Consider the following 117896-nt stretch of genomic DNA (forward strand, 5'->3'; position numbering starts at 1 on the left):
CAGCTAGAGATATTCTCAGTCCCCTAGCCCTGAACCTGACCCTCACACAAATCTTACTGCATGTCAACATTTTAATTAAAAATGATTTAATGAAAATCCCAGACAACACACTTATGCACATATAGGCAACTGTGCGCTCACAGACTAAAAAGAGGACAGACAGAAAGAGAGGAAATATTATACTGTCAAATTATATCCTCCAGAAAAGCCAAATCACATTAGCTGGTGATGGCATGATAGAAATCATATGCTCCTCTGCCCGAGCAGCCATTACAGCATGATTCATCACTTCCAGACTGCAGCAATCAAATGCCGAGCCGGGGCATTAAGGCCAGACAAGAGCAATATAACTCAGAACAAGGTCATTAACAGCTGACCAGAATGCCATTGGCACATACTCCTACAAAACCGTACGGCACGTGACATCAGCATTCAGGAGATCTGAAGTTCTCGCGCTGTGGAAGATGATGCAAGGTATCATTTATTTATTGTCAGCCTAAGACGTCGGGGTGATGGATGAAGAATCGGCTCAAGAACAAAAGCCCATAATTCCCTCAGCACAATCAGTTGATGCCATCAAAACACCGCCTGGAATCCATTTCTGAGAAACTATTTTCTGGCCCGAGTTTGACGTCGTGTTTCCTTTCACAATGAAGCCCTTCTGTTCTAATAAGGCTGAAAAATGCTTTGGTTTCATCCACTTTTTTCTTTCTCTTGTGCTGAATGAGGACAGCGGCCTTGTCATGACCCCAGACCGTCCTTGCAGACGACGCCCCACCCCCACGATCATAAGCAGTGGACCAATTCATTAGGCGTTCACTTGGAAATGCAGTGATTTATTGAATGATGTGGTTGTCTTGGTTGAGACTTATAAAGAAAGGTTGATGAAGAGAGACTGGAGAGAAAACAAGGAAGTTTATGACAAACAGACAGACCTCCACCCACAGTTTGCTCTGGAAGGATTTTATAAGCATAACTTTAAAGAGAGTAATGAACATGTTGGGAGATCAATCAAACTCCTCTGTAACACTACTGTATTCACACATTTATTTAGAAGATGTTTAGCCTAAACTTCTGAAATATATATGTATATATATATATATATATATATATTTTTATATTTGAATTGGTATGTGCACATACTACTATTAGTACAAACAAACCCCTAAATAAGACCTTTAAGATTAAAAACAAAGGCTTAAATAGTACTTTTTTTAGAATTTTTAGTGCTGTCAAACGATTAATCGCATCCAAAAATTGTACGTACATAATATATATAATATGCATATTTATTATGTATATATAAATACACACACATATACAATATGTGACCTTGGACCACAAAACCAGTCATAAGGGTAATTTTTTTTTAAACTGAGCTTTATACATCATCTTTCCATTGATGTATGGTTTGTTAGGCTAGCACAATATTTGGCCAAGATACAACCATTTGAATATCTCTCATCTGAGGGTGCAAAAAAATCAAAATATTGAGAAAAAAACCTTTAAAGTTGTCCAAATGAAATGCATATTACTAATCAAAATTTAAGTTTTAATATATTTACAGTAGGAATTTTACAAAATATCTTCAGGAAACATGATCTTTACTTAATTTCCTAATGATTTTTGGCATAAAAGAAAAATCAATAATTGTGGCCCATACAATGTATTTTTGGCTTTTGCTACAAATATACCCAAGCGACCTAAGACTGGTTTTGTGGTCTAGGGTCACATATGTTTTTTGAAAAAAATGTACATATATTAACATGTATACATTTTTTTTAATATATAATCATAACATTTTTATTTTATATATACATACATGTGTGTATATTTTTATATATACATAATAAATATACACAATACACACATATATTATGCAAACAAATATTTTATTTGTTTGACAGCACTAAAAATGCATGTTAATAGATTTTATTTTGAACAATTTCTTTTACATTTTTGACCTCACAGTGGTCCCTTTCACACATGCAGTCCTTTACTGCTAAATTACCGTTAAGAGATCATGTGTGAACTAGACCTGTTCAAAAATACCAGTAAATTCGTTCTGGCAATTTACCAGTATGAGAAGTTGTAACATTACCAGTAAATTACAGGTAATGTGCTCTGTGTGAACGCAGAATGAAGATTATAGATATAAGCACGTAGAACGCGCTGACGAATGGTCCAAATTGGCCAATCATAGCTTTCTTATGGAGATGACATGATTACTCTGAGCTGTTTACAAAGCTCCGCTGTTTTTTAAATTAGTTTTTTTAATGTAAATATGTGCTAGATGGACATCTTTGACCATTGTCTCTTTCTCGCAGCTTCTTCAGCGTGTCACGCTCGAAACCCAGGCTTCTTTTTCATTCATCTTGGATACTTTTATGCGCGTCTCCTGTTTATAAGAGCAAAAACGCGTTCTGTTTGATCATCCGCTTGTGCCTGTCACTCATACTTCAAAACTTTTGTCAAATTAGACAAATAGTAAAACTAAAGTGCTTCTACTCATGCTGGTAAATGAAGACAACGGCATAATTTTTTAAAAATGACTGACATAAAACAATACCGGCATTTTGGTGCTAATGTGTGAATGGTCTCTTACCAGTAAAAAGCCAAAACTCCATTCCCTGTGCATGTTTGTGCATTTACCGTTAAAGTCATACTGGTAGTTTTACAGCAGCTTACCTGGGATTGCTGTGTGAAAGGGGCTAATGTTTAAACAAAATGCCAAAACTGGATCTTCCAATGAGAATGGCAGAATGAAAGCTTACTGACAACCATCAAATTCATCTATAGTATATTTCTAAATCTTAACAGTTAATAGAACAAAGTTTTCATTACATTTGTGAACCTGGACCACAAAACCAGTCGTAAGGGTCCATTTTTTGAAATTTAGATTTATACAACACATAAAAGCTGAATAAGCTTTCCATTGGTATGTGGTTTGTTAAAGGAGAAGTCCACTTCCAAAACAAAGATTCACATATAATGTACTCACCCCCTTGTCATCCAAGATGTTCATGTCTTTCTTTCTTCAGTCGTAAAGAAATTGTTTTTTGAGGATTTTTTTTAGCATTTTTCTCCATATAATGGACTTCTATGGTGCCCCCGATTTTAAACTGCCAAAATGCAGTTTAAATGTGGCTTCAAATAATCCTAAATGCAGTTGTAAATGATCTCAGTTGAGAAAGAAGGGTCTTACCTAGCAAAACGATCGGTTATTTTCATAACAATAATACAGTTGATATACATTTCAATGTCAAACGCTCGTCTTGTCTTACTATGCCTGGACTGTTTTTTTTTTTTTTTCCGGTTCATGACAGTTAGGGTATGTCGAAAAACTCCCATCTCATGTTCTCCCTCAACTTCAAAATCACGCTATATCACTGTTCTATCTTTTTTGTTAAGGGTGTTTGATCTTCTTTGCATGTTCACTTTGCAAAGACTGGGTCAGTACTTCTGCAGCGATGTAGGATGATTTTGATATGATTTTTAAAGTTGAGGGAGAAAATACGATCAGAGTTTTTCGACATACTCTAACTGTCTTCAGTCAGAATACACAGAGTTCAGGCAGAGCTAGACAAGACGAGTGTTTGAGAATAAAAAGTATTTAAATTTGTTAGTATTTAAAATTTGTAAGCATTTAAAACTTTTTTAATGAAAATAACTGATCGTTTCGCTAGATAAGACCCTTCTTTCTCGGCTGGGATTGTTTACAACTGCATTTGGGATCAGTTGAAGCTGCATTTAAACTGCATTTTGGAAGTTCAAAATCGGGGCACCATATCAATCCATTATATGGAGAAAAATGCTGAAATGTTTTCCTCAAAAACATAATTTCTTGACGACTGACGACATGAACTTGGATGGAATCTTGGATGACAAGGAGGTGAGTACATTACATGTAAATCTTTGTTTTGGAAGTGGACTTCTCCTTTAATATATGACAATATTTGGCCAAGATACTAACTACTAACTATTTGAAAATCTGGAATCTGAGGTGCAAAAAAAATTTAATATTGAGAAAATCACCTTTAAAATTGTCCAAATGAAGTTCTTAGCAGTGCATATTACTAATCAAAAATTTTACTAAAAGTTTTTATATATTTACAGTAGGAAATTTACAAAATTTACTTAATATCCTAATGATATTTGGCATAAAAGAAAAAGCAATAATTTTTGACCCATACAGTTGTGCTACTTACAACTGATTTTGTGATCCAGGGTCACATTTGTGTGCCATCACAACTTTAATGTGGAAAATGCATGATGTACACAACAAATACAGCTTTTTAAAGTGAAATCTAAAAATCTATATTTCCTCATCCACAGCATACCAGGCCTAAAACTTATGTGTAAAAACGGCTTATTTGAAAATGCCTGTGCAACTGAACTGAGCAGTTTTTGATGGAGGAGGAGGTAAAAGGATGAACTGCGCTGACATTCACCTGATATGGCCACACTTTCCACTGTTTGTTTGTTTTTTTAAATGCTGCAGTATATCCTGCTGTCTTTTTCTCAGCATCAGTTCACACATGTGAGTAAGGCAGATAGGAAACAACAGTGATAAAACGTATCACTTTGATCTATCTTTTAGAAAATCAAATAGACTAATAATTTCTTACCACAACAACATCCTGAGAGAGGAAATGTGCCATATTTCAATCTTCCACCCTCCACTGATTCATAGCAAAACATCTCAGCACAGACTCCACCCTGAACCCTTCATGCAAAACTCAAGTCAAACACACACTAAAAATTTTCATATGAAAATAATTCATTCATTCATTCAAAAAAAAACAAAAAAAAAAAAAAAAAAAAACATTTCACAGGCTACAAATACACTCAAATTAGTAATTTAAGTGTAAATGCCGAACATTATTATAATATTAATAAAAATGTAAAATATATTATACATTTTAAAGTGAACGGTTATTTCGAGATGCAGGTAAAATAAAAATTACAATTAATACATTTGTTTTAAAACTATTTTCAGATCTAACGGTAATACTGTAAAGTAAAAGTGTTAACAAAAAGAAAGTCAACAGTGAGAGAGAGAAAGCAGTATTATTTCCTGTCAGTGTCTGATCACAGAATGAGGAATCGAAAGCAGCACTGAATTTCTCACTGATCTGACCTTGCAAAACTCTGAGAGGCAAAATAACAACGTCGAGACGTCAGCATTACAAAGAAACTCTAGACTCAATCACCCAAAGCACTCTTAAACACTATGCAATATTTTATGTTTAGATATGAATTAAATTTGATAGGTACAAGAATATGAAATCAATGCACTGCTAAGAGAAGCTTAACGGCAACGGTGAAGATAAAACTTACAGCCAAATTAAACTAACCAGTCTTATCAGTTCACAAGTTGTGTTTCAGCGACATCTGGTGGTGAAAAAGCGAATTAATTAATCTCGGTGACTATTAAAGGTAAAAACTGTTGTGGTAATTTATGCAGATACACAAACAATTCAGAGAATCCACTGCTAATACTTACCAATATTGGTAGGACACTTCTTGCTTGCTGAGTGATGACACTAACTGGCTCTATTTAAAAACTTACCATGATAGACAGTGATATTTAGAACATAAGAAATTGATTATAAATAATAATAATAATAATAATAATAATATTCTTAAGAAAACACGTTTTGTTGTTAATTTACTTAAAAATGACTATCCTCCTAAATGAAAACTAATTTAAAAATTCGATTCAAGTGCTTAATTATGCTTAAATTATGATTTAAATTCTAAAAAGGCAAAAGTTTTCTTTTAGGGTTAGGCTTGATATAAAAGCAATATACGTCTGCTGTATCCTAATTCAGATTCTTTAAAATCATCAAGATGAAAGGTGCAATTTTAATCGATATGAAATGTATTTAATGCAGATAGTAAATGTGTTTCGTTTTAGAATGTACTGCCAAAGATTAAACCCAGTCACCGCTTTGACTGAATTTTTCGAGTCACTGAACTGATTTGATTCTCAATACCTATTCAGCAGATCAGCTGATCTATCTTATGGTTCAGCTTTTGTTAGTGCAGTACCTGGCATATTGCGTTTCTATATATGGCTCTATTAAGCACAGGTTTCTGTCTCCAAGCAACAGATGAGCTCTTTCCTCAAGCAATATTCTCTTTGCAATTAGAGACATAAAACATGTGCTCCTGCCCGACGGTAAATTTCAGTAAATTGTTTTTTTATAAATCATGTCAGAAAGGATAACCATTTTCCTGAGAGGAGTGATGGGTTGAGCTATACGGTGTCCAGATAATTTAAGTCAATTGATCCTCTCTGTCTGTGCTGGTGCGGGCTTCTCATCGGAATGACATTCACCCATTTCGACCAAAAGAGGGGGCAAGTTTTCTTCATTTTAAGCTGTCGTCGAAAACCATCCGAATTAATCCTAATTTGCAAATATGTATTGTGAGTTAGCCTGCGTTGTGAGTTAAATAGAAGGGAAGACAATATGCACAACCTATATATTTAGCAATTTTATATAAGCACTTTAGTGTTAATATTTATGTAAATATGTTTTTAAGAATTTCGGCTTTTAAAAATGTATTTTAAGTGATTAGCCTGATTAGGTCCATCGAGGTTCAGTTCGTCCCAGGATTGCAAAATCAGCTAAACTTCAAGACTTTAGGTTTTGTGATAAACTTGCACTATAAACCACTCCCTGGTGAAAAAACCAGCATATGCTGGTAGGTATGTTTTGATGCTGGTTTATGCTGGTCCTTGACCAGCAACATGACCAGCATAAACCAGCAAAGGACCAGCTTAAACCAGCATCAAAACCTACCTAACCAGCATGCTGTTTTTTTTCACCAGGGCTGTGTTCAAAATTAAGATAACACATTGAAATAATATGGTAAGACACACCAATCTGCAATATCAAGCAGCAAAACAAGCTGTTTTGTAGAGCTAAAAATAGGCTAGCTGGACGCAGATGAGACCGAAAGCCAGACCCATAAATGTACAAACCCAGCTAACAAAAAAAGGTCGCCACAACGTCCCCTGAATGGCATCTGCGAACGTCCCCTGGACGTCATCGTGTAGGGTTTTTTGGACGTCATGGGGACGTTGCGAGTTCGTTCGCGGGACGAAACGGGGACGTTCGCGGGACGTACCACGGACAATTGCGGGACGTTCATGAAAACATTGTGGGGACCTATAGCGAACGTTCGCTACAGGTCATTTTAATATATGTAAACATGTCATTAGCCAGATCAGACAAAATTGATCTACCCAAGGAATAAACACACAAGCAATAGTACATTAACAATACTTTTTTATTTGTTAAAATATTTTTCTTTTGTGTGTGTGCGTGTCTGTCTGTCGTCTGACGTGTGTTCCAGATGTTGTTCGTTATCCAGGTCTGATTCCACCCTTATGTTCGAAACCTAAAACAATATAAATGAACAAAAATCAGCAATGGTTTTAAACCTGGACTTCGTTTTTGCATAATGACATAATATTCTATCAAACTGAATCATTATCTGCGCGAATGACACCTGCGTAGAATTTCCCGATTGATAGCCAACCTCTTATGATTTTTAGGCCATTGTTCCTATTCTATGTGCGTTTATCAAAAATGCACTTAACACAAAAGCACCAGCATATCGCTGTTTGTTCAATATTGAAGTTCAATATCTGTCAATACTGTATACATTTAATCGTTTCAGCTTTACGAAAATCTGATATATGGCAATATATGTAAAACACATATATATGTCGATGTATGGATTACACAGATATATAAAATAGCCGCTTTCAAATATGCTACATATATTTCCCTAAATACACACACATATGTCTTTATAATACATGTTCATATATGGCCAACAATGTATATGTAAATTAAATATATGTTAAATATATTTACATATATTTGAACTAAAAATTTAATGGCAAAATATAAATGGCAAAAACACAATAAGGGTAATGTTTAAAAAACTTTTAATTAACTGATCAGCTACAAAACACAATAATATTAACACTTTTTTTAAAAAGTTATTTAAAATGTATTAAAAGGGATAGTTCCCCAGAAATGAAAATTATTTAATTATTTACTTACCATCATGTTGGTCCAAACCTTTATGAGCTTCTTTCTTCTGCTGAAAAAAGACGATATTCTGAAGAATGTTTGTAACCAAACAGTTTTGGGGCTCCACTTACTTTTTTAGTATTTTCCTATCATGGAAGTAAGTGGACAACAACTGTTTACAAACATTCTTCACAATACCTTTTTTGTGTTCAGCAGACGAAAGAAGCTCATTCAGGTTTGGATCAACTTGATGGCAGTTAAATAATACAACATTTTTATTTTTGGCTGAAGTTACAGTAAAACAATCAAGTGGCAATATAGTGACAACTACTTTAATTCTGAATTTTTTTTTTTTTTTTTTTTTTTGATGCAGTTCAGAGCTCTGCCATTTTGCAGTTCAAGGCTGTACCAATTTGGCCAGAAGTGGTTCCTGGGATGTATCATCATCACAGCATCTTAAAAAAATGCAGAAAATTAAGTTAGAAGCACATTAATCCTAAAACGGGCAAGAAATCAGAAAATAAATTCATTGCTATTTCCCATCTTCTTAGGACACAAATAATACAATTTCATGATTTTTTTTTTTAAACATGATTTTTTTATCATTAAGTTTGGTTGACTAAAAATCATGTGATGGCATTATTTATGATTCTCAGATTTAAACTATCACCAACAGCACAACAACGCAAAAGGAAGCTAAATTATGAAGGTTGTGTAACGTTGTTTTACTTTTCCCCTCAGCTCCCCTGCGACTAGCAACAAACCTTAAATATTGTAGAAACTGTTATAGCGACCTTCACGTCAGCACTGCATAGAAATTAATATCTATGAGAAATGTTTAGGTGCACACAGCATATTAATATCATCATGAAGAAATAATACACATAATGTAAATGAAGTAAAACAGTTACTTTTGGCATTTCCTTGATATAACTAACTTTCCTGTCTGCTCTGTGTTGTGATTGAAAGAAAATATCTCTCTGAGAAAAAGTTCAGGAGAGCACAGCACATAAATATCACTATAAATCCATATGACATTATAAAATACAAATTTTAAATGAGATAAAACACTTACTTAAACTGTTTCCCTGTTAAAAGCAACCTCCACGTCAGCACTGCATAGCAATTCAGATCTATGAGAAAAGTTTAGGTGCACACAGCATATTAATATCATCATAAAGTAATATTACAAGTAAATGAAGTAAAACACTTACTTTCTGTGTTTTCCTTGATAAAACCAACTTCTTTGTCCGCTGCATCGCGAGTGAAAGAAAATATTGCTATGAGAAACAGTTTAAATACATAAATTTCGCTATAAATCCATATGACGTTATAAAACACTTACTTTCCCTGTTAAAATGACCTCTACGTTAGCACTGTAATGCAAACGAGATCTGTAAGAAACGTTTATGTTGGTTTAGAAGCATACAGCTATAAAATATATATGTTAAATGAGGTAAAACACTTACTTCTTACGTTTCCCTGTTAAAAGCACTGCGTAACGTTAATATCGTCATAAAGTAATAACATCTTATAAAACACATATCGCAATTGAGGTAAAACACTTACTTACGGTGTTTCCTATGCCCTGTCTGCCCCGCATTGCCAGCGAAAGGAAATAACGTTATCTCTCTGGGAAGAAGTTCAGGAGTACACAGCTCTCGTCTGTTCCGCATCGCGAGTAGAAAAAAAATTGAGAAAGGTTTAGCGGCATACAGCCCATTAAAATCATTATAAAACGATATTATATTACAAAACACATTTTGTGCGTAAGATGAAACACTTTATTCCGTTGTCTCCGCATCGCGAGGGAAGAAAATGGCCTCTGTGAAAAATATTCCAAATGGGTCAGGCGCGCACACGAGCAAATGTCCCGGATGTGACTAATACGGATGAAAGGCCGTATTTACACTAACTAGTGTTCATCACAACAAGTTTAAATCTTTACTCTGAAAGTCCTTAACGCCAGGATATATATATATATTATATATATATATATATATATATATATATATATATGTTTATATGGCCATGTATCACATTTCTATATGGGTGCTAACGTTAGCTTCAAAAGTGTTTAGGCTAACGGCCAGCAGTCTTACACGACGGACAGCCTCAGCAAACGTTGTAAAAGGTAAACTTTTCATAAAATGTAAATATTACGAGATACGCAGTGGTTACGGTACTTAATGTCTACAAGTATACTACTATAAAAGTATAAATACCTTTTCGACCGGACAAAAGCGAAAACTCAAGGCCATATCTGGGGAAATCACCATGACCCTTAACTGTCACTCAGCAGCTCACCGTTGCCATGGATACATGCGCGTACCCTAAGTGACGTCACTCGATCACCAGCTCATTTGATTGGCTTTTACACTTTTATTTAACAGTCTTAAATGCAATAACTAAAAAAAAAAAGTAATTTTCCTTAATAACTTGTCTTGTCAGCTTACCAACAGCTTGATAGCCTATGTAAATATTAAAAAGTAAGAACTGATTTATTTGTCTTACCTGTGTTATTTTCCACTTTCTTTTCTATTCTTCATGTTTTCCTTGGCTGCATTCATCACTCTTCAGGGATTCAACCTTATTTTATTTATGTATGGGGAACACATAGGGCCTAATTGTAGCCTAGGTTCAATTACATTATTGAAGTGTATCTTGTTTTTGATGTCGAAATGCTGAAACAGACTCGTGATTTGATAATTACAGAAGTTACTTTTTCTTTTGCATAAATTAAAGTTATTTATTTTGCCACAAATTAAAATATATAGTTTATAGTATATAATAATAATAATAAAAATAATGCCAATCTTTCCATTTTTCATTCCATTATCACAGTTAAAAAATGGATTTTGTTTTAAGGAAATATCCTTTAAAATCCAATATGGGTTTATTATTTTTTTTATTATTACTTGTCTTTAATTTAATGAACTCTGAGTTGCAAGGTGTCAGGTAAAGTCCAAGCATGGGCGACTGGATTTTTCATGTGTTGTTATGGAAATGATGAGAGACGAAACAGGGATGTTTGCAAACTGGTTCGGGCGAATGTCCTCCGAATGTCCGCCAGCGAACGTCAAAAAGAGAACCAAATGCGGACGTAAGTGAACGTCCTCAGAACGTCCGTCCGCGAACGTTAAAAAGAGAACCAAATGCGGACGTAAGTGAACGTCCTCAGAACGTCCGTCCGCGAACGTTAAAAAGAGAACCAAATGCGGACGTAAGTGAACGTCCTCAAACGTCCGGACGTTACAAAGCGGACCAAATCCGGACGTCCTTAAACGTTCGACAGTGAACGTTATAAAGCGGACCAAATACAGACGTCGTCCAAACGTCCGCCAGCGAACGTTACAAAGCGGACGTACTGCGGACCTAAACCGACGTTCGTAACGTCCGGGGGACGTCCCCTGTTTGCTGGGAAGGTCCGCGCGCTTATGGCAAAAATAAGGTGTATAGCCTAAAAATGTAAAGTAAAAACAAAAGTCAATACTTTTGCTATTGTTTCGGCAGCATATAACGCCCGAACTGGTCGCTTCTTTGCAGTGTAATGTTGAGACAATTTTGTGTTTCAATGTCAAAAACAGATTATCCACCTTATTTTTCAACGCTAAAGTAAGCTAACAATAACAGTGCAGTAAACAGTCAAACGGTTTGCACTACAAACCGGTGTGTTAAAAATACATTATACATTAAATACAATATAGATAATTACTCAGATAGCACACGTACGTCTGCAAGATGTCTGTTAAAGATCTTGATCTGAAAAGCATCTGTGTACAAACGTCTGGCAGACGTTTGATGTCAGTTTTACATACATTCTAAATCATAAACATCTTATAGACATATAATAGACGTCTATTTGACATCTGATTGGAAACGTCCAATAGACGTATTGCAGATAAGCAAGCTATTTAAGAAGGATGTAAATGCAGACGTCAAATAGACATCTTCGAGATGTACGTGTGCCATCAGGGTAGATATAGATAATCATAGACAAAGATAATACATTAAAAAAATAAGGTAAGACACATCAGTTTGCAATATCAAGCAGCAAAACGAGCGGAGGCCAGAGCCATTCAGTTTTACAAACGCAGTGCCAACTTTTACGAGAAAATAGGGTGGATAGAATTGTTTTATTGTTTGTGTGTGTTCTCTCATACATGCACATGATTTTAATGCTGAAAGTGTGAGAGAATGACTCAGAATTTGGAAATATGACAGTGTTACATGTTGATTCATGCTCACACTCTGCATCCATTCTTGCTCATGGCATTGATGTGCTATCATCTTCACACCACTATGGGAATGGGGATTGTTCATCTTTAAAATCAGGAAAACAGCTTTGAAAACCATGGTTGTAATGTCTTTCAATTACACATTTGAAGTTGATCAATATGATATTTTCCTTGAAAGATTCTTTCGCTTTTATATTCGTTGCCCTGGATGTTGAATATGTTGTTCTGTTCTAGCTGAAAACTACTTCACAGCTTGATGAGCCCAACAACTGAAGGGGACTGTCTGTTTTTAGTTTATGTAGAAAAGAAAAACTCTTGAGTTTTCTCAGAAGCATGCTGTTAGGGAGAGTGGATGCGAAGTGCACAATGGTTTTTGAAAGCATTAACAAAGGCCCGGAAAGAAAGACTGCAAATGGTTTGTAATTTTAAAATGTCAAGGTGCACAAACTGTTAGATTGCAATGTAAGGAAATCACACCAATTAGGAACCAGAGTTCATTCCATTCGCACAGGAAAGACAAAGTGCTCAGACCACTTGTGCTGGAGTCCAAATTATTAAAAAAAACTTTATTGTCAATTCAATTGCTCTTCTCTACAGCCAAACCACAAACATGGGACGAACACAAAACGGAGCAGAGCTGAACATGCCAACACACGCACACACACACACACACACACACACACACACACACAAGCATTCACTCATACACACCTTGACACCTACAGTGAGAAAGAGTCTACACAACAACATGACAGATCAATTTGAAAACAAAGACAATAAAAAAGATCAAGAAAAATCACACGACTTCCTATGTGTCTTCCATGACAGAGAAATAGGTGGGGAAAAAACAACATCCACTGCGAGAAACAAACCATCCTTTAAAAATGAACACAGGCGTGTCTAAAAGTGGGCATCATTAGTCAGGTTTGCAGGTTACACATACAGTAAGCACACAGGAAACGTCTCATCGTGCTAACTTCACCGTTTGGCTTTTTCTTCCATGCGAAAGCTTAGCTGAAATCTGAAGTGAAGCTACTGAGATGGCAGCGACCGACCCCTTTGTGGTTTCGAGTACTGATTTCGGACACGGTTGACAATCGGACACGGTAAAGCGTCATTTTGCACTACACAGAGGAACGGAGCCATCTAGCGTCCTACAGTAATAAAATAGAAATATGTTAACAAAAAATAAATTCATATATACTGGATATAGGTACTTTCTTTTAAATCTGTCATTTTTATTTATTCATGTATATTTTATTAATAGTATTATTTGTATTTTACATCAACTGTACGTCAATGTCCTGAGTGGCCAAGGCTTCTGTGCAGGCGTATGTGAGAAAAAAGATGCAGGTGACATGCAGAAATGCGAACCTATAGGATGGCCTGTTAGGAGCATACGAGGAGCAGCATGTGTAACCATGACGACGGGTTCTCTTGTTTTGTTCCGAGAGGAAAGCATGAGAACAGATGAGGTCATCACCTGTTGCACTGGATCGAGAGAGAGACAGAGAGAAAGAGAGACGGCCTGTGTAGTGTAACGTGAGCCCAGACGCTCAGCGGACCTCTCTCTACCCCATGTGTTTCCATCGCTTTACGTGGGACGGATGCGTGTGCGTTTCTCACGTGTGCCTCAGTTTCAAAAGTGTGAGTGACAGGTCGTGTGCTGCTGGTTTGGATGCGGGTGTAACTTGCGCTCACGGTTCAGACGGCGAGGGGATGAGAAGACCCGTTCAGTCATGTAGGTGCACCGAATGCTAACATCCTTGCACCCTAAACACTCTTTAGTGTACAGAAGCGTTACATTGCAATCGCCATGGTAACAATAATGTCATCGTCTGCAGGAAAGCATTCGTTTAAGAGTGCAAAGGATAGTATGCATTTACTCCAGATGCAATAGAGATCTGAACACCCTCGAAATAAAATGACAACCATAAAACAGTTTGAAAAACATAAAAATGTTCCTTACAGTAGTACGTTTCGCTTAAGGGTTTCACAGATTCGTTCTGCGAAAAGTCAGCTGGAAACAAAAACAAATTCACGCACAAAGGAAAAGAGATAACATGCATCTGTCTCTCTCTCTCTCTTTTTTTCTTTCTACAATACTGTTTGATGGCATTTCATTAGAGGAAGGCTCATAGTATTTTTTTTTTTCTTCCATTAGCTCCTTTCTCTTCTACAGAAACAAGGGATGAGGGAAAGAAAAAGAAATTTGATGATAGAGAAAAGCTAAACTGAAAGTCGTAAAGACCCACACTGAGATACAAATTGGGAAAATACACTAAGAGTAGAAGGAGAAAAATGTATTAAAAAAAACATTGTTTAGGGAGAGAAGTCACAGATGAAGAGGGTCAAGAGGTCATGACTGCTGGCCGCTCCACTGGCTCTCCATCGGTCGACGGAGCAGTTCCTCTACATGCCTCGCTACATCCATGGTGTCATCTAGATCGAAATCGCCATCAGCGTCCAACATAGGGTCACCACTGAGAGAGAGAGATTGAGTTACATTTAGTATTTTGAAAACAATAACCTTGATAAATCACATCCAGTTACATCAGTTCCATAGTATATACAGCACAAGTGCTAAACACACATTGAAATCATAATCAAAATAACTGATAAAATTAAAGGGAATGCTGGGTATTAAGAATCATAAGACTTAATATAACATACTCTTACTGAATATGTAGTTGTTTTATACATATTTTGGACTATGGGGGGCACCATTATTTTGACTGTGTTAAATGGTTGCACTCGGTGAGCTACTGTTGCTATTTTTACCACAACACAACTCGGAAAATAAAATACTGATACAATGCCACATTGTGCGGCTTTTGGTTGTAATTTTCAGTCGAAGGGCAACAAGAAAAGCAATGCAAGTCTTCACTGCTTTCCTAGTGATAAGAGGAGGAGAAAAGAATGGGAAGATGCCTGTGGATGAATAAAACTTTCTAAAGACCTGCGTCTTTGTTCTCTCCACTTTAGCCCTGATGGCTTTGAGTAGCACAGCTACAGAAAAAGCTTACAAACGGCAGAGACAAGAAACACTAGATGCCATCCTGGCAGGATGTAAACATGTCGACGCTTGTTGTGGCACCACAGGCACTGAAGGAGTTTCTCAGCACGGATTTCACTCGATATCCAGGGGCGTTTAGATTATGCATTTGGATTAAGCTTACTGTTATATCCATTATTACCTGTAAGCTCTTTCAGTAGTTGTGCTCATTGTTTCAGTATTTTATTTTCCAAGTTGTGTTGCAGTAAAAAAAGCAACAGGTAGCTCCAGTAGATCACAGAGTGCAACCACTTCAAGTCCAAAGTATAATACGATGCGGATTTTTGATAAATCTTTTCATTTCAAATCTACTGCATATTTCAGTAAAAGTACATAATTTACATTATATTAAGCCACACAAGTCTTAATACCCAGTGTTCACTTTAAAAAAAGGGGAATTTACTACTAAAATTAAAACATGGAAGAAATGTTGTGTGATTATACCCTAAAAAATAATGTTTCTTTCATTTTAGTAGTAGTAAGAATAGTTGTAATATATATCTGGCACAATGTCTTCAAGTTAAACCGGACTTTTATTTTGACAGGTTGTCATGTCTACCTTTACATTTCTGTGTGTATATGATATGACACTAGTTTTCCTAAAATGGAACGGTCAAATGCGGAAATCACCGCAAGCGTCACGTGCGCTTTGGTGTGTGTAGTAAACAAAATCGCTCCTCTGCTCCATTCATTAAAACATGCAGAACATGCAGGATTTGCATTTCAGTGGTATTTTTGCAGCGTAATATTTACAGATACTAGTCCATATTGCGGTTTGATTTAAGTGTAATGACCTACTTTTGATTAATTAATTCAAACTTCGACAAATTCCGTGAAATTCCGCGTTATCCAGTAAATTCCGTTTTTATGACTGGATTCCGCGACTCCGTCCGCATTTTCCGAATTGCGGAAATCATAGGGCCCTAATTTATATGCTATTACAACATTTAATAATGTTTTGAATTAGCTTTTATTTTTTATATGTTCAGTTTCCATATTAATTTTAGGTTTAGTCATTTTAGTATAGTTTTTAGTTTTTGCTTTTTTTAGCAATCTTGTGCTTTTTAATATTTCTATTTATTTATTTACTTTTTTTTTACATTTCAGTTTCAGTTTAGTAATATTAGTACTTAAACATATCTTATTTCTGTTATTTGCCAAAGCAGCATTTCTAATTGTCTAATATTTGATTTTATTTTATGAAATTTTGTTGAATAGTTTTGGTTTTAGTTAACAATAACAACCCTAATGTATAAACATACAGACAGAAATGCACATATATCTGTGTACTCACATGGGAGGATAGAGTCCATAAGCATGTGGTTGACTGACAGCTGGAGAAGCTGCATGGTCCATGTAGGTGGGGTTTGCTGCAGGATCTGGATTAGGTGTCGCAAACCTGCGTGAACACAGTTGCACACATAATAGTATCATTTATACACTGTTACAGTATTTATTCTTATTTTGAATTAGCTTTTATTTTAATATTTTCATTTGTATAATATACTTTTGCCATTTTGATTAGTGTTTTTATATTTAAATTTTGTTTTAATTTATTTGATTTAAGTTACATTTAATTTGAGTCATTTTGGTACTTCAGCTTAAGCATTTTATTTCCGTTAGTTGCAACAATTCAATATTTATAAGGTTTTTCCATCTAATATTGAAAAATGAGTTTGAATCCAGTCTGTTATACACTGGCACAGTTTCCTGTAACAATTCCTGTCATTCTTCTATTCTCTCTCCCTCAAAAAGCTCCAAAAATACCTAACAAAAGTCAGACACGTTCAGCTCATTCATTCTGTTCAGCTCTGGTTCACAGCTGGCTACTCTACACACTCTAGTGGGTGCTAGCGGTCAGAGCTCTTGCTAACCCTCAAAATTAAGAGCTAGTTTGATAATCACTCCCTCAGAATGCTGATGAGAAGTACTGAATTATCTGAGTCTGATGGTGTATGACTCCCTGCTGAGCTTGAGTGCAGTGGAAGGCTTGCTAACAAGACCAACGGGGTTGTCCACCTATGGAAAAATAATGCTGCTAATGAGGCTAACAGAGCTAAGTATATGCCCAGGAGTGGAATGAGAGTTCAGAGTCTCAAGTATCCATGGCAACCAATAACTGCCCACAGAGCCAGGCCAGCGCTAATGTTAGCGTGCAATTAGATTTATCGCTTGGAGTTAACAGGTTAGCTCTTGAATGTCAGAGATGTGAAGACCTGTAGTGAGAGGTCAGAAAAACACAGAGATAGAGAGAGCGGGGGGGTGTGTGTGTGTACTTACTCTGGCACTACTTGTTTGATCTGTGGTTTGACGTATCCATCCACAGCTTTAGCTGGAGAGGTGGGAAAGATAAACAGATTATTCCTAAACCATAACATAACACTGGCTCACACTGTGCGTGAATGAGAACACACACAGACAAAAACAAACACGCTAGATTAGCCAGAGTGATATACTCTCATTTAAACCCATGGACCCAAACACAAACACACAGGCTACCAATGTATTTCTAATGATTTTTACTGGCTATATAAAATTGAGCGACATTGTGCATACTGGGATGATTTTAAATGTGCTTTTAATATGGCAAATAAGTTACCTAAAGACTGCATTAATATGTTAGTCTCAAAATCCCTCCTTGTTTCATGACATATGAAATATGAAATATGTCAAGGCTAACCAAAGCTGCATTTATTTTCAGCCCACAAATACAAATTGTAAGATATTATTACACTTTAGGATAATTACTTTCTATTTTAATATGTTTTAAAATTTTATTTATTTCTATGATGCAATGCTACATTTTTAGCATCATTACTCCAATCTTTAGTGTCACATGATCCTTCAGAAATCATTCTGATTTGCTAATGCTGCTCAAATATATCTTCTTTTCAACAAATTTTAAAACAGTTGTGCTATAACTATGACTTTCATGAATCTTTTATGAATAAAAAGCATTTTAGAGTAACATACCTGAAATAAAAATCTTTTGTAATATTACAGTTATCTTTCTGTCACTTTTGAACAATTTATACATGCTTGGGGGTATAAAAGTATTAATTTCTTTAAAAATAATAATACTGACCCCAAAACCTTTAAATGACAGTTCATGTACACTACCAGTGAAAAGTTTTTGAACAGTAAGATTTTTAATGTTTTTTAAAGAATTCTCTTCTGCTCACCAAGCCTGCATTTATTTGAGCTGAAGTACAGCAAAAACAGTAAAAGTTAAAATATTTTTAACATTTACTGTAACTGATTTCTGTTTGAATATATTTTAAAATGTAATTTATTCCTGTGATCAAAACTAAATTTTCAGCATCATTACTCCAGTCTTCAGTGTCACATGATCCTTCAGAAATCATTGCTGATTTGCTGTTCAAAAAACATTTATTATTATTATTATTATTATTATCATCAATATTTAAAACATTATTTGATAAATAGTAGGATCCAAAGATCCGTGTTTTTATTTAGCAAGGATGTTTTAAAGTGATTAAAAGTGATGATAAAAGGTAAAAGATTTCTATTTCAGATAAATGCCGTTCTTCTGTTCTCTTCTATTCATATTTCAGGTTTCTATTTCTATTTCAGGTTTTAAAGAAACCTGAAAAAAAAAAAAAATCTACTCAGCTGTATTTAACATAATAAGAAGAAGCAAATCAGAATATTAGAATGATTTCTGAAGGATCATGTGACTGGAGTAATGATGCTAAAAACTTTGAAATCACAGGAATAAATTACATTTTAAAATATATTCAAATATAAAATAGTTATTTTAAATAGTAAAAATATTTCAGAGTGTTACTGTTTTTGCTGTATTTTGGATCAAATAAATTCAGGCTTGGTGAGCAGAAGAGTCTTCTTTAAAAAACATAAAAAATCTTACTGTTCAAAAACTTTTGACTGGCAGTGTATATACCAGTGTAATATGGACAAGCCCAGTAATTGGGTTGTTTTGACCCAGTGGTTAGATTAAATGTTTAACCAAGTCTTCTGGGTAGTTTTATTTAACTGAACTATTGCTTAAAATAATCCCAAAACAGGTTGGAAATTAACATTTATTAATACGCTCAATAATAAGTTGAATAAATAATAATTAAAATAATAAACATTTTTAAATCGCTTATTAATAAATGTTCACCTTTTGATTATTGCTGATGCCTCTAGTAATTGTGTCTGTTTTTTATAGTACCACCTATTTTGGGTTCATATATATATATATATATGTATATATGTTAAAAAAAAAAGCAGTGAGCATATTTGTGATCAAGCTTACACAGCGGAGGGGTGTAGTATTTGGAGAAGACCTCATCTTTGGGCCGGTCAGGATAGAGGAACAGGAGATGATTCAGGTCGCTGATGCGATCCGCCAAGGAGCGGATAGAGAAGTCTTTGGTTGTGTATGGCATGAGATTCCAAACCATTCGTTCTCCTAGGAAGAACAGAAGTTTTGAACTAGTTTTAAGAGCATTTCAATCCACTTTAAGTGATTCGTTTTGAAATACCATGCATAAAACGTCCCTATTAAACAACAAAAGTCCAATTAAGTCAGTTTTGTGTTGAAGAACAGCAGTGGAGGAGCAAAGTAGCGGTTCTACCTGCTTTGTTAGGGTTCTCTGCCACCCAGGCTATGGTGATGCCGCCGATTTCCGAGTCACTGAAGCGCAACAGGAAAGTTCCGTTGGGTTTGGACATCAGCATGTCCTGAGCTTGCTGTTTATTCACAAAGCCAAGAATCGCCCTGGGACATACAAGCACACAAACACATGAACACAAACATCCATGCATAAAAGGATGTTTACACAAACAAAGGCAGATAGGCTGTTATCTTATGTGTACTGTTCAGTTTCATCATGATTTGTATACAAAGGATTGCATGATATGGACGACTGGGGGTTGAACAAAAACAGACAAGCAGAAAATACAAGAGAGAGCTAGATCTTATCAAGGCCGCAAGAGGTCTCTTAGATCTTACTCCTGTGTTAATCCATCCATGGTTTAATGCCTTAATGTACAGTCTTAACCAGCACTATCTCTCAATCAGCCAGTTGCCATGGAAAAGAAGCACTTCATAATGAAGATATCCATTATATACCGCTCAAAAAAAAAAAGAACAAGTGGCAGATTTAAAAATGTGATACATCATGACTAACATTTTCCAGTCAGGTGAAACCAAAACTACCAAAAGTGTCCATGAAATAAACAAATGTGTCATTTTCTTGTCTGTTAATTAAGTGCATTTTCCATTTAAAGTCACATAACTGAAATACACTTAAACATCATTGTCATTTCTTTGTGAGATTCACCCCGCTGGGTCCTACGGCATAACCGGCAGCGTTCTCAGCTAAGTGTGAGAGATGTCATTGTTATGTGAGGGCAGAGAGCAGCAACGGCTTTTATTCTTTCTTTATGTTCGTTCATTGACTGAGCAGCAACAAAGAGATTTTTTTTTTTAGCTTTTACACATGGATGAATTGTTATCATTAACATTAAAGCCACAGGAGTGTGATGTTTGCTCCTGTTCTCAAAGAGGTTAGTTCTTACCCGTCATTCCAGTGAGGCTTCAGGTGTTTTTTAGTAAGCTCCATCACACCATCAAACCACTGCCAAAATGTGAAGTTCCTGCCAGGTAAACTCTCCTACAATGACAGAAAACAAATCATCGGAATTAAAAAACCAACATGCACAGTAAATACAGAAACACGTTTTTATTTTTTTTCTCCAGAAAATGAAAGTCAGTGGTTAGGGTTAGGGTACTGAAACTGTTTGGTTAGCAATGTTCTTTTAAATCTCATATCTTCTTTCATGTTCCACAGAAGAAAGACAGTAATACAGGTTTGGAACAACATGAAGGTGAGTAAACAGATTCCCTGCTGAACGATAGACATCATCACAAAATTTGTAATGGTTTTATAATGGGACTTGTATTGGTTTTAATGGAAACTGCAATGGACCCTGTTGGTCTTGGGCCCTCCGCTAACACTATAATAATAAACTGCATTAGCATCAGTGGTTCTCCTGCTCTATCACCAGTTACTGTCATTAATGTTAGTTATTACAGCCTACAGTTTGCTAGCTAGCCCTGCCTTCATCACATAAATGCATATTACCTGTTTGCCATAATTTACAAAACAGCTTGGCCTTCTTATTGGTTTCAGCGTGAATGCAGTGACAGAACTCACAATACATCCAAAAAGAGAAAGACCTTTGCGATTGACTGTACAAATAGATTTGACAAAAAATCTGAGGTATATTTTTACAGACTGCCTAAAGCTACAGAATAGAGAAGCAAATGAATCGCAGCAATTCACAGAAACAAATGGACTCCAGGCAGTGAAACATAGATTTGCAGTTATCATTTCATGTTAATATGTTGAATCTTGCAGTAAAATCATACTCTATATATTGTATTATTATATATATCGTACTGACAGCTCATCAATTAAATATTTGCCGTCTTATATTCTGCATTAATGGAAGTTTTTAAATAAAAACTATAAAAGTTTGGGGTGGATGATATATAAAACATTGATTTAAGTGATCACCTGGATTTAGACCAACCTAGTTTGTATTTACAAAATGCGTTCACAGGCAAATTTGCTTTATTTATTTCCCCGGTGTCAAAATCAGGAACATATAAATGTCAGGAAACACGATTCCTGGCTCCATATCAATATCCATGGACCACTGGATATTTGGTAAGTTGTAAGGAACACTAACTTTTTTGCCACTCGGCCCTGAGGAAAGTGACGTCAATGCATACCTTCTATCTGACAGTTGAGAGAGGCGGCAGCTTTCCCGTAAGTGGACGTGCTTTTAGCGCTAACAGCAGACACACTCCCAGTGTTTGAGAGCAGAGAATACTGCTTATTTTTTCAAAATTTTGCTAACTTATTTTATTAGCATTTTTTTTATCATTTAAATTTGTCTAAGTGGTTAATAACACATTTTTCTGTGGTGTGACAAACTCAAAACACATGTTTAATATTGCTTTACATGAACTTTAAATAAGCCCTAGTAGCATGTTGTACACTAAAACCTCATCATAGGATGTATAAAGCTTGTTTCCTCATGGACGCTTAACAGTTATGAAAACAAAGCATTAACGTATGAAAAAAAACAATCTGCTGAATTCCCAGTTCATGTTCCTCGCAAGTGATGCATTCACTGAAAATGGACATGGAGTTGACATGATTCAGACAGTAAACAGCTAGAAGTGTATGTGGTAAAGGGAACGGTCAGGGCTTTGGAAACACAGGCATGACTGCCTGAACGAGAGCATGATCCACTGCCTCATGTTCATTCTGTTTTTAATCAGCGATCCACAAGCAAAGTCACATTACTTAGGACTGAAGACGGGAAGCGTTCGTCTCCATTTCTTCCACTTTAATCATTCCATTTCTTAGAACACAATGTCCTATGTCCTGACCGTTTCAGCAGTTAGCATGGCAGATCACACAGAGACACGCAAACACACGGATGTCTCTTGAACATGTACGATCGGGTTCAAATTCAGAATTTAGAATCTAATTTAAACAATCACATTTATTTGCCTAGCATTGTATACTGTACAGATCAAAGCAGCTTCAGAAATGCAGGAAAATAAGAGTGGTAATGCTGCAAAATGCATCAGTTATGAAACAAAACTGAATTTCAGTTATAAAGCAGTTCTAATTTCAGTTCATTGTACTAAATTAAGCTATTTAGTTCAGGGTTTATTTATTCTGCGTTATTAGATCACTAAACAAAAAATAGCTATTTGTGCAGAATATTCTTTTACGCTGATCATATAAAGTTAAAGTCACAAGTTTACATACACCTTGCAGAATCTGCTAAAAGCTTATTTATTTTACCAAAATAAGAGAGATCATACAAAATGCATGCTATTTTTTATATAGTACTGACCTAAATAAGGTCAGGTGATATATAAAAAAATTATATAGTCCATGAGAGAAAATAATAGTAGAATTTATAAAATGATCCTGTTCAAAAGTTTATATACACTTAATTCTTAATACTGTGTTGTTACCTGAATGATCCACAGCTGTGTGTTTGTTTTTTTTTGGTTTAGTGTTAGTTGTTCATGAGTCCCTTGTTTGTCTTGATCAATTAAACTGGCTGCTGTTCTTCAGAAAAATCCTTCGGGTCCCACAGATTCTTTGTTTTTTCAGCATTTTTGTGTATTTGAACCCTTTCCATCAATAACTGTATGATTTTGAGATCCATCTTTTCACACTGAGGACAACTGAGGGACTCATATGCAACTATTACAGAAGTTTCAAACACTCACTGATGCTCCAGAAGGACACCCAATGCATTAAGATCCAGGGAGTGAAAACTTTTGGAACTGGGTCAATTTAACTTATTTTGTCTTCTGGGGAACATGTAAGTATCTTCTGTAGCTTCTGAAGGGCAGTACTAAATGAAAAAAAAATATGATATTTCGGCAAAATAAGAAAAAAGTACACATTTTGTTCAAAAGTTTTCACCCCCCGGCTCTTAATCCATTGTGTTTTCTTCTGGGGCACCAGTGAGCATTTGAACCTTCTGTAATAGTTGCATATGAGTCCCTCAGTTGTCTCAGTGTGAAAAGACGGATCTCAAAAATCATACAGTCATTTTTATGAATTATTTTATCTTGTGGACTATGTGTAAACATCTTTTATGTGACATATTCAGGTCAGTGCTAAATAAAAATAACATGCATTTTGTATATGATCCCTCTTATTTTGGTAAAATAATTAACATTTTGCAGATTCTGCAAGGTGTATGTAAACTTTTGACTTCAACTGTAAATTGTAAATCAATTCAACTTATGTGTTTAATGCAAAATAGCAATTCCACTAGTGTTCACAGACTTCTGCACCCCATTGTATGAAAGCATCAAATCATTAGCATGTTTTCAAGATAACTTTGTATTTGTGCAAATGTGTGCATATGTGAGTATTGTATCAGTAACTAAATAAACAAAGCCATAAACCACAACGATGCCTGAATTCCAAAGGCCTTTGTTGGGAACACTGCCCGCTCAATGTAGCAGATCAGCAAAGGGCCGTTTCAAAGGCAGCCACAGCCTTAGGCCTACCCGCACATCAAAAGCTCTCAGATCAAACCTCACTTCCTAAATAACCATTAACTATTGCAATGGACGAGAAGCAATGTCGATCAGATCAGGCACCATTCTGCCCCAGGTTAACAGATCGCCACTTAAAATAAAAAAAAAACAAAGTCAGAACAACGAGAGACTGGTTTGGGATTAAACCATCTGTTAGAACATTGCTCGATAATGGCAGTGCTTTTGGGTAACAAGCAGCAGGTCACAGTCACGGTCAGAATTTGAACAAAATAATAGGCCATATTGCTTTCAGCTTAATTAAAGCTCCCGTAAAGCTGTCAAAACCATGAGCTTATGAGTAATACTGAAGTACAAATTTAATTACATTCAATACGGAGTGCAACTAAACTTTTATGGATGGATAAAAAGAGAATAGATTTTACAAGGTGATTTCATTCAGTACCGTGGTTGAGCGTGAGTAGCGTATTTACCCTGTTAAACTGTGACCAGGTCATGGTCATGTTGCGGTAGTCCTCCGGGTTGACGCTGGAGCTGCTGAAGGCTTTCTGAGCGAGAAAGACGAGATTCTCCTCAGACAGACCTCGATTTGATTGCACCTCTGCTTTGTACTTCATATTCAGGGCCTCACACAACTGCGGCCATAACACCTTGTCGGGCACAATAAAAGGCACCCGTCCCTGAGAGAGAACAAGAAAATGAGTACATTATCATAAACACTCTTTTACAGTTGGAAAGTGTCTCATTAGGCAGGTTCTCACAGTCACTTTGGTTTTAAGATTGTTTTTTTTAGAAAAGCAACAGGGATATTTTATGGCAGTACAGATCCTGATTGATTTGCATAAATATCTAACATGTTCTGTATGGATGACGCTTACTGCTGCCTTGAAAAAAAAAACGTATTGGTGACTCATGATGATCTGACATTACACAAACTGCAAAATATGTATGGACTTCTAAGGAATAGTTTTGTTTTCCTCACTCTTTCATTTGCCATTCAGATTTGAATTGACATGAGGTTGATTAATTGATGATGGGATTTAAATGTATGGATGCACTGTTCTTTTAAAGATAATAAGGGTAGAGTATGTACGGTAAAAGATTGTGAGTCATATGCCATCATCAGCCATCAAACCAACACCCACGCTATGAAACACAACAGTTTTGTTTGTTTGTTGTGAGGGGTTTGAGACCCTGGTGAGCGGGAAAGAAATTACATTACGTATGATTTGGAGAATAAGTCTTGCGTGTTGTCAAGTCAGGGCCGATCTTTGTGATGTTTAACATAGTTAAGTTATAGGAGCTTTATTTATCACCACATGACTGGGAATTTGTTTCCATGACTTTCACATGATATCGCTATACAATGACCTCATGAGCTTATTAGAGGCACAACGATCTGGTATTATTAAGTACTTTGCTCAAGGGCACAATAATGATGGCCTGAACTTTAACCATACACCACAACATCCACCCAAAGATGCACTGATGCTTTAGGAACTAACCGGTTCAGCGAATGCATTGTCCCACAGAACGGTGGCCGTGGCATTGTTGTCTTGACTTCCATGGACAATTACCACAACAGGCAAAGAGAGAGTCTGGGGGAAAAAGAAAAAAAGGTTTGGATAAGAAAAATTAATGAACAAAGCTGTAAAATGACTTTATTATATATAAATGCTCTAAATGAAGCTTTGATGAGCATAAAAAAACTTTATTAAAAAAATTCTAACTATAATTATGGGTTCCAGCATGTGGCACACTGTCACACTGTCTAAAACATCACCAAGGCTCACCCTTGCTACAGCGATCAGCAATCAAAAGTATGAAATTGCTCATAACTCCTTAAAGGAGAAGTCCACTTCCAAAACAAAGATTCACATAATGTACTCACCATTGTCACCCAAGATGTTCATGTCTTTCTTTCTTCAGTCGTAAAGAAATTATGTTTTTTGAGGAAAACATTTCAGCATATTTCTTCATATAATGGGCTGATATGGTGCCACAATTTTGAAATTCCAAAATGCAGTTTAAATGCGGCTTCAAACGATCCCAAATGCGGTTGTAAACAATCCCAGCCGAGGAAGAAGGGTCTTATCTAGTGAAACGATCGGTTATTTTCATAAAAATAATACAAATGAAATACTTTTTATCCTCAAACGCTCGTCTTGCCTTGCTTTTGTTGAACTCTGTGTATTCGGACTCAAGACAGGTATGTCGAAAAACTCCAAACGTATTTTCTCCCTCAACTTCAAAAATCATTTCAAAATCATCCTACATCGCTGCAGAAGTACTGACACAGTCTTTGCAAAGTAAACATGCAAAGAAGATCAAACACCCTTAAACAAAAGGGTAAAACAGCGATATAGGACGATTTTGAAAAAACAGTTCAGGCAGAGTAAGACAAGACGAGCGTTTGACATTAAAAAGTATTATTTTAATGAAAATAACCAATCGTTACGCTAGATAAGACCCTTCTTTCTCGACTGGGATCGTTTACAACTGCATTTGGGGTCGTTTAAAGCCGCATTTTGACTGCATTTTGGAAGTTCAAAATCGGGGCACCATAGCAGTCCATTATATGGAGAAAAATGCTGAAATGTTTCCCTCAAAATGATTATATTATATGTGAATCTTTGTTTTGGAAGTGGACTTCTCCTTTAAGACCCGGGTATACTTCACATCGCGTCTGCACAGCTTTCAAAACATACTCATCCGCGGATGAGTGCGGATTGCCGAGTTCGACATATGGGTGTTATGCCAAAATCTGACCCTCGCCAGATTACTACCCCCCTAGTATTGGTAGGTTTAGCGTTAAGTGTGGGGGAGGGGTTAGGATTAGGGGTGGGGTTAGGATTAGGCAAATCAGGTAGTGATTTCAACGAGAGGGGGTAATAATTTGGCAGGGGTCGAAAATGGGCACAACATGGGCAGTACAATTGTTTGGACTCTTGCATCTCTGCTCTGCAGACGGCCTAAGTATACTTTGGCCTTTAACCGTTTATCACAGGCTCAAGTGTCTAATGTCGCTGGCATCCTTGCTTCACGCCGAACAAAACGCATGCCTTATAATTATCAAAACAAGTTGCAAAGGGATGCCAAAATGTTCGAAAGGAGCAGGGCCGCCTTTACTAAAATGGCTATAACTTTTGAATGGAATGAAATATCTCTGCCAAACTCTCAACACGTATGTAAGAGCTGAATCTGAGGTTGCATGAAAAAGTCACGGAGGTTGGCCACTTAATGGTGCTATAAGAACATAAAAACGGACGTAACTACGCAACCGTGTGTCCTATAAACATGAAAATTGGTATGCACTGTCGTGGTCCAAAGTGTCACAAGTGGCTATGAGGATATTTGCATGTCTGAAAACATGGCCGCCGTAGGCCGATGAACTTTGAGCACCTGTTAGACAAGATTAACAGAGGTCGATCGAAAAGAAGCTCGGTTGGCCTGTTTGATGATATCACACTTTTCAAGGGTGTAAACGATTGTCTATTGCGCATGTTTTCACACATACACATGATATTTGTAACATACGATAGACCACCTCATTCTCAACAATTCTGAACTACTGCTGTCAATCAAACCATTTGTTAAATGATTGAGAAAAAACATACTTTTGCGAACTAGCCTAAGTTTTTTGCTCAATCTGGGAAAAAACACTGCACTGCCAATCAAGTCAATAATTACAAAACAATTGTTGAAATTTCCCCTTTGGGAAGCTATAACGGGGTTGTTTAGAAAACGGACCTCTCCAAAAATGCTCAAAAGCCCATAAAGCCTAAACGAAAACTCAGAACTTCATGAAGCCTGGTGAGCAAATGTGACAGGTGATTTGGTAGATTAGGGAGATTGGACCACAGCTGGCATTATAACAGTCATAAATATTAAAAAACATATTTCTATGGCAAATTACCTGTTTTTTTAAATAACTGATTTAGGTGGTTACAGGCTTGCTAAATAATATGGAATATATTTTTTCATATGTGCTAAAATGCCCTAAAAGCACTTGAACCCCGGTAATCGCTGTTTGCAGCTTTATTATTATTATTATTATTTTTATTTTTATTTTCACTGCAAAATCTACTAAAGCATTAATTTTGACTGGATGAACCGAAATGTAACACTGGTCTAAATTTTACATAGTCATTAATGCAGGGATCTTTGAAATTTAAGGAAAATCAGGCATACAACCTTTTAAGCTCACCTTAACCTGAAATACCAGCTCATTTCCCCCAACGCTGAACTGTGATTCAAACAAAATGGTAAACTTCTCCTCGGTAACAGACTCTGCCCCTCGGCGGTCTGAACGCCTGATCCGCTTCAGAGACTACAGGACACATGCGAAAGAAAAGAGAAAACATATATATTTACTTTATTATAAGCAGTTAAACTTGTTCTTCCTATTTAACATGAGTCAGTATCAGATTAAACACCCTCCAAAAAGTACTCAAGCTACATTTAGAAACATCATTCACTGCATATGAATAAGACTGTAAAATCAGATAACAGATTATCTAACCAAGTGTTTATTATAAATAAGTTTAAAAAAAGTTTAACACTTTTAAAGTAAGGAATTTTTAATTACATTTTAATTCATTTTAATTACAAACTTATAAATATTCTGTACAAATTAAGGCAGGAAAATATTTTCCGGTTGACAAATGCACAGAAATATATATAACAGGAAAGTTAGTGCCGAGATACTACTTGGTTTGATATTTTGTTCTTAAACTGTAACCTTACAGCATGTTGTATCATATTTATCGAAGCTGTTCTATTTTTATGACTACTGATTCATATGTCAGGCTTTACAGGGTTAAGTGTTGCTCAAGTGTTATAAATTCATTGCTGATGCATAATCGAGATTACAGCTCTGTTCTCCAAGCAGGTACAGAGTAAATTATGAATGAACTGAAATGGTGGCTGACAGTGTACTTAGAAACCTCTACAGTCAAGTTCACACACTCATCCTACAGAGTCTTCTTTAAAGTCAGATTTTAAACAGCCACATAACACTCACCATGTTTCTAAAGTGTGCACTGAGAGTGCCTGTGGTCTGGTGGTACTCCATCACACAGTTGTTATTTAAGATCTCACCACTGCTGTCACTGTTAAACAGACACATACATATTCAGAGAATATTATTCCACATACAGTCGTACAAAAAATTACAATGAGCATTTTAACCAAGATCTAGGTCTAATAAAGGGTTAGTTCACCCAAAAATGAAAATTCTGTCATTAATTACTCTTCGGAATGCAAATTAAGATACTTTTGATGAAATCCATAAGCTTTCTGATCCTGCATAGACAGCAAAACAACTGACACATTGAAGACCAAGAAAGGTAGTAAGGACATCATTAAAATAGTCCAATACTACCTTTCTGGACCTTGAATGTGTCAGTTGCATTGCTGTCTATGCAGGGTCAGAAAGCTCAGAAAGGTCTTACGGGTTTGGAACAACATGAGGGTGAGTACTTAATGACAGAATTTTCATTTGTGGGTGAACTGTCCCTTTAAAGGAGAAGTCCAAAAATGTACAGATAATTTACCCACCCTTAAGTCATCCAAGATGTTCATGTCTTTCTTTCTTCAGTCAGTAAGAAATTACGTTTCTTGAGGAAATCATTCCAGAATTTTTCTCCATATAATGGACTTCAATGGTGCCCGCGAGTCTGAACTTCCTAAATGCATCCAAAATCATCCTACATTGCTGTTTTACCTCTTTTTTTTTTTTTACTTTTGTAAAGGTTGTTTGATCTTTGCATGTTTACTGGGTTGGTATGCCTGCAGCGATGTAGGGCGATTTTGAAGTTGGGGAAGAAAATGAGATGGGATTTTTTCGACATAACCTAACTGTCTTGACCGCATTGAGCCGAAAAAAAAAGTTCACGCAGACTTAGACAAGACGAGCGTTTGAGGTTAAAAAGTCTATAAATTGTCAATTTGTTTCGAAAATGACCGATCATTTTGTTAGATAAGACCCTTCTTTCTCTACTGGGATTGTTTAGAGCCATCTGAAGTTGCATTTAAACTGCATTTTTTGAAGTTCAAACTTGGGGGCACCATAGAAGTCCATAATATGGAGATAATTCCTGAATGTTTTTCTTCAAGAAACATAATTTGTTATCGACTTAAGAAAGAAAGACACGCACATCTTGGATGACAAGGGGGTGAGTAAATTATCTGCAAATTTTTGTTCTGGAAGAACAAACTCTGTTTGTGCTTAAAAATTGTGTGTGTTAGTAAATGTAGCATGATGTATCAAAGTGCGCCTGATGAAACATGCTTTGTTTTTGCAGCTCCAGGCGTCATTAGGCCAGTTCACAATGAGTCATCAACAACACCCAGAGGAGTTACTAAATACAATGTGTTGTGTTTCTGCTCACTTTCTGGTGTTTTCATTCTTGAGCAGGGCCTTGGCCTGTTGTTCACTGATGATGGTGGCTTTGACCTGCGGTGGGTTCATGTGCACGTTCAGTTTGCCACCTACCAGCAAACGCACCGTCGCCGCAAATTTAGTTTGTGTTTTCAGCACCTGAGGAGGCTGCTTTTCGATGATGAAGGTACTGCAGACAAAACACACACACACATACATGTATTTACTGTACATCCATATTCATAAAACACACTGTACATCAACAGGAAAAAGCACATGTGCATCACCACATAGTTCGGGGCAGTTTTTTTTTTAAAAAAACTGAAATTAATACCTTTTAATTATCAAGGATGCATTAAATTGATCAAAAGTGACATTACTAAAAGATGTTTCTTAACATATGAATGATTTCTGAAGGATTATGTGACACTGAAGACTGTATTCAAATTGCATTAATTTTGATATGTGGCTATGCTACGGTATGTTTAATAGTTACACAGCCAGCACCATACTTCTCAGGTTGATGGATATCCATTCAGACACTGATGGTTTTTAAAAGCACAGTTCCCATTAGGCTCAATGTTTCATTGACTGCATGGCCTGAGGCACCAAACACACACACACACACACATGAATGATCCACCACATATATCCCTTGTGGTAGGTGTGAATGCTGACAGCTTGAGATATTATGAGGAAGAGAGTGAAGGAGAGCAGAAGTTTGTAGACGTCCCCCTGTGTGCCACCAAAGTGATCTCTCCGACAAACAGCCTCTGTTGAATTCTCACAGATGCGAGCACATGCAGGGTGAGTAATACATGAGCACTCAATCCTCTGAGACGTACTGAGACGTTCATCTTTTAATTTCATAAAATGTGAGAATGAACAATGTGACAGGATAGTTCACCGGAAATGCAAACTGCGCCATCATTTACTCATCCTTATGCCACTGCAAACTCTTATGACCTTTTCTGTTCATTAAGGAACAGCTTTGGGATTTCAATCTTCAAAAAGGATGCAGAAGTACGATGAATGAGTATCATAAAGTGATACTTGCACACTATATTTAAAGTGTTTTATAGTAAATTAATACTTTGATTCATGAAGGATGGATTCAATTTTTCAAAAGTGACAGTAAAGACATTCCAAAAAAGATTTCTATTTCAAACAAAAGCTGTTCTTTTGAACTGTTTACTCGTCAAAGAATCCTGAAATCATGCATTCGATTTCCACAAAAAATATTAAGCAACTCAGCTGTTTTTAACATTGATAATAATAATAAATGTTTCTTGAGCAGCAAATCAGCATATTAGAATGATTTCTGAAGAATCATGTGACATTGAAGTAATGATGCTGAAAATTCAGCTTCGCAATCGTGGAAGTAAATTTCATTTTAATATATATTTAAATAGAAAAGAGTTATTTTAAATTGTAATACTATTTCAGAATATTGCTGTTTTTACTGTATTTTTAACAAATAAATACGGCCTTGGCGAGCAGAAGACTTTCAAAAACAGCTCTCCTATGGGCATTCATGATTGTTTATAAGAGATCTAGAAATTTCCATTTCATATATGAATTATGTGTTTTGAGTCAGATTTTTTTCAATGAATGAGTTGATCCAAATAACTGAATTATGTATTAATAAACTTGTATACCATGGTCTGTCTGAATACTCAACTCTGATTGGCTGGCAGGTATGCATTAAGTAAGGGATAATGCACGGGTATCTGTGCATTAGACGTTTTTAATGCATGACGTGGAGGCCAAGAACCACCAAATGTGAATACAGCAAAGCTAGCCGTGAATTTTCCCGCTTATACCATGATCATTTGCCAGCATTGACAAGTTAAACCTCTTGATGTTTGCAGCACAATATTTGACCTGATGTGTAAAATTATGGTTATTTTCGTCAGTTACGGATCATTAGCTCTAGCATTCTGTGGAATGAGGAAACAGTGTGGTAAGATCACATTTATTATTATTATTGACTTTAGCATTTATTTCAGTTAATTATCGAGCGCGAGAGAAAGGTTGAAAGAGGAAACTTGTTGTCAACACTGACTTTTATTAATAAAATAGCCTAGATACTAGATCACTACATTATATTCCTCAGCAACGAGGTGGTAAAATCACAGTTTTTGAAGTAACACAGATTCATTCTTTGTAGAGGGAAGCACAGGCGCAAGTAACGCACACACAACTGTCATCTCTCTCTTCAAGTAAAACTGAAATAAATGCTATATTTAATTCAAGTAAATGTGATCTTAACGCATTATTTCATCTCTGTGTCTGATCTGAAGCGGGTAGAATGATAGAGCTAACGAGCTGTGACTGATGAAAATAATTGTAATTCTTACCCATCCTGTCAAATATTGTGCTGCAAACATCATTAACAGCTTCAAATTGTCAGTGCTGGCAAATTATCATGGTATAAGTGGGATAATGTAACAGCTAGCTCTGCATTAAACTATTTGAATGCTCTTCGCGGAGGCAACCACCTAATGCGGCCTCCACGTTGTGCATTAAAATGGGTTAATGCACAGCTAACCGTGCATTATCCCTTACTTACACGACGGCGCTGTTGAATGCTTGAATCTGATTGGCTGACAAACATTCTAAGGTATGCGATTATTTTCAGGGAAAGTAGTTCCAGGCAGCTCTTGACCGCATTACATGTCCATATCACTTCACCAAATGATTTCAGTTATTTTAAAGGTTCTTACAGCTTATAACAGCAAAAGAACCAAACCCCACAATGACACTGACTAAGCAAATAAATATAGTAAACAATAGGATAAAAATGTTTTTGACACAAAATTACGTTTTATTATGTATGGAAAGCATATTTCTCTTGCTCTCTCTCCCTCACCAACGCACACACATAGTACAGTCACACACTCGCACAGAAAAATGTTGTTAGCAATGCTCTGATGATTTTATCAGTAAATTAGTTTAGGAACTTAAAAGCTACATGTCATTTCTCACTAAAAACGGTGCTGTTTCTAAAGATGATGAATTTGCAGTTTCGCTATTAGCAGAAAAGCTGCTGCCGACCACAGCTGACAGATGCACAGACTCACAGAGATTATTTACACATGCTCTCTCTTTCTTGTCTGTCTAATAACTTCATTATTAACTGCATTACTCTGCTGTCAATGGTTCAAGCCTCCATTGCTATGTCTAAAATTACGTTTTGGAATTATCAACAGAGGTATTACAATATTTTACAGACAAAAACCTGACGAACAACCATGTCTTTAAATACAACATCTGAAAAATATTTACCAATCTACCAATAGTTGTGGTAACCATAGTACAATTGGAATAACTGGCTCTGGTCCATTTAATTATTTGAAAATAATGCACATTATTTTCTAATTCAGTGGTCCGTCGTCAGTTATTCTTTATGAAGTAGGGTAGACCATTTCTGTGCTTAATAACTCATATTTCTCTCTGTTAGACACATAAAAAACAGGATAGTTTCCAACTCTAATACATTTATGATGCCTTTGCATCCTTTTTGAAGCTTGAAAGCCCATTCAACATAATTTAATGGAAAAAGTGATCAACATGTTCTTGCATTATACGTAAATGGCATGAGCATTTCTTGGAACTAATTATTTCTAGATTATTGACTAATTACCCCTTCCTTTATATTCAAAATGTAAAATCCATAACCACTTAGACTTGTAGGCTCAATACTGAGTGAAAAAGCACACGCACATGAAGAACACAGGAAGGAAGGTAATGTATGTCTTTGAACGTATGGTTACAAGTCGCCATGGCAACTAATCTGATACATTCAAACGCATCATTAAGTCACCATTGAAATTGTAGCCATGCCAAGAAAGAGATGAAGTAAAAATGCATGATGTTGATTGGAGTATATTGGTTGTGTTACTGCACTTTGCAATCACTTAACCTAACTGCTATCACACACAAACACACACCTGGTGACTAAAGCTGAGATGATGTCCGTGATGGTGCTGTTGAGTTCGGTCAGCAGCTCTTCGATGGGGCCGGGAATGGGCAGCTGCTGTCTCAGATGCTCCGCCCTCCGGATCTGCTGACGATTCTGCCAAATGGTTTCCGCTAACTTCTCACACCTGTGCACAAACACACGCGGAAATGCTAAACCGAAGCACAGACTACAAAGCTGTCCTCTGCATATGTTGTGCATGTGTAATGTAAACGCAAATGTTTTGTGGATAACCACAACATGCGCATGCCTCTGATTATTTGCATAACTGTCCTTAGTGTGTGTAGTGCTTTATTTAACTATGCACTGGGATAAGAAGAATATAAGCTGAACATAAGAAAAACTTTTGTGGAAAATAAAATAATTTACATAAATCTACATACGGATTTGGCTTAATCTGTAGTAATTATAACTAGCTTTAAAAACAATAGAGATCTATGGCATGTCTTAAATTAGACTGCGAAGTATGCATGTGTGCGCACCATGACTGAAGTATGTCCAGTCCTCCCTCGGGCGGCCCGCCGTTGCCAGCCAGCTGTTGACGTCTCTTCCACTGAATCAGCTCGTCGTCAAGAATCACCGTCTGCTGTTTCCGTAGCAATGCCAACGTCTTCTGGTGTTTCTCTGCCAGGCCCTGAGCACACAGACACAAGCTCATATGACAGCATATGAACAGACGTGAACATATGTGCTGTACTCATGTAAATAACAATGGCCTTCAGGTTTAGTGCTGAACTTGAAAACAAATGAGCGACATCAAATGGAAGTGTTGCTTTCATTTTAAAGGACACATAAAATGGAAAATAACAGAAACGTTTTGAAATTAAAGCATTCCTTATTTTACCCGAAACAAGGTTATTTACATATACATGCCTTAAAGGGTATTTAGATGAACTTAATAGTTCATCTAAAAATGAAAATTCTGTCATTAATGACTCACGCTCATGTTGTTCCAAACCTGTAAGACCTTCGTTCCTCTTCAGAACACAAATTAAGATATTTTAAGACACATTCAAGGCTGTGAAAAGTAGTAAGAACATCGATAAAATCGCCCATTTGACATCAGTGGTTCAACCGTAATATTATGAATCTGCAACAATAGTTTTCATGCACGAAGAAAACAAAAATAATGACTTCTTCAACGACTTCTTTCATTTTTTCTCTTCCGTTGAGTTACGTTGCTATCTTTACAGGGTCAGAAAGCTCTTGGATTTCATCAAAAATATCTTAATTTGTGTTCTAAAGATGAACGAAGGTCTTACGGGTTTGGAACGACATCAGGGTGAGTGATAACGTTGGAATTTCCATTTTTGGGTGAACTATCCCTTTCAGGTTGCAATGAAATGGATGTAGCGACATTTTTGTGAATTGTGCATTTTCATATTCTGACAGACGCAAGTCAAATGGATTATCGAAAAGGAAAAATGTTGTGCAGGGAAATGGTTCTATTCACTACTTGTTGATTAGATGAAGGCAGATCTAATTGTGAGTTTGCAACGAGGGGTGTGTTTCAAGTGGGCTAAATGATTGGAGAAGTCATTTTAATGGAATATCAAGTTATGAAAATTTAATTAGAAGTTATGAGGTAAAGACAAATGAAACAGGGATGCAGGGATGAGTCGTTTACAATAACAGAATCAACATGAATTTTTTAACATTTCTCTAAATGTTGGTTGATTAGCCAATCAAAACAGAAGTAAACATATAGACACACAGACTTACATATAGAAGGCTTAAATTTACAAATTTAACAGTTTAAATGGCCCCAAAAAAGTAAAAAAAAAAAAACTTAAATATGTGAGTTGACTAAACAAACAACTTGGTTTGTTAAACTTAAAAGCTGGCTTGTTACCCAACTGCCTTTTAATTTTAAGATGAATGAACTCAAATATCTAAGTTGTCACTTCGTACAACTTAACATTTCATGTTGACTGAACTTAAAATTTTAAGGCAGCCGGGTAACAAATTATTTTAAGTTGAATCAACAAATTAGTTTAAAATAGTTTATAACATTATTAATGTCTTCACTGTCACTTTTGATTACATAAATGTATGGCTGCTTATTACACATTCATTTATTTAAAAACAAAAAACAAAACATAGTAACTCACAAACTTTTAAGCAATAGTGTATAACGCTACAAAGTTTATGATATGCTTTAAATGTGTTAGTAATGTTAGAGTCTGGGTGTTGTATCATGCTAATGCTATGCACACTGTTCACTCGTTGCATGTGTGTGTGTGTGTGTGTACCAGTCTGTATTTCTGCAGGGTGTTGGCCTCTCGGGTCAGCCAGGCCTCTACTGTGGCTCTCTTGCTGAGCAGGCTAGGCTCTCGTAGCTGACGGTCTGCTGGAGGCAGCGTGGCCAGACTTGATAACTGAGCTGCACACAACAGAGAAAAGAATTTAGTCCACAAAGATGAGCTTTGCTGACAAAATAAATAAAAAAAAACCTGTATGTAAAAGAGCCATCTGGCAAGGTATGAAAAAGCAGGTTGTGAATCTAGCAATTCCTATGTGATAAGAGCAGTTTTCTTTTCTGTGCTAATGTATTTTTCGTTTCTTTTATGTGAAATAATGTTTATTCATAAATAATTACACCAAGAGATCTAAATTCAGGTTTAAAGGTTAAAAGTTCCCCGAAAATAAAAATCCTGTCATCATTTACTCATCCTCAAGTTGTTCCAATCCTGCATGCATTTTTATTTCTTCCGTTGAGTACAAAAGATTATCTCTCGACTGTGGGAAATCACACCACTGCTGGTCCCCACTGACTTCCATAGTACAGGAAAAAATACAAACAGGGGAATTCAACAGGGATCAGAAACTATTAGGTTAACCAAATTCGTCTAAATATCTTCTATGTTTGGCAGAAGTTCATACAGGTGTGGAACAGCCTGAGGATGTGTAAATGATGACTCATTTTTGGGTGAACTATCCCTTTAAAACTGGTTAATTCTCAAGAATCATGGGACCCTACAGCCTGTTTTAATGAAGACATTTTTGCCGTATTACGTTGAATGCAAGGTGAGTCGCTTTGGATAAAAGTGCCTGTCAAATATACAGATGTAAATGTAAATAAGGGTGGCTGTATACCCTGTATTCTGAGGCTTTCCTGGTACTGTATAATGAAGTACTCCTGGTTGTGTTGTAGTTTTCTGAGGTCATTCTCTGTGTCCTGAGTCAGTATTCGGAGCTCCTCGAATGCCTGGTTTATTTGATGGTACTTCTGCGACATGCTGTCCATCAGGCCGCCCACCGGTGAGCTCGACTACCAATCACAGACACACATGAGTGACAACCAAGTTTCTACAAGTTTTCGACAATTCGACATTCAGTTTCACTAAAATTTACGATTATTTCAGAAGGAAACATGACATAGCTTCATTTTGAAGATGAGTACAAAAGAACTAGCAAGGTGAAGAAGGGTTGGAGTTTGTAGATAGTTTCGAAACAACCTGACGAACAGTTATACTACTAAAACCCCACAAACCAAAGCTTTGTGAAGTACTGTAGACCCTTTTAATCTCTGTCCTGTTGTGTATTAATAATCGAGCAAGATAATGTTATTCGTCTGTGCCCACGTTAGACTAAGTGCACGTGTCCTGTATGTTTGTTTAAACCAGCCATATTTTGTTTGTGTAGTGCATACATGGTATGTGAACATAAATATTATGTGTGTCTATTAGGTGTGTCTGAGATGAGTGAGCTTTTTCGTGTGTACGTAAGCTTCTAGATTTACTAATATTGTCTTTAGATTTATGATCTTATGGGTTGTCAGCTGAGTTGATAAAATCTGAAATTTCCTCCTTTACTCTCATAAAACTGAGCAGGTATCGCAAATTTGTGTGTAGGATTAAATATGTATCTTCCTCTATGCATACACAAAGCAAACACACAAATTTTATTTCTGAAGATTGTAAAAGTCAGACATGTACAGTAGCGCTGTTTATTGCCCATGATGGTTTTTAAAGTTGACCGAACTCGCTGAACTCTGTTAATGCATGAGTACAAATTACAACTTTTTAAAGGCATGTTCAAATGAATCATAAAGTGTTAATAAATCACTTGCATACAAAGAGAACTCTGGAAGCAAAATGATAAGGTTTGTGAAAGGTTTCCACAAAAATAAAAATAAAAATAAATACATTTATGAGATTATTTTATAGAATTTCCATGTCAGATAATAATTCTTGGAATTAACTATTATTTACGTATTACACTTACTAGTAGAATAAAATATGCAATATACAGCCTACAGTTCAAACATGTGGCGTCAGTAAGATTTTTTATTGTAAGAAATTTTCTTCTTTTATTCAACAGTGATGCATTAAACTATGGAAGCCTGTTAATAAAAAAGGTAATTGCGACTTTTTATCTCACAATTCTGACTTTTTTCTCAAAATTATGAGATATAAACTCGCAATTCTGAGAAATAAAGTCAGAATTGTGTGATATAAACTTGCAATTGTGAGTTATAAAGTTAGAACTGCGAAATATAAACTCACAATTGTGACTTTTTTCTCGGAATTGTGCGTTTATATCTCACAATTCTAACTTTATAACACGCAATTGCATGTTTCACACTGAGGACAACCGAGGGACTCATATGCAACTACTACAGAAGGTTTAAACACTCACTGATGCTCCAGAAGAAAAAACAATGGAGAACTAAATAAAAAAATAAATATGATATTTAAGCAAAACAAGAAAAATGTACACATCCTCAGTTTACACCCCTTACAGTTTACACCCCTGGCTCCTAATGTCAGGGTTATGGACTTGTTTTACCCTGTATTTGTTCCTAGTTTTCCTTATTTGGTAATTTTCCTGTCCTTGTTATGTTTGATGATTTGTTCCACCTGTGTTAATCTCCTCGTTTAGTTCAGAGTACCTAAACCCTGTGGTCTCCTTGCTCCTTCGCTCCTACACTACAGTCACCGTGACACTTAAAGCACAGTTTTTCCTTCTGGAGCATCAGTGAGTGTTTGAACCTTCTGTAACTGAGTCCCTCAGTTGTCCTCAGTGTGAAAAGATGGATCTCAAAATCATACAGTCATTGCTGGAAAATGTTCAAATACACAAAAATGCTGAAAAACCAAAGAATTTGTGAGACTTGAAGGATTTTTTTGAAAAACAGCAGGCAGTTTAACTGTTCAGGATAAACAAGGACATGAATAACTATCACTAAACAAAAAAACACAGCCGTGGATCATTCAGGTAACAATACAGTATTACGAATCAAGCGTACGTAAACTTTTGAATGGGGTAATTTTTATAAATTCAACTATTATTTTCTCTTGTGGACTATATGTAAACGTCTTTTATGTGAAATATCTTATTCAGGTCAGTACTAAATAAATATATGTAAACTTTTGACCTCAAGTGTATGCACACTCATAGCATATTTCACAACTTCCTTTACATTTCCAGGTTCACCATGACTGACTGTGAGAACCAAATTTGAGAACAGTGATGAACAGCAGTATTCAAGTGTCATTTTACAAAATCTGCCCTAACAAACCGATAGTCTGAAATAGATCTGCCTACTGTGTCAACTCACATTAGTCGCCTCTCTGACGAGTCTTTGCTCTGTGTACAGGATGTGTTTGATGCATCTCACCAGCTCCAGGGGACAGCGGTCATAGGTGCTCTGAAAACAGAAACACACACACACACACACAATCAGAATAAACATCTACTTCATCTAATCTGCCTTGTTTGACTTCAACACACTCAAGATCACCGCATAGCACTAATGACAGTAAACACTGAGGCTGCACTTTCCTGACCGACCTGTTCTGAGTAAAAGCTTTATCATCATACACCGATATGCTGTATGTCAACAACTGCCTCTTTAAGTTTGATCTATATTCTCTAAATTTATTTTCTCCTAAGATATTTTAAGAGAATCTATGCGTGTCTGCATGTGTCTATTTCACTGAGTGCATTTATACAGGAGCATTAGGATGTATTTTATTGAATAAATACATTTTTTAATTAAAGTCATTATTTCTGTTTTCTTTGTGCACAAAAAGTATTCTTATAGCTTCATAACATAATGGTTGAACCACTAATGTCACATGGACTATTTTAATTATGTCCTTACTACCTTTCTGAACCTTGATTTAATCAAAAAATATCTGAATTTGTGTTCTAAAGATAAACAAAGGTCTTACAGGTTTGGAACGACATGAGGCTGAGTAATTAATGACAGATTTTTCATTTTTTGGTGAACTATCCCTTTTTTATCCACTTTTTACATTAAATCATTCCTGAATTGTATGCGTAGACAAAAACCTTTAGCTGTGAAGCATAATGTCCTAATTTGATCTTGAGTAAGAAGCCGTCCTCTCCCACTTGATGCTCTGCTTTCTTTTGTAGTTCCTGGATCAGGCTGTCCAATAAGCGTTTGGCTTTTATCTCCTCCTGAGGGTTCTCTAAATCTATCGCATCCCTGAAAGAGGACACAAGGACACACTTAATAACACTGACATATTAAAAAAAAATGACAAACTGACCGCTGCAGTTCAAACTCTTCACATACCAGAGTTGCCCCTCTATCCACTGGGACAGGTAGTGTCGCACCTCTATGGGGAAGTGTTGCCCGTAGAGAGACTGCATCTGGTGTAGAGCATCTCCCTGCAGCTGCTGGGCCTGGATCCACACTGCCATTTTCACTCTGGAAGACACAAAAAGGAACATGAGGAAAGCAGAAAGAGGTTTACGGGGAAAACCAAAAAGACTGCAACACCAGAATCCAAAAAAATTGTGCGTAATTGTCGTAAAAAATTCATGAGTTCAGCATATTAAAGATTAGGCAGTGAGCACTAGGCCATGACACTGTGTAGTCACTGTCACAGCAGCAAGTCTGATTTGTCTTCCAATCACACCGTTTAAGAGAAAATCTCCTGCGTAATATAGATGATGGTGGGAACCTTCACAGTACAAAGCATTGTGGACTGTAATGTTGTGTCCAATCTTTTCTCTCCTCGTGGCTTTCCGCGAAAAGGGTCTGAACGCACTTAATGGATTTGTTGTGTCAACACAGCCATTTTGCTGGCATAGCATGTGTGTGAGTGCAAGAAAACACGCAGAGAACAGAAGAAAAAGTGAAGAGGAAGGAAATGAATGTGTTGAAATGAATCTTGTGCTGGCCTCAGACAGACACGGACACACTGAGATGCTCATACTCACTTATTTATACTCATTCAAGTCAAAAATGTTAAGGAAACAGAGAGAAAATGGGAAAACCATCATAAAGCAAGATGAGAGGAACAAAAAACTGAGTTTGTACTACAGACAGAACAATATTAGCCAGGCTGATCAATCAATATTTGACCATTTCTGAGAATTTCAGCACCAAGCTGAACAGATATTACACACTTCCCCTTTTAAATTCAAAAATTGTGTGTACATCTAATTTGCTATGATGACAGAGTATTATACACCATTTAGGCATAACATTATGATCACCTTCTTAATTAACCCGTACCCCATTTCGCTGCCAAAACAGCCCTGACCTGTCGAGGCATGGACTCCACTAGAGCCCTGAAGATGCTGTGGTATCTGGTACTAAGATGTTAGCAGCAGATCCTTTAAGTCCTGTTAATTTGCAAGATGGGGCCTCCATGAATCGGACTTGTTTGTTCAGCACATCCTACAGATTCTCGATTGGATTGAGATCTGGTGAATCTGGAGGCCAGGTTAACACCTCAAACTCGTTGTTGTGCTGAGAGTTCAACTCCAACCAGCTCTAACTCACACCTGCTTGGAGATTTCAAGTAATCCTGAAGACCTTGATAAGCTGGATCAGGTGTGTTTGATTAGGGTTGGAGCTAAACTGTGCAGAGATGTGACCCTCCAGGAACTGAGTCTGAGACCACTGGTGTACATGGTCTGCAACAATGCTTAGGTCGGTGGTAGGTGTTAAAGTAACTTCCACATGGATGGCAGGACCAAAGGTTTTTCCAGCAGAACATTGCCCAAAGTGCATCCTGGTGACATGTGTTTCCCAGGTAAGCGACGCACACACACCAGGCCATCCATGTGATGTTAATGACAACGTGATTCATCAGACCAGGTCACCTTATTCCACTGCTCTGTGATCGAGTTTAGATACGACCACTGTTGGCGCTTTCGGCAGTGGACAGGGGTCAGCATGGCCACCCTGACTAGTCTGACTAGCTCTGCAGCCCCATACACAACAAACTGCAATGCACTGTGTATTCTGACCCCTTTTCATCAGAAGCAGCATTAACGTCTTGAGCAATTTGAGCTACAGTAGCTCATCTGTTGGATCGGACCACATGGGTCAGCCTTCGCTCCCCATGGGCATCAATGAGTCTTGGCACCCATTACCACTGTTCCTTCCTTTGACCACTTTTGATCGATACGGACCACTGCAGACCGGGAACATCCCATAAGAGCTGCAGTTTTGGAGATGCTCTGACCTAGTTGTGCAGCCATCACAGTTTGGCTCTTGTCAAACTCGCTCAAATCCTTTCGCTTGCCCATTTTGCCTGCTTCTAACACATCAACTTTGAGGACAAAATAATCACTTGCCGACTAATACTGTATATCCCACCCACTAACAGGTGCTGTGATAAAGAGATAATCAGTGTTATTCATTCACCTGTTAGTAGTCACAATGTTGATTGGTGTATATAACCATTACATCAGCCAGCTGGTCTCTAAATATCAGTAGCAGTCAGCATCAGTGTTAAAACCACAAAATGGTCAGCCACTAGTTGTTTGTGCATATGCAGAAGTTTTGGCTTATCTCTGTGTTTGTTTTTGTGAATCTCATTGGTTTGAGCCGTCAACATATCCTCAGCACAGCCACATGACTTGCTTGTCTCTCAACTACAAGCACTGCATAAAACATCAAATTCCACGCACATAAACACACTCAAAACTACACATTGAAACATCACTCCCAGCGGGGTCATCTGATCAGTCCGCTGACAGTTTTTATGATGATGACTGCACAGGCTGAAATGAGCCAGCAAAGAACCTCAGTGATCTCAGACTAAATAATGCATTACACATATTTTACAATTGAGTATCATTTTATTTTTCCCCATGAAGCTCACTTAGCTTTTTTATGGTTTCCCTGAAGTCGATAGATAGATAGATAGATAGATAGATAGATAGATAGATAGATAGATGGATAGATGGATAGATGATATGTGATAGATAGATATAATATAATATTTAGGCAAAATAAGAAAAATGTACACATCCTCATTCCGTTCAAAAGTTTTCACCCCCCAGCTCTTAATGCATTGTTTTTCCTTCTGGAGCATCAGTGAGTGTTTGAACCTTCTGTAATAGTTGCATATGAGTCCCTCAGTTGTCCTCAGTGTGAAAAGATGGATCTCAAAATCATACAGTCATTGTTGGAAAGTGTTTAAATACACAAAAATGCTGAAAAACCAAAGAATTTGTGGGATTTTAAGGATTTTTTTTTTTTTTTTTTTTTTTGCTGCAGTTTAATTGTTCAGGACAAAAAAGGGACTCAAGAACAACTATCAGTGAAAAAAAAAACGGTGGACTATATGTAAACGTCTTTAATGTGAAATATCTTATTCAGGTCAGTACTAAATAAAAAATAACATGCATTTTGTATGATCCCTCTTATTTCGGTAAAATAAATATCATTTTGGAGATTCTGCAAAGTGTATGCATACTTTTGACCTCAACTGTATAATATTGATTACATTCTTAATGTAAATATATATATATATATATATATATTTAGGATGTGATCGGGACATGAATTTATTTACATTTGATTTATTAAATAAATAAATAAACAAACAAACTTTTAGGACTTTGCCTCCTCATATAGATAGACATGATTTGCTGTTAAGGTGAGCCTACAAGCATATGAGCTTTTACTCTAAACGGAAGTAGCTTGTAAAAGAAAAAAGTTCACAGCCCGCCTCTTCCTGCCCCACTCTTTGTGTTTGCGCATATGTGTAAGCATGCGTGTATTTCCAAGCAGTGCAACCGCACAGACATACATGTATTGAAAGCTGCACACCTACACAGAGACACAAAAACCACTGATTTCCAGTCAGCTCACCATACACACGAACACTACGCTTATAAAGAAAAAGGTAGACACAAAAGCCACTCACTGCCAGTCAACTAACCACAAAGACAAACACTGGATTCCGGTTGATGTGATGGATTAAGGAGACCAATGTGTGACGTGATTTGGACGCTTGCGGTTTTTGAAATCAGGTCAAATGTCTGCGTGAACTTATGAAGCCTTTTTGACCCTTACAGCTCTCGGTACCCATTAACACTTCCTCTCACACCTCACATTTCTCTGCCTGCATTTCTCTCTTCACTGCTCTATCAATCCTTTTGGATATTGTTAGCTGCTGATATTACATTGTTTTCACATTTCTTAGCATTTAGATCATCATAGTCTAGTACTAATCTAAAGGGACAAACTGTGGCAGATCAGGAATAGATTTTAACCCTTTAGAGGTCTTCCTTTCGCAAACTGCTTTCCTCTTAAGAGTGCTTCTTGATGTGAGTTGCTGTGCTCAACACCAGCAGCAACCGCAGAAAAATGAGTTCAGTCATGACAACTCTTGGGATAGGAGAGAGGGTGTAGTGGATCCAGACAGGTGGAGCTTGGGAGGCGGTGGGTTGGGGTGAGGACACACATAGCACACAGACATAACATTCAGTGAATACATCCTGGTTACACAGGTAAACGGTAATGAGTATGTGAATCCGATTGGCTGGGAACATTGAACTGAATGAACCAATCAGAATGCAATTAGAGTTTCACAGCTGAACTATACATTTAATCTGAGTTGCACAGATTATCCAGTGCATACACTCAAAAAAATTCTGGGTTATTTTTTTTTAACCCAAATAATGGGTTCAGCCTATTCGGGTCATTTTATTGGGTTGTTTTTAATATTTTTCCCCAGGTTCTGGGTAATTTTTGAACCCAAATGCTGAGTTCAACTTGTTGGGTCATTTTATTGGGCTATTTTTAATATTTTTTACCCAGGTGCTGGGTAGTTTCTCCTGTAACTGATGCTGGGTCATTTTTAACACTGGGTTATTTTTTTCTCCACAACCGCTGAGTTATGCCTGTCTCTGACGAAACAACCCAGCTGCTGAGTTACAGTCAGAGCGTGGGCTTTTTGAGTCCTCTACAGGAGAGTGCGGTTCTCAGCGTCGCCGATTTGGTGCACTTCTTCGGCAAAATAAAGGTTAGTATACTTTTTATTTCATTTATAAAGTCTTGACTGTGTTGTAAGGAAGAAATGTCAGTTAGGCCGCGGTCTGAAGTTCGCAGTTACACCGGTGACAGCAGTCTTTCACCAGCTTAGATTCTGGCAACAAACCGGCATGAAAATTAGTGTTATTTTGGTAAAAAGCGACTACAGAGAATGGTTGAATACACTAAAATTAAAATGCTAATTTAAATGTTACATTTTTTATGTCTAAAATGCTTGTTAAGCGAGTTTAAATGTATGTAATATTGTAAACTATGCTGTATTCACCCAAATAAATAAAATTTGTGTTGTATTTTGTCCATGCGTTCTTGCTTAATAAATGTTTATTGTTTGATTATTGCTGTTGCCTCTAGTAATTCTGTGTGTGTTTTTTTGTAAATTTTAGACCATTTTAAGCCAGCAATATAATAATTTTAAAACAATAGTTGACTTAAATAAAATAACCCAGCATGTGTTCTGTCCAATGTTTACCCAGTGCTGGGTTGCCAAATAACCCAAGTTGGGTTGTTTTTAAAACCCAGCATTTTTTAGAGTGTACCCATTAATTTAATTTAATTTAATTTAATTTAGTCAGGCCTTTTTTTTAATTTGGAATGTCAACTGAATTTAATTAGATTAATAACATGATATCCTTTAAAACTGATTAAATTAATTGCAAATAAATTTAATAATAAGGCCAGGCCATGTAAATATTCTAGGTATTTTTCTTATAGTTTCTCATCTTTTTAATTATTATTATTAAATTAAAATACTGCAGTTAGAAACATATCATGATATACTTGCAAATTAATCAAATGAACTGTGAATAAAATATATATATTTTTTAAAATCAGTAATCTTTGAAAACGCCTTAGAAAAAAACATTACTGGTGTGCATCTTGAGACAAAACAAAGACACTGATATGTTTTAAGATCAGTCAGTGCAAGTTTCTCTTAGCTGAAGCCTTGTCTTTTCAGGGTTGGATTGTAGGGAAGGCAAGGACTCCGTTCTGCAGAGTGATGGCCTTTTTATTTGATCATAAAATAAACAAGACAAACAACAAAAACTACCCCGAGGGAGAAAAGGCTAGCTGGCTGGCAATAGAACTGGGCAGGACAAGGTAGGGCAGGGGAAAAAACTGGATACAAACGATGACGAACTGGCGCAGGACTGCAAACACAAGGAGAATAAGTAGGGAGCAAATGAGGAGGGCAAAGAGGGACACACAGGTGGGGCAAATGAACCAATAATAAGGAAACAAGATGGTTGGGGTCAAGACAATAGACATGAGAGCACATGGCACATGAAAACTCATAAGCTGCGCGTTCACACAAAACATGACATGAAAGCACGCAGCCAGCCAAAAACTCGAGCTGCATGCAACACAAGACAACACAAAACAAAACACGTGGACAGAAGAGCATACGGCCCGAGCAAGCTCAAGACCACATGCTCCCACAACAAGACAGAACATGGAGCATGAGTCTCCGAACCCCGACACAAAACCGAAACTCATCAAGACATGAGTGCCGGGATCCGAACAAGAAACAAGGCACGCAGACAACATGAAAACTAGACATAAAGGGAGTGTCAGGACTTTGTCACAAAACCACAAGTAACCTAGACTAAGGTGACAGAACCCTGACATGTCTGTGAAACCACGGGGAAGTTTTTTCTTTTCGTTTTTCGTAATTCACTTAAATAGAATAATAGGATGACGTCCTTGCAAATTAATCAAATTAATTGTAGTTAACTATAATAATAAAGTCAGGACATGTAAATATTCTAGGTATTATTCTTGTAACGTACTATATTAGAATGTCAATTAATAGTTAAATTAGATTAATAACATAATTTGCAGATTAAGAAAGAATCACAATTATTTCATATATCAATCTCCTCTGAGAAAAGTACAAAAGTGTTTCTAATTGAGGGTCTATGTGAACATGCAGACACATGTCTTTGATCATGGTGTGACATTACGCAGATCTCACACAGAATGCGACCACACATGTAGACCTCAAGTCAGCTGATTTCTCTTAATAGTCAGAGCTTTGTGACTATAAGGGGGCAAATAAGGTTGTCAGTGCAGCTCTGAATGTCATACATAATACATCTGAAAAAGCCATTTTACACGAGGATAGTCTTCTAGACTTCTCATCTGCATTTAACTACAGTGCCTTGTTCTCTTGTGGATGAACCGCAGATCAAGCTGCGATTTCATCACATTGTGAATTCTGGACTTTCTGTCCTGCTGAGAGCAGTATGTTAAAAACAACAGCACTACCGTCTCATGCTTGTTTGTTTCTACTGGGGCTCCAGAGGAACTATGATCCTCCCAGTGCTATTGTCTGTAAGTACACATAATATGAGGAATTCTGATAAGAGCTGGGAAACTGCAGATGATACGGCTCTGGTCGACCTGTCAGACTGCTCAGACAGAAATATTCATGACTAATAAGAATGAAAGAACAACTGATTGACTTCTACAGAAAGGCAGAGTCAGTGATAAACTGATTTTTGCAGAAGATAGAACTTGTGGTGAGGTATAAAGTCCTGGATAAGCAGAAACAACAAAAATGACTTTTTGTCGAACTCTTGGTTTCTAGAATCATGCTAGGTAGCTAGTACGTAGAGGTCGTCATTTACTCCCGACATCTGAGCTGCTGAAGATGCAGTGGATTACGTTTGTTTGTGAAGGGAATGCGCCTCCCGATCTACATATATCTGTCTATGTTCACGCAAATCATTCGTGATCCAACTTCACTTACAGCAGAAGTGAGTATAAGGGTTTATGAATCTTTGCAATCGTCTTTCCTAATAATGTGCTAGTTAGCAAGTTTAGCGGCTAAACGCAGCTAAATGCGGCTAAAGTAAACAGGCTCGTCACTCCACAGAGAGTAGAGAGGGGCGGGGCGAGCAGAGCTCGTTTGCATTTAAAGCAGCCTCGACCAGAATGAGATGATTTTCGCAGAGCTGATTTTGGCAAGGTAAAAAGGGTGTTGTTTTACACTACCATTGAGAATTTTTAACCAAAGTATATTATAGACTTTTCATTAAGACCCTAAAGAATCATATCAACTTGTGGAAAATGGGCATCCGATGACCCCTTTAAAAAATAATATGAACAATGTTCACAGCAAAGTCCCAAAAACTTCAGGTGCCTAGACTCAAAGGAAAAAAGGAAAAAATGAATAAAAATAAATAGTAAATAAATAAATGAACAAATAGAAAGGCTGTATTTGAACCTCTGTGGCCTTCCTTAGCTTCAGGACCTTTCTGACCACATTGCTGTGGAGGAGGCTAAGAAAATAAAATCCACAAACAGTACACTTCTCAAATACCTTGAACCTCCACCTTCAGGGAGGAGGCAGATAATTCCAACTCTCAATAAAAACAAATTACAAAGGCATTTTTCATTCCCGTAGCTGTAAGCCTTTAAATAAGGACAATGCCTGACTCTGCGAGAGGAGGTGCATCGTGGGGTTACTGAGTGCATAAAATAATGTCAGTCCTGATTTAATGAGGCTATATTATTATGACTAAATTATGCTTTTTCTAGTATTTGTCTTATTAGTTATGTTGTGCAATACATGGTATTGTATTTACCATTTTATAGATTTATACTGGAGTTTTTATTTGAGTTCTATTAAAGGCATAGATAATGTCTTTATGTCTCATCTTCCTCAGTTTACACAATTTACAAGCAAAACTGTAAAATTAATATTACAAAATATTTATATACGATATAAAAATCTTTCTAAAAAAAATTCTATGAAATTAACTAAAAATTAAGCATGCACTGATTTGGTTTTTTAGCCATACTAACACAGTATTTTTACAGTATTTTACAGATATTAATGTCAGCAAAAAATTCCCAAATTGGTGCATCTTTACTTGTATTATTTTTTCTTTAATATTTTATCATTCATAATATATGAATGTATTACATTTCAAAGAATATTTAATCATTAATATTGATAATTAATATAATCTTTAATTAACTATTATCATAGCAATCTTAAAGGAGAAGTTAACTTCCAGAACAAAAATTTACAGATAACTGACTCACCTCCTTGTCATCTGAGATGTTCATGTCTTTCTTTCTTCAGTCGTAAAAAATTATGTTTTTGAGGACATTTCAGGATTTCTTTCCATATAATGGACTTCTATGGTGCCTGTGAGTTTGAACTTCCAAAATGTAGTATAAATGCAGCTTTAAAGAGCTCTTAACGATCCTAGCCAGGGAAAAAGGGTCTTATCTAGCGAAACGATCGATTATTTTCTAAAAAAAGTTACAATTTATATACTTTTTAACCTCAAATGCTCATCTTGTCTAGCTTGTGAACTTGGCGTGAACTCTGTGTAATCCGGTTCAAAACAGTTAGGGTAGGTCGAAAAACTCCCATCTCATTTTCTCCTTTAACTTTGAAATTGTCCTACATCTCTGCAGAAGCACCGACCCAGTGTTTACAAAGTTAACATGCAAGGAGGGTCAAACACCCTTTTCAAAAAAAGTTAAAACAGTGACGTAGGATGATTTTTAAGTTGGAGAAGAAAATGAGATGGCAGTTTTTCAACCTACCCTAACTATCTTGAAGCGGAGTACACAGAGTACATGCAGGGCTAGACAAGATGAGCATTTGAGGTTAAAAAGTATATAAATTGTCAATTCTTTAAGAAAATAACTGATCGTTTTGTTAGATAAGACCCTTCTTCCTCGGCTGAGATCATTTAGAGCCCTTTGAAGCTACTGCATTTTGGAAGTTCAAACTTGGGGGCACCAATGATGTCCATTATATGGAGAGAAATCCTGAAATGTTTTCCTCAAAAAATGTAATTTCTTTACGACTGAAGATAGAAAGACATGAACATCTTGGATGACAAGGGGGTGAGTACATTATATGTGAATTTTTGTTCTGGAAGTGAACTACTCCTTTAATTATTAGTTTCATTTTTAAATTATTTGATGAGAAAAAATGTAGTTAGTTATTTAATAAAATCTAACCCAAGATTTATTGTTTTTGAGGTTTCTGAGAATAACTTTAACAGGCAGATTAAATGTGATTGTGCATAATATAGCTATTAAAAATTACATAAAATTGTGTATACTGCTGAGTGAACAGCCTTGTAATTTATCACCACTTCTAACTGAGGTAATAATTTTAGCTTTCTACTAACTCCCATCATCACATATACATACGACATAAAAACAGCAAAGACAAATAACAGTAATCACATCACAATTATAATTAAAGCTGCAAGCAGTGTCGAAAGGGCCCTCGCACCCGGGCTCACCACCACCTGGTGGCTTTAGGAAAAGAGCGAACAGTGGGCAATAGGCTTTTAAAGTTGTCAATATAGAAGGAATATGTTAAAGTCATTTATATGTGCCAAATTTCCTGCTACCAGGTGGTGGCGCTATGACTATAACTGGATATTGGCATGTAGATGTCTTCATGCCAGCACTTTTATCAAGCATATGAAGTTCGGTGCAGATTGAACATGGTATGTTTGACTTAGTGCAAAACATGACATATCCTGTTGCCAACAGGTGGCGCTATGAATATAATGGAATATTGGCCTTTAGATTTCTTCAGACCAGGACTCTTATCGAACATGTGAAGTTTGGGGCAGATCAGAAATTGTATGGCTGAATTACAACACCACCTATTCCCATAGTGAAACATCGAACTTTGTCAGGCCGCCACAGACACACTCTTTAACGAAAACTCAAGATCTTTGCAATTTACAATTGCAAAGGCCTTTAGATTAGACTGACCAAATATAATGTTGATGTCATTACATTTCTGTGAAGGGTTCTTTACAGTGTAAAACACGTCACTTCCTGTTGCCAGCAGGTGGCGCTATGACTATAACTGAATATGGGCATGTGCATGTGTTCAGGACAGGACGCCTAAGAAACATGTGAACTCTGAGGCAGATTGTACATTGTATGCCTGAATTCTAACAAGTTCTTTTTTCATGGCGAAACATCAAAATTTGTCAGGCTGCCACGGACACGTCCTTCAACGAAAACTTAAGATCTTCACAATTTAACATCACAAAGGGCTTTAGACTAGACTGACCAAATTTGATCTGTTTCAATCTGTAGGAGGAGTTTGTTTAAATACAACGCCTGAAAATGACAGAAACAGCACAAAACTTGCAGAGAAAATTCAAAAATTCAACAGATTTCCTGTTGGGTTTCGGACTTCGTAACCGGGAGACTTTTTGGTAGGTATTGGTATGTTACATGTGTCTACCGTATTTCGTACATGTATGTGAAACACAGCTCAAGGGGCATGTCGTTGAAATTTTATAGGTGGTGCTATCGAGCCATTTTGCCACACCCACTTCTGAAACCAATATCACGTAAATTTTCACCACTTTTGGTGTGTGTGCAAAGTTAAAAATGCCCTTAAAAATGCAATTTATTTTGGAGAAGAAGAAGAATCTGAGCAATTCCAATAGGGTCCTCACACCACCGGTGCTCGGGCCCTAATAACATCAGAACAAGACAATCAATAAAACACACATGTGCAGAAACTGAGCTTACCTCTTATCTCAAGCTCTCTGTTACCATCTAAGAACAGGAACTTCTGGAGAGGAAATCTGGAAAACCTGCACATTTGGGAGACAGAAAGAGAGAAGGAGAAAACATAATAAGTATTTTTGTCTCATCTCATACAATTTTGATCAAAGGGAGAAGTAGACATTTCTGTATGAAGACATCATTCAGTTTCACAAAGATACATAACCTGAACATGTGAGGTAAGCGTATAAGAGGTTTGTTAAGGTCTGTAAGAACGCTACTTCCTCTCAGTCTGCCACTCTTTCCTCAGAGGGAAAGAAAATCTGAGAGAGAGAGAGTAAAAGAGGAATATGTCTCCACTGACAGTTGAAGCATTAAATGTGTTCAATCTTGATCTGCGGTTATTGGGTACATCCACAGCCAACAGATGCTGAATGTGGAAACTGAAGGACACACACACACTCACCCTAGTCGCAATCCTCACGACAGAGAATAATCAACTGATTGGGTAACTGAACATATGTAAAATGAATACTCATGTTGAATCACTTGAGTATAGTGAAAAATGTGGTTATTTTTTACAAAAAACAAAAAACAAAACCACAGTGGTAGGATTTGGTAAATTCTCGAGTTTCTGTGAACTATGACTATGACTATGACTCATCTAAATCAAAAATACAAGCAGCTTCAGTCTGTTTTGGCTGTGTATGGCGTCTGCACTGCGCAAGATGTGAGCAAGGTTCAAAATTTACACTTGCCAAGCACCAAAAGTAAATAAGGTTGCTCGCCAATTGGCTGATAATGTTATTTGAAATGGCGTGGTTTAAATCACATTGTAAGAATTAGAGTCAACCCTCTCTTACGTAAGAGACGAGCATGATTTAAATGAACTGTCTGCTGAAGAAAACATGTGCCTTTTAACAACTTCCTCCTTTAGGATGCATATTTTTTTCTCCAGAGATCCGTGGCGACACATATGTGGAATATTCCTCACATTCAACTTCCAAAATGAACAGGAATAAAAGCACATTTCAGTGCAGATGGAGAACAGCTTGTTTACAACGCTGTAAGTGACTCAATGATCTGTGTAGTTTATCACTAATATACAAGGAAGAACAGCTAAATAATTAGACAGTCAAAATCAATTTTAAAATATAATAAAGTGTGTATGTGTGTGTATATTTCTATATATTTTAGGGCTGTCACGATTCCTCAGTTCAATTCAAGTATTCAGTTTTAAAAAATCTTCCATTGCATTTTGTCCATGTTGAGTATTACTGGAAAGTGGTGCATTCCACAGACAAGAATACAAAAAATGCATTATTAGACTGTTAAAGGCTGCATGTTATATTAAAACCAATTTTAAAATCATAATTAAGCATAATACTATTGTGAATTCACAAACGCTATGATTTAGTTAAATAAATATATGCGATGCAGGTTTAATATATGCACTTTTAATTATTTACACGCACATATGTTACGTATGTGTGTGTTAGAGTGGCTCCGTTCACAGTAAATGCTGTTCCAAATGCTGTTACAAACTGTTTTATTTATTTATTATTTATGTGTGGAGCGTCTCAAACTCAGTCTCTGCATATGGTTGTGAGCTTGGCTTTATTATAGGCTGATGTTCATCTGGGAACACCATTGTTTCAGATTTGTAAGGTAAATCATTTATAAACCTTGCTTTTGATACTTTATTTGAACTAATTATTGCCTCATTGCTATTATATATGTATTTTAAGTAATTTTAAAGGCTATTGTTCACTTTTTTTATTTTTATTACTACAAAAAATGAATTAGAATTTTCCGATTACTCAATTAATTGTCAGAACAATCGACCAATTACCTGATTACGAAAATAATCATTTGTGACAGCCCTAATATATATATATATATATATATATATATATATACACACATACACAGTGCTGCCTAAAAGTTCGTGAACCCTTTAGAATTTTCTATATTTCTGCATAAATGTGACCAAAAAGTTAGTCAGATTTTCATGGTTCTAATCCTGAAAGTTGACAAAGAGAACCCAATCAAACAAATTAAATGAAAGTATATAGTTTGGCATTTATTTATTGAGAAAACGGTCCAGTGTTAAATATTTGTGAGTTCCAAAAGTATGTGAATCTCTAGGATTAGCAGTTTATTTTAAGGTGAAATTAGAGTCCATCATCAGATGTGTTATCAATCAATAGGGTGACTATCAGGTGCCAGTGAATGCCCTGTTTTAATTAAAGAACAGGAATTTATCAAAGTCTGATCATTTTTGTGGAAGTAAATCATGGCATGATCAAAGTAGATCTCTGAGAACCTCAGAAAAAGAGTTTTTACTATTACCCTCTCTAGGAGTGGTCGATCAACAAAGATCACTCCAAAGCAAGACTTGTAATAGTCTGCAAGGTTGCAAAGGACCTCAGGGTAACTTTTAAGCACATAAAGGCCTTTCACATTGGTTAATATTAATGTTCATGAGTCCATCATCAGGAGAACACTGAACAACCAAGGCATGAATGGCAGAGTTGCAAGGAGAATGACTCTCCAAAACACACACACACACACACACAAAAAAACACATCTGTCAGTCTGCAGTTTGCTAAAGATCATGTGGACAAGTCAGAGGGCTACTGGAAAAATGTTTTGTGGATGGATGAGACCAAAATAAAACTTTTTGGGTTTAAATGAGAAGTGTTATGTTTAGAAAAAGAAAAATACTTAATTCCAGCATAAGAACCTTATTCCATCTGTGAAACATGGTGGTGGTAGTATCATGGTTTGGGCCTGCTTTGCTGCGACTTGGCCAGAATGGCTTGCAATCATTGATGGAACAATGAATTCTGAATTATACTAGCAAATCCTAAAGGAAAATGTCAGGACATCTGTCTGAGAACTTAATCTTAGAAGTAAGTGGGTCATGCAGCAAGACAATGACCACAAGCACACAAGTCATACCAAAAACTGGTTAAAGAAGAACAATTGGGAACGCTCGAGTCAAAGTCCGGACCTTAATCCAATTGAAATGTTGTGGAAGGACCTGAAGCAAGCAGTTTATTGGAGGAAACCCACAAATATCCCAGGGTTTAAGTGTTTCTTAGAATGAAGAATGGGCAAAAATTCAAGTCAGTGATGTTGTGAAAATCAATAAAGATGCTGTGCAGTTTCAATTCACTTTCATTAGGATAAGAGCCAAAAAAAATCATCTGTAGATAACTCCCTCAATTCCAACAAAACACCATGTTTTCTACAGAAAGAAAAAAAAATGTTTTGATCAGCTATTGACAACTTGATCGACATCTTCCCTTTGAAACATCTTTGGGGCTTTGCCGTAAAAACCTAAAGGGACAGATTTTTGCACATTTTCTTTAGAAAGCCAGTCAGGATTATACCCCACGGGCAGGATTACGTAATCTCGCAGAGACCGAACACTCGTTTGACAGAGGTCATGGTAAGATAAGAGGGAATCCATGTAGAAAACCATGCGCGACAGATGTTAATGAGGCGAGGAAGGGAAGTTTTGTGCGTGATCTGATGTGATAGAGAGAGGAACACAAACATAAACATTTGTGTGTGTGTGTGTGTGTGTGTGAGTGATGGTGAGGAGGAGCAGTTAAGCTGGGAAGAGAAGACAAACACTGCTTTCGATGGCAAAGTGTCATTTGCATGCAGTGTCACTTGGTGACATGAAGTTTATACAGAGTGAACTGGCACACGTTAACCCAAAAACACTCATCCGATACTTCACAGGCTGCTAGAAGGTCCGTGGGCAATTTTCTTAAGGGGGCAATGTTCAAACGGCCACAAAAGCACCACACCACACTGCACCATCTGTGTGTGCATTTATTCACGGGCTGCACACAGACAACCCTGAAGCTGTCGCGTCAGTCACACTGTGCAAATACTTTCAAGCAGATATCCAAAAGAGCATTCCTCACTCTCTCAAACTCTTCCATCCCTCCAGCTATAAAGGCTAATATGATGAACCAACGCCAAATGAACCCCCCACCATTTCCCTACAGATCGCTTGCTTTCTCTCTGGGAGGATGAATAAAAGCATATTTATGGCCAGTGAGGATATAGCAGTCCCGACAGCAGGGAGGGACTGGTGCCAGCTGACCTTATGCAACAGAAACACACACACACATTCCAGACTCAGTCCTCTTCAGAATAGGTCTTTGCATCCTGGGAGTAAACAAGCTGTTTTTTCCCCTCTCAACCTATTGACAGAAATTAGACTAATGGTGCATCGAATAAAAAAAGAGTGAATCAATAAAAGTGTACATTTTCTCTAAAGGAATTGTTCCACCGTTATGGTCTTATTTCTGAAAGCTTACAATGTTCTTTCTTCCATAGACCACCAATGGAGATGATAAGAGAGTAGTGAGGCTACCAAAAAGACTAAAATGAACCATAAAAACAACATAAAAAAGTCTATATGACTTGTGCATCTTCCAAGAAACTTGAGAACTCTGTGCGAGGATTATCCTTAAATTAAACATACTGAAAATCCTTCCACACTTAAAGGGATAGTTCATTAAAAAAATGAACTAAAAATGAAAATTCTGTCACTCTCATGTCGTTCCAAACTCGTAAGACCTTCGTTCATCTTTGGAACACAAATTAAGATATTTTTGATGAAATCCAAGAGCTTTCTGACACTGCATAGACAGCAACGCAACTGACACGTTCAAGACCCAGAAAGGTAGTAAGGATATCGATAAAATAGTCCATGTGACATCAGTGGTTTAACCATTTTATGAAAATATTGGAATACTTCTCTGCAGACTTAATTTTCTCAATTTCTTCTGTTCCTTGTCAGTCTTCGATGCACGTAATGAGAGTACCATGAAAATCTTTCCACAATGTCATGCGGGTTTGGAACAACAGAGAGTACAAAATTTAATTTTTTGGATGAACTATCCCTTTTAAAAGTTGTTTTTCTGTACAAGAGCAAGAGCAAGAGCAAGACTTACTGCCAATAATGAGGGAAAGTGTTTGTTCAGGAAAATCTGCTGACCTCATATTAAAACAAATCATCCCAGTTAAAAGCACAACAGAGCACCGTAATAAATATGGACACAAAATATACACAAAGGCACAGTCCAATTAATTCAGCACCAAATTCCCCTCTAATAAATGGAATATGAATTACAGCGTGTTGTTTGACTTTAACCTAACAAACAATCAGAAGTGGTACTTGAACTACTCTGAGAAATGAATCTTAGCGTCCCTTATTTAGAGGAAGAGAAGCGTTTTGAGAACAACCAAATGAACGGAAAACCTCAGTGTCAAATCTTTACTACGGCAAGTCGTGTTAACAGGAAGGAAGATGACCATAGAAACAAAACAATATCTAAAATATCTTAAAAAAAAAAAAAAAATTACCATAGAAACAAAACAATACCGTTATATGTCCAAAAACGCATCTATTTCTCTGACTTCATCCAGGTTTCTTCCACATTAAACACATTAATGCAGACATAACACAGTTTCTGCCAATCCCATGTTATTCTTGAGTACCTATCGACTGTCTTCTGGAGGTGTCGTGGCCAGAGCAAAAGTGCCACAAGGAAAGGAAGGAAAGGAAGTGATGTGTGGCCAAGTATGGTGACCCATACTTGGAATTTGTGCTCTGCATTTAACCCATCCAAGTGCACACACACAGTAGTGAGTAGTGAACAAACACGCACACACATGCACACCGTGAACACACACCCGGAGCAGCGGGCAGTAATACTGCTATCGCGACCTTTCGGTTACAAGCCCGATTCCCTAACCATTAGGCCACGGCTGCCCCACGAGCATACGCAGCGACATAAATAAAACATTGACAAAAACTTTATTGACTTAAATGAACTATGGCTAACAAATTAATGAATGAAGCACATTGATGGGCATGCTCTTGCTTTTGCTCTGGTTGATGTGTGCGTGCACTTTTCTGGGAGCAGTGCCTATACAAGGAATCATCATATATTCATTACTGTGTGTTGTTTGTGATTTTCTTTCTGTGATTTTTTCAATCTGAAAAATAATCTACAGTAGGTTGTATATTGTTTTAGGGGATTTTAGTGATGTCATACAGGGCCATTAGGGATGTAATGATGCAACACGATAATCAGCTGATAATCTATACAAATATGTGACGATTCAAATCGGTTGAGATATTAAATGAAATGTGATATAGTTAGGGGTGGGAGTTTATATGAATGTATCTCTGAGGGGAACTGACTTTGGAAAAGTTTAAATGATTTTTTCTTTTCATCTTGACTGTTTAATAGACATTAAAGCAGTGTTTATAAGCACTGGACTGCTTTGTTTACGGCAGCAACCAAGAAAACGCTGTGTCACTGCTGTTCCATAAGCACCACCTGCTGTCAAAGAATGAATTTGCATCTCATTCAGCCCCCTGTTTTATGAAGCATAACATCAAGTTAAATCAATAATATCATAAATTAAAGTCAGACCATTCTGTTTATTGCTTCAAATTTTAAAATTATACACTCTAATTTAAATTAAAAACCGCTCATGCAGCATGTATGCAGCATCTTGCTGCCTGATCTCATGATGAAAACATACCTGCGGGAACTTTTCGCGAGACACGAAATACGTACCAATAAGCACATATCACTGCAGTCTCCAACAGAAATGAACATTAGAGATGGTAAAATGGTGAGCACTCATAATCGTTTTATTTTTCAAAAAAAATGACCGATCGTTTTGCTAGATAAGACCCTTCTTCCTCGGCTGGGATCGTTTAGAGCCCTTTAAAGTTGCATTTAAACTACATTTTGGAAGTTCAAAATTGGGGCACCAATGAAGTCCATTATATGAAGAAAAATCCTGAAATGTTTTCCTCAAAAAACATAATTTCTTCACGAATGAAGACAGAAAGACATTAACATCTTGGATGACAAGGGGTGAGTAAATTATTTGTGAATTGTTGTTCTGGAAGTGGACTTCTGCTTTAAAGTGTCAGGAGAAATGAAATGAAGAACAAAGCAGTAACACAACAGGATGTAGCTTAAAATATATATGTTCTGGAATAAATATAATATCAAATAACTGTAGTTGTAATCTCAGAAAGCTATGTTTGTTATGTCAAGATTAGAAGCAAATGAAATCAATTTTTTGAGAAAACAAGGTTATGTTAAAATCATAAGAACATTTGGTTTATCACACAGCGGGCAAAGGAAAAGTTAAAATGCACATCATTTCTGAACTTCTATGTGACTTTCCAGAAAATACAATTTTCAATACAAAAAGTCCATGTGGAAAACATGAAGACAATTTACTTGCACAGACAGAGGTTAAAACTGACAAAAGTCATCAGAACAGAATCTGTGTCTGCTTGTGTGTGTTCAGTATCTTTAAGCCTGGAATACACTAAACTATATTTTTGCTCTGATTTTCCACTGATTCACAGTCTGGAGAAATTTATGCTTATTGTCTGCAGATTTGAGTTTTTACTCTGATTTTTTAGCTTCAGACTCTGATTCCATCCAGTCACAGGATATCAAAAATGCTTGATATTTTCAGCCAATTTTATAACACATATTGTTTTCATCTGTCAAGCGTCTTCTAGCTGCAAGGCACACGTTTCTATGAGTTTGTTGTAATCAGAACGACTTAAAAATCTGCTTGTGTGTGATCCTCAGTCGTGTAGTGTATGTTGGCCAGATTTCTTTTGTGACTATTTACAAAGTCGGTAAGTGCGTGATGCCTAGTGTTTTAAAAACCTGTTCAGATTGTAATAGTCGTGTAGGGTATTCCAGCCTTTAGTCAAAATGATGATTAAAAGGTCAGTCTATGTGAGCTAACACAGGCCGTGACTCAGGCCTGTGTAAATGCCTGTTTGTAAGCTGATGTGTGTGTGTGTGTGTGTGTGTTTGCATACCATCTGCCATTGCATATCTGATCAAGTTGACAAACCCTTCAGAGTCTCCCTCATGACATCTATAAATACCTTGGTCTCTGAAACACCCTAAAACAACATACAATCTACTGTAGATTATTTCTTAGATTGGAGAGGAAAAGTCGGACAATCACAATCAACAGACAGGAATGAATATATGAAGCAGTTGTTGCAGATTAATCTGTGAGAAGATGAAGTGAGCATCAAACTTCCTGTGCAGGTAACAATAGCAACCGACTCAACCGCTGTAATCGCCACGCCTACCACTAACCTTTGGTTGCCATGACGACGAAGCGCTTGTGAAAGGTGCATTAGGCCTGGGGGCTATCAGCCGACCACACTAACTCACAAAGAAAACAACACACTCAAGAAAACACAAACACTTACAGGCAGTTTGTTTCTTTGTTAGGATGCACCTGATAATAAATGGCATATTATCATGTTTTAATGAATTTGCTCTGATTACCTGCATCTTATATCCATTAGCACACAGTATGGAACACAGCACATTCTACGCAAATGCACGGAGTGACATAATGAAGGGTTTGCTGGAATAATTTTGGGCGGCTATGAGTGAAGAGGAGGATCGAGGGGAGTCATTTTCCATCGGAGGTGAAAAAGCACTTGGATCATGGGGTCAGTCAGTAATGGTTGCAGATTTTGTCAAAAAACAAAAAAGAGAAAAAGAAAAAGAGAAAAAGAAAAAGAAAAAGAAAAAGAAAAAAAAGCTTCAACTTACTGAAACTGAACATCCTAGAATTTACACATACAATTGTGCTTTTTTGTGTTTAAATAAATTTAAATAAATGTAATAATAAGATAAATATATTTTGTTATTAATAAATAAATGAATTCATATATAAATTAATACAGAATAAATTATTTATTTCAATTATAAATATTATTATTATACTTCTAAACTGCAAATTTGTATTTATATAGTAATAATAATAATAATAATAATAATAAATACATTAATTAATTAATTAAAAAACAAAAAAAACGTAATGGTTGTTTTTTTGTTTGCTTTTAAATGTTAAACCATAGAGCTTTTATTTTGGAGGAATATTACGAGGTTTTAAATTAATACATATTAATAATAATAATATTTATTAATTAAAACCTAAAAAACTTAATTGTTTGTTTATTTATTTATTTATTTTTGCTTATGTTAAACCATAGAGCTTTTATTTTGGAGGAATATTATTGGGTTTTAAATTAATAAATATTACTAATAATTATATTAATTAATTAAAAACCTAAAAAACTTAATTGTTTATTTATTTATTTATTTATTTATTATTTTTGCTTTCAAATGTTAAACCATAGAGCTTTTATTTTGGAGGAATATTATTGGGTTTTAAATTAATAAATATTACTAATAATTATAGTAATTAATTTTAAAAAACTTTATGGTTGTTTTATTTTTTTTATTTTTTACATTTTATTTATTTATTTACTTTTGCTTTCAAATGTTAAACCATAGAGCTTTTATTTTGGAGGAATATTATTAGGTTTTAAATTAATACATATTAATAATAATAATAATATTTATTAATTAAACCCTAAAAAACTTAATTGTTTATTTATTTAATTTTTTTACTTTCAAATGTTAAACCATAGATCTTTCCTTTTGGATTAAATCACTGGTATTATGAGCAGCTCACATGAAAAGATCACAATGCTTCACGAAACACAAAGTGCATCAGACTGCATATTTATATAATTGGTAACACTTTTGTTTAGGGACCAATTCCCACCATTAACTAGGTGCTTATTAGCATGCATATTAATAGCATATTTACTGTTTATTAGTAATTATAGAGCACATATTATGCCTTATTTTGTATGATCATATTTTAGATCTATCTATCTATCTATCTATCTATCTATCTATCTATCTATATCTATATCCATGAGAGCATTCATTCTTAAAAGCTCATTCAGTCATGCTTTATATAAAACACACATCAAATAGGTTGGAACATCTCTAAAGTGCACTATACACACACACACACACACACATTCTACATTTGCTAGAAAGACAGAGAACATGGCAGTACGAAGGTTAAGTGTTTAAACTCACTGAACCCTAGAGCAGACAGACAGACGCACTCGCACAGACATATTGTACACAGTATGAATAGCTTGAAGTGCTCTGTGAAGTGATTACATTAAAGCACAGGAAGAACACAAGACGACAGATGTGTCATTCACTCTTTTATTGAGTTCCAAGAGCATCACGGTAATGCATTCCCTGTAATCCACACAGAAACCTGAATTAATGGCAAAAAGAGTAAAATATTAGGCTATTATTTTAAATGATCAATGATTAACGACTATCTAGCTAAGCAAAGTTATTCATAGCATTGTACGTTGACTTATTGATTCCGCTGTGCTGTTCCCCAGTTCATCTGAAACGCTTTAAAGACGACATACACAAGAACGCTACACAACATGTGCACGGCTCTCTTGGGCCTTATTAAGAGTAAAGTGGCTGTAATGGGGATGTTCATTCATTCATTTAATTTGTCCAGCAAATAGATTGTTTTCCTGGGACTAGGTGGATTGCAACATCACAGCGCTTGAAACTGGGTGGACACATATATATTTACTCCTCTTCTGTTTCGTATTAAATCACCATTAATAAAAACAAAACTGGTTGCAGATGATCATCACAGACTTGCTACATTCATCTGTACACAGCAAAGAGAACTACTGCAAATTATCTTTTTTAAAATGTATGTTTTGTATATTACTAAACAAAATAATCAAATGTATACATCCATAGATTTTTCAAACATAATTTTTCAGTAACTACTAAAGTTAAATTACAAGTCAAAGTGCACTAAACAACAGCAAGAAGGTAACCATAGAAACAGTAGGCTACTCCAGCACTCTCTGTTAGGATCAATACCGGCCAGTGAATCAACAAAGCGCAAGTACTGTTAGTATTTGCAGCCTTTTCCTAGATTTTAAATATCAAAAAATGTATCAAAAACATGTCTTGGTTAATTTAAAATGTTTTAAGCTAGCTGATTGGTTAGCTAGGGACACCTAAACATAAGATGAGAAATAGGTTTTTATACACAAATGACTTATAATTTAATATAATAACAGATTAATAGGGATGTGCCCAAATCCGGCATACTGTGGAACCCCTAAAAAAAAAATAAAAAAAAAAATAAATAAATATATTTCTTGCTCTTTCTATTTTTGGTCATATTCTTTTTATTTGTGCAATAAAATCTTAACGTTTTGGCCACTGTTAAGTCTCTTCTCCTCACCAAGCCTGCATTTATTTGATCCAAAGTGCAGCAAAAGCAGTAATATTATATATATTTTTACTATTTAAAAATAACTCTTTTCTATTTTAATATATTTAAAATTGTATTTATTCATGTGATCGCAAGGCTAAATTTTCAGCATCATTACTCCAGTCACATGATCCTTCAGAAATCATTCTAATATTCTGATTTGCTGTTCAAGAAACATTTTTTTTTTTTTTTTTTATCGTCAATATTTAAAACAGCTGAGTACATTTTTTCCAGGATACTTTGATGAACAGAAAGATTGAAAGATCAGCATTTATCTGAAATAAAAATGCTTTAATTGATCAAGGACATTTATAATTTTACAAAAGATTTCTTTTTTTAGATAAATGCTGTTCTTCTGTACTTTCTATTCATCAAAGAAACCTGAAAAAAGCTGTTTTCAACATAGTAATTAAAAATGTTTTTTTTTTTCAGAATAAATAAATGTTTTTTGAGCAGCAAATCAGAATATTAGAATTAATATTCTGGATCAATAAGGATCATGTGATTGGAAAAATGATGCTAAAAATTCAGCTTTGAAATCACAGGAATAAAAATATATTGAAATAGAAAACAGTTCATTTTAAATAGTAAAAATATTTCAAAATGTTACTGTTTTTGCTGTACTTTGGATCAAATAAATGCAGGCTTGGTCAGCAGAAGAGACTACTTTAAAAAACATTAAAAATCTTACTGTTCAAAAACTTTTGACTGGTAGCGTACTCTGTGTATACTATGGAGCAGCAGTACTTACCACACATTTTACAAGATTTGATGCTTGTCAGATGTTTGTTACTCTATTTATGTGGTTATTGAAATTTTATGTAACAGGCTACTGCTAGCAAGCGGCTAACCATGCTCCTTTAGTGACTCCGTAGAACACGTTATTTGTTTTCCGTGGCTTTCCGAATACAGATTCACTATTCAGGCACATTCTTATAAATTAATATATAAGTAAAACAATTAAACAAATAATATTATTCAAATTAAATTGGCTTCTACACAAGATTTTCGTTTTTTGGTCAAACAAGCAGTTTTGGTTTTATACTGCTGAACAAGACTATAATTCAGTTCTGTAAACAAAGAATATGTCAATGAATGTGGCTAAGCAACTTGGACTTTGAAAGCAAACTGTTGTCTGTCTGACAGGAAGGGCCTCGGCCAAATGAGAAGCATATCAGTGACATTTATGAGACCAATCACACTGTTTACTTGGGATGCTGAGGCTGACTGTGCCAAAAGCTGTGCTTTAAAAGCCAAATTATCTTCATTAGCTCTAAATTTAAACCTTGATTGTGTTCTGGGAGAACAGTGTCAGATGACAGGTATGTGGTGTGTCTCTCTGTGCATTTGTGTCTACTGATCTATTTACAGCTCCTTTGTAAAGCTTATTTTAAACCTCACACACTTTATAAACACACAAGATCATGTTCCTGGCTGTGTGTTAGAGTCTAGTAAATGTGTATTAGGGGAAAGTGTGTGTTTCAGTTCTACTGTCTGGCGACTAGCAAGAGGAGCTATGTTAACCCATCACGTTTCTGACCTCTCATCAGATCTATATATGTGTAGGAACAGTTCACTCACAACTGTCAGTGTATCAGCTTTTAAATGCTTTCAAGACAAACTGAGGATTTCATAGTGTAGCCAAAACAGTGTTGCTCTCCAGAGTAACTGTATTGCACTATGGACAGCTTTCGCAAGACCCAGTTCAGTTTAACAGAAAATACACTGTCCTGTATACACCATTCTACACACATACACTTCTCACAGAGGTGCACACAACTGCCCAAAAGCCCAATTTTCCCTGACTGAAAAGTCAAGTTCAGTGCACTTTTAAACTTCCACAACATACAAAGACAGACTGGACTACACTGCAGTGAATGGATGTTAAAAATAGAGAAGCGAGCTAGTCGGAGAAACAGGGAGGAAAGTGAAATGGAAATTGTGCTGTCTGGGCCTGTGAGGTGTAGAAACACACTGAAGGCTGCAGGAATGAGAGGAATGAGAGCTGTTAAGATGAAATGATCAATAAGTAACTTCATAACTACTGGTTGCCATAGAAAACTCTATAAAGTGTGCCAGAGACAGGGACAGAAAGAGAAACTGACATACTGACACACACACACACACACACACACACACACTGAATCTTCAGCGTTGGCCACTTTTATGTTCCAGGGCTTGATTTTTATTTAATCTAACAGACTTCATAATTTATTTTGGCTACTTTTTAAGCACATTTTCCCAGACTTTCAATCTTAAACTCTGAAGAGTCATTAAAAAAACATGAATAGTTACATATCAAATGTTTGTAGCAATAGCCAACAATACATTGTATGGGTCAAAATTAGTAATTTTTCTTTTATGCCAAAAATCATTAGGATATTAAGTAAAGATCATGTTCCATGAAGATATTTTGTAAAATTCCTAGCATAAATATATCAAAACTTAATTTTTCATTAGTAATATGCATTGCTAAGAATTTCATTTGGACAACTTTAAAGGCAATTTTCTTAATATTTTCTTAATTTTTTGCACCCTCAGATGCCCAATATTGTCCTATCCTAACAAACCAAACATCGATGGAAAGTTTATTTATTCGGCTTTCAGATTTTATATAAATCTCAGTTTTAAAAAATTGACACTTATTACTGGTTTTATGGTCCATGGTCACAAATGTTTATTTTCCAAACAATAAATGTTAGCTGGGAAATTAGCAACAATGAGTCAGCCTATGTATTGAAAAAAATGTTTGAAATGCAATAAAAAAAAAATCCTATAAAACTAATTTAAAGTGATTGAAAATAGCACTGTGATGCATATATTTACGCTGTTATACATGATTAGCAGACAAATTGAATAAACTGCTGAGAATGTGAGAGTTTGTTTTCCAAACATCCACAGGACCAAAAGTGCCCGTAGTTAAAAAAACAGACATAGAGTACACCACAATATACTTCCAACCGCAGTGGCTAAACCCGTCCAATCGCTATTCCTAAATCTTTCATAATCCCTCTAGAATGACTAAAAGAAGCAGCACAGTTTCAACAAACACACAGTCCTAGTATCTTCCACAACTTTGGTGTGTGTGAAAAGCATGAAAAACTAAAAAAAAACACATGGGATCCGCAATGAAATTCAGATATTCAAAACAGAATTTAGAATAGCGAATTCCCTTTTGTACAGACAGTCCGACTTTCCACTGAAGCTCAAGATGCAACATCTCAAATCATGCTGGAGAACATGATCATCAGGGCTGACAGAATCTTCTGGAGTTCATGCAGCTGGAGTCCCAAACTTTTGCCTTAATATTTTTACTGAATAACTAGTAATGGGTAAAATATATATGTGACCCTAGACCACAAAACCAGTCATAAAGGTCTATTTTTTGAAATTGAGATTTATACATAATCTAAAAGCTGTTGATGTATGGTCTTTTAGGACAATATTTGGCCGAGATACAACTATTTAAAAATCTGGAATTAAAAAAAAAAAAAGTCAAAATATTGAGAATGTTGTTGAGTGCATACCCTCACAAATTCCCTCATTATAAACAACACAGTGCAGATAGGATGTACATAAAAGATTGATCTTGTTGCTTCAGTGATTATAACGTGAGTTCTCGCATAATTTGTGCTAGACTTGGCTAATGTCATGGACCGACATGTTTTTCTATGAAGCCAGAATGTGATGTGCCCAAAATGATATCGATATTAATAATCATTATTACAATATAAAAAGCAATAATCTACAATAATGCTTCTTGTCATAATATTGCAGCCCTGTGAGCTTTTGTTTTTTACATAAATAATTCAGATACAATTTTAAACAGTCTATTGTTATTGACAACAGTTTAAAATATTGAAGTATTTGACATTCAATTTGTCTTTTTCAGTATTACTGTCCATGACATTGTATATTTTCTCACAGTTTCATGAATTGTTATGTAAAGCAGGAACAAAGAAAATCTAGATGTGAGGTTCCCAGACCACAAGACAATCGTTTTAGTCAGCAAGATAGCGTCGGCACACCACTTTTCTCACGTACAGTAGGATACACATTTGTACACTCAAATACAGAGACACAGAGACTTGTTTAGGTAACTTTACAAGTGTGTGCAATTATATATGCAAACATGATGAAAAGATACTAATAGATACTACAGAAAAGTGATTAGATTTACTTTTCTAAGAAAAAGTGGTGAATGGTGCCTGCCTGCCTATGTGAAACTCACTTTCAATTTCAGAAATAAGGTACAAAAGCTGTCACTGGGGCAGTACCGTTTCAAAAAAGGGTCCGCATTGGTAACTTTAGGGTACATATTAGTTTCTAAAAGGTACAAAAGTGCCCCTTTTGAAAATGTACTGTCTCAGTGACAACGTTTGTACCTTCTTTTTCTGAGTGTAGGGTTGTAAGTGTTGCTAACCAGTTGTTGAGGTCTTCCAAGTCGTTTCTATGTGTTTGCTTACTGGCCCATTTGTTCATCTTCTGAACACAAATTAAGATATTTTTGATGAAATCTGAGAGCTTTTTCACCCTGCATAGATAGCAATAGAACTGAAACGTTCAAGGCCCAGAAAGGTAGTAAGGACATTGTTAAAATAGTCCATGTGACTTAAGGTTCAACTGTAATTTCATGAAGCTACGAGAATACTTTTTTACTGATAAAATAGATAACATCAGAAAAACAATCACAAATGTAGATTCTACAGAGTCTAATATTTCAGCTTCTTTCGTCACACCCAAAGAAAAACTGCAGTTCTTTACAACAATAGGACAGGAAGAGCTAAATAAACTTATCACTGCGTCTAAATCAGTTGTATCTGCTCAACTGTGCTCCTTCTTGCAAAAAATGATATCTATGAAGAATTTCAGTCAGGTTTCAGGCCCCATCACAGCACAGAAACGGCACTTGTTAAAATCACTAATGACTTGCTTCTTGCGTCAGACCAAGGCTACATCTCATTGTTAGTTTTACTTGATTTTAGTGCTGCGTTCGACACTATAGATCATGACATTCTAATAGATCGACTACAAAACTACGCGGGTATCCAAGGGCAGGATTTAAGATGGTTTAGATCCTACCTGTCCGATCGCTACCACTTTGTTTATCTAAACGGGGAGTCATCTAAATTATCACCTGTAAAGTATGGAGTGCCACAAGGAACTGTCCTAGTTCCTCTGCTATTTTCAATATACATGATGCCCCTTGGTAATATTATTAGAAAATACGGGATTAGTTTCCACTGTTATGCTGATGATACTCAATTATATATCTCAACAAGACCAGATGACACATCTAAATTATCGAAGTTAACAGAGTGTGTTAAAAATGTAAAAGATTGGATGACCAATCATTTTCTCCTATTAAATTCAGATATGACAAAGATTTGACTTATTGGACCAAAAAACAGTACACAGAATCTCTTAGCTTACAATCTACAACTAGACGGATATACTGTTACTTCCACTACAGTCAAAAGCCTGGTTGTTATATTAGACAGCAACTTGTCTTTTAAAAATCATATTTCTCATGTTACAAAAACAGCATTCTTCCGTCTTAGAAACATTGCCAAGCTATAAAACATGTTACCTGTTTCTGACGCAGAAAAGCTAGTTCATGCATTCATGACCTCTAGACTGGACTATTTCAACGCACTACTAGGTGGTTGTCCTCCATCTTCAATAAACAAGCTCATATTACCCTAATTTTAAAGTCTCTGCAGTGGCTACCTATTAGGTTCCGCATCAGCTACAAAACATTACTTCTTACTTATAAGGCCTCTAATGGTTTAGCTCCTGCATACCTATCTAGTCTTCTACCACGCTACAATCCATTACGCTTGCTAAGGTTGCAAAACTCTGGACTTTTAGTAGTTCCTAGGATAGCGAAGTCCAGGAGGACTTTTTCGCATTTGGCTCCCAAACTCTGGAACAGTCTTCCTGATAACGTTCGGAGATCTGACACACTCTCTCTGTTTAAATCTAGATTAAAGACTCATCTTTTTAGCCAAGCATTCAAAGAATGCATCTCATAAACTTTTCCTGCAGTTATATCTGATCAAATGCACATTATTAATCTTTTAGCTCTGGTTGAACAAATTTGTTCTCTGTTTCTGCCATGGGATTGACGTCCTGTGGTAACTAGGAAATCACAAGCTCCAGTCTGCATCCAGAACACTTAAGATGATGTCAACCCTGAAACAACGTACAGCACTACCGAATTTTGCTACTAATTTATAGTGTTCTTTGTCTGTTTGATTACGCCATTAATTGATCTTTACCATACATCTCTGCCATCAACTTGACATAGCCACCACTAGTAAGCTACTACTAAATATATTGTAAAACCTTTAATTTGCTGTAAAGTTGCTTTGCAACGATATGTATTGTGAAAAGCGCTATACAAATAAATTAGAATTCAATTTGAATTAAATTTTTGTGTGCAAAGGGAAAAAACGACTTCATTCAACGATTGTTTGTAGCACAAATGCTGCAGAATGAGATGCACATTTGAAAAATGTTGTAGTAAATCATTTTTTTTTTTTTTTTACTTTTATTCAGCAGCCACATGAAACTGATCAAAAACAATCGTATAGATGTTTACATTGTCCCAAAAGTATTCTATTTCAAATACAGTAAATGCTGTTTATTCCACAAATTATGATCAACAACAATAGTGAAGCTTACCTTAGTAAATTTTGTTTTAGGACTGTCTCTCACACACACACAAAAAATCTACAGAGAGTATCTTTCTGCAAACCACACAAGCCAATTTTAACCTAGTAACCCAGCACTTGTAACCATACATCTTTAGACGAGGCATAACACCATGACATCAGAGCGGAATGCTTGGAAGCTGCTTGTAAAACATCAGTAATTACGTGTTCCATTCACTTAAATGCAGATTACAGACAAGTTTCAGCATAATGAGGGAAAGCTTATCAGTGCACCTAAGTTCCCAACAAAAGACTAACGGCTTGCAACTTGACACTTGCAGTGGGAGGTGCAGTACTTGTAGAGCAAAGGTATATGAGTGTGGCTGGCCTGCTAACAAATCACAGGTTCAAGGCTCAGAGCAGGTCAGCGCTGGTGCTGTGAACCATATGTCATCTTCTGATGACTGCGAGCACCTGTGACCGCTGCCGCTGAAAGAAGAGTAGTCAAAAACAGGTCAGTCTAAAAGTGAAAAACAAGTTCATAGATTTACACTGGCTAATGCTATCAATATAACATATAACAAAGAGAATCAACATAACATGCTGTGAGAAATTACTTAAGCTTATTATCAGATGAAGGATCAGTCAGTAGTAAAGTACCAGTGATACTCTGCTGGCCATGATTATTTGACTAATGCTATGCCCATTAGCACGCTTAAAGGGACAGTTTACCCAAAAAGGAAAATTCTGTCATTAATTACTCACCCTCATGTTGTTCAAACCTATAAGACCTTTGTTCATCTTTTCAGACCTTCATAACATGACAGTTGAACCACTGATGTCACATGGACTATTTTATCGATATCCTTACTACCTTTCTAGGCCTTGAATGTGTCAGTTGTGTTACTGTCTATACAGGGTCAGAAATTCTCGGATTTCATCAAAAATATCCTAATTTGTGTTTCAAGCATAGGTCTTACGGGTTTGGAGCGACATGAAGGTGAGTAATTAATGACAGAATTTCCATTTTTAGATGAACTATGCCTTTAAATAGTAACAGCATTTTGCACCAAGCAAAGCTAAAAAGTTGAAAGAAAATATGTTACCAACTATACTGGTAGGGTACAACAGGGCTAAGAAGCCCCGGGGTAAAAGGCGCTTTGATATTATTTTCCTCTAAACCACTAGATGGCAGAAAAACGTGCCGTAGCACTTTCCAAATAATCCGCTTTTCAAGATACACGTGCAAATTTGCCTGATCTTTGATGCAATCGCAGGCAGCAGTGCAAAGTCGATTCTGTGCTTGCTTGATCTGATATTTGGTGTTTTTAAAAATGTTATAGATTTAAGTAGCAAATGAGAATTGCTAAAATTCTTAAATATATATTGAGACAAAGGTCATCTTAATGATATTCAGTTTTGTTAAGGATAATTAAAGCAGCAGTTTTTAAATAACGAAAGAATATATAAAAGTATGGTATTTGTGGTAAAAAAAAAAAAAAAAACTGCTGTTGGGGCTAAAACGCACAATGATTAACATGATAATTAATAGATGGCTGACTTTTCCATTTGTTGACATGACATTGTTAGATTTAGATGACAAATATCATATATTATGTTGGTTGTCCATCTTAGAGATAATCACCATGTTTAGAATGAAACCATCATATTTAAAAACATGCTATTAATCATATCATATAATAAAATATCATTTGTTGTTACTGTAAATCTATATTAAATTATTATGGCATCTCCTTCGATGCTTTCAGAATCTTTACTTTTTAAAATGACTTTATTCTGTATTCATTGAATCAAGTTTTTTATTAAATAAAATATTTATTGAACAAAAATTATTTCTTTTATTTATCAAAATAAGCAAAAAATAGTACAAACTTTGCTAAAGTGATTGTTTTGAACAAGTATTAACTTAGACATTATTTAAAAAAACATTATTATAGCTAAAGTACTTGTATCAATACTGGTGAGCCTTTTACCCTGTGTGTGGGGTAAAAGCCCCCCCTTTATAAGATTTTTAAACAAAATGAACGACTTGTATGATTTATTTTGTTGCTCCATAAATGTTCAATACAAATGTATATATTTTTCCGCAATCATACACTTTTTTTAGGATGTGCCTTTAGCCCCGTTGTACCCTATATATCTGTAAAGTACTACAGTCTTTACTATTACAAGTGCACTACTGTAAGTGCACAGCAGTTGCTGATGAACTAATACAATTATATAAAGATGTGTGACTACAAAGATAATTACGTTAAGTTAATTGAATTGCGCAGTGAGTGAACTTTCAGGTCAATTCTGTACATTTTGTAATGCGGCAATGCTATTATTAAACAGTTTTTGTATGTTTCCCTCGTTTGTAAGTTGTTTTGGATGCCGTCTGCTGAGTATAACAAATGTAACTGCAAAATTCCATTACAAAACGACATATTTTTGTCAAATCACACATTTATTTAATTAGACACATTCTCAGCAGTGTAATAATTGGAGTTTTAGGCAGCCCACATTTTCATAACACAGTATGTCATTTTCTCGGTCACCATGACCCAGCTGGGAAATGAATTATGAGATTCTGATGTAACTTCTAGTTTCAAACTGAAAAAAAAAATGCAAAAACTGACTAAAAGGCTTATCTGATGTGAGGCGCCTCTTACCATTCAGCTGTAATGCTGCAAGTCACTGCTTGAGTCCTGGCTTGGCCAGAGAGAAGATGAAGAGTTACCACTATAAAGCACTTGCTTTTGCAAACCCATTCACACAGCCAATATGCACTGCTTTAAAACAAAGCATCAAAGCTGAAGTATGTGATTTTTCTCCTATGCCAGTTAAATATTCAAAAGCAACTAAGTAAGCTATTGGGCTAATTTTCTACTAAAACTGTAAACACTGTAGCTATGGCACCATCATAATATTCCTCTCTGTTTATTTGAGCAGCCCAACATAGCAGTATCAGATCAACCAATGGCGTGAGCTCAGGGACGGGACTGTTTGTTTTTTGACCAATGGCCCATTGTGAGTGTCCAAGAAACCTGTTTGAAAACCATCATTATTTATGTAACTCCATTTAGTGGCACACAAATAAAATGAACTTCACCTCAAATAATCGCTGGTTGAAACAGGCATTTAATTACAGGGAATGTCAATATCCTAATCTAATTCCAGCACTCTGTAGGTTGTCTTTTTCCACTTTCCTTTCTCCTTAGTCTTTAAACAGGCGGACGTGGAGACACCTTGCAGCAAAATTAACTGACAGAAACATCCCAGAGCAAAATCCTGACCGGTTTAACATGAGGCCATGTATCAAGCTACTGCCTCGAAGTAGGGAGCGCCTGCCACCATATGCTAAGTCATCAAATTCCAGCCGCACTTTAATCCAGCCAGACCGAGACCCACGATCCATTAGAAGGTCTGTCACCCCTGTAAATCACCCAGAATGCAACAGCGCTGACTGATGACAGTCTAAGAGAGGATCCACGGGCACTGCAGGCCATAACTTAGACTCCATAGTCTAAGCTAGTACCATAGTGTGTAAAAATATGAACTTATACAACTGAGAAATCTTTTATGAATATAAATATGAAAGGATGGTTTCATTACACAACACTTTTTCCTTCTAGCAACAATATTGACACCAAACAGAATGACAAAAGTAATGTCTGTTTTATTACAAGTTTATGCCACTGTTCAGGCAAACAAGCAGTTTTTTTCCTTAACTAAAATGGTCGGTTGAACTAATGTCACTAAGTCAAACGAACAGATTTCTATTCTGTCCAGTGGCTCTCAAATTACACACTTTACGTTTAAAACCAGAAAAACAGAAAGCCAACATTAGCCAAATATGTCATCATTCACTTAGCCTGATAAAGCCTGTCAACTCAAAAAAAGAAAACTTAGAAAGAAAGCTAATATCCACACTACTGTCAATATTTGTAGAAGAACAAAGAACTAAATATTGACTAATGAAACTTGATTACTGTACATATAGATTTTTTTTCCTCACTTTTTCAGATTTAAGCTGGCTTAGTTTTGTACAATTAATCCCTATCATCTGTGGTTACATTGTTTGGTACGTTGTTTAAAACTTTGATTGTGGCCAGTTATTGGGCAATACAGTTGTCGCTCTGTGATTTTTTACATGCTACAATTCAGTGCCAGAAGCTGTGATGAAATGGACCATCTACCACCGTTAACCTTGGCATTATATTATCTAATACTGTCCAACAAACACTGATCAATTTTCTCCTACAGTAGTTCCTTGAAAATATCAACTGAATGCTGTACCTAAACTGACACTAAAACACCCGCTGGAAACCGTTCCCCATTTCTCCTTCAGGCTGTGGATATTCTCATAAATTCCTCAAACGATACTGAGAAGGTCACGGTTGTAAGCTGTGACAGCACTTTACAACCACACATCACCATTCAGTGGCATACGGCATCATCTTCCAACATTTGTGGGATGTGATTTTGGTAATCCACAGACTGATTGCCGATGTTTCAGGAATCCATTAGGAGACGGAACTTGAAAATGATGACCACATTTATGACTGAAAACGATGACCACAATTATGACTGAAAACAATGACCACATTTATGACAAAACTGTCATGCAGTCACCAGACCCAACCATCAAGAATCTCCCACCGCAAACAGAAACTGAAAAATATGTTTTTAAACATTAAAAGCATTTTGAGGCTCCACCAGAACTTACATCAGATCGTTTAAAGCAAAGTATTTAAACCTTGGACCCTGCTTTCTTAAAAAAAAAAAAAAAACAAACAGCGTTTCAATCGGTCAAAGTGTACCCTGTAAAAAAAAAGTGAGCGAGCACTGAACACACATTTTTCATAACATCTGGTTGCTGTGTAATCAGAAAAGAGTATCAGAGGGGGACTGGGTAACTGTACAGCTCAACCAAACAAGTATAACAGTTGCCCAATTTTCTTTGGGCAATCGTCATTATGCAAATGATCCTGCATTTCCCAATAACTTCCTGACAGGGACATTTGTTGAGCTTTTACAATTTTTCCATGTGCAAGCACCAAAATATTTATGACTGGTTTTCAGTGCATCATCTTTTGAGGGAGATTATTTTTGGCATTATCAGTGGTGTTATTCTGATCTCAAACAGAACAGCGTCACATATGCTGTTTTTGTTTTGTTTTGTTGTCTAATCAACGTAATTCATACAAATTTTTAAGGGTATTTTGCCAAGCCATGCTTCTCTATTATTCCCACTCCATGTAAAATATGTGATTTGTTAAAGTGAGGTGTACTAATAGTTTTCAATCAGGATTTTAGCTTGGGCAAAGATAAAATGGACTACACAGAAAAAATGCACTAAAGGAGGGACTTGTGCCAAATATAAGAACGAAACATCGCAGAGACAGTTTTGACTTGAACCAGTAAGCAAAACACTAACAACCATGGACCGAAAGGCTAAAAACTATTGAGAAGATATACCTTCATAACTATACCTGCATAACAACCACCTACAACATGCATAACAAAATTGTTGTGATTTCTACAAGCATCTAATATACTTGTATACTTAGTATACTTACAATATAGATAGATTGCTACTTTTATTACATGCACATTAGCTACAACAGTCTGAAAACACTTTCTTTAGCATGATTTGAGCTACAGTTGCATATTATGGTTCAGGGTCAGAAATTAACGTTGGCAAAAATGCTGTGAAAATAAACAAACATTCAAGACAAAAGGGGAAAAAAATGCCCCTGCACAATAAAAGGTGTTGTATGTAAGTTTTTGACTTTGCAGATATTTAAGAAACATCCTAAGTTAATATACTTGTTTATCTGAAAAACAATGCTACAGTCAGTTATTCTCCTTTGAAAATGTGCGTTCCGTTTCGGAATGTCTGTCTCTGTTTTGGTCTGTGTAACCCGCCCACTGGCAGTTTACCCAATTGCATTTCGGCACCCGGGTTTCCAGTTGGCGGAAAACACAGAGTATTTCATTTCAGTCATAGAAGCTGCCAAACGATAGGGGTCAGAGTCAGAACATTCTATCCATCCTAAAAAGCCTCGGCATTCATCCAAAAAAGTGTATGATCAATGGTATAATAAAAGCCGTAAAAATATTGGAGATCCATTTGAGAGATGGAGACAGCCTAAAACAGACAAAAGTTTCAAAAGGAATGCTGAGTTGGCTAATTTTCTTCTTAACAGGTAACTAATTAGCTAAAGTTAGTTAGCTGATGTATCCTGGCTACTAGTATATTTTAAATAAATTAAACATTCAGACAGTACTGACGTTTACATTGTGTTTCGTGGTACCTGGTTGTTAAAGGAGAAGTCCGCTTCCAGAACAACAATTTACAAATAATTTACTCACCCCCTTGTCATCCAAGATGTTCATGTCTTTCTGTCTTCAGTCGTAAAGAAATTATGGTTTTTGAGGAAAACATTTCAGGATTTTTCTTCATATAATGGACTTCAATTGTGCCCCCCGATTTTGAACTTCCAAAATGTAGTTTAAATGCAGTTTCAAAAGGCTCTAAATGATCCCAGCCAAGGAAGAATGCTCTTATCTAGCGAAACGATTGGCGCTTTTTTTGAAAAATAAAAATTTGCATACTTTTTAAGCACAAAATCTTGTGTAGCACAGGCTCTGGGATGCACGTTCTTGAATGATTCATTCATTTTGAACGGATCTTTAATGTGACTCGGGAAGAACTAGTCATCTCAGGGAGTGATTCGTTCAGTCGCTAATCTGCAGCATCCTATTAGGTTCTGTACTGGAATTAGTTCACCTGTTTCGAGTCTTTGGGTTTTTCGAGTCGTTCATTCATCTTATGGGGCTGTCACGTGATGAACGAACGACTCAAACCCGAAAACTTGTCAGATAAGAGGTGAGGTGAGCTAATCATAGACTAAAGACCCAGGTAAACAATGAATGAATCTTTTCTGATTCTTATAGCATTATAGTTTTGTCTTGTTTGTAGTGTGATCAACGTTTGTGTAAGCAGTAGATGTGTTAGGAAAGTAACACATAACATTTGAATTATATTTTGCTAAAATGAATGAAATGGCTCGAATAAAGTTTTGTTGAACGAGACTCAAAGGTCCGAGTCGGTAAAATGATCCGAACTTCCCATCACTACTACGAATCACGTTTAAGTTCATCGTCTGTGTATTCTGACTCAAAAAGGTAGAGTATGGCGAAAAACTCCATCTTATTTTCTCCTGCAACTTCAGAATCGTCCGACATCATTGTAGCTTTTGTTTGTAAACAGCGTTTGACTTACTTGCACTTTGTTAGTCTTTGTGCGTTCGCTTTGTAAACACCAGGTCTGTAGTTTGACCTTTCGACGTGATTTAATAGTACATACTGTCGTGAACGCGCATCTCAGAGCCTGTGCTACACAAGCTTTTGTGCTTAAAAAGCACAAAAATTTTTATTTTTCGAAAAAAAATAACCGATCGTTTCACTAGATAAGACCCTTCTTCCTCGGCTGGGATCATTTAGAGCCATTTGAAGCTGCATTTAAACTGCATTTTGGAAGTTCAAAATCAGGGGCACAATTGAAGTCCATTATATGAAGAAAAATCCTGAAATGTTTTCCTCAAAAACCATAATTTCTTCACGAATGAAGACAGAAAGACATGAACATCTTGAATGACAAGGGGGTGAGTAAATTATTTGTAAATTGTTGTTTTGGAAGTGGACTTCTCCTTTAAGACAGCGTGTATTGTGTTGCCGACTAGTGTGGAGGTGTCAGACGGGTTTATCACATCAGTAACAACCGTGACAGAAAAATACTAAAACTACGAAATACAAATAAGAAATTTTATTTAATTTACCAATGCAAATTCAACTCTATTAGTTGATGTGGTGAAATAATGCTAATGTACGTTGCTAGGTAGACACTTCTGTTATACTCTTGTTTTAGTTAGCAGGGTCCACGCACCTCAACCCTGTGTAAAAATCTCAAGCATAGTGGGATTAACTGTCTATGTGTGATTTATGCATTAAATAATTGAGGCAGTCATTGAGTTATAAAAATCCACATAAGGTGGTTTACAATTTGCAAACAATACAAATATTGCAAACGTATACATTAGTTGATCAACTTACAGTGTAAGGCTCAATGCTTTCCATCTTCAGGCGCGCTCGTTCCTGTTGGTGTCGTCAATCTGGCAACCTGCGTGTGTGTCAAGTCTGAGGAGGAGCGGCCGGGTGAAAAAAACCCTCTCCAATATTTTGAATTCGGACTGCAATACCAAGTTCAACCACTCAATCCTACATACAGCACCTTTAAACAATGTATGACGGCTGACGCAATTAAAATGAAATGTGAAAATGAACAAAAAGTGTCAGTTCGCGGACTTAGATTAGTCAGCACTGAAAACGCCAGAGCTGTTGTTGAGTGCGTATGCTCACAAATTCCCTTTTCATAGTGATTGTACTGTCAAACTTAGTGATTTTAACAGGAGTTTTTGAATAACCTTTGCTAGACTAGGTTAACGTCATGGACCAACATGTTTGTCTGTGAAGAATGTGACGTGCCCAAAACAAAACAAAAATATATATCGATATTAATAATCATTATTACAATATAAAGGGCAATAATCTCCAGTCATGTTTTTTGTAAAATATTGCAGCTTTATGAGCTGAGAAAGTGATTTCAACGATATCGCTCCAGTGTAGAGTTATCGTTATAGATGTAGCGTGGACACATTTTATAGTTATCATCCTTTGCATGAATAGGCCTTTAGTCTTCAGAAACAGTTTTGGAGAGTTTTGGACTTTCCCCTTTCAAGTAGATTAAAGCTGTACTAGTATGCTAACATTACTTAAAAATAGCTGCCTGCGGGTGTTACTAAGATTGTCCGCCAAGTGAACTGACTTGCATTCATGGGACTTCGGTTTTTGCCTTGGTGGATATTATTCATTTTTTCTTATCGAGTCGTCATGTATGTCACTACCTTAATTATCCTGGCAGAGGTGCATCACTGTTGCAAGAGATGGCCACACATATCTTTTTCGAGAAATTACAAAAGCATTCCTTAAACTATAATTCATCCAAAAGAGAAAATCTGTGACGAAGTGTGTTCCTAATTCCTAATGGGCGCAAAAAATCTGTCCAGAGGGAGCTTGTCAATGAGATGAGGCGTTCTCAAAACAACTTGCGCAACAGGGTAGATGCTTATTTTCACATGACACTGCTCACTGGAAATCAAAAAGCCCCTTTTAGTGGGAACAGGGGCTGTGCTGCTCTCTGATCTCAAAGGATGTTAAGTTCAGAAGGGCTACAGATACAAGCCAAAGTGCTAAACAGTCAGCAGCATGAGCAAACAAAGTTTACACTCCATTTGATAGTGTGTGTGCATTTTTTCCACTGCAATAGACTCTTATAATGACGAAACGCTGAATGATTTACAGTAGAACAACACAGAGGTCACACAACAGGAACATAAGGTTATGTTTCACGCCTCTTTCTTCCTCAAGTGGGGTGAATGAGAGAAACTTAACACTTTACAGAGAATGAGAAGTATTTAAAAAATCTGTATATGTAACATCTGACAACAGGACACTGTTGGGACAAATAAGAAGGCAATTTAAGCTTTCAGGTAAAATTTGTGTATTCACACGCACACATATTTCTAACCAAAATATATGTCACATGTATGGTAAACATAAAAAACACTAGATGAAACACATATATATATATTTAATTATTATTAGATTTTGTGTAAACATTCAAATGCTAAAATATATTATACAATGTACTTCAAGAGGCAAGAAATTTTTTTTGTAAAGGCAAAATATATTTTTTGGTATATTTATAAATATATTTAGATTGACAATATACAAAAATGGCCCAAACAATACATAAATATAAATAAAAATTGAGAATATATTTATGCAATGATATTTTCAGTTATTTATATAGTAATAGTATATGTATACTACCAGTCAAAAGTTTTTGAATAGTAAGATTTTTTAAAGTTCTTTTTTAAAGAAGTCTCTTCTGCTCACCAAGCCTGCATTTATTTGATCCAAAGTACAGCAAAAACAGTAACATTTTGAAATATTTTTGCTGTTTAAAACAATTGTTTTCTATTTGAATATATTTTAAAATATAATTTATTTCTGTAATTTCAAAGCTTAATTTTTAGCATCATTACTCATGCATGACATGATCTTTCAGAAATCATTCTAATATCCTGATTTGCTGCTTAAAACATTTATTATTATTATTATTATTATTATTATTATTATTATTATTATTATTATTATGTTGAAAACAGCTGAGTATAATTTTTTCAGGTTTCTTTGATGAATAGAAAGTTCAGAAGAACAGCATTTATCTGAAATGGAAATCTTTTGTGACATTATAAATGTCTTTATCATCACTTTTGATCAAATTAAAGCATCTTTGCCAAATATTCATTTCTACAATTTCTTTCCAAAAACAAAAAAAAATTTGACTTTTGACAACTTTTGATAACTTGGTATAGTGTATAAAACTTGGTATAGTGTATAATATTACAAAAGCTATTTATTTAAGATAAATGCTCCACCATATGTATTACAGGAGTGGGTTCAATCTGGTTCCATTTTAGGTAGCGATTTCCCTGTCATGATTAACTTGACCCTAAAGCAATGGACCATTTCTGGGGCAGCTTCACTTTAATGTAATCATGCACTAACTACTTAACCTTACTTATACAAATCGCCTCCCTAATTGGCATAAATCCATGAATTTGATACAAGTTCATTTTCACAGTGCGACAGGATGCTTGGATCTGCATGGATAAACTGGATTTAACTCTTTTTCTGTGATTGACCTAATTGCCACTTTAAATCCACCCCCACACACACATGCACACCTTGTTTTGAGTTGCGAGTTTATGTCTGGATACTGACTTCCAAGACCATCTGGCCAGGCTACCGTTCCCAGGAATTTATACTGGAAAACAACTCACTATGTCCTGGAACATCGACAGAACATTTAGAAAATAAACTCTCTCACACAAAACAGATCATTAGATGGGCAAATGCCTACTGAAGCTAACACCCAAAGAGCAACAGTGAGATGCCGGTTAATGCACACAAACAACATTTACGCTGTTAAGAAGTTAAAATGGAGATTATATGATAATATCAAATCTTAAGGCAGTTTAGATTAAAAAAAATTATAGGGCATGTGTATGTGTTTAAGCTCTGTGTGACCGTGACAGAATTAAATAATTCGCTTCTTTTCAGTTCATGAGCTAAAATTTGAATTGACCCAAAGGATGTTACACTGTTACCTATTGTTTTCAGATTAAACATTAATAATTCTATAATTAACCATGCGCTATTAATTGGCCTTGAACGTGTCAGTTGTGTTGCTGTCTATGCAGGGTCGGAAAGCTCTCGGATTTCATTAAACATATCTTAATTTGTGTTTTGAAGATGAATGAAAGTCTTATGGGAATGACATGAGAGTGAGTAATTAATGACAGAATTTTCATTTTTGGAAATTAACCCTTTAATGTAACCCTTTAATCTTAATTTTAAACATTTACTAACACATACAAAAATAAAGGTGCTTTAAATGTTTCTTCACTGTGATGCCATAGAAGAACCATTTCTGGTTCCACAAAGAACCATTCAGTCAAAGGTTCTTAAAGAACCATCTCTTTCTTACCTTTTTATAATCTAAAGAGCCTTTTTTTGCCACAAAGAACCTTTTGTGAAACAGAAAGTTTTTTCAGATGTTTATGGTTCTTTATGGAACCACTTAGACAAAAAAGGTTCTTCTATGGAATCACAAAACACCTTTATATGAAGAGTGTATCTAAAATTAAAAGTTGCATTTGTTAGCATTAGTGCACTGTGAATGAACGATTGTTTTTCTATTAACTAATATGAACTAATTGCATATTGTTTAGTGCATTAGTTAATTTATTAACTAATAATTAAAAAAAATGTTACCCATTTTTGTATGATTAGACATGTTCAGAAATATTTTTAAAATTTAGGTCAAACTTATTTCAATTTTTGCCACACAGTAGCACTAAATGCCCATCACTGCATTTTTAGTTAACTGTACATATAGTAAAATACTGACCATTTTTAATGAAAATTAACATGTATCTAATGGATTAGATTTTATAATGAATTTAAATGAAATTTTAAACATTGTTAAAAAGGTAATGAACTGCCTCTTTTGTTATTTTGTACTGTTCCCTGAGGTTCCCTTATATTGTTATCAAGATATTTACATAAAAAAAAACATCATAAATTAGAAGTAATAGGTTATTTTCTGTCCTGTTTTGACCCCCTTGATCTAAACGCTCTGTTAACAAGCGTGGCCGATTGTAGACTCGGAAGTAAACGCCCACTACTGTGATTGGCTAACAGTTGTGTATGTTTGACAGCCTACATCCTTCGTAGATGGACGCCGCTGTGATTTAGGTTAAAAACGCATAAATAGTACATATCAAACAATCTGTAACAGCACACAAAGCAATAGTGACCACGTAATAAAAACAGTTACTAACACTTGTGTGTAGCAACATTACTGCCAAATCAAGTATACACTGTAAAAAAAAGGTAAAATAATTTGTTACCAAGCAGCCTTAAAATTTTAAGTTCAGTCAACTCAAAAAAAGTTTAGTCAACTTGAAATGTTAAGTTTTACTAAGTGATGATTTATATATTTGAGTTCATTCAACTTAAAATTTTAGGGAAGCTGGGTAACAAGCCCAGCTTTTATAGTTTAACAAACCAAACTGTTTATTTAGTCAACTCAAATATCTGAGTTTTCACATCGTACAACTTAACATTTTAAGTTGTCTAAACTTATCTGAGTTGACTGAATTTTTACGTCTGCAGGGAAACAAATTATTTTAAGTTGTTTTTTACAGCATAGTCGGCACAACATTGTCTTTTTGTTTTAATCTTTCTGAAAATCCCTCGTCAAACTGTGCCTTGTTTATAAACAAATCTGTGGTGCAATGAAGTGAACAAAGGACTAAGTTCTTACTGACTTGGTTTGGAACATCATTAAACCTGACGTTTTGGCAGATTGACTTCAATATAAGCTGTTTTTAGTTTAACAACAAAGTTTTGAGTTCTGAAACTTACAGGATGTTTTTATAGCACAATGACCTCTTATATGTCAAAATATCAAGGGAATTTTGGTTTCTCAATTCATGACCCCTTTAGTATACTCTTATTCTGGAAATACCTCTTATGTTGTGTATGATAACATGTTCATACTGGAGTATGAAATATATTAACTGCACAAGGGCAGTCATGTACATTTGTTAGAATGCAGTTCATTTTAATTGTACCAGCGTAAGTTCAAAATCAAATTCATTATCAATTCAAATTAAATTTAAAATCAGGAATTACATTCCCAATTTGCTTTTAAACTGCCCACGTCCCTGTTGTAAAGGGGGGTCCCAAATTCTTTGGGTTTTCCCCTCATCACCTGAAATGAACTTTATTTGAAGAGACTAGGGAACAGTGCCAATGAGTGCATGAGTGATTTGTGTGAGTGTGGGAGTGAGTGAGTGTGTGAGTGTGTGTGTGCTACAGGAGAGGGAGGGCGCAGCGTGTTAATCTTCTTATATAACTGAAAAGCAGAGGGGCCAGCGACACACACACATTGCCTCTAGAAACACAGACAGAGAGACAGCTGAGGTTTTGGTGCTAAAAGACTGTCCAACCTTTTTAGTGTGTGCACATAATAAACATGATTTGTTTTTTCATCCCCAGGCTGTGCTCTATGAATTCTGAAGAGAATTTTTAATTGTTTGGTCTTTTGACTTGGAACAGTTTATGTCTATTTTTCTTTGTGTGTATGCATGTGTGTGGGCCATGATGGTCGATTATCATAACCTATGCCTACTCAAAATGCACACAAGTGAGAATTAAACACAAAATGAGGTTATTTTTCTAAATATTTTTATACTGTAGCAGTATTACACACTGACAGCATTTTGCGAAGCAATGTTTGTTTGCCATTTCTAAATCAATCAGAATCTATATGCTTAACTTACATAATTTTCAACATCTACCTGCAAAGAAGCATAATCAAGAGAGAATATGTCTCTATGAGAGTAATGTAAGTGAATGGAAATAAATCTGTATTTATTTACCATTTTACCCAATCTCGCATATAAAGAGGGTTTACAGTTCAATGCTTGAGAACACTAGTGCACATTGAGATGTATGCACTTACATACACACACACACAAATGCAGCCACACGAACACAAATCACTTTGGAAAGGGCTGGTTCACAAGGGCCCCATCTCCTCATAGATGTCATTTTCACGGCCTATTGAATTTCAATAAGGCTCTCTAGTGGGCCTGGTTTGCAAAACAACTCGGAAACACACAATCATGCCGCAAAAAGCCTGATCTGGAAAAAAAGAAGAGAATAATCCCCATTTCCTCTCTTCAGTTATCTCAGCAGGGATTCCGAGTGAAGAGGTTACATGGCCAGGAAACCACAGTCTGAAATATACTCAATTCCATGTTTATCACAAAAGGAAATATTTATTTTTCGTGTAAATGTGTTACATACCCATTTTCAATCATTTCAATCAAAGACCACTAAAATCAAGCCTTGATTATATATACATTAAAGTCAGCATGAAATGAAAATCCACCCACTGTCTATTTTCTACATGTATATTATTGTGAACAATTCATTCATGCATAACTGTCATTTTTCAAATTGTTTTTGACCTCATAATGTTTCACCAAAATTTCACTACTGGATGTTTTAGTGAAAACAACAGACTTCCCTTTGGTGACATATGCAGGATGTCTCTAATCAATCTGTTTGTTTAAAGGTATAGTTCACCCAAAAATGAAAATTCTGTCATTAATCACTCACCCTCATGTCGTTCCAAACCCATAAGACCTTCGTTCATCTTCTGAACACAAATTAAGATATTTTTGATGAAATTCGAGAGCTTTCTGACCTTGCATAGACAGAAACATAACTGACACATTCAAGGTCCAGAAAGGATTTCATCAAAAATATCTTAATTTGTGTTCTGAACATGGTTGCCAGGTTTTCACAACAAAACCCTCTCAATTGCTTCTCAAAACTAGCCTGAAACTTTACTTCCTAAACATTTTTGAACACATATTGTCAGTTAATTAAATAAACCTGTTTTTCACTGAAAAGCTCCTATAACAATATTGTAATAAATGCCTATAACTTGCATGGGGAACGTTATATGTAGACAAAATTTTATTTTGAAGTGTAAAACACCCAAATACAACTTTCTACAGAAAAAAAAAACCTTCAAGAGTTTCTGTTTGAGTACACAGTAAAACAACCTCCAATTGCTGCTTGCGATTTTCTTACAACTTTGGAAATTCATTCATTCTTAAAAAAGACAAAAATTGGGACTTTATTAGCTAGACTGAAACTTCAGGTTCTCCTGTTTTTAATAACGAAAAAAGGTTAAAGACAGAATTTTTGGGGGGGGATGGGTGAACTATCCCTTTAAACTGCGCTCATGCAAGCTCATATTCATCTGCCTCTACTTCTGAGTGTAACGGCCACATCTCAAAATCCAGTCAACAATAATTTATTTTATTACTGTTTTTACTGTATTTATTTATTTTTCAAATAAATGCAGCCTGTTGAGCATAAGAGACTGCATTCTGACTTATGATCAGGGCTGTATCTACCTCTGTGAATCCTTACTGCCAGAGTCATTCAGGGCCAAGGTCAATGCGGTTAGTGATAAAAATGATGCCTCCAACTCTGATAGATGTGACAGTGTTTCACAGAAATTGGCTGAACTTCTGAGACATAATGAAACTGCATAAGTCAGCAGTGATTCACTATACCAGCACTGACAGCTGACAGACTTTGATTAATTTTATTGTCTGCGTTAAAATCATAATATGATTAAACACTAAGGCAGCCCAAATATATATCCAACTGTGACCAGTGGATCCGTTTATGTGTCAACAGTGGACTGGAGGCATTACCTAGAAACACACACGCACACAAGGGAATACCCTGACCTTTAGGTGACCTTCAGGTGCGCTGAAAAGGGCCCACAGGATGTGAAAGTAACAAGGGCCCATAGGACATGATCCCACGTATGAAACTCTTGTCAAACTTTACATGCTTACACAAATAGGCCAACGAGGACCTTCAAGATTATCTTTTACATCTTTGCTTTCTCTCTCACACACACATGCATGGTAACAAGGACCCGTGAGGGTAAAGTGCCAGAGAGGAGGCAGAGCTAACAGAGAAGGACCTAATTAAGACTAATGAACAATGTTGTCTGCTCTCCTGCCTGGGAGCCGGTACCAAACAGATGGAAACTCGAGAACAATCACCGGACCCTCAATTTATTACCAGTAAATGCACAGTGTTTTACACTCCCTGTTTTAGCACCTGATATTATTTAAAACAGGTAAAAGCAATTTAAAAGAAACTTTTTGCACCAAACAAAGACAGTGCCATCGACCCATCAACCTACTAAATTCCCAGAGCAACAGTGTACAGAGGAACACAGGAACACGTTTTTTTAACAGCAAGGTTTTTAATTTTTTTTTAAAGAAGTCTCTTCTGCTCACCAAGCCTGCATTTATTTGATCCAAAATACCGCAAACAGTAAAATTTAGAAATATAATATAATTTTCTATTTGAATATATTTAAAATGTAATTTATTCCTGTGATTTCAAAGCTGAATATTTAGCATCATTACTCCAGTCACGTGATCCTTCAGAAATCATTCTAATATGCTGAATTTATTATTATTATTATGTGGAAAACAGCTGAGTAGATTTTTTTTTCAGGTTTCTTTGATGAATAGAAAGTTCAGAAGAACAGCATTTATCTGATATAGAAATCTTTTGTAACATTTTAAATGTCTTTATTATCACTTTTGATCGATTTAAAGCATCCTTGCTAAGTAAAAGTATTGATTTCTATATTTTTGCGTATATATTGTGTATAATGTTACAAAAGCTTTTTATTTCAGCTAAATGCTGATCTTTAGATATTTCTATTCATCAAAGAATCCTGAAAAAAAAATTCTACTCAACTGTTTTAAATATTAATAATAATAATAAAACGTTTCTTAACAAGAAAATCGGCATATTAGATTGATTTCTGAAGGATCATGTGACACTGAAGACTGGAATAATAATGCTGAGAATTTAGCTTTGATCACAGGAATAAATTACATTTTAAAATATATTCAAATATTGTAAATAGTAAAAATATTTCACAACATTACTGCTTTTGCTGTATTTTGGACCAAATAAATGCAGGCTTGGTGCACGGAAGAGGCGTCTTTAAAAAACACAAAAGATTGTACCGTGAAGTCAGTATTTCAGTTCTGACCTTTCATAGATGAGCTTGACTAAAGGCTCAATCTGGATTGTTATTTAAAAAACTTGATTTGTCTGGCCTTATGTATATCTGATTTCCAACAGATTCAGTTTTGATCCAGATAACAGTTCCGGTCTCTCTTTCAGTTGTTAATGCTTCGTTTTAACTTGCACTAGTGGTTCTCTACAATCGTCTATTTTAGTAGTCTATTAAAGCAATGTAATTTATGCTTCACTAATGGCACCAAAAAAAAGAAGAACAGGCTATCCCATCTGCCATTGTTTTGTCAAACAGGTTGTCCTGCCCCAAACTTCATAGGGCCACAGTGTTTACATTCCGATTATTTATAGCTCTCTTTGAACAGTAAACTGATATGTGAGGTATATTTTTAGCATCCAGTGTGGAAATTCCTAAGAAAATATTCAAATCAGCTGTGCGTGATGTTCATCATCAATCTGAGCCTTGTATTTAGACACTGTAATGCATTATTATTGTGCTAAATACTGACATATTTGATAAATGTGTCAAATATTGAAATCATACAAACCTAACATCACATTTTAAGCTGTAATTAAGTCTCTCCGGAGTGAATGTTGTGATCGATTACTTCGACATAACAGCCACTGGGTTCAGTATAGCAGCTCAGGTAATTCTGATTACAATATTAACAGTGAAAAACGCAATAACAATCTGACAAGGAATAATTTGCGCTCATGTGAAATGAATAAAACTCAGCAATTACTTGAAAAAAATGACACCAAACAATTGCCTATTTTCAAACACACAATTGTATGAACACTACTAAGCAAAGATACTAAGATAAAAAAACCAACCAGCACCGGTTATTCAGGTTTTTCTGACAGCTCTAAATGGGTTTCACTGAAAGAACATAATTTGTGAGTCCACAATTTAATCTGGTGTGAAATCAGTGCAAAAATGTATATCACACAGAATATCAAGCACACATTCAGTATAAAATAAATAAACATACCCCTATTATTATAAACCCACACACACGCTGCACTGGTTATTCAGGTTTGACCGAGTAGCTGTGACTCTAGAGAGCACTTTCACTGACAGTCTAATCTGTGCTCATTTAGAATCCATCTGAATACTGGCTGTTTTCAAACACACAACATGTGGGCATTAAAAACACATTTGTAATTACAAAAGCACCATGCATGCTGATCTCCATCTTCTAGTGTGTTTCAAAGGGCATAAATGATATATTCTGTACATAGCACACTTTAAAGTTGTAGTGCCACTCCAAAATAACTATTTCTGATCTGATCCATTACCAATAAATGAAAAAACAAAAATTCTGCCATTGTTAACACTCAATTATTTTGTTCCAAACCTGGATAGCTCTCTTATGTGCCTCAAAAAGATACCATTAGGCTCCATTTGTTAAAGAGCACATTGGATGCCCATTTTCCACAAGTTGGTATGGTTCTAGGGTCTTCATGAAATGTCTGTAACGTACTTTGCTTAAAGTTCCTCAATGGTTGTGTAAAACAACACCCTTTTTACCTTTAAATGATAATGAGCTACTGCTCACTCCATCCCTCTTTTTTGTTTTTTGTGTATTTGGTGGCACGTTACCATCAAAAACAAGGCGAATCCACTGTGTCCTCACTCCTCAGTGGCTCTGATGTTGGGAGAAAATGAAGACTCTTATGTTCACTTTTACATGCAACTACAAAACACCTGCACTGCTTACGAGACATTGTTGTCGCTACAGCTGCTCGAGCACGGAGAAAATGGCGGACAGTGTACAACTGGCCGAGGGCAGAAATATGCTACATATGTGACCCTGGACCACAAAACCAGTCATAAGGGTAAATTTTCTAAAATTGAGATTTATATATCATCTAAAAGCTAAATAAATAAGCTTTCCATTGATGTATGGTTTGTTAGGACATGACAGTATTTGGCCGAGAACTATTTGAATATCTGGAATCTGAGGGTTCCAAAAAAATGTAATATTGAGAAAATCGCCTTTAAAGCTGTGCAAATTAAGATATTAGCAATACATATTACTAATCAAAAACTTCTGATATATTTACTGTAGGAAATTTACAAAATATCTTCATGGAACATGATCTTGACTTAATATCCTAATGATTTTTGGCATAAATGAAAAATCAATAATGTTTTTTTTGGCTATTGTTACAAATATACCCTTGCTACTTAAAGGAGAAGTCCACTTCCAAGACAAAGATTCACATATAATGTAGTCACCCCATTGTCATCCAAGATGTTCATGTCTTTCTTTCTTCAGTTGGAAAGAAATTATGTTTTTTGAGGAAAACATTTCAACATTTTTCTCCATATAATGGACTGATATGGTGCCCCGATTTTGAACTTCCAAAATGCAGTTTAAATGCAGCTTCAAACAATCACAAATGCAATTGTAAACGATCCCAACCGAGAAAGAAGGGTCTTATCTAGCAAAACGATCGGTTATTTTCACAAAATCGGGGCACCATATCAGTCCATTATATGGAGAAAAATGCTGAAATGTTTTCCTCAAAAAACAGAATTTCTTTACAACTGAAGAAAGAAAGACATCAACATCATGGATGACAATGGGGGTGAGTTCATTATATATGAATCTTTGTTTTGGAAGTGGACTTCTGCTTTAAGGTTTTGTGGTCCTAGGTCACATATGAAACAGTCTGTCAGCGGTTGTGGGCGGAGCCTGAACAATATGACATCATACTGCTCAGAAAATCAAACGGCTTGATAAATGAGACTGTTTAGGTTTTTTTTGAGATTTAAAAAAAAGGAGTGAATGTGCTTTTATCACTGCAGGGTGGTTGTGTTCACACACTGCTAAGACACATATATATGCAAACACCATGTAAAAGTGAATTTTGCATCCGATGTTCCCTTTAACATTAGTTGAATAGCATTTATTAATCTTAGTTCATGTTAATTTCATCATTTACTAATGCACTGGTGAATCAAAAGTTCGTTGACCTGAGCTAACATGAAGTAACAATGAACAGTTGCATTTTTAACTAACAATGAGCAATGCATTTGTTAATGTTAATGTGTTAATTAATGTTAACTAATCCAACCTCATTGTAAAGTATTACTGATATTTTGAATAATTTTAGTAACCAACCCGTTTGGGTGACCACTGACTTCCATTGTATCAACAACAAAAAAACACACTAATGTAGGATATGCTTTCATTCTTTAACATTCTTCAAAATATCGTCTATGGTCTGCAGAATAAAAAAAGTCAGTGCGTGTGGTCGTGTAAATGCCTAACAACTTTTTCAGGGTAAGGTTATGGCTATGTGACAATTAAGTGTCCTTACTGCGGCTTTAAGCCCATCCAGTCAGAGGGAGTGTTTCGCGGTAGGAGAGAAGAAAATATATTGCACACTCTGACTCTTTGACCCAAGAAATGATAAAAATGTGTTCTCATCTTGTGCAGCTGAAGTAGAAAAGCTACAGTCAATATACTGCATCTGTTCAAGTTTACCACTGACATTACGGAACACACTGGGGTTTTTAACGCTTTAAAGGTATAGTTCACCCAAACAATGAAAATTCTGTCATTAATTACTCATCCTCATGTAGTTCTAAACCTGTACAACTTTCGTTCATCTTCAGAACACAAATGAAGATATTTTTGATAAAATCCGAGAGCTTTCTGACCCTGCATAGACAGTTACGCAACTGAAACATTCAAGGCCCAGAAAGGACATTGAAATAGTCCATGTGACATCGGTGGTTCAACTGTAATTGCTACGAGAATACTTTTTGTGCACAAAGACAACAAAAATGATGACTTTATTCAACTATTTCAAGGTAAGTAGCCTACAAGTAGTTCATTAGCATCAGCCTTTGCGCAACAATAATATCAACTTCTTTGTTTTGACGTAACATGACTTGAAACTGCTTTCTGATTGACAGGTATTTGAGACCCCTGCTCCTTTCAACCCTTTCAACCTCTCACTGTGGAGGATGAAGCCCTCAGAGCAAACACTGCATAGCCGTGACCGCATCTAAATGGAGCTTTTTTGCACACACTCAACTGCTGAACTCAGGAAGTGAGATAACACTGATTATAATCAAACAGAAGCACCTGAGACTGATTTACAGCCATAATAAGACTAACAAAGAGCAGAAGGACCATAGATCAGTTCTTATGAAAGGTTGCTACCGTCCCTGAGAAGTGTTGTGTGTCTTTTCTTCTCCAAAGCCTGCTTAATCTCAGGGCAAAATGCACTTTTCATACACTTTTTGTATACTGAGCAGGCAGGCACACAAATAAGAGAATAATGATCTAACATTATGTCTTTGCAGCATTATGTCTGTGCGGGTCAAGCCACTGAAAGTGATTCTGCTTCATTATGGACAAGCATGTGACTGTATTCTTCATTTGATTTGGATACATGATCAGTGTTTTTCTTTAGTGTTTCCTTCGTTCTCTTCACACCGCTTCAGATAAACATACAGGCATTTTCGACCATGAACTTCAACCTTTAGCAGTTTGTGATGTGCCAGGGGTCAAATAGCTGCTGATTCTCAGTTACCCATACTGTCTAGCTTCGTCACCGGATCACATATCTTCTTCTTACGCACACACACACACACACACACACAAAACATGCGCACACATTCCAGGTTATTGGGTCCCATGCAGCAGGTTTTACGGTTACTAGTTAAAGTACAGAGGTTGTCTTATATCTCCTTATCCTTTTTGAGTGTTTTGGTAATGCCAGTCACTGTGTCAAATAAATATCAAATGGCACCAGCATTACCTTAAACTACCTCCACGTCAACACACCCGGAGTAGATTAGGACTAATCCTGAGGAAATGTGTCCATCAATGGAACAGCACTCCAAAAAACTGCAGTCTGACAGCCACCTACAAAATGCAAAACCATCAGGGTCTTCAGTCAGTATTTTAAAGTGAAAAAACAAACAAACAAACAAACAAACAAACTATATATATATAATCAACTTTATTATATATATATATATATATATATAATTAATATATGGTATTAATAACATGTATGTATAAATATTAAATATATAAAAACCTTAAATATTTCATTTACATCTTAAGATCATTCACAGAAAATATATACATGGCATTAAACAATACAAAAAAATGACATTAAATAATTTATTTCATAATTAAAACATTTTTATTTATTACATTAAATACATATGCATGTGTGTGTATTTTATAACATGTATGTATAAATATTAAATATATAAAAACATGTCAAATATTTCAGTATTTTAATACTTTTGCATTAAAATCATTCACAATATATATATATATAACATTAATATAAAAAAATATATATGACATTAATAATTTATTACATTGAATAATATAATATGATATAAAATGTAATATACTGTACTATAATAATCAATATAATTAATATTTATACATTATATTAATAACACGTATAAATATTAAATATATAAAAAAACAAAATGTTTCACTATTTTTATATTTTTGCATTAAAATCAAAATATACAAAAATATATATTACATTAAATAATGTATTACATTAATATTTAAAATAAATCATTACAATTATTACATAAATATTACATTAAATAATTTATTACATTAAATATATGTATGTGTATGTGTGTGCATATTTTTTGTAAATATTATATATGCCAATTTCATATAGTTACAAATTAATATAATCAATTTCATATACTCATATTTTAATATTTTAATATATTTATATTAATATAATGAAAGAAAATATAATAAGTCACTGTAAATACAGTAACAGTTATAGTAAATATAATAATTATTAATATAAATATAATTAATAATTAATATTAACATATACCAATATGTATGTGAAAATATTAAATATATAAAAGGTAAAATATTTTAATATTTTATCATTTTTGCATTAAAATCAATGTGCATGTATATTAATGTATATATGAAGAGTTCATTTGAAAAAATCAGATTTTTAACAATTTAACAATTTTCAAAAAATCATGTTTTTTTCACTGTGCATTCCAATTAATCTCAATCAAACTGCAGTTGGGTTATTTTGATTAGCTAAAAATGATGATAACATGATAACATAATTAATTTTTTTTGAAAATTAAAAAAAAAACAAAAAACAAAAAACAGAGTAATCTGTTTTTGCAAATAAACTCTTTATGTAGTCAAATGAAAAAAAAAAATCTCTTTATTTATTCTCTTATTGGTTTCCTAATCTAGTTGTCTAATAAATCTGGCATTGTTTACTACAACAATTGTTGGCTCTTTGATGAATTGCTCTGTTGTTTTTTTGTAAGTCGCTTTGGAGAAAAGCATCTGCTAAATGCATTAAAGTAAAATGTACATACTTAAATTGTAAATTCTTTAAAAAATGTATTGAATGGAGCGCTTTAGTGATGTACTATATGTTATGATGCCAGAGAGTAGAGGTTATTTCGACTAGGCAAACGACGTAAGACTATTGTGACAACAAAGGCAGGTGAATCAACGTTCACATCAATCACGTGATTTCCTCCACACTCTGATTAGCTTCTAAAGAATTAGCCTACAATACACATACCCCAGGTAATCTCAGCTAATGCTCCCAAATGCTAACACTCAGGAAAGGCTAGCATTAGCTTTAGTAAGAATTAACAGTCTGTTCGTTCAGCATTAGATGTTTGTGTACTGCAGTTAGAGTAAGTACTGAGGAAGTGTACATAGTGGCACATCTTCACTTTGCTCAACGCCTCGTCACTGTTATAGTGTAAACAGCAAGGCTAGTTGCTATGACGTTGGAAGAATTAATCAATACAATGACCTGTATGGTCCACTGAAGCATGTAAACATACAATAAGGGCCAATGACAACTAGCCAGACCCTTTTTTGTGTATTTGTGTGCACAGCATACAATTTAGAGTACCAATATATACACACAAAATTCAGCTTTGCCATCACAGGAATAAATTATATTTTTAATTGTAAATTACGCCATTACTCCAGTCTTCAGCGTCACATGATCTTTCAGAAATCAATATGCTGATTTGGTGCTGAAAGAAACATTTCTTATTATTGTCAATATTGAAAACTTCTTCGTTCTTAATATTATGTGAAAGCCAAGATGTCACATTATATCAATATAATGCATCACTGCTGAATAAAATTAGTATTTTCTGTCAAAAATCCAATGTTTTTGTATATACTGTATGTATATATTCTCATTATGATAATGATTATTGCACAATTTTGCTTCTATTACTATTTCTATTATTCTTTTACTGGAGAACATAACAAAAATACAGATTTGTTAAAATATATATTTTAAAGTGCAATATTTCATATGATTACTATTTATTTAATAAATTTAATAAACAAATGCAGCCTTGTTTAACATTAGATCCTTTAAAAAAAAACCTTATTGCAAATATTTGGACGTTACTTAGAATATTAATTAAACTTTTTAAAGAAAAACAGATTTTTCAAGGAATTCAAGACATGTTTTCTAAAAACAAGTCTCATTTTGCACTCTTTTGCTTATTTAAGGATATTTATATATTTTTTATTTTATTTTATTTTATTTTATTTATTTATTTATTTTTTTTTTTGCTCAGTGTGTGTCTACAAATATTAGACATGGAGTGGGGTCCACAACGAAAATCTGAAGTTTTTATTTATTATTATTCTTTTTTATTATTATTTAAACCTGTTTTGTTTTTTGTTTTTCAAAATCAAACAGATGTTTGATGATGTTATGATGAAGAAGAAATATTTAAGTTTCTGCCTTAAAGCGGTGATGAAATGAGAAACCGAATTGCCTTGATCTTTTGACACATTAGCGGTCAATGTACAATAAAAACATCCTGTAAGTTTCAGAACTCAAAACTTTGTTGTTAGTCTAAAAACAGCTTATACTGAAGCCAATCTGCCAAAACGACAGCTTTTGAAATTGATAGATAATTTACTCACCCCCTTGTCATCCAAGATGTTCATGTCTTTCTTTCTTCAGTTGCAAAGAAATTATGTCTCTTGAGAAAAATATTTCAGGAATTTTCTCCATATAGTTTTCTCCATATAGACTTTTATGGTGCCCACAAGTTTAAATGCAGCTTCAAAAGGCTCTAAACAGAAGGAAGAAGGGTCTTATCTAGTGAAATGATGGGTTATTTTATTTAAATAAATTACAATTTATATACTTTTTAATCTCAAAAGCTCATCTTGTCTAGCTCTGCTTGAACTCTGTTTATTCCGGTTTAAGACAGTTAGGGTATGTCAAAAAACTCCCATTTCATTTTCTCCTCCAACTTCAAAATCATCCTACATCGCTGCAGAAGTACCGACCCAGTGTTTACAAAGTGAACATGCAAAGAAGATCAAACGCCCTTTACCAAAAAAGGTAAAAAAGTGATGTAGGATGATTTTGAAGTTGGAGGAGAAAATGAGATGGGAGTTTTTCGACATACCCTAACTGTACTGAACCGGAATACACAGAGATCACACAGAGCTAGACATCACAAGCATTTGAGGTTAAAAAGTATATAAATTGTCAATTCTTTTAGGAAAATAACTGATCGTTTCGCTAGATAAGACCCTTCTTCCTCGGCTGGGATTGTTTAGAGCCCTTTGAAGCTGCATTTAAACTACATTTTGAATGTTCAAACTCGTGGGCACCATAGAAGTCCATTATACGGAGAAATCCTGAAATGTTTTCCTCAAAAGACATAATTTCTTTACAACTGAAGAAAGAAAGGCATGAACATCTTGGTGACAAGGTGGTGAGTAAATTATCTGTAAATTTTTGTTCTGGAAGTGGACTTCTCCTTTAAAATGGATTCTTATAATTTAACATAAAGAATTCAATTAGAAAAACATAAGCATTTTCACCAGTAGCCTTGGACGTTTAGAAACCATTAAGTTTAGCATATGCACACCAACGAGCAACAAAAAGAGAGATGTCTCTCTTCTCAGTTCCCTACCCTCCCCAGACTGTGCCAAGACTTACAGAGCATTACATTTTTAATTGGCACGTGATACTCTCTATGTATTATGCAAACTTACACCGTGTGGTTGTAGCCTATTTGAAAGAGCTATAGGAACAGGTGCAAATGTAAAGGCATGCAAACACACACCCACACACACACCTGCTGTCATTTCACCACAAAATGCTCATGTATATTTTGTGAGCCCATATCACCCTCTAGTCCCAACTGCTGAAAAACAACTTCAATTCTTCCGCTCCCGCCGTGAGACATGAGATACTTTACTGTGATAAATCATTGATGTTTGATGCTGCAGGCACTCGTTCTCCTTCTCATGCCTTAACATTAATTTTTAATTCACACTTTTAATCTAAATAAGACAGAGCACTGAGACCACTTCTCAACCCAGAGTTTAGTCCAGCTTTCAGCCAATGGCAGTGTGTGCAGGAGGTTGTCGGTGACAGAGAGCTGATTGGCTGAGCCGCACAGTCAACAGTACCAACACAGAATTGATTGGCTGTCGCCGCACAGGACAGCACTCTAGTGTTGACCCGTTTACATCAAGCCAAAAGAGAGAGATAACGACAGAGAGACAGAGATGGACGGGAAAAAATGTAGAGGGGGATTAAACAAAATGCATTTTATGAGCTTGGGATAAGAGGACTAAAACAGCCCTTAAGCGGAGCATGTACATACATATAATCAAAAGAAAGTGCATGCATTTCAAAGCATTATAGGCTTTTGCTGCTGTTTTAGTTATACAATCATTTAACTTAAAGGGATAGTTCACCCAAAAATAAAAATTTGGCCATTAATTTCTCACCTTCATGTCGTTCCAAACCCGTAAGACCTTCGTTCATCTTCAGAACACAAATGAAGATATATTTGATGAAATCCGAGAGCTTTCTGACCCTGCATAGACAGCAAAACAACTGACATGTTCAAGGCCTAGAAAGGCAGTAAGGACATTGTTAAAATAGTCCATGTGACATCAGTGGTTCAACCGTTATGTTATGAAGCTACTCAAATGCTTTTTGTGTGCAAAGAAAACAAAAATAATGATTTTTTGGGGGTCAGAAAGCTCTCGGATTTCATCAAAAATATCTTAATTTGTGTTCCAAAATGAATGAAGATGAGGGTGAATAATTAATGACAGAAGTATCATTTTTTAATCCTTTAAAAGTCTCTTTGAATTTCTTCACCAAAATAAAAGCTGTAGGGTTTGACTCTTGTAAGTAAAGATATGAAGTCAAGTACCTAGCACAACAAGCTACACTAGAAATATGACTACAAATTATATATAGAAGCTTTAAAATGCCTTGAATTTAATCTGCATATTAAACCCATTTCAAAACTGTTTATATAAAACTTTTCCACAGTCCCTGAGCGCACGCTCTCATCACAAAACTTTTCTCTCTCTAAGCGGGATGTTAAATTTGCCATGAGGTATTCTGTCAAGACTGTGTCTGGTTATACATGTTTTAAACTGCATCATATTAGTCTCTGTACTACACATTCACAACCATTCAACTGTAATACCCACTGAGGCCTACTCAGTGTACTTCAACACCAAATAGGATACAATAGAGTGAAGTTAGAAGTGAGGTAGATCTTGTCATATGGGCATCACAGTCAATCTGCATTACAACCTACTGATGTCTGGTGGCAGATTAGGAGACCAGCGACACGTCTGGGAAGCTGGCGCTAATCACAAAAGCTTATGGATCATGTACTGCTTTCATTATCATCCTCAGTGCTGTTGGAAGATTGTCTTGCGGTAAGTTAATCTCCTGAAGGCCTTCCACATTCCCTCAGTCCAAATGGCAAACGCCGTGACCTTTACTAGACGTTTGCACCAAAGGATTCAAAAAACACAAAGCAGAATGTGAATGTCATTCACTAATAACTGCACCGGATTCGCAACAGGTTTGTACAGACATGCATTTGTTGCATTCTAATCCAATTTGTCCAGTTTAAAATATAATCCAGATTAGTTAGTTTTAGATTTGATTTTATTAGTTAGTTTTAGATTTTATTGTTTAATTTGATCAATTTCATAAATAATGAATATAAATAATGAATATTTAATATTTAAAAATTAACATATTCATATAAAAAATAATAATATAAAAATGACTAAAGCACATAAATAAAAAAAAATTGAACTCATATTAAAATGAAAACTGTATTAAATAAAAATATAAATAAAAATGTAAAATATTAATTAAAAACTGTAATAGTATATAAATAATACTATAATAACACTGAATTTAAGTCATGTACTGACTAAATAAAAAAAATCTCTCTCTCTCTAATGTATTTTAAATAAATGCTAAATTAAATATAGTTTTGAAACTGAAAACATATTTATTTTCAACCTTCACATACCAAAATGTATTTAAAAATGTATTTCAGGGGCAAGAAATACATTTCCAATCATACAATATTCCACATTAAGACTAAATGCAAACGTGGACGGAATAGCATTCAACAAAACTAGGTTTACTATAATTTAATGTTTATATTAGTATGTTCCTTGCTGAATTTTATTCAAATGTGTTATATATTCACAAGGTTTTCTTCAAATGTGACATGTATTTTCTTAGATTTAAATACATGAAGGGAAAAATGTATTTTTAATTGCTTTACTATTTTTAAAATATATTTTCAAAAATATACAAACAATGGCCAAAAAATATATTGGTAGAAAATTTATGTAAATAAATAGATTTTGAAATATTGTAGCATTTTTAAAAAGAAAACACATTTTTTTTGCTGTATATAGGTTGTTAAAGCAAAGCTTCAGGAAGCTGTGGTTTACAGTGAATTTATAACAGCTAAGGGGTGACGTTAGGCATGACGCGAAGCCCATTAGCTGTTATAAATTCGCTGTAAACCACGGCGTCACAGGGCTTATATATGCATAGTAAGGTTTCATAAAATAAAACGGAGCAAATAAATTGTAATGATATTAATAGAAACATTATTCTTCCGCCAAACAACGTAGTTCCTCAGAAACGGTTGTGGTTACAAGTGGTTGCTAAACAACACACAAGCGTAAACAAAGGTATATGTTTGTAGAGTAATTTACAACAGTTTAGAACAGGGGTGGCGAACGTCGGTCCTGGAGAGCCGCAGCCCTGCATAGTTTTGCTTCAACCCTAATCAAACGCACCTGAACAAGCTAATCAAGGTCTGAAGGGTTACTAGAAAGCAACAGGCAGGTGAGTTTTAATTAGGGCTGGAGCTGAACTCTGCAGTGCTACGGCTCTCCAGGACCGGAGTTCGCCACCCCTGGTTTAGAACGTGGCTCAGCCAATCAGAATCAAGGATCAGAATCTGTTCCATAAGATGGATTTTTTCAATGAATCGTTTTGATTTAAGTCTAAATGATTCTTTTACACATAACTGATTTTGCGTTTATGAATCCTACTCCAGCCCACTGGAGCGTAAGATTATCATGAATAACAACTTTGAATCCGTCCATCACACAAAGCTATCATACAGCATAATATATAGTGTTGTTTATACATGATAATTATACCTGGCTCTGAGCTGTCAGCTTAATGGAGTGTTTTTACCTTTTTAATACTCTCAGATGAATAACTTAACATCTGTCTCTCACTGTCTGTCATTCTCTTTTTCTGTGTGCTTAAGAGGCACCGCTTGGTTCGGTAAGCCTGTAATAGGCTTAAGCAGGACAGAAACACTCTTCTCTCTGCTCTCGCACTAGCTTTATGGCCAGCCTCTATCAGTGATTTATTCTCAGGGAGAAAACAGAAAGAGTGAGAGAGGCAGAAACAAACAGACACAGCATGGTGGACAGTGAGCAGTCAAGAGAGATTTACTCATTCAAGTCAACTGGAACAGATCTAAAACACTGGCATGCACACTGATGCATACAGAAATGAAACAAGAGCAGATAAAAGTGCCCTGACAGACAGACAGACAGACAGATAGACAGATAGATAGATAGATGGATGGATAGATAGATAGATAGATAGATAGATAGATAGATGGATAAGTAAAATATTCAAAGTTGCTTCATTACGTCATCAGCAGTTTGGGTAAACTGACCGCTGTATGAACCTGATAGTCAGATAAGCTAATCAGGACTCTGCCCTGAACTTTGACATCTGCCGCTGCCCCTCCTCCAGCCACCACCTTCTCACAAACATTTCTTATAAATGCTCATTTCACAACCATGACATTGAAATGAAGCATGAAATATAGATACAAGCTCAGAACAATCAATATTCATTACTAAGAAATATTCCACCACGGTGGTTCTATCAGTTCTATACTGACAGTCATAAAAAAACCATATGAGCTCATATACAAATACCCAGGCCACATCTATGTATGTATTTAAATCTAGATCATTCTTAGTTCTCTAAATAAACTCCACATCCTTACAGTCTCGTCAGTATAAACTTAGTTTCACTTCACTGATTCGGGCTGGTCTGTTTCTCTGTTCAGTCAATCCGTTTGTTCCTATGGGAATCTTTTAGAATGTCTCCTTCTCTTAACCGCTCCGATTTAATCACTTGTCCTCTGCAGCATTCACTCTTTCAGGATAAATGATTTTTTTGCGCAAAGATTTAACAAGACGCAACAAGCAGAATTAACTGATTTAATTAGTATTAAAGCTTGAATGAGCAAATGAAAAAAATATTTAACATTAAATTCTTATTAGTAGACATCTAATAAATAGCCTTTTTTTTTTTTTATTTATGTTTTTTTTTAAACTCTGCCCCGTGCGGTTGAGATGTCAGTCCATGGTAAATCTCGATTTAACGTCAAAGAACTATTTCATGAGTTATTTTGCAATAATAATCATTCCTTTAACTCTATTAGTATCTTGGATACATCTCATAACCTTCAGGGTGCACAAAGTTGAAAAAATATTTTTAAGTGTCTGTATAATATATATATAGCCGTAAAGCAATATGCATGCTATACCATGTCTTTAACTGACATATCAACCGTACGGTCACGCATGATTCGGATAATTATTATTATTAAACATTTCTGCATTTCTCATATATTTTGCTATATTTCTGTTCTTTACCCTCTACCCTGTTCACAACAACTTTATGGTTTCATCTCTACTTCCTTAATTGCTTGTTTGACCCTATTATCTGATGACTGACCAGCACCAATCTCGGTTCTGTGTGACTGACTGAAGTTTATAAACTGCTGCTCTCACTTGAAAAACCTGAAATTCCCATCCCTCCGTGGAAACAGCAGACACAGAGATGGGGCAGTATAGCTGTGGAAAAGTTGCTCTCTCTTCTCTTCCTTTTGGTAGATTTATTCCCTATCAAAGTTATCTCAACCGTACGGTAGAGATATCAGTTAAAGGGTTAAAGGAGTGATGACACGAAAAATCACGTTAAGAAATCAAAAGATGTCCTCATTATAAACTAAGCATTTAATTAATCAAGCTCCAAAAACAGCTCGTTTTGGATCCAGTGGGGCAAGGTGATCTCACCTAGCCCCGGTCATTTGCATAAACTCCACCTCTATAGCAAGACATCACCATAGGCCACGCCCACTCGCATTCAGTTGCTAACGGCTGACACTTGAATATGCTGAATGCGAGTGTTGTGTTACGTCAAAAGCAAATGAAAATCTTGTCTTGTCAACACTAATTAGCGCATACAGATGTGCGTTCACTTTCTGACACAGTCCACACGCTTGAGTCTGTCATCAATAGGACAAATAGAGTGAAAGAACGCTCGTTTGACACGTTTGGTTTAAACAGCTCGTTTGCATCTTTGTACAGATAACAGAAGGATCCCAGCGTAAGGAACAAATGGATAGTTTATTTTTAATGGCATACCGGTTTGTATTTTGTTTTGTAAACGGGGCACAATGTCATGGAGAGTTCACGTTGAGAGATGAAGCAGTACTAGATCTGACTGCAGCTGATTGGTTTGTCTGGAAATGACAATTTTGATCATGTTGTCAAAACACTCAAAACATGAAATGGTGAGGGGGCGTTGAATGGCCTTAAAAACTGTTTCTGAGAGAGGTTCAGAATGAGGGTTGAAAATAACTATTTTGCCACATATTTATTTTCTTGTTTGTTTGTTTTGTTTTGTGCAAAAACCTTTATTAACATTATAACTTAACCTCAAGGAATATATTAAAATAATTTAAAAAATCCATGTCATGACCCCTTTAAAGGTGACATATCATAAAAATCGGACTTAAAAATCGTTTAAGTGCTACAATCAGGTCCCTGGTGTATCTACCAACCCAGAAAACGTGAAAAAGAACAACTAAGTAAATTTTTTTTGGTAAGTCTTTCTCTACAAGCATGTGAAAAAACAAGCCGTTCAGATTTCGCTCCCCCCGTGATGTACAAAGGGGATCTTATTATAATATTACCGCCCCTCAATCTGTTTGCACCCACTGTGCTATCATTGTATTTTCACAAGCGTCAACGGCGTACCATTTCTAATGACATATTTGTAATGACATAACCAACTGTTTTTGTAAATCCTTTGTGTTTTTACAGTTTAAGCGCAATAAGATATGAAAAGGTTTAGTTTAGTACTCACATGCCGTGTGACAGCCGCTTTCTGCGTGCATGATTCAGATGTGTGCGCTCAGAAAACCCTATATCAGACGTTTAAACTAATATGGTTTAAAATGCATGATTTCAGCATGATATACATGATAATCAAAACCAAACAGATGTTTTTTAGTATCTGAGGTACGAGCTGTAAAGGCACAGCCCTATTCTGGGAAAGGGGGTGGGGAGGAGCAACTAATTTGCATTTAAAGAGACATGCACGAAAACAGCTGAAAAAAATATATCACGGTTTGTGCAAAAATATTAAGCAGCACAATGCACCAAATCAGCATATTATAACTTCTGAAGGATCATGTTGAAAAATCAGCTTTGTAATCAAAGGAATGAGTTAAAAAGAAAAAGGAAAAGAGATTAAAATAGAAAACACACTAAACTGCAATAATACTTCAAGGAGAAGTTCACTTCCAGAACAAGAATTTACAGGTAATGTACTCAGTCCCTTGCCATCCAAGATGTTCGTGTCTTTCTTTCTTCAGTTGTAAAGAAATAATGTTTCTTGAGGAAAACATTCCAGGATTTGTCTCGATATAGTGGACTAATATGGTGCCAGCGAATTTGAACTTCCAAAATGCAGTTTAAATGCAGCTTCAAAGGGCTCTAAACGATCCCAGCTGAAAAATAAGGGTCTTATCAAAACAAATTTCAAAACAAATTGATAATTTACACCCTACATCACTGTTTTACCTTTTTTTTGTAAAGGGCGTTTGATGTTCTTTGCATGTTCACTTTGTAAACACTGGGTTGGTACTTCTGCAGGGATGTAGGATGATTTTGAAGTTGGGGAAGAAAACGAGACAGGAGTTTTTTGACATACCCTAACTGTATTGACCGTATTTAACCCGGAAAAAAACAGAGTTCACACAGACCTAGACAAGACGAGAATTTGAGGTTAAAAAGTATATAAATTGTCAATTTGTTTTGAAAATGACTGATTGTTTTGCTAGATAAGACTCTTCTGTCTTGCCTGAGATTGTTTAGAGTCCTCTGAAGCTGCATTTAAACTACATTTTGGAAGTTCAAACTTGGGGGCACCATTGAAGTCCATTATATGGAGATAATTCCTGAAATTCTTTCCTCAAGTAACATAATTTCTTATCAACTGAGGAAAGAAAGACATGGAACATCTTGGATGACAATGGGGTGAGTACATTATCTGTAAATTTTTGTTCTGGAAGTGGACTTCTCCTTTCAAAATCTTACTGTTTGTACTATATTTACTGTATTCTGATCACATACATATGAGCGTAAGAAATTTTTTTCAAACACACACACCCTAAACGGACTACTTCCTAAATTTCAGCATATCTCTGTTCCTTCCCCATAAAACTCTTAGTAACTGTTGCTGATTAAAAAAAAAAAAACATATTCATGAACATGTTGGTGGTCTCAGATGAATTAAGTATTGCCTTAAGAAAAATATAAATGTTCAAAAAAAATTCAGATAAACCACATACAGGAAAAAAAAGCAATTATTGAATTTCATTATTTCTGTGGCTGTGTGCCCTGTGGACATTACATAATAGGTATGAATTTTCAGTGTGCATACACTTAAAAAAATGGTGCTTTAAAAGGTTCTTCACAGCAATAGAAGAACCATTTTTGGTTCCACAAAGAACCATTCAGTCAATCTCTTTCTTACCTTTTTTTAATCTAAAGAACCTTCTATTGCCACAAAGAACCTTTTTTTGTGAAACAGAAAGATTCTTCAGATGTTAAAGGTTCTTTATGGAACCATTTAGACAAAAAGGTTCTTCTATGGCATTGTGAAGCACCTTTATTTTTAAGAGTGTAAATGAAAAGTACAACAAAAAAAAAACCATCAACCATTTATTAAATCCCATGGGGACTGACAATCAGATGACTCTTAAATTGTCCTGTATACAGGAATGGCTAGAGTACTGTCTGTATATGATCAGGCAAGTGATGTGAATCACATTCTCAAAAATGGCTTTCAAAACAGGTGCTTTTAGAAACTCAAAAAACTAGCCACTGGGGTGGTCCCATGAGGACTAAAGCTTTCCTTAAGGCCATTTTCCGGCATTCACACCGCCAGCAGGAACTCTGAGAGGACTGAGCCAGCCAACAGCAATGTCATTTAAGCCAGGCATTCAACAGCACCAACAACTGGAGGATGGAGAGTTGTGTGGGCTTTAGTGTGAACACACCAAAAAGCAGGCACTTCTGCCAAAAGGTACAGTATAGCAACTAAGACAATGTTCCTCCAGTGCAAAAGCCACCTAAACTCACAGTAGCCTTGAGCAGGGCTTGTAACCATAGTGACTGATAACGACAGTAGGCTAAATATCAGCTTTTGAAACAGTTTAGCATTGCAGACAAAATGTTACTTTCATCCTCTCAGATATCAGGCCAAAAACTTCTTTTACTCAGACACATTTGTGACCCTTGACCACAAAACCAGTCATAAAAGCTGAATAAATAAGCTTTCCATTGATGTATGGTTTGTTAGGATAGGACAATATTTGGCCGAGATACAACTATTTGAAAATCTGGAATCTGAGTATGCAAAAAAATCAAAATATTGAGAAAATCACCTTTAAAGTTGTCCAAATGTAGTCTTAGCAATGCATATTACTAATCCAAAAATTAAGTTTTGATATATTTACTAAATATCTTCATGGAACATGATCTTTACATAATATCCTAATGATTTTTGGCATAAAAGAAAAATCGATAATTTGACACATACAATGTATTGTTGGCTATTGCTACAAATATACCCACGCTTAAGACTGGTTTTGTGGTCCAGGATCACATTTAACAGGTGATTGCCATGCTCTCCAACCGCACAATCACAGATTCAAAAGCAATCAAGAACATTTTAATAATTTGAAGAAAAAAAAATTCACCATAAAGAGCCTTTTGTGGAATTGAAGGGTTCAATGGATGCTAAAAGTTCTTCATTCATTAGAAGTCTGTGGGCATTTCTGATACAGCAAGTCACAAAACTGATTGATAGAAGCATGGATGCATATTTGCATCTTCAAAAACTTGAGAAAAACACACCAGTGGGTGTGGGCGACTCCAAAGCAAATGGCATGAGCATTAGAACTCAAGATCAAAGTCTTTCCTCTTTTACAATAAACAGCACTTCATTGGGAGTGACTGCTAACAGGCTTACATTAACCACAGCAGTTTCTCTCTTTGTCATCTGATGCTCTGTTATCTTTCTGTCTACCCGAGCACTGAGCGCTGGATGGGCGGATGGCAGTCAAGGTCAGTTAGCAGAACGTGAGAAACCCCAAAAAACAGATAATGTGTAAACCCCAGCAACAGACACAAACACTAGAAGAGGAAGACGCCAGCAAAGACGCACGGAGAGAGCGCAAACAGAAAGTGAAAGCACATGAAAGAGTTGTTTAAATATAGATTTAGAGGAAACTAAAAAGTAGAACACACTCTTGCAGTGGTCAATGGTAAATATTCAGTTTAGCTGTTTTAGTGCTTAGGGATTTTAAGCAATTACAGTCTAGTCAACGTCCTTTGAATAAATTTCATATACAACGCAGAGTATGTTTAAATGTAAAGCTGCTTAAAACTGCACAAATCGATGATAGTACTAGTTTCTGAATGAACACGAACTGAGGAAGCTGCTCTATCACTTGCTAAATTTCCCTTACTTTCGTTTCCTCAATCGCTATGACTTTTGATTCATTAAGTGTTTGAACAAGTACTTCATGTATGTGCATATACGCACCTCATGGCCAAAAGGACATGCACACAAACATCTAAACAATGGGTTTATTGTTTAATGGGTTCCATTAACAATTCTTTTAGTATTTTTAATGAATAAATATTGCAAAAGGTGTGCCACAACTCATTATTAAACAACAATACTAAACCAGACTAAATGTGGTAAAACTACTCTTCCAAAGATAATGGACAGAATTTGAAATCTGAGACTTTGTGTTATATCAAAAGTAACAATGCACAAAGCTTAGTCTTGTGGGAGGCACACTATGTACTGTTCATTCATCAACTGAAACAGCAACAATTGGGATTTAAGAATCGATACTTCTTTATAAAAATTAGAATCTATTAAAATTAAGAAATCTTTTTTTGTTTACCCAGCCCTAGCCTAGTTTTCAATGACCTCCTTTGTCACTGCAGTACGGTGTTGAACATAAAAAGTGACGCAGAGTCTCTGTTCTCTTCATAAATAAATAAAGGCCTAAGCCTACATGCTCATCCTGTAGGTTCATTATTAAAAATGAAAAAGTGAAAAAAATAAAAGCAATTTAAATGTTATTACAATTAAAACATGAAAATGACGGGTAATAATAGATTATGACGGAATTTTTGCAACCCTGTCCATCAAAATGACAGACAATGTTAAAGGGGTCCTATTACGCTCTTTAACAGAGTCTTGATTTTGTTTTGGGGGTGTACTAGAACATGCTTTCATACTTGGTGGTTCGAAAAACGCATTATTTTTAACATAATTTACATTATTACAATACATTTCTTCCAGCCTGGCACAAATAACTCGATTAGGTCCGGTTAGTTGTCCCACTGCGTTGCGATTGGCGAACAGCTTAGACGTGTTTCAGCACTGCCACACCCCTTGTCAAAGAAGCAAGTTTCGTGTACAACTGTTAGCGCAAGCTAGATTAAAGTGATTCTTACGTTTTAAATATGCGGCTTCGGCATGTGTTTCGACCCCCTGTACTGCACACGTCTGCGGCGCGTTACTGCTCTGAATCGGCTATTCTAATCAAAGCTTGTGTCTATACCCGCTGCGCTGCGGCTCTTTGAAGCGGCTCTCCGCGCTGCATCGTTAGGGTAGTCCCCCATCTTATCCACCCCCCAACAATTCAAATTTCCGTGGGTGGGATTTAATTTGATGCTATTCTAATAGACCGCGTTGTGACATCATTGCATGTGGAAAACAATCGTTGTAGTCCAAAGGAGCCGTTCGTTGTAGTTTTTGAAAAGGGATTGTAATTTTTTAAAAACGAAATATCTCCTTTTGGAGTGGACTTTGAGATTTGTAACTTTGTAGATCTTTTTTATGCCCAAACATACACACCACACACTGACTAAAGTTCAAAAAGTGAAAAAGCATAATAGGACCCCTTTAAAGTCTAACGCAACGTGTGGTCAATCGTGACATTTCATTTTCAAAAAGTAAATCAATTTTTATTTTTTTAAAGAAAATCACCAATCGTTTCACCAGATAAGACCCTTATTCCTTGGTTGAAATCGTGTAGAGCCTTTTGAAGCTGCGCTGAAACTGCAGTTTGGACCTTCAACCCGCTGATCCCCATTGAAGTCCACTATATGGAGAAAAAGGACTGTTTTCTTCAAAAACCTAAATTTCCTTTCCAATTAAGAAAGACATGAACATCTTGGATGACAAAGGGGTGAGTAAATTATCAGGACATTTTTACTGTGGAAGTAAATTAATCCTTTAAATTTATTTAAAAAAATAATGAAAATCAGGATTTTCACAAAAATACTAAGTAGCACAACAGTTTTCACCATTCTTGAGCACCAAATCATGTTAGAGTGATTTCTAAAGGTTCATGCTGAAAATTCAGCTTTGCCATTAGTGGAATAAATTTCACTTTTTAAATATATTAAAATAGAAAATTGTTATCTTAAAATGCAATAATATTTCACAAAATGACTGTTTTCCTACTAATTCCAAACGTTTGAGCGGTAGTTTATTTCATTTATTATAATATACAAAATACTACTAACAAAACATGTAATGTGTATTTTTAACTAGACGTTATCATATGAACAGACAATCATTAATTACACTATATTAAGCTGTAGATTTTTCACTAAAATAAACCAGCTCATAAGAGTCTTTCAAACATCATTTGATTCTGGCATTTGTGAACAAATCCCACAGGCCCAAACACAAGCACACAGGGTTTGCAACAACTCTCATCCCATAAAAATCTGGAATACATAATCAAGGAACAAATCAAGATTAACAGGCCTTGTAATCTACAGCAACATCTTCTTGCTCATTTGGGGATAGTGTCACCATAGGCTTATTTAAAGCAGCCAAAATGAGAAACTTTATTGGAAAAACTTCAATGCAGCATATGGCTGACTTTATGAACTTCAGTATAATCAATACGATATGCTTGCCCTTCTTTATGCATCACAACAGAAGCACATGTTGTGATGCTGGTTAAAAAATGCTAACCATTAGGCCTACAATCCAGAAAAACAAGCCAAATGTGCTGATCTTGCTGCACAGACCTTTGATTCGCTCTCGCATTTCCAGGTGCTCGTTAAAGAAGAGCTTTCCAAGAAAATGCACAGATATATGTGTAACCAAATAAAAAACACAACTCTGCCCTCTACTTCGGTTTACAGACCTTCTTTCAGCTCACTCTGCCTTTCTATCTCTTCCTCTCTTTCTGTACACAGTGTGCCGGTCAACATTTTGAACGTATTCCCTGCACAGCGATCACGTCCCAGTCAACCCTCTCAAACGCTGTACGTCGACTCCACAAAGAGGGCATCAACCGCACAAACTTTAGCAGCACAGGTTAACCTAGGTTGTACAGTCCAGCTAAACAAATACACGGTGTGCCAATAGGGCTAAATGTTCAAATGCACCTCCAGTTCACTTATTTATGAAATGTGATATTTCGACGGATCTGAGGGTTACCAGAGTTTCCCTTCTAATCCCACACCAAATCCTCGACATTCCTGATTTCTCACAGGCAGGACTGGCCAAACAATTTTGCCAAACATATGTTTGACTTCCAGTCATGGGAAGAGACAATAACTAAAGGCGTCTTTACAAGCTGCATCATTGTCAGACTAAACTATGCCTGCTCAGACCCACCTTGGCCCCTAATATTACAGTATACAGTAATGTAATTGCTGTGTAAATGCATCTAAGCCATCTCTGGGCAGGATTAAACAGTCTGTGTAAAGATACCTAAATGCCACTACAGAAGTGCTTCTGTGCCACCTTTGCAGTGTAAATTTGCTTGGCCCATACAAACTTGCATTGCACAGGTAAAACAAGCATTTCTGAAGTGGCATTTAGGTGTCTTTACACAGTGTTTAATGCTGCTCAGAGGTGGCATAAATGCATTTTGTATACAGCTGATACTGCACCTTTGTACAGTACTTTGATATTAGGGACTGAGGTGGGTCAGAGCAGATATCATTTATTTAGTCTGGCTTTACACAAAATCTTGAGCAGGCACAGAGGAGGTTTAAATTGGCTGTGTAAATCTACCTTTAGTTCAAGGATTAGTTCACTCCTGAATTAAAATTTCCTGATAATTAACTCACCCCTGAGCCATCCAAGGTGTTCATGTCTTTCTTGCTTTGCTAGATAAGACCCTTATTCCTCCGTTGGGATCGTGTAAAACCCTTTGAAGCTGCATTGAAACTACAATTTAGACCTTAAACCTGTTGATCCCCAATGAAGTCCACTATATAGAGAAAAATCCCAGAATGTTTTCCTCAAAACCTTAATTTCTTATCGGCCAAAGAAAGAAAGACATGAACATCTTGGATGACATGGGGTGAGTACATTATCAGGAAATTTTTATTCTGGAGTGAACTAATCCTTCAAGAGACAGAGAAAGAGATCTGTCCCTTTTTTCTACAGGTGGAAACATAGCAAAACAAACATTAAAAGGCTTATTTTATAGCACATAAAACATAATTATCCAAGATGTAAATATCCGTATGGAAATAAGCAATTAGAAACATTTCCAATTCAACTTTTAAATACTACATTTTTCTCTTAATGTACCCCACTGAAAAGAAACCAAATGGGTTAGCCTAAACCATATACAGGTTTCTTGTTGCAAACACCCACCAATTTGCATGTCTGCCCACCAATTTGTTTGTTTACTCTTTGTTGTCATGACAGGCCAGCTGTTTCAAAGCGTGTGTGGTCTTAAGTAATGACCTCCGATGCTAAATTACTGCCAACTGAAAACACATCTTGAAGTAAAGCTAGTAAGGCGTTAGATCAATGAATGACTGACACTGGTCAAGTACATAAACACTCTACTTAAGCGGCTCCTAAGTGCTCATTGAGAAACACATTTCTCCAGCCTGAAATGCAAGCACAAACTTCGTAAGCCTCCTCCAGCTGAGCTACTACAAAACACAATGTGAAATCAAAGCATACTTCAGACTTATGTAATAAATTCTAAACTGGGCTAAAAATCCATTTTTTATTTTAAATCAGTGTATGATATCACTGTAAAGCTAGTAACGTTTTTACCAAATGCTAATCTATTATGTATTTCCAATAGGCAGTGCTTTATCGCAACAAACTGTGACTAAGCAGACGGGCTGCTCCTTGTCATTTATTAATGTATACACAGGAATGGGAAGTCATGCATAAAATTCCCCTCCTGAACTTCATATAATGATTCATATCTGACAGACATATGTGGTTAACGCTATTGGTAATTGCTAATGATACTTGCATTCAAACATTTGACAGCAACACCTTCACTGTTCTTATTACATAGAAGACACAAGGTCCACTGAAGTGCTTTGAAACACAAGTACTGCTCACTGCAGAGCCAAATGGCCTCCAGCTCCCCCTCTCTGGAGGTCCAGCTCCACCTCTGTGTGAACTAATGGGTGGAGTTAGGGTTAGGATAGGGTAAGGGGTAGGGTTAGGGTGTGGTTAGGTGTCTATCTCCACCCATTACCTCCAGTGAGGGGGAGCTAGAGCTCCAGCTCCTCCCATTTGGCTCTGCAGCGAGCACCCTCTCTTGAAACATGCAGCGTTATTCTATGTGTTGACGTAATTTCAACTGAAACAGGAAGACAGTCCCACCCCCTTTTTAATATAGCCAATAGCGTTTTGTTTATATCACAGCTTGGGCTAGAGCCCTACACAGCTTGATAAAACCACATTTGACAGCGTATGACAGACACAATCTCATCCATATCAAATTCAAATGGGTCCGATATGTTTTATGGTCCACACCAACTCGCACATATGATCCACTCCATACTATCATGTCTCTCTCTGGACCGGAGCAGACCGTGTGTGTGACACAAGCGGTTTGTGTGCAGTGGTTTGTGTGACACAACGTGAAACCAGACTTAATCCACCAAAACGGAATGCATATTTACACCGTCTGAATCGTTCCCTATCCTCTATATAGTGCACTACATGCCATTTAATGTACAGAAAATACTAACTCTATGAACAAGCGACCGATTTCACCAGGGTTGCCAGGTTTTCACAACAAAACCCACCCAATTGCTACTGAAAACTAACCCACTTGCGTATGGTAAAATCACATTCCTGGGGGTAAAATACATGTTTTTTGCAGGGTTCCCCTGGTAAAATTTGCATTCCAGGGACTACATATCACGTTATTGGGGTCACTTCAACCCGCAGACATGAAAACAACCCACAGCAACAGTGTTAAAGGAGCCTAATTCCACAGGAAAACTGTGGACTTGGCAACACTGGATTTCAACGTCTATTTATAATGTAGGGGGCGGGACACTTCAGATTCTAGAGAGCATTTGATTGGACAAAGTTTGGAGAGCAGCTGAAGTGCAGGGTGATGTCATCAAAATCATTTATCCATATCGGGGTAAGTTAGATACTGTAAGTTTTCAATAGTTATATGTAAATGCGATTTTTTTTAACTGTTTTGAATCACAGTAGCTTATAGATAACCTTAAGAGTAACATATTCATACTAAAAGCCCAAAAAACATCAATTTTGATTTCATGGGGACTTCAAAGTGTGTGATAGATTGATAGCCTGAGTGTTTACTCCAATGCACAAAAAAGAAAAATCAAACTAACTACTGTAGCTATTTGATGACTAGTGTCAGCGATCACTCGCTATACAAGATAATACCAATAATCTAACTGCAAGATAAATAGCAAGATAAATAAAAACTTAGAAAAGATAAATTAAAGCTACACCAAGTAACACACAATTAAGAAATATATTAGGAAGAGTTAAATTTGCTCAAACTAACATCCTTACGCAACTGCTCTGCGTATGCGTGCGAACTTTCTGCGACGATCATTGTTGATCAATTTATTTATGCTCAGCCTCTGGTAACATGTTAATCATAAGGCAATACATTACAATACTACTGGAAAGAACAGCATTCGTGTCTAATATTTTGATCAAAGGTTTAAGTGTCAAGAGGTGATAACATTTACAGTAGCTATGCTCTGGCCATTTTCAACATGCGCTCAACATGCCTGCAATTACGATTTCGTTCTCAGTAATAACAAATTCATCAAAATGAGTTCTTTTCATTTTAAGAGCGTATTAAAAAGCAATGTGGTCACATTAAGAAATAGGTATAGGTAAAACGCACAACGCACATGTATACGCTTCGCAGCCTATATGAATGCACAGAAGCGCACGCATGCAAACACTTGACACGGTTGAACGGAAACTAACAAATTGCATGATGGGAGATAAAAGAATCTGCCGTGGAAGATAATATCAAAGGGGAAAATAAAAAACATGCCTTCAACTTTCTTTGGGCAGCTGCAACTGTCGTGCGTCAGGGCTAATAAACTCAGTTTCACAGCGCTACAACTAAAAAAAAATACCCATTGGACTTAATATATCGGTTAAAAAGAGTCTTTCGTGTAATCTACTCGTCTCTTGTATTTGCAGTGGCAGTCGCGTGGCCAAAATGAATGTGACACCTCAAAACGGAAGGACAGTTGACAATTCGGCAAGAGGTATGGCTTTAATAACACACTCCTGCTTTATTTAAATCTCCAGTCATAACCGAACGGTCGCAATGTTTCAATCATTAACTCTTCGTAACGCAATAAACTTTCACTCTCTGAAACCCATTTGGCTTTTCAACCACGAGCCCTAAAGAAGAGAGAACTGCTCACTGACAGCTCCGCACTATCGCTCAAGTTCTCCCCTCATAACGGTAAATTCAACAGCCTAGCGAAAACTTTCGCTCGGAGCGTGCGCTTGTTTCGCGCCGAGCGCTTAATGTGTCAGAATTAAGTTTAAATGCGAACGGGTCAAACGCGCAGAAATGTGGAGCCGCATTCGCTGGACTGGAATGGAGTTGGAAATGTGAGCTGGACTGTCCGTGAGACTTGACAGGCGTGCTGGAGGGGGGCTGGACTCTCTGCCTGTTGATCCGATAAAAAAAAAACAGGGTGCAAGAGCTTGGGGCTTGCGAAACACCGGTGGCAAACGCGCACTGTCAGAACTGAACAGAAACCTTTTAAATAAGATATTATTAGACATGCTATGTATTTTGAAAGCACTAAGAGCAGCTTTAATCCAGCGTGAAAACTCCAGCCCAGTGAAGCCTCAACAAGATCAACCTTAGACATTTGTTTATAAACAACTACGCTGTTAAAACAACAACATTTGGCATCGACAAACAACATTTAAGACACGCTGGAAGCGCACAGATGCATGCAACGTACCTCGGCAGGTCTTCTAAATCCGCTGTCGTTTCGCATAAAAGTACAGCAAAGCTCCAGATAGCGCCTACGACCCAGAAAGGCAACCTTTCTGCCCCGTCTATCTCAACCAGCAGTGGGTTACGCAGTTTTTCATGTGCTTCTACCCCTCCTCTCTCTCTCTCTCTCTCTCTCTCTCTATCTCTCTCTCGCTCTCTCTCTCGCTCCCTCAGCGATGACCGATTCGTTCACGAATCGTTCATTTGAGTCGAATCGCATTAATGAATCGTCTGAACTGTTTCGTGAAATCCCTTTTTTATTTTTTACTGTATGAATATTAACATGAAAGCAATACAATTTGCTTTTTAAGAAGACACAAAGAATGAATAAAGGGATACAGTTTTCATTGCTCTCGGATGAACAGACTTTTGGATCTAAATCAACTTTGAATAAAGAAAAAAGAGGTCTGGGACCTCTTAGTTAATTTTTGTTTGTTTATGTGAAAAAAACAAAAAAACAAAAACAAAAACAAAACAAGAAACACAAATTAATTATGTAATATGTTCCTATATCTTTTTTTAAGTGGTAAAACAATCCAAAGAAAACATATTATGAAACATATTTATTTGATTCAAAGTACCGCAAATGCAGTAAAATAAACATTTAAAATATTTTTACTATTAAAATAACTGTTTTCTATTTGAATACAATTTAAAATGTAATTTATTCCTCTGATCAAATCTACATTTTCAGCATCATTATGCCAATCTTGTGTCACATGATCCTTCAGAAATCATTCTAATATGCTAATTTGCTCTTCAAGAAGCATTTATTATTGTTATTATTATTATTATTATCATCATCATCATCATCATCATCATCAATACTTAAAACAGCTGAGTATATTTTTTCAGGATTCTTTGATGAACAGAAAGATCCAAAGGTTAGATCCAAACCTTTTCAAAGGTTAGAATTTATCTGAAGTAAAAAGCTTTCATAACATTATACACTATACGATTCAAAAGCGTTATATATTAGGATTATAGAAATTAATACTTCAATTTAACGAGGATGCTTTAAATTGATCAAAAGTGATAATAATGACATTTATAATGTTACAAAAGATTTATATTTCAGATAAATGCTGTTTTTCTGAACTTTTTATTTATCAAAGAAAGCTAAAAAAAAGCTGTTCTCAACCTAATAATAATAATAAATATTTTTGACCAGCAAATCAGAACATAAGAATGATTTCTGAAGAATCATGTGACTGGAGTACTGATGCTTAAAAATTCAGCTTTGAAAAAACAGAATAAATTACATTTTAAAATATACTCAAATAGATAACAATTATTTTAAATAGCAAAAATATTTAAAAATGTTACTGTTTTTGCTGTACTTAAATCAAATAAATGCAGGGTTGGTAAGCAGAAGAGTCTTCTTTAAAAAAAAACAAAAAAAAAACAGTAAAAATCTTACTGTTCAAAAACTTTTGACTGGTAGTGTATATATATGGGTTCATTGAAACGTAACTTTTTTTTTAGCAATTTTAAAATGTAACTGCAAATTATATTTAGGTTCTGAATTACTTTGTTTTCATGAGCTGAATTAAGCATGCAACAAACTGAACTGGGATAAAAATCTCTATTGAAAAAGACTCCATTGAACCCCTTTATTGATAAAAACGCATACATATGGCTGTACTAGTGCGATTTAGCACGCAATATGCTAAGCCGGGACCACGTGATGTTGCAATTACGTCATGACGTAAGGAATCACTGTGCTTCGAACCTGTTCTTCTAAACGAACTGTTCAAAAGAGCCGATTCGCGGAAATGAGTCGGACTTCCCATCAACTAGCTACTCTCTTTCGCACTTCTAACCGCCCGCTTCCGGTGTTGTTTCACTACTGACAGTCGCGTAGTTTATGCTAGGAAATGTAAGGTAAGGTGAATGTAAGGTAGGTCGCTATAGTCGTTTAAAAAGCCCTGCGCACTTTAAAAGGCAAATTATTATTTTAGATGTGCTAAAGGTTTAATATATGCCCTGCGGACGGGGGTGGGGCTATGAAATATAAAGACGGTTAGCGGAGCGCGAGGACTGCTGATTGGGCATGAGCGGTTACGCGTGACTTCAGTCGGTCTGTCTTGGCTGAGGGACATAATAACGCGGAAAAACAGTTTACTTTGAGCGGCTGAAGCGCGCACACGGAGCTTAACGTTATGAGCACAGCTGTTCTAGAATTGACAAGAGTTCCCACGGTCATAGAAAACCTGTAAATATACAGGAATCTTAATATTATAAGGGAAGTCTTGGAAATCCTTGAAGTAAGGGATATATATATATATATATATGTATAATTTAGAGCCAAAAGATAATATGTTATTAATTTAGAGCCAAGTGTGGGGGCGTTTAGGTTAAAATGCGAGAAACAATCTAGCCTACGTATTATGCAAATATAGTAGTACGATAATAGCCAGAGGTAAATCCAGAGGTTTTGTTTATGTGGATTCGTACAGCACGTAGGCGTTTGCCTCTGTGGACTAGACTTCAGCTTGAGCTTCAGCTGCGAGCTCAGCACTTTTACCGGCTCAGGAGAGTGCGGCTCTGGGAAACGGCCAGATCTTGAGGGAGATCCACTTTTTTTGGCAGTGTTGCGACCCTTATTTCTCCCGTCCTCCGTTCTTCGTAGACGGAAGAAATATGTCCGTTTCAACAAGTGAGACTGGCGGACAGCCGCGTTAAAACCCGGATCCAGGTTGGACACGCACGCAACATGCGGATGGAAGCAAGCTGTGATCAAAAGGCTGCGGGCGCGACTAGGGTCAAAGCATGTTTTACGGGTTAGACGAGATTATAGAGAGCGTATATGTGGTGAAATGCTTCTTATATTTGACTAACAATCGCACGAAAGTCATATTAGAACTCGTATTATGCAAACATCTCATAGCCTATTATAGAAATGAAGTAAAGGAGCATAACATAATTCCTTTTAAGTGTCTTTTCCGCCCACTCTCTCTGCAGACTCATTCATTACGAGTTCTAATTGAAATTGGCGCAGTTATTGCATTATCTCCTAAATACGTTAATTA

The 117896-nt window shown here is 35.9% G+C and overlaps 1 protein-coding gene across 2 annotated transcripts; it reads right to left on the bottom strand.

Annotated features, from left to right (window-relative positions):
• Window positions 1-13107: 13107 nt before the first annotated feature.
• Window positions 13108-114970, bottom strand: stat5a (signal transducer and activator of transcription 5a). 2 transcript variants are annotated; one of them, XM_051097917.1, is made up of 21 exons: window positions 114830-114958; window positions 92616-92722; window positions 52600-52664; window positions 41335-41469; window positions 41088-41244; window positions 40351-40440; window positions 37884-38058; window positions 37040-37170; window positions 35270-35421; window positions 34759-34914; window positions 30816-30995; window positions 29447-29534; window positions 28631-28753; window positions 25929-26021; window positions 24897-25103; window positions 20895-20989; window positions 19949-20091; window positions 19627-19782; window positions 17628-17679; window positions 16642-16746; window positions 13108-14775 (listed from the first exon to the last, which is right to left on the bottom strand). In XM_051097917.1, exons 4-21 carry the CDS (start codon window positions 41460-41462, stop codon window positions 14652-14654), a joined length of 2355 nt encoding a protein of 784 aa, XP_050953874.1. In that variant the 5' UTR covers window positions 41463-41469; window positions 52600-52664; window positions 92616-92722; window positions 114830-114958; the 3' UTR covers window positions 13108-14651. The 2 variants fall into 2 exon arrangements, with proteins under 2 accessions (XP_050953874.1, XP_050953882.1); XM_051097925.1 differs by lacking the exon at window positions 92616-92722 and having other exon boundaries at window positions 114830-114970.
• Window positions 114971-117896: the final 2926 nt, after the last annotated feature.

Source organism: Labeo rohita, chromosome 3 (assembly GCF_022985175.1).
Source record: "Labeo rohita strain BAU-BD-2019 chromosome 3, IGBB_LRoh.1.0, whole genome shotgun sequence".
Classification (NCBI taxonomy): Eukaryota; Metazoa; Chordata; class Actinopteri; order Cypriniformes; family Cyprinidae; genus Labeo; species Labeo rohita.

Bases quoted from the DNA above. Each gene is read 5' to 3' on its own strand.
- stat5a (XM_051097925.1), bottom strand. From the start codon at position 41,462: ATGGCAGTGTGGATCCAGGCCCAGCAGCTGCAGGGAGATGCTCTACAC. The intron at 38,059-40,350 runs GTGAGTTGACAC...TGTGATTGGTAG, and splicing joins TCGTCAGAGAGGCGACTAAT to TCGAGCTCACCGGTGGGCGG. The intron at 35,422-37,039 runs GTACACACACAC...CTGTGTGCTCAG, and splicing joins CCCTGCAGAAATACAGACTG to GGCCTGGCAGAGAAACACCA.